Here is a 144,179-nt window from a genome sequence, read left to right as displayed (position 1 = left end):
GCATAACATTCATATATTAGTGTACGTTGCATTGCAAAAATGCATTAAATTTGGGAAATTTCCTTTGGAAAAATGTGTGTTTTAGGCAAAATAGCATACAAAAATGTGTATATTACAAATTCACTGATGAATTTTCATGAAGTTTTTTAAAAATAATAACTGATGTAGAAATATGGAGAAATGAAATTAAGGTTGGAATAATGAGAAAATGAGAGAAACTGAAACCAACAGATTTGCCTCTCTCTAGGTACACATTCCAAACATCATGTAAATAGTTACGTATCAGTCAGGCTCTGACTGCAGAGAGCTTTCAGGGCTTATTTGGAGGCAGGCAAAGAGAGTTCTTGGCTGCCTTTCTCATTTTCTACACCCCTCTTTAGCTCCCCTCTTTCCTGAAATTACATATGACAAGGCAGGATATGAATATATTAAACAAATAATACAAGTTCCATGTGATGAATGTAACATGTGGCCTTGTTACCTGTTACAACAGGGAAGATTCTCTGCTTAGCAAAAATTACTAAGAAATACATTTCTGCCTGGGTAACTCTGGAAAGAGTGAATAATAAGGCAGACTACAACCCAACCATGCTGCCCTTCCTTGGTTAATTGCATTCCTTCAAGCTTCAGAGCTATTTTTTTTCTTTTTCATGCTTTTGGCTTCCATTATATATTTAATCTACTGATTTATCCTCTGCAGCCAGAATCCTCATGGTATTCTTAATCATGTTTTATGTCTTGGTGGAAATGCCATTTTGAGGGCGTCAAATATTATGTTATCATTACAGGTATCAAAGAGAAACAACAGAGGCGTTTTCTGACTGGACAGTCCAAATGAAATACACAAAAGGCCAGAATGGATATTCTCCCACTCTTGTTCTAGCCCGTTGTGTATAGGGAATGTGAGTGTGCCAGCCCTCTCCCCTCGTCCGTTGCTCCAGCCTTGCTGCTGCCATCCTTGGCTGTGTACATGCATAAAATCCTTGTGCCAAAAAAACGTGGTTAGCCCCCTGGAAAAAATACAAGACAACCAACCACACAATTTTGGTTTATACACATAATTCACATTAAGATGTACTGTCCATCTGTAGATAGCCAGCAGGGCTGGCCCACCCATGAGGTAAAGTGAGTTGACCATCTCAGGTAGAAGGATTCACCAGGGCAGCAGACCCCAATGTCAATCTTTCTTCCCTCCCTTGTTTCTGATGTAGATCTTCTCTCATCCCCCTTTCCCTGGTAAGAAGCTATTTTGGGGTCCACCTCAGGTGCTAAAATGATTTGGGCCGGCCCTGATAGCCTGGGACAGTGGAAGTGAGGCTGGTGTGCTGGGGAGCCACAAAGGGATGGTGGACAGTATTCCAGCCAAATGCAACAGCATAGCAGAGGGCAAAAAATCTGAATTACAAAAGTGGACTCTTAGAATCATAGAATCATAGAGTTGGAAGAGACCACAAGGGCCATCGAGTCCAACCCCCTGCCAAGCAGGAAACATCATCAGAGCACTCCTGACATATGGTTGTCAAGCCTCTGCTTAAAGACCTCCAAAGAAGGAGACTCCACCACACTCCTTGGCAGCAAATTCCACTGTCGAACAGCTCTTACTGTCAGGAAGTTCTTCCTAATGTTTAGGTGGAATCTTCTTTCTTGTAGTTTGGATCCATTGCTCCGTGTCCGCTTCCCTGGAGCAGCAGAAAACAACCTTTCTCCCTCCTCTATGTGACATTCTTTTATATATTTGAACATGGCTATCCTATCACCCCTTAACCTCCTCTTCTCCAGGCTAAACATGCCCAGCTCCCTTAGCCATTCCTCATAAGGCATCGTTTCCAGGCCTTTGACCATTTTGGTTGCCCTCCTCTGGACACGTTCCAGTTTGTCAGTGTCCTTCTTGAACTGTGGTGCCCAGAACTGGACACAGTACTCCAGGTGAGGTCTGACCAGAGCAGAATACAGTGGCACTATTACTTCCCTTGATCTAGATACTATACTCCTATTGATGCAGCCCAGAATTAAATTGGCTTTTTAAGCTGCAGTGTCACACTGTTGGCTCATGTCAAGTTTGTGGTCAACCAAGACTCCTAGATCCTTTTCACATGTACTGCTCTCAAGCCAGGTGTCACCCATCTTGTATTTGTACCTCTCATTTTTTTTTTGCCCAAGTGTAATACTTTACATTTCTCCCTGTTAAAATTCATCTTGTTTGTTTTTGCCCAGTTCTCTAATCTGTCAAGGTCGTTTTGAAGTGTGATCCTGTCCTCTGGGGTGTTAGCCACCCCTCCCAGTTTGGTGTCATCTGCAAATTTGATCAGGATGCCCTTGAGTCCATTATCCAAGTCGTTGATAAAGATGTTGAATAAGACCGGGCCCAAGACAGAACCCTGTGCCACCCCACTAGTCACTCTTCTCCAGGATGAAGAGGAACCATTGATGAGCACCCTTTGGGTTCAGTCAGTCAGCCAGTTACAAATCCACTGAGTGGTAGCATAGTCAAGACCGTATTTTACCAGCTTCTTTACAAGAATATAATGGGGCACCTTGTAAAATGCCTTGCTGAAATCAAGGTAGGCTACACCCACTGCATTCCCTTCATCTACCAGGCTTGTAATTCTGTCAAAAAACGAGATCAGGTTAGTCTGACATGACTTATTTTTCAGAAATCCATGCTGACTATTGGTGATCACAGCATTCCTTTCTAGGTGCTCACAGATCTTAATGATCTGCTCCAGAATCATCCCTGGTATTGATGTCAGACTGACTGAGCGGTAATTATTTGGGTCCTCTCTTCCCCCTTTTTGAAAATAGGGACAACATTTGCCCTCCTCCAGTCTGCCGGGACTTCGCCTGTTCTCCAGGAATTCTCAAAGATGACTGCCAGTGGTTCTGAGATCACATCAAGACCCCTCCTTCAAACCTATTTGCTTTATCAAGCAAGATCAGTTGTACAATGTTTTAAATCAAGGTGTATATGAGGTGGTGCATGGGGTACAAGAAAAACAACACATAAACTGCAAATTGTGGCAAAATGCAAGTACACAATTGATATCAGAAAACAGGAGGAGGTAGAGCAGACAATGAGGCAGAGCGAAATGATGGCGTTGCAGCACCCTGGAGGATGGGGCATCCCCTACTCATCCCTAATTATTAACATACCTGCACAGCTCTTAATGTTCATATAGAACCCAATTTGTGACAATTTTCCTAGTTTGATATACTAATTAGGTAGTTTTTGCCCCATTTTATTCCCTTTTTTATTCCCTTTTTTACCGACAGGATACCTTGCACACTGGAAACAGAGTCTGAAGAGTATAATCCCCATATATAGCAATTGCAGCTTAATTGGGAGCATAAAAATCAATCATAAGTCTCTGCAAGAGTCATGTTTACGGTATGCATTGGTTTAAACAGGGAGCAGCACAGCAGTGCCAGAACAAACGGCTCTTCAAAGTCTTATCTCCAATTTAGTTTTGTACTTCCCTCATATTCCAAAAGGTTCCTTAATGTAGGCCTTAGATTAACCTGTCATGGTTTCAGCCACTATAAAACTAAGAACAAATACATTCAGCACTCTTGGTCAACACATTTCTAAAAAGCATAATTTGTATGCTACTGAACATTAACTGTGCAGTCTTATACATGGATGATGTACATTTATCCATGCGGGCTTCTGATGAGATGTTTCTGTTTGGATTTAACACATCCATAAGGCTAATTGCCGGGGAAAACAGGGGATAAGTAAATGTGCACACAGTTAAGAGTGATATAGATCTGGGCAGCCTTGGCAAACATTGTGAAGGGAATTATAATATTGGGGAAAGGACTGTTCAGGGACATTAGGCAGTGCGGGAGAAGGAATGGAGGGTTAGTGAGAAAGAAGAAAGTATTTAACATTTGCGAAGTACATCCGGCGAGGGTGTGGTGATAGAGGCAGAACAAAACAGTGAGAGGGGGCGGAGTGGTTGCAAGGTGCTGGGAGATCCAACAGTCTGCAGTGCTAAGGAGCACTCCTCACAGGTAACACCACAGCATTGCAAGGGACACAACTGGAGGAAAGGACTGCAGGGTTGGCTCATTTTGCAAGAACGCATACAGCCTTTGAGGGTTATCACATGCAGGAGAAAAGTTATTCCTTCCCTCCCTTATAATGAAAATGGTTTTCACCATGCTGGTTGTGCAGGTTGCAAACCCCATCCACAGGCAGCGCAAAATCAGGGTGCCCTGGGAGGAAGGGCGAGCTGGAGTTGGAATCTCCTTTCTTGTAACTTGAAGCCATTGGTTCATGCCCTACCCTCCAGAGCAGGAAAAAACAAGCTTGCTCCATCTTCCATGTGACAGCCTTTCAAGTATTTGAAGATGGCTATCATATCTCCTCTCATTCTCCTTTATTCCAGGCTAAACATACCCAGTTCCCTCAAGCGTTCCTCATAGGGCTTGCTTTCCAGACCCTTGATCATCTTGGTTGCCCTCCTCTGCACACGTTCCAGCTTGTCAGTATCCTTCTTAACTTGTCTTACCCTGAACGGGACACAGTACTCCATGTGTGGTCTGACCAAGGCAGAATAGAGTGGTTCTTGATCAAGAGATGGGACTTTTGTTGATGCAGCCTAGAATAGCATTAGCTTTTTTTGTTGCAGAATCACATTGTTGACTCATGTTGTGGTCTACTGTTAAATGTTCAGAAAAAGTCAGAAGCCCAAGGCAGTATAAGATCCTCAACTATGTTTATTCAACATTTGTCAGTGACAACAGCTCACTCATAGGAAGACAAGAACCGAACTGACTGGACAACACAATAATAATGCTGAGCATGAACTGACCGTTGACAGTTGACAGTTGAAAGTCCATGCGCTTACTAGCCATTAGAATGTTCGTCTACCAACTCTTATACAATTGGTTAGAACGCGCCTTGTAACATAAAATGTGTTAAACCCAATACATAACAGTCCTCCCCCAACTTCCTAACAAAAGGAACAAACATAGTCATCAAGGTGTGCTGGTCTTTTCCGCTCCCACTGGGACCGTCACGGTTCCTGTGCCCAAGTGGGTGACCCAGGAGGTTCCTCCGGTACCCACAGTCTGAGTGGGGTGGTCAGGGAGGCCGGCTCCAAAGGAGTCACTGCCAATGGAGCCACTGAGGATTCCGACCTGAAGTCGCCCTGCTGGGGTAACTCAGTCACCAGAAACCTGTCTGGTTCCCACCCTGGCCTGGGCACAGAATCTCCCCAAGTACCCATTTCTCTGTCACTGCTCACTCCCAACAGACACTTTTTCTGTTTTACCTTAAGTCCTGCCGCCTGGAAGCATTGGAGCACTATCCGTAATCTGGTGGCAAAGTCCTCTCTTGACGATGTGGCAATCAGCACATCGTCGGAAAATGGCATGACTCCGGGGATGCCTTTAAGGAGACGGTCCATTAGGCTCTGAAATAACCCTAGTGCCACACTAACTCCAAACTGTAGGTGTTTGATCCTGAAAGCACCCCTATGAGTCACATTTGTCTGGGCATCTGCGGTGGCCTCATCAACGGTTAGCTGCTGATAAGCTTGCACTAAATCCAGCTTCCTGAAGATCTTGGCTCCTGCCAGGGTTGCTAACACGCGGCTCACCACTGGAACCAGGTACGCATGGTCCTGTAAGGCCCGGTTCAGGGTGCATTTGTAATCGCCACAGATATGAACTGAGCCGTCCAGCTTAACTGGTGTGACCATTGGGGTTTTCCAGGTTCCTGAAGCTACCGGCTCTAATACCCCTTGGGCAACTAAGCGATCAAGCTCCTCATCGATCTTGGGTTTAAGCGCAAACGGGACTCTACGGGCCTTGACCCAAATGGGTTGCACCGTGGGTTTGAGCTGTAGGGAAATTGGGGGTCCGTTGTACAGGCTCAGGGTTCCATCGAAGACTGATGGAAACTCCTGGCAGATCGATTCGAAATCTGCCCCTGGGGAAATCTGATTAAGCCCTGAAATACCTAAGCCTAACGGCCCGAACCATGCTAGGCCTAGAAGGCTAGTGAATGGGCCTTCAGTTATGATGAGGTTCAAATTCTTGGTGTACTTCTTAAACTGGACCTTAAATGTGCCCATCCCGTTTAGCTGGATTCTTTTTCTCTTGAAGTCCCACAGCACTATGGGGGCTGGGCGGAGAGGAGGACCGCCATTAGGGCAAAGCTCTTTCAGAGTCTTAGCAGATATTATGGAGTAGGATAAGCCGGTATACAACTCCATAGTGCACGGGGTTCCCTCTATCTTGAGTTGTACCCTAAGCTTATTGGGCCCCGGGGATAGAAGTTGAAGTACCCTGGCTGGAGAGATGGACTGAAACTCCTCCTCTATGTAGGCATCGTGAACACGTTGCTTGGGTTGTGCTCCGGAGGTCTTGGAGCAGTGGACTTGACCAATGTGCCCAGTCTTCCCACAACGGCGACATGTGGCGTCCCGAAACCTGCATGTCCAATGCTCGTGGTTTTCTCCGCGGCTGGCGCAGGTCCCTTGAGGTGTATCAGATGATCACTGGTTCAATGATGCGCTCGTAGCTTGGGAGCGGTGGTGTTGGTCGGATCAATCTGAAGCTCGTGGACATCCTCATTGTGGGAATCTATGGAAGACGACCAGTCTCACTGGATGCGGTGAGTTCTCCTTTCAGTACGTGGGCTATGGGCTGCCCCGTGGGCGTTATCCTTTTCAAAGGCTGTGGCCATATTCATTGCTTCCATCATCGTGATGTTGTCTTTTGCCAGCAGCTTGCGGCGGAGACAGCTGTCTTGCACGCCACTGATGAACCTTTCAAGAAGTTGTTCCTCGATGTCAGCGAATTGGCAACACATCGCAATCACCCGGAGCGCTGTGATGTATTCACTCACTGACTCTTGCGCTTGTTGTGCGCAAAGTCATAGTGGCGGTGGTTCTTAGTTGGCTGAGGCGCGAGGTGTCTTGTCATAGCCTGTGTCAGCTCATCGAAAGTGCATGCCTCTGTGTCCCTGGGTGCCATCAGACCTTCCAGTAGAGTGATGGCGGAACTTCCCAGCACCGTCAGTAGGACATCCACCTTGTCTGCCTCCCTAGTGAAGCCTTGTAGTCAGACGTAGCTCCTTATTTGGCAGAGCCATAGTCCAGTGGCAGCCGACTTTGACTGGTGGCCATCCTCAGACCTGGAGCAGTCGCTTGTGTGATTGTGGGTGGTTGCGAAGACACGGCAGGCACGGTCTCGTTTCCGGGACTATTTGCTAAGTCCAGTAAGCGCTCCAGTGAGGTAGTGCTTACTGCGAGGCAGCAGGTGGCGGTGCTGCGGTGCGGTCTTGGGCCTCTGGCAGCCGGCGGGAGCTCAAAAATAGGAAAACAAGAATTGAACTGACTGGACAACACAATAATAATGCTGAGCATGAACTGACTGTTGGCAGTTGACAGTTGAAAGTCCATGCGCTTACTAGCCATTAGAACGTTCGTCTACCAACGCTTATACGATTGGTTAGAACGTGCCTTGTAACATAAAATGTGTTAAACCCAATACATAACATTTACTAAGACTCCTGGATCCTTTTTACATGTACTGCTGATAAGCCAAGTGTCCTCCATCTTATATTGGTGCAGCTGGTTATTCCTGCCTAAGCGTAGAGCTTTTCAGGCTGAAAGGGACGAGTGGGACTTAGAAGAACAAAAAGAAAAATCCCTTCTCATGGGCTTCATGAAGCACTTACCTAGACTTGGGAAGGTTTAAGATGGCAGCACTCATCTGACCACACCACCCATAGGAGCCAATTCCCTAGGGCTGAGGGCCCCTACAAATTGGAATGGGCTGAGCCCCCCCCCCCTTGAGGAGCCAGGCCTTGCTGTACCTGTGGCAGGCCATGAGAACACCCAACAGGGCTTGATGCAGGCGCAAGGGGGGGCGGTGCCTATGACACCACCTAAATCCACCATTCTTGAACAGTATTATTGCTGTCCACAGAAGCAGTGTGCAGGTATGAGAGATTACATTTTCCCTTATTGCTCCTGCTTTGCAGTCTTCTTGGGTGCTTTTGCTGGGCAGGAACAGGCGCTTGAGCTCTGTCTGTGGTTGAAGCAAGAGAAACAAAGAACATGATGAGGCAATGCAAGTAAAGCAAAGAAGAGGTGGAGTCTGAGGGGACAGGAACTGAGTTCATCCCTTGGGAAGCAGGGAAAAAAGAAGCGGACAGTCGGAGCAGAGGGGAGGGCCAGGGCAAGTCACAGTAAATGTGACCTCAAAGAAATTACAGAGACTGAGAGCCCTCAGTTTCACCACCTTTCTGACTTTTTTGCTCCCTCATTCTCCAGCCCCCAATTTATTTGCTTCCAAAGCTCCTTTGTTATACCATTGCATTGTTGAACACAGCTTCCTTCTACTCTGAGGCCCTGGAGAAAAGCTTATCCCAAGTTTCTCTTTATCTTTGATTCTCTGCTCTATATGCTTGTGCTGGGCCCAGAGAAATTATGTTTGGTTACTGCTTTTAAACTGGGAAGTCAGAATATTTCTGAATGCTGCATGGCATCCCAGCCACTCAATTTAGTCCCTAGAATGTTTGCAAACAGGCAAGTTGCTGGTAACATAGTGGCGTAGCGTGGGGGGTGCAGGGGGGGCCGGCCGCACCAGGCGCAACATCGGGGGGGGGCACGCTCGCACTCGCAGCTCTCTGCCCCTACTAAAATCCACGGGTTAGGGGGCGCAAATTACTTGCCTTGCCCCGGGTGCTGACAACCCACGCTACGCCACTGTGGTAACAGCTTTTAACCTATTGCCATAACATATAAAAACAGAATTAAAAAATTCCTTTCAGTAGCACCTTAGACACCAACTAAGTTTGTTATTGGTATGGGCTTTCGTGTGCATGCACACTTCTTCAGATAGTTGGTCTCTAAGGTGCTACTGGACTGAATTTTTAAATTTTCTTTCAATTACGGCAGACCAACATGGCTACCTACCTGTATCTAGAAATATAAAAACAGTGGCTTCTTATTTCTATATGAAGACATATTTGAAATTTAATTCAAACAATCTTTCGGACCATTTGGGAAGCTCAAATATTCAGCTGCCTGATGGGAAAGGAGGAAACAGGATCATACGCTGACTTGTCCCTTACCCCACCCTGGCAAGCATTTTGGACTACATTTGTGAATAAGGAAACCTAGAAAAGGGTTAGAGAAGGAGCATTTTGTAAATGCTCACATCTCTGAAAAAGAAGGAGGCCTGGGCCTGTCTCATGCTCTGGAAACTCTGGGAACAAAGGTGATGAAAAGATTCTGCCATTAACTACTGCTCTGGGGATGTTCTTGTCTCTCTTGTGGCTTGCTTTGTTTAGGGGCGATGCTCTTGGTGGGAGGCTGTGTTAGTGGACAGCTTTGTTGTTGTCATTATTCTCTCTGTGTAATTGCCACCCTCCTCATCCACAAGCTGTGTGCTGGACCACAACCAACATTAGCCAGGAGTCAGTGGCTGACACATCAGGCCTTATTACCCATGTTTCCTCCTTCCTCTTCTTAGGTGCTTTAATGGTTGCCAAGGAGACCTGTCAGTGCTGTCAACTGGACAGTCTTGATTCTAGAATCCTTGAACGTAAATCTCAGCTCAGTTGGGAATTCACCTGCTCCAGGAGCAAAAGTGGAGCTTCAGTCTATTAAGCACCTCAGTCCAATGACAAAAGATCAAGGTAACAGCTGAGTAACAATTGGGTATGCACCAACTATTTACCGTATTTGTTTGTTTAATTAAATTGTCAGTTTAGACTGCAATAAGGGCACAGTAAGGGCACTGGGTGCCAGGAACAAAATCCTGTAAACTAAAAAGAGTTCAGGAGCTAAATCCTAGGAGTGATGAACCACCAGCAGCCTAGTTTTCAGATCTACTCAAACAGCAGTGGGGTCTTGAAGGGCCCCCACTATGATATATACATAGTCTCCAATTGTCACAAAAATGCCATGACCTTCATGAAAACCCTTAAGACATCCTGACTTCTCACTTTGTCATGCAGAGTCCCAAATTCCCAAATGCAAGCCTGTTCTTCCCTGCCCTCAAAAAATCTCAAATCTTTCTCCACCTTTTGATTCATTGCTCCTTCCACCTCCTGGCCAGGGAAAGAGAGAAGCAGCCATTCTCATTTGCGCGCTCTTATGAGCTCACAACAGGGAGGCTCTGCTCTGCGATCAAACCTCTTAGGTCCCTGCCCAGCTTCTTTGCATTGCTGCCTCATCTTTCATTGCCAGTTTCGTTTGGAAACCTGAAGTATCTCTGAGCCACTGCCACCTCTGCGTGTAGCGGGCATTTCCTCTTTGACTCCTGCTTCAGGAGAGATGCAGAGAGCTCTGATCCTGCAGCTTGGCTCTCTCTCTGGCTTAAAACAAATCAGACTCCTAGATTCCTAGAGAGAAAGGGGAGTGCGGAGGTGGGGAGAGGTCATCCAAGGCCCCTTCTTGTCTGGCTTCTCATGCAGAAGGGGAAAGGCATTGCTCTGTCCCACAACCTTCTGAAATCTGACGAGTCTCCCCATTTTGTACATTTGGGTGAAGGGGAGTCCCAGGACAGCTGGCGGAGGGGATACCTGAGAGGTGGGGGAGGCTGTAGGAGTAGCTGATCTATCCAGGATTCACCTCAGCACCAGGTTGTTGCAGTCACTAACACATTTCTAATTTTCTCAGAAGTTTAAAACACTAAAAAAAGAAACTTTATGTATCCTCAGACTCAAAGGTTTGCATGTCCTTGGTCCCCAAAATAAACATTGGGATACCTCATATCATACACCTGCACAATTGCAACAATAACGCTTACTCAAAGTTGTCATGATTCCCAATTACTCATAAATGCATGATGACATCACACAATCTACACACACGCGCACACACACACACACACACATGCACAGAGAGAGAGTTGTGTTCATTGATTTGGGGTTTTCTTTCCCCCCTCAGGCTTCCCTGAAAGTAATACATGAATTGAAAGATTTTTGTGCTTAAAATATTGGAGTCTTGTGTGTTTCCTCTAATAACTTTTGTTCTTGACTAGGAGGAAATGCTCAAGCAGTGATCATGATGTAGAATAGATGTCCCTATTTTCATCTGAGGAATGTTGGAGGGTATGCAGAAGGTATCATCTTAACAGAGGCACCCACTCATATGATTGAGAGATGGCAGGATGGCTCCTCTATGATGGCTGCTACCATCAGTGTTTTAAATACTTGGAAGTAAAAATAGTTAATTTCCTCCAATATTGTTGTCTGATTAATCAGGGCACCTGGTTAACCAAAAGTTTTTAATTGATTAACCAATTAATTGTCTAAACACTGCAGCACTGCCATTAATGAGGCTGGATCAAGATGCACTAAAGTACTTTCATTAGGATAGCTCCAAATAAATCAATGGAACTAGACTAGCTGGCACCATTTAAGAAGAGTCTGGTCCGTGCTGTGAGATTCAACAACCATTAACTGAAATAAACACAGTCATGAAAGGCACAAGTAGGCAGAGAGCAAGGAAGATATAAGACTGTCAAGGCAGACAAAAAGCAAACACATCACCAGAGCTTTGAGTTTCACAGTCTCGATATGCCCTGTGTCCTCATGAGCTTTGCGCCAGGATTCAAGGCATTTTCACTGAGATCTCCTGACGGCCTGCTTGTTTCATGAGCCATTTGTCTGTTTGTTGCATGGCCAATGCTTCACACACAATCTGCATACCCAGCTTTTCTGTATTCCACATTTTTGCAGACATGACACATGTCAAAAAAAGAAGCAGAACTTTCTTCATACACATAAACACAAAGCAACTGAGGCAGGGTGTTGCCATCAGGGGGGAAAAAAACTTGGCTGCACTTAAGAAGAAGAGTCCAATTAAGACTGTATTCACTCTCCCATTTGCTGTGAGTTTCCAGTGCTGGGTTTTTAATTCGTGTTCACACAATGTTATCCAAATGTTTATATATTCTGTACTTTGTTAAAAATTACTACGGTTTGATGTGTTGTTTCTTAAACCAGCTTCACACCAACTGGAGTCCTTCATCCCTTCCTTATTATTGTCTATCCAAGACATGAAACCTTTGCATAGGGTCAAGGACATCCCCACCCATCATTGCCCCCCTGGTGTGAACACAAACAGAAACAAATATAACAGCTGGGGGGGGGGGGAGAGAGCTGTGAAACACACTGAAGAAACAACAACTTCACTGTGCTCTAAGGCAGTAATGCGAACACACCCTTTAATTTCATTGAAGCTTTGTTCTCATGGCCATCGCAGCATACCCATATACCACACCTTGCAAGTGTCCTGGGAAAACCAGGACACCCCATTTTTTCACATGAGAGCACAGCAGCCATTTTGGGTGCTGTGATCTCACGCAAACTCCCCGTGAAAAGTGTTTTTTTCAGGGCCACCCTCTCACGTAGGTCACGTGACTCACCCAGGAGCATGACCCGGAAAATGTGCATCCTGGTTTCTGGCCTGGATATGTTGGAGGGTATGAAAATGTCATGTTTGCTAAGGGTTTAGCCCTTGAAAGAGTTGTTTTTGCCAGGGGTCAGCTGCATCCTGCACTTCCATCATGCCTTTTTCTCAACAGGCTTAAGCCACAACATCTACTTCGCAGTACCACAGATGTTGGTGGACTCCATCAGCCAGAGTCAGCATGGCCAGGGTTCAGGAATAATGGGAAGTGGAGTTCAACAACCTCCAGGAAGCCAAAGGCTGTGGACCCCTGCTCTGAGAGAATAAGCCACTATTATTAACCCATGGGACTTTGGAAGTTTTGTGCAGTAACACTAGGGCTGCAAGTTTAAATCAATTAACTGAAACAATTACGGAAATAGAGCAAAGAGAACCACGTTAGGTCCTATAAATACAGTTGGCATCACCTTCAGAGGTTCGGCACACATCAGATGAAATAATGCGTTCCTGAAAGATCCTGTCAAGAGGCGGACCTTTTGCAGAGGTCCTTTACCTTTCCAAGGTGTGCATGAAATTGTAATGCAATAAGAAAAGCTCTCCAGAGGATAGATAAAGTTGCTTCAATGCCACAAGCTCTGAGTTGGCCTTCAGCGAGCTAAGCCTCCATTACAAATTACAATTTGTCCTGGATTATTTTGGTGGCAACCAATAAGCAAAAACATTTGAACTTGAGATTCTTGAACAATCTGCTACCCTACATGCACCCTGCCCCCCCCCAAGATGCACTGGGGCATCACACTCACTGGGTGAACAGTAGCCAGGTATATTGCCTGCCCAAACTTCTGAAAACTCCCTTGTATAGGCAGATAATGTTAGAGGTTTTACTACTGTCAAGAGGTCTACAAATTTTGTTAAATAATTTTTTTACATAAATGTTATAGAGGGGTTACAGGCAAACAGGAGTCACTGGACTTCCTTAAACATTGTTCAAATGTATTGTGTACATTTCAGCTTGGTTTTCCTAATCTAAAGCTTGTCTCCTTTTTCCCCCTTTTTTCTAAAAGCTGAGTTGAAGGAAATGATTCTTGGCAGCAGGTACATTCTTTTACCTGTCCTGAATCTTCCAACGTTCAGCTTTACTGGATTCCCATAAGTTCTGGAGCAATGAGAAAGGGAGAAAAACTTTTCTGCATCCACCTTCTCTGTGCCATGCATAATTTTATAAACTTCTAGAATCTCACCTCTTACTTGCCTGTTCTCTAAACTAAAAACGCTGCAACCTTTCTTCACAATGGAGTTGCTTCTTGATTGCCTGTTACTGAAACTTTTCTAACTCTACAATATCCATTTTGAGGTGAGGCAGCCAGAACTGTAAATAGCTTTCAGTCTCATGTTGGGCCATCATCTTTTCTCTTGGACAGTGCATCATTTAACCTCCACTTCTCTGGTCATAAAACAATTGTATATGTCTCTTTCTTTGCCCTGAGAAGTGCTGGGAGGCATTCCTTGTGACTAGGGCCCAAGTAATAATCAGTGCTTTTTTCTGGGGTATGCAGAACTGGCACCCATCCCACCCCCCCAAATGTTATGTTAAAACCAGGGACGGGGGTGGGGGTGGGGGCAGTTAAACAACTTCCCCAAAATCCCAAGTCCCCACCACAGCCTCTGACTAAGGCCAGGACAATGACCATTGACACAGGCACCATGCATACATACACAACAACAAAGAAGCTCAGAAAAGTAGTCTATAAAAACCTGTAGCAATAAGTGGATACCATGTACCAGTACTGTTTCCTCCAATTATCCAATATAGAATCATTTCTTTGGTTCCAATGGCAAATAACTCCTCTGGAAGAGGGGAATCCAGGGCTTCCCCTGTCTCCATAATCCCTGAGGCATAGAGTCAGTAGGTAACAATGAACCAGACAGATATCCATTGGTGGAGTTTGCTGAAGCCAGGTATTCACAAAGCCCACCTTCAGGAAACCCAGAGGGCAAGGTTGGGTGTGAATAGTTTTATTGTTCTTTAGGTGGTGGGTACTTAAAATGTATTGGGAATTGTATCTGATAACAGGACTGGGGGTTGAGCTCATGTAACCTCAAGAGATCCCCTCCCTCTTTATGACATGTTGGTGATGTATTGATGATGCTTCTTGAACTGTATTATGGGAAGGGAGGGAAGGTCTTAGAAGACCATGCAACCCCATGCTTGGGGTTCCTACTCTTTTGTGGTGCTTGAACCTTGTTGCAACAATAAAGATCAGGTCTACTGACCGCTGTTTGCTTATTTAACTTTGCTGGAGATTCCTGCTTTTGCTGACCAAGAAAGACCCATGGGGAGTGGCACCCCCATGAGCAGGGCAGCAGAGTAAACCTGCATCCAGAATTTCCCGTAACAGTTAAAAGTGTGGCACTTACTGTAACAACTTCATGGCCCTTTTTACTTATCCTTTTTTAAAGTGCTCAATGAGATTTGGGGTAATTAATATCAATCTCCAGAAAGAGCGTGGGGTTAGCCTGTCATCTTTAGTGGTAATGGTACCGCCTCCTAGGTCAGACAATTTAGGTGGGAGAGGGGTATTTGCTTCACCTCTTCCCAGTCACTGCTGTGCCTTTGCCTCTCCACATGCCTCTCTTCCTTGCCTCTTCTACTTGCTTTTACTGTCTGATTTTTACTGCTGTGCACAGAGGCAGCTGATGATCCACAGGTAGACAGAAGGGTGAGTCAACTTCCTTTAGCTGGTAACGGGAAGTTCATTGACTGCATTCAATCTATGCACTCCATTCTGTACAGTAGTACCAGGTCCCATTTCAAAGGTTCAGATGCTAATGTTCCCATTTACTCTTGGACTGAAGCTGGAACACACTATTAGAAGTAGTTGCAGAAAGGTGGGCTGGAGCTGTAACGTCCCACGGGAAGTTCCAGAAGCGCCAATGTTGTTGGGGGAAGCAGAGCCCGATGCACTTCCCTAGGAAAGTAGAAGAGGGAAGTGCTTAGGGCTCTGCTTCCCCCTTCTACTGTCTTCCTCACAAGAAGCTGGATTATCTAATGACCAAATGTGCTCTTCAGATTCAGATGTCTTCAGCCAAGGACACCCTTTGCAACTCAGAAGCTGCAATACTGAATTCTGCCAATTCAGTGGAAGCAACATAAATTATGTAAACTACACAAATTAAAGCATCAGCCCTGTTGATCCTTTCCAATCTGTCTGCAGAATATGTTACTGCTTGACGGTGTCTGAGAGAGAAAAACAAGATTGTATGAGTAGGTAAATGCTGTTTTCTTGATACACCAAAGCATCAGGTTGTATACAATTCATATGGGTTTATGGCTGAACCTCTGGACGGTACAAGGTGGATGTGAGGTGTCATGAAGTAGTGATCCTGTGAGCAAGTGTTGCTGCGTGGCAGGTGGTACCACCTCAGGCGGTGGTAACAGTTAGTCCCCAAAGTGGAAGCATGTGATAGCTTTGGCTGGTTGGCAGTATTCCCCATCCTCTATAAGTCTTTGAGTTAACCTGCTGGGGGAGGGAGAGAAGACGCTGTGTTTTAGACTTGCTGTTTGATGTTCTGTAGCTGGTGCCAGAAAAGAAGCCAATAAAGCCTGGTAACCCGTTTGGTGCCTGCATGTGATTGATTAGTAGCTTGGAGGGAGGACTCAGGAAAGCGACCCCCTCCTTGACATGTGGGAAATCATAGACCTGGAAGAAGCTCGATTTGGTGTGCATGGTTCTTCCCCTCCTCATTTAATCCCCACAACAAGTCTGTGAGGCAGATTAGGCTGAGCGGCAATGACTGGCCCAAGGGCACCCAGTGAGCTTCAGTCCTTGTCTCCTAGCTCCTAGTCCAACACTCTAACCACTGCACCACACTGGATTCCACACTGTTTGTGGCTGCAGGGGAGAGAACTGTATATACTGTTCTAGCCCTGAGATCTTGGACTCCTGCACATACAGACAGTGCTTTTTATTGCTTAATGCTGATCACTAATTTTGAATCATGGTTATGAAGGGATCCTGGTTAGCCTTAACTGCAGTTAAGTATTTCAGTCTAACAAGGGAAGGGCAGAAGGCATTTGCAGTCAAAAGGGACGGGCAGTAAGACACATAAACTCCACAAATCAGCTCCCAATCATTTAACTAAGCCATTGGGAGTTTTACATAGCAGGGTTCCAAATTAGCAGGTCACCAGGCACATTTTGTGCCTAAAGATTATCCATTTGCGAGCACCTAAAAAAGTCTGGGCGCCATTTTTGTGCCTGGCTGACACTCAAGGATTACTGAAATGGTGGCACTGTGGTCTAAACCACAGAGCCTAGGGCTTGCTGATCAGAAGGTCGGCGGTTCGAATCCCCATGACGGGGTGAGCTCCCGTTGCTCGGTCCCTGCTCCTGCCAACCTAGCAGTTTGAAAGCACATCAAAGTGCAAGTAGATAAATAGGTACCTCTCCAGCGGGAAGGTAAACGGCATTTCCGTGCGCTGCTCTGGTTCGCCAGAAGCGGCTTAGTCATGCTGGCCACATGACCCGGAAGCTGTATGCCGGCTCCCTCAGCCAATAAAGTGAGATGAGCCACAACTGGACCTAACGGTCAGGGGTCCCTTTACCTTTATGTGCTTTGCAGCCTTGAAGTATGTTAAGTATAGACAATATGTTAAAGAGTTTAACAATAAAGAGTAGTATTTTGAAAACTAGGGTTGCCATATTTCAAACAGTAAAAATCCAGACAGAAAAGTTGTTGAGCTTTCTTTGGCCAAAGAGTTTTGGCAAAATCGCAAAAAGGTTGTTTTTGAGCTATTTTTATGGGGGGGGGGGCGGGTTTGGATTTACCTGGACATTCGGCAGATTTCCAACCGGACACTGCTGCCGACTGCAGAATTTCATATATGCACGGGAAATTCCTGACATATGGCAACCCTATGAAAACTGAAGCATGGTACCAATATTTTTATTGTAAACACAAAATTATACATGTATGAACAATTTCTGCTTAAATTAAGAATGTGTTGCGTGCATATTGATTCATGCTTATCAAAATCATACATAAATAATGTTGCCAACCCCTCCCCACCAGTGGCAACTAGATGTTCTGTTTTGCTGCCCACAACCCAGGTCTCCTAGCTTTTCCACCCAGTTTCTAACACAGCTATATGCACACAGCACTTGGGAAGAGGTACTGTGAGAGGGAAGCCACGAAAGGGAGAAGCTTCCTGCATTGCTCAGGACCCCCCCAGACTGATCTTTTATTGCAGGTGTATTATGTGACACATTCTTAATGATAGCACATTAGTGGTGAAATTATTCTGCTTTAGTTTGTTCTGTGAGACTTTCCTGATGAAGCCACATTAATGCTGTCAGGGAGGCTACTGCGCAGCAAAGGTTGGACAAAAATAAACCAGAACATTTGTGGTATCAAAAGTTATAGGATTTCATCATGACTTTATGGGATATACACTGGTTGGAAATGAAACAGTGGACCACTGGGAAGGTTTGCAGGCAAACAACCAGTACTGAATGCTGGATTGTGTATGACTGCTCCAGTAGCATCATGAGCACAAATCATCATGAAAGTGCAACAAAACCAGATGCCTGGAGGAGCCCTAATGCACCCCATTTTTGTTTGAAATCAGATCCCTCACCACACTTTCTGCATCACTAAGGCTGTTCCATATTTAAGGTTACAGATCTACCAAAATCACATTTAGCTTATATCTCATGTTCTTCCCTCAAAACATTCTCTAAGGGAAATGTTACCAACTTTCAAAACTCATCAAAATTCACTTCAGACCCAATTATCCAACATTTTACAGCACTTAATATATGTTTGTTCAAAAACAGACATGGGTAAGTAAAACATTCGTGAGATGCATATGTGATTTCATCACCGCCACAAGAACTCTTCTAGCACCTGCCATCTACTTAAAGTGCATCTCAAAAGTAAAATCATGAGGAGTAGGTAATTTTGGAATGCATCAGACAGTGTTTTTAGGAGGATGAAGGTGAAAATCAAGCTTGATTGTGTGAAGTGGCGTAGTGTGAAGTGCTGGGGGGGGGGCCGTCACCCTGGGCACATTGTCGGGAGGGGGTGCAATCAGGCGCCCCCACAACAGGCTCCCATCGGAGTCTGGCTCTGGCATGCAAGAGCCATGTCAAGGCAGCTTGCTTGCACCCAGAGAGGTCGTAGGCATTCCAATGAGAGCCTGTTGTGGGGACACCTGATTGCACCCCCTCCCGACAATGTGCGAAGGGTGACGGCCACCTGCAATAAAAGATCAGTCTAGAGGGGTCCTGAGCAATGCAGGAACCTTCTCCCTTTCATGATTTCCCTCTCATGGTACCTCTTCCCAAGTGCTTTTTGCCCAGCTGGGCAAGAGGCGGGGGGGAGCCAGATTTTTACAATGCACAGAACACTCCTCCCCGCCCCCAAATGGTTGTTGCGCCCAGGAAGCACCCAGGTACCTGTCCACAGGGTCTGGCAGTGCACATGGTGGTCCTCCTCCCTCCCCTGGGCGGCCGAGGCAGGTTGGCAGGAAGCTGCCCACTCCCCTCTGCCATCTGCCCAGAAGAAAGAGCTGCCGCTGCCCCCTGAAGGAAAGGCGATGCGATGCAGGCTGAGGAGGAGATGCTCTTTCTGAGGAGGCAGAGTGTTGTGATGCCGGCTGGCTAGGCTGAGGCTCAGACCCTGCGCTGCTGGGAGTGGACAAAGAGGGAGCTGTCTCTGAGCAGAGCCTGGGGGTAGCATTGTGTAATAGGGTGGTACCTTGGCTTACAACCATAATCCGTTCTGGAGGTCCGGATGTAAACCAAAACAGGTTGTAACCCAAGGCGCGCTTTCACCAATGGGGCCTTTAACTGATGGTCTGTGGCCAAGACAGAAAACATGTGAGATCATTAGAAGAGATTGTATTGTGTTAATATACAAATCAGTAACTGTGCAGGAAAACTAGAACACAAAGATTTCCTCCATCTCTGATAAAAGTCCTGAGAAGACTTGCTTACAATTCAAGTTCCACAAATATGTGTGGTCAAGATCATACTAAAAGTCTGGTGGGAGAATTTCTCAGTCACATGAGATTCATTACAAATGATCAAAGAGCCACATGGAGAAAAGAAACAAGACTGAACTGGTCTTAGATTCCATTGCAGGCTGCAGTAGACCCTCCCATCTGTAAATACTAGCTGGGCTCACTTCTATTCAGAAAGAGCATTTCCCACGTTGCCAATTAACAATACAGGAAATCACAACAAATCCAGAAATGAGATGTGAAAATGAATGCGCACACATAACAAGGTTAGAAGACACAGATACTGAGGACATCTAGCACTACCTTTGCAGTCTTGGGACCAGTCTTTAACCGACTATAAAGGAATTATTTTATTTCACAGTAGTATAAATCTCCCGTCCACCCCCCAAATGTTTACTAATTTTATTTTAAATCCTAAAATAAAGAAGAAAGTAGTTATGGTATCAATTTGTATGACCCTTTGTAAGTCCAGGCATAAGTCATTTGTGCAGCCTAAACCTTGGTCATAGGACTCAGCTATACAACTGCAAAGATAAAGTTTTAAGTGCATTAAACAAATGTGACACCAGATTGCGCTGATGAGCTAATGACAAATTCCATATATACTTTACAACGTTTTCTTAAAAAGCATTTTCACAACGTTTTTTATATCAATGCAGATTCAGCCATAGTGGTCTAATCTAGTGTGCACTTGAAACAGCTGTGCAGGTACACGTGGATTATTTCTTAGTAGCTTCCATTGAATTCTATGGAACAAGAGAAACTGGCTGAACTTAGAGACAGAAAGTATGTCCAGTGCCCTAGACACCAGGGTCAGTAGCCTTGGTCGCGCTGGTTGATGATCTCTTCCAGGCTAGGGACAAAGGTGAGAGCTGTTTCCTAGTTCTGCTGGATCCCTCTGCGGCCTTTGATACCATTGACCATGACATCCTTCTGAACCATCTAGAGGAGCTGGGAGCTGGGGGCACTGTTATGCAGTGGTTCCGCTCCTTCCTCCTGGGCCGTGTTCAGAAAGTGGTGTTGGGGGATGAGTGTTCAGACCCCTTGGCTCTCACTTGTGGGGTGCCTCAGGGCTCCGTCATCTCCCCCATGCTCTTCGAAGCTGCTGGGAGAGATCATCAGGGGTTTGGGCTGGGTGTTCATCAGTATGCGGATGATACCCAGCTCTACCTCTCTTTTAAATCAGAACCAGTGAAGGCGGTGAATGTCCTGTGTGAGTGCCTGGAGGCGGCTGGAGGATGGATGGCAGGTAACAGAGGTTGAATCCTGACAAGATAGAAATGTTTTGAGGGACAGGGGGTGAGTGGGTGGGGGGGATCAGTATACCTGAAGGAGCATCTCCATCCACATCATTCAGCCCAGACACCGAGGTCCAGCTCCAAGGGCCTTCTGGCAGTTCCCTCACTGAGAGAAGTGAGGTTACAGGGAACCAGACAGAGGGCCTTCTTGGTAGTGGCGCCTGCCCTGTGGAGTGCCCTCCCATCAGATGTTAAGGAAATAAACAACTATCTGACTTTTAGAAGAAAGCAATCCTGTTTAGGGAAGTTTTTGATGTTTGATCTTTTATTGTGTTTTTAGTATTCTGTTGGGAGCCGCCCAGAGTAGCTGGGGGGAAAGCAAGGTGTAATTCACTAAAATTATTGTCCCAGTGGCATCTCTCTTACTTCATTCAAAGAATCAGCATGTCTTTGAAGACGAGAAAAATCTGTCCTCTTCCCTAGACACTGGGAGTATTGTTCCAGCTACTGCAACTGTGATATTCATCCATACTCTTTCACCTTTTCCCATATGAATAAATGGCTGCCTGTGTTCCTGCCTTCACTGAAAATGATATTTTTGACAAAGCATGCATATTAACTGCAGATGCGCACACACCCAAGGTCCTTGCAGTATACACACCCTCCTTCTGTCCCCTGCCTGGCTTGTCATGTCAGGAATTTCGGTAGTTCTTAATAAATATTATTCTTTATTTCAGTCTCGAATAGCTAGATGATGTTCCCATTACCCGGCCAGCATTGTCTCTCAGTCTCCCTTCCACCCCCCGCCCCCAAGCTCAGCTGAATCCTTTCTTAATCAATTTAATCTGTATTCCCTTACTCTCCTCTTTGTAGGGAGCCTGTTACATCATGGAATTAATTCATTGGGACTAACATCAATCAACAAACAGAAATGTCTTCTTTCAGATCTCAGCCTTTTATCTCTATTTTCAGTTTCACATGCTATTTTCTGAGAAGGCCGTTTTGGGGATTGGAAGAAGAGTAATCCCTAGCAGCATCTGAATATTTGCTTTGGCAGAGCAGGGCAAGAAGAGTGCAAAACTACCAGGTCAACAATACCACCCCCTGCTGGTGACCAATTTGCAATTGAATCTCAGACCAAGAAATGGATTCCACAAATAAATCATGCAGCAATCCAGAGTTGCTTTCACTGGATGGCAAAAAGGGGGAAAGCAATAATTCTGCTATACAATACATTTAGATCATAATATCTCAACACTAAGGCCAAACAAATCAAGGTGATAGAGATCCATGACATAAGACCATAAGAAGAGCTGTGCTAGATCAGACCAAATGCCCATCTAGTCCAGCATTCTCTTCTCCCTGTTCTACAGATTCCTGTGGAAAACCTGCAAGTGTGAGCTGAGCAGAACAGCACTCTCCCTACATGTACTCCCCAGCAACCGGTATTCAGAACACACCACCACTAGTGGCCACTCATAACTTCATCTTCCATGAATGCACCTAATCCCCTTCTGGATATCCAGCTGCTGGCCACTACGTCTTACGTTTAACATAACATAACAATGTTATGCTTAACAATGCTGTGTGTGAAGAAGTACCTATGTTCTTATAGATCTGTTCCAGAGTTGCTGAGACAGAAGTGCAAACATGCTGGGAATGTTCGCTTGGGAGAGCACATCTTTGTCCTGCCACATGATGCCCACAATATTCCTGATGCACATGGAAGGCATTGAGGCGTCGCTTCTGGTGGGTGTAAGTTGCCCGTGGCTCACATTCATGAAGACGTGTGCTCAATACACAAGCCTCATAGACCTTTAGCTTGACATTGGTTGTTAGCATCCCTGTGGAGGCCCCTGGGCAGTCGAAATCTTACCCCCCCCCCCTCACAAATTATCTTCTAATACGTTTTTTATTTTACCAACCAATAATTTTAACAAACCAAATCAATATTATTTTGATCCGTTGTTGCGGGGCCCCTAAAAGTCCAGTGCCTACTCTGCCTATTTGGTGATTCAGCCCTGTTAGCATCACATTCTCCGATACCCCTTTTGGAGAAGCAAGCCCCTCTTGTGCCAATGTGCTTTTCCAGATCAGCATCAATGGAGAGATTGCTGGTCATGGTGGAGCCCGCCAAATGAATGTTTCGGATGCTGCGAGACAGATGTTGTCCAATTAGGGCACATTTACACTTACATCTGAGTAAGCCCTACTAAATCCAGTGAGATTGCACAGGACTGAACTGTAAGCTCTAGAACTACTAATGGTTTTTTAAAAAGACTCATAGGTACATTCTACCACGGTGTAGGGTGATACATCAACCAGAAATTCACAGCAACTTCCACACTTCCAAAGGTAAATTATGGAGTTTTCCAGGGAAGTTGCCACTGTGAAAAATGTATGATTTCCCAGGTCATAACATAACATGACTTGTTTGAATAAACCACCCTAAAGGGCCTACAACTGTCTCTTAGGTACACTTCATCTACAAAAATTATTGTACACGGAAATAGAGAGCACACATCCATGTAAACAATCCTGTGTGAAAACAGTGCATGTTGGGAAACTGAAGCGATTTAGGAAAGAATGTCAAACTATATTATGTTGTGCCATTAACTTTTAAAAATTGTTTTTAATTACTTTTTTTGGGTTACAGAAGTACATACATTGCCTGTATTTTCAGATCATAAAGATCATAAAGTCTTCTCTATAGATGGGTTATATTTGATGTGAGACTTTAATGTTGTATGCAGCCAACCTAGCAGTTCAAAAGCACGTCAAAGTGCAAGTAGATAATTAGGTACCGCTCCGGCGGGAAGGTAAACAGCGTTTCCGTGCGCTGCTCTTGGTTTCGCCAGAAGTGACTTAGTCATGTTGGCCACATGACCTGGAAAAACTGTCTGCGGACAAATGTTGGCTCACTCAGGCAGTAAAGCGAGATGAGCGCCGCAACCCCAGAGCCATTCACAACTGGACTTAACTGTCAGGGGTCCTTTATCTTTACCTTTTTACAGTATAAGGTTGGGGAGAAGGGGAGGAGAGAGGCGAGAGAAGTGGGGTAGTAAACTTTCATTCTTTCACATAGTGTATTTGTGAGCTTTTTGTGTCAGCATCATGTTGGGTATGTTCTCTTTTTATTCATTTATTAGTTTTCAGCCTGGAGCATCATAGCTAGACACTGGAGAGACTTGTCAGGAGTGAACATGGACCACTGGTACCAAACTGTATGGGAAAGAGCCTTACTAGAAAAGCTAACCAACAAACTAAAACTAACACCGAGACAAATAAGAGAACACCTTCCCACCAGTGTGGCTCCCCTTTATTACACACACAGTCCAACAAGACACCAACAAGAGCCCACCAACAGCATATGAATCAATATGCTAACTTGATCCAACAACCCCTTACCCCCCCCCCAAACAAAACTCACTGCAGTCAACTGAAGGCAACCAGCCATGGCCTGCCCCCCCCTCTTGTGACATTAACTTTTAAAGTCTTACTTTCTGCAACATCACATCACTGGGTGTGCTACTGATTTTTCGTTGAAGGATTCCCTTGCTTTCTTCCCAAAAGGATATGGTGACATAAATTGACTGCAACCTGGATGATTATTAGCCAATTTTCTAATAATCATCCAGGTAATGATCCAGGCTGCAGCTAACTTAAATGTTACTAAATTTGCAAATTTTCTAATAATCATCCAGGCTGCAGTCAGTGCTTTTCTTCTTCTTCAGGGGGTACTCAGGGGTACGCAGTACTGGCAGCTCTTTATGTTGCTGTTAAAAGGTGTGGCACTGACTGTAACAACTTCATGGTGAGTGCTGGCACCTATTTTTCTAGAAAAAAGCACTGGCTGCAGTTATCTTATATGTTAACAAATCCTTTTGAAAAGAAGGGCTGTACTGATAAATTTTGTAACCACATTTGGGGAGTTAAGTCTGAAGAAATTGGTGGTTTCTCATATTTCTTTTAAGACTTCAAGTCACTGCACTTATTAAAAATGACGGCTGTAATCAGCTAAGTTTCACTCAGAGTAGACCCACTGAAATTAAGTTAGCCATGTTCATTAAACTCAAGGCTACCCTAAGTAGGAAAAGAAGTAAAATGAGAAAGTAATGGGGTCATCATGAGATTTCTCACCAAATACGGTACATTAAAGCGCACTATAAATGTAGATAGGATTACTGCATCTCCCCTGTTCAATGTGGGATAGTTTTAAGATGAAATTGGGGGTGGAGGAAATACAGATGTTCAGCTCTGTGTTGTTCAGCAGGTTTGGTATGCAGTATATCCACATAATTCAGGACAGAGGTGCAGTAAGGTGAATTTTTTATGAAATTATGGTGCATTATGCATACATAGAAAAAGACTCATGAAGTGCTTTAACAGTAGCAAATAATCTATGCATAACTGACATTTCCTGCATCTAAAGTAAACAACAGAATTCTCTTAAAAAACAAACAAACCCAGAGTAGGAAATAAAAATTTTCAGAATGTTTAACAGTTCAGGGATCAGCAAACGTTTTCAGCAGGGGGCCAGTCCACTGTCCCTCAGACCTCATGGGGGGCCGGACTATATTTTTTGGGGGGTGGGGATGAACAAATTCCTATGCCCCACGAATAACCCAGAGATGCATTTTAAATGAAAGCACACATTCTACTCGTGTAAAAACATACTGTCCACAGATTGGATTTAGAAGGCGATTGGGCCAGATCCAGGCCCCGGGCCTCAGTTTGCCTGCCCATGGTTTAACTGTTTATCCAATAAACTCTCACCAGGACATGGGCACAGCCAGGATTTTTGTTAGGGGGGTAGGACTTTGTTAGAAGGGGCAGACTTTGGGGGGGGGGGGCAGAACATATGTGATTGGTCAGATGGTTATGTATTTCTATTGCTTTACTTGATCTAGGGGAGCAGATCATGGTTCTCCTGACTCAAACTCAGTCCTCCAGTTAACTCCTGTCTGAATACTCTCCCAAGCACTGTCTTCCTATCTAAGCTCAGAGACTCCTTTCTTGCAGTGGAAAATACCAGGACCAGTTCTCTCCCTCCCTCCTGCTCTGTCTCAAACCGTCTCCCGGTGGATCTGAACATTCGCGCAGAAACTGCTCCTTTTATTCTCCTCCCCAAGCGCTGGCTCCGCCCCCTCTGGCTGCTGTCTTGGTGGCCAATCAGAGAGCGGCTCCAGCCCCCGGGGGGAATTCTGAGGCAGTGCGTCACCAGACTCTGGCTGCTGTCACACCATGAATTTTAGCTTCTTCAGCCATTTACTTAACCGAGAACTGCCCTACTATGTCCACAACAGACCAATCGTTATCAGGTCACTTGCCTTCAGTTATCCTTATTATTAAATGCAGAGGAAGCCTTATCTAACTGGCAACATTGCATCACAGTCCGGTGGCAATCTGGAATGCTCTGCAGTGACAAACTCCCTAATGAAATACGAGGGGCCCTATCAGTGTTGCCCTTCTGCCAGCTGCTGAAGATACACCTGTTTTAGGCAAGCATTCACCTGAACTGAACTTCTGATTTACGTTTTACCGTAATTGTTTTCTAAATTATTTTAGTTGCTAAGCTTTTTAATTTTTGGTCTCATTGCATGTTTTAATTAAGAATGCTTTACGGCTCCAAGAGATTTGCTATTGTGTATTTTAATTATATATTGATTTTATAGCTGTAAACTACTTAGAAGGCTTTTTGGTATATAAGCAGTATATTATTTAATTAGCTTTTTAGTTATACTAACTAATTAGCTCAGAGAATGTGGCAAAGTTTAAACCAGCTGCTTTTCTATCAGCTTGTAACTTTATGTAAAGATGCACTTCCTTCACACTCAGGTACAGGATGCACATATAGGACTGCTCTGGATGACAGGAGACGGCGATGTGTTGCTTAGGCAACTGTGCGATGCTTCCTTTCCTTCCACATAGATCATGGAAGGAGGCTAATGAGAGCTCCTTGGATGGCAAAAGGCAAACACTGCGCTCCAGAACAGTGATCCTTAGTGAAATGAACCAAGGACACAAGGACAGGATTATTAAAACACTAGAGTGCCAAAACAAGTCAATTTTCTGCGAGTTTTCTACAATATCATTTGTCTTGGGTCATATGTACTTGCATGCCTTGGTTGGCATAGCAATGTCAGCATGACTTTTTGGAACTTCAAAATTGATTTGTTTATTCATGAGACGTTTGTTTTCTTCTGGACAGTCAGAGTCATGAATTTCTTTTTAAAAGTCACATTTATATTCTGCATGCCCTTGCAACATACCTGCTGTTTTCAAACTTTGAAATCCCTGCAACAGTTGATTGCTCAGGAGGCAATGCACTGTTATGCAAAATGCATTCCCATTTTAAAAAATGATATTCTATACAGCAAGGGCAGGTGTAATAGATGAAAGTGATGTACACTGGGCACGTGGGCTTGCAATGGTCTCTTGTGGAGAATACCGCCTGGCTATGAGCTCCTTTCGCATTAAAAACTCCCATTTTATTGTCAGATGCCTTATTTGACGCTTTCATCTGCGCTGCTTTAATTTTTTACCAAATGCTTTAAGCATCTACTATGCACAGTCCTATGCAAAATCCAGTACGTAAAAGTTCTTTAAAGTCTTACAAAATGATGAACAAAAACAATGTTTCCTGCACTATAACAGCACACGTGGTAATCTAGCATAACTCTGACATTATGTCATACTTAGACCTATTTGCCTTAAGGATACCCTTGCTCACTATTCAGAAAAGTGTCTCAAAAATGGAGCCCATTTATGGCTCCTTCCTAGAAAGCTTAAATTAACCCAAGCAGCCAGAATTAGAACTTATCAGTGGCCCAGACCCCTTTATATACTGTATCCCCAATTCAGAAAAAAGAGCAATAATAAGAATAATGGAATGGAATATTAAGTTCTGGAGTAAGAACAAGCATATCTCAGAGATACTGTCAGTTCGGTTACAGACGACTGCAATAAAATGAATATTGCAATAAAACAAGTCATACATTATTATTTTTTGGTTTCCTGGTGGATATAAAAGTTATGTTTACATGATACTGTTGTCTATTAAATGTGAAATAGTATTATGTAAAAAAACTAAAATACCTCCAATGTACATGCCTTAATTAATGTGAGACAGAAACCCAAAGTGAACACACACTGTTGGAAAAATGGCGTAGAGAGACTTGCTTGACACAGGGTGGCCACAAACCTTCAATTTGTAGAAAACACAGCATCTGCAAAGCGCAATGAAACAAGGTGTGCCTGTGCACAAGTAGACTGCTTGGTTGCATCATCAGTATACAATGAGTTATAAACCTGTGTTTTGCTATCATGAATCATTCCTAGTATAGCTAAAAGACTAACGGCATGTGAACCCTTGTTCCTGATAAAGATCTTCACTCATCCCTTCTATTCTCTGGTGGTGGGGAGGGGTGCCATTTTGTTGCTCAGGTGCCAAAATGTCTTGGGCCAGCCCTAGTACAGAGTAAAGCCATGTGGACAGATAAAAGCCAGACAAATTTTTATAACTGCAATTTCCCATATGCTACCTATAACCTTTTGAGGACAGCAGGGTATAAGAGGACAGAGTGGTTCGTTATTTGCATGCTTTGCAGCATCTCTAATCCCATTTTTAAAAAAAAGCTGAATTGGATGAGGTCATTGCATCTCAGGATAACTAAATTTAGATGACATTGTGGCTTGCTCTTACACAGCCTTAGCATTTTACGAATCCAATGTTTAAAATCTGACAGGGAATCCAGCAACATATAGAACTATTTTACATGCTATACAGTTTGGTATACAGTGCAAGCTGTACAATATATGTGTTGGCTTCCCCATTCGCATCGGTGTGCGAAGACTTCACTTGATATAAGGTGCACTTCAAAGAGGCAATTTTTGTCAGATTTGCGGCAGAGAGAAACAGTTATACTATTGTCCTCGCTACCATAGTCCAGAAGCTGCTCAGGTTTCTCTGCAGCTGCTATTTAAATAACAAAATACATGCATTAACTGCATTAACATTGGGTTTGGGCCTCTGTGAAGTGGCAACACTGCTGTACAGTGAGCTCCATGTGTGCATTTGAGTGTCAGCATGAACAAGACTCTCTTGAAGGCAAAGGGATGTGACTCACTTTTACATAACATCCTCAATCCAGAGAAGCATGAAGGTCTAGCTCAGTAACATAACCAGAGTGATGCAACACACCAACACCAGGCACAAGGGGTTGTAGTGATTGAGAGCCAGTGTGGTCTAGTGGCTAGAGTGCAGGACGAGGATCTGGGAGACCAGGGTTCAAATCCCCACCTAGCCTGGCATAGGTTGGGAGGATAAAACGGACAAGGGAAGAGGTGTCCCTCAGCTCCTCCAAATAAAGGTGGGATATAAATGTAATAATTCACAAACAAACAAAAATAAGATCTGGGGTGCACAAGACTGAACAGTGACTGGCGTTGACATTATAACAAAAGCTATTATTTTCATTGTGTAATACATGTTTGTAAGAGTTTGCGAAAAATAAGACTGTCCTGGAAATTTCATTTTTTGCTTGTTTATGCAAAAAACAAGGGGTGATGCACAATGTGTGGTTTACACTAGGAGCAGTTATGGTTAGTTACAATGCTGATCTAGATCCAGTTCCACAGCAAGGTCATTTGTTCCTGATCTGTGGTTCCCTATCCTGCACTGACACACAGCATGCTCTTGAACCTCAAAGGAGTCGTAATTGTAAAAGATAAAAGGGAACTCGTTTAAGATCTGGAGAGTAAAGGATTTTGAATCATAAAGTGAAAACAAAGAAGCAACACTGAGAATTTAGAAGAATCCTGAAATCACCATCATTATGCTTGACAACAAATAAAATTATGTACAATCTATAAAGATGAGCTGCTGAATACACTCACAGCTGAATACTGTTAAACAAATGGAAAGGAAAAGGGGAAATGGCGGCCAAAAAGAAAAAGAAAAAATGCCAGTAAGCCGGGAGACAAAAAGGGAAGTGCCAGAAAGATTATCTAGTTCAGTGTATTCTACTACCAACCAGAATCCATTCAGTTCTAGTTGGAATTATGTCACTCTTCCAATGTTTCGCTATAAGTATTCTCACCGCGAGAGTAGCGTATAGAAAAATTGTCCTTGCCTTTCTTGGAATATCTAAGCCTGTTATACTGAGTAGTAATCACTCTGGGTTTTTAAAAAAGGTTTATATTTAACATTTTTTTAAGTTCCAAGTAGATGAAAATATCAAAGAAAAGTATTTCAAGCTGGGAACCCTTTAAAATATATTTAAAAAACAGTTGCCATGATCTGAACATGGTTGTAGCATTTGAGTAACTTCTGTAAAGGGAAATGTACACGAGCTTTAATATCTTTTTAGTAATTAAGTAGTTAAGTTCACGCAACAAGTTTATTAAAATGGAAGAAATATGGAAAGGACGGGAAGTCATAGGTTGATGAAGAAAATTTAATGTCAGAGAGTTTGTAGCTTTTTTGTTGGTTTTAGTGTTGTGATGTTTGACAATTTTGATTTATGGCTAATAATGAATGACTGTTTATGTTGTACAGATGTGTTGACGAACAATAAAGCAGAAAATAAACAGAAAAAAGGGGGGAGTGTCCAAAGTTAACTTCTTATTAATGCAGAATATTCAACTTAACTACAAGGGAATTTAAGAGACAATTAGGTTTATGCAAACCTGTTACGATGCGGATTGTGGTGCTCCTAGCTGAGCTTATTAATAAAAAGTGGCTAACTGCTATCTCTGATCCTGAACCAGGAAAGTGGAATTTCAACAACATCACAGCTTAAACCAGCCGACCCCAACCTGGTGTCATTATGCTGACTTGGACTATAGCTCCCACAAGACCAAGACAGCCCAGCCATGTTTTCTGGGGCTAATAGGATTTATAATAGAAAACATCTGGGGGGCTCAGCCTTCTTGGAAGTGGTGCCCTTCCTGTGAAACACCCTCCCATCTGATGTCTAGGGATAAAGAACTACACAATGTTTTGAAGACATCTAAGGCAGCCCTGTACAGTATAGGGAAGTTTTTAACGTTTGACATTTTATTATGTTTTATATGTGTTGGAAGTGACTCAGAGTGGCTGGGGAAACCTAGCCAGATGGGCAGGGTAGGGATATTATTATTATTATTATTATTACCTTAATATATCAAAGAGGCTACAGAAGTGCCCATGTTTCTTCAAGTAGAACCACAATTTGTTTCCAAGGGAACAGAAATCCAGGTTGATTGTAACCAATAGTCCCACTGACTTTATATATTCTGACATCTTGCTTAGCACACGGTCAGTGACTTTTATTCAGTCATTACTGAGGCAACTGCAACAATTGTGTGTGGTTGCACAATGTGTCTTTTCCACAAGACAAGCACATAGCCATGATTTTAAGACTCCAGGGACAAAGAATCCTCTGCTTTCTTTGGCACATCTTGCCACCAATTAACCTCACTCACTGCTAAAAGCGTGTTTCTTGCTTGCAGTTTGAATTTGTCCAGCTTTTATTTCCTAATGCTTTCCTTTGTTATCCAAAAATAGTTCTATCCCATCTGGGTACATGTATGCACAGCTTAAAAATAACCCTAACAAAAACATATTAGAATTCATTCATACAGAAAAAAGTACCAAAAAAAATTAAAGTTAAGGCTTAACCTCGGTGCCATGTAAACAGTATATTTATGCATCAGTAAATTATCAATGTTGGGAAGTAGCATCTCAAGACCCACAAACAAAATAGACTCTAGTCATGTCCCTAATATTAAAAACTTCTGAGTAGATAATACAAGCAAAATCAACAAGATTACTGGTTACCTTCAGCCGCAATAGTGATGTTGTTTTGCTATGTTAAATCTTTAGTTCTCCCGGAAGACATGGAAATGATAGCTCATCTACTCACTGCTACATGAATGGTTATAAATTACAGATGTGGGGAGGAAGGAACAATAACCCTCCGTTTATTGATGAATGGCTTGGGAGAACCTGGGAAATGGAGGGGGGAACATGGCAAAGCTGACAAGAGAGGAAGATAGGAACAAAATGCATTTATAGAAAAACTGAGTGATTTCACATGATATAACCCTACCCATTGCTCGGAGAAATTTGTTTGTTTTTTCTTTCCTTTTTATACATGCTTTTGATTACCAAGAAGGCACATTCAAAATGAGGTTTTAAAAGGAGGAATTTGTCTTGTTGATCACTATTTAAAGATATGGAAGATAACTGATTTGCTTATTCCAGTGCTTAATAATGATGATGATGATGATGATGATGACTGGTTTTTACAAATCAGACAAAATGAGCACAAGAAGTTAAGAATGAAGCACAAGCCTCATTATATAGCTGCATACACCATTAAACATTTTCCCCCATCACTTGAAACAGAAATATTGAGGTACATTGTTTAGCTGTTGCTAGTTTTAAAATGTTTCTTCATTTAATTTAATTTAAATTGTTGTGTACTAGATGGCTCGAGCACAATTTTATGGAAAGGTGATGGGCACCTGTCATGAATGCTTTAGCTGAGATTCCTGCATTGCAGGGGTTGGACCAGATGACCCTCAGTGCCCCTTCCAACTCCACAATTCTATGATTCTGTAACAATTTAAAATAAATATTTGTATGTAGATTTATTTCAGAAGCAGAGGAACAGGAACAAAACCAGCAACAGTTAGCAATGCCATCCCTCGTTTGCCGTGCCTCAGCTTAAGAATATCTAACGCAGAATAACTCACACTGAAAGCTTTGTGTTGCCAAGTTCCTGCCTGCCCGAGGATAATCGTTGTGACATTACCGTGAATGAGCATAATGTGTGTGCTGTGCACATGCCTGACTCAGGGAGAAGAGGGAGCCTCGGCGCAGGAAGCTCAGCTTCACTATTCCCAACAAGCCAGCATCCGTATTTCAGACACCATTATCAGACTACTTAAGGCTGACAGCCATCGTCACACCAATCCTGCTGCTGTAATTTCCTCACGCAGTTACTTGCTGAAGGATCTGCACAAATCCTCGCCCCAGCTAAAAAGTGCTTTTTTTGTGGTTCTTACACACCAAAGATTCCCTGAGCAGAAGGACATCCAGAATTTTTAGCGATGTTGTGCAACCAATTCCTCTATCTTTGCCAGTGGTCCTGCAACTTGTTTACAAAGTCAGCCGAGGACAGCAGATCCTGGGGGTTGATGGCAGATTTCGGGACAGATGATGGGAATGAGGCGACTGTTGACATTAGGTAGCAGAACAACAAGGCTCTGACTTTCTCCTTTGGTCTTCCAGCAAGTACGGTGGCTCCACCTTCCAACCTTCTGCCGTGGACCTTCCCCTCGTCTGCGACATATGCGCTTGCTGCCTTGATACCTAATGGCTGCAGCTTCAGGGGCAAATAGCAACCCAGGGAATTGATATCCACTGAGGAAATGGCAGGAGGGGAAGGATTTAATCCTACTTCCCACCCCATGCCACAGTCCTAAATCTGATTTGAACTCTCATCTGTGGCTACTGTTAGTTAGGGTTGCCATATTTCAAAAAGTGAAAATCCGGACACAAATGTTGTTGGGCTATGTTGTTCTGCGCTTGCTCTGTAACTTTGTTATTGGTTTGTTTTGTGGGTTTCTTATCATTCATATATACAGGGAGAGAAATTTTTGCAATCCACTCTGGGGCCACTTGATGAAGTGTAGGATAGGTTTTAATGGGTGGGAGGTAAAAGGTAAAGGTAAAGGGACCCCTGACCATTAGGTCCAGTCATGGCTGACTCTGGGGTTGCAGCGCTCATCTTGCTTTATTGGCCAAGGGTCATGTGGCCAGCATGACTAAGCCGCTTCTGGCGAACCAGAGCAGCGCACGGGAACGGTGTTTACCTTCCCGCCAGAGCGGTACCTATTTATCTACTTGCACTTTGATGTGCTTTCGAACTGCTAGGTTGGCAGGAGCAGGGACCGAGCAACAGGAGCCCAACCTTCTGATCAGCAAGTCCTGGGCTCTGTGGTTTAACCCACAGTGCCACCCGTGTCCCAATGGGTGGTAGAGGATATATGAATTGTAATTTATCCTTCCAGGTGCCCATGTACATGTGTTAAACAGAGTTTTAAAATCCCATCCTTGGCAGCAAAAATTTAAAGCATTGGAATTAGGCTGCAGAGCCTCCTTTTGAGCAAGCTGGCTTTCCCCTTCTTCCCTTGCTTAACAAAGAATCAGGCAACAACTTGTAAAGTAAGTTTAAAAATGAAATTTACTTACTTGACAATCATGCTTTGGTTCACAGCAACAGTAGAAGTAAAAACTACGCAGGCTTACATCATAGTATAACCACTTTCAGGCCTGTGCCTGAAGCTGCAGCAAGCATAGGCATGTCTGCATTCAACACTGGTCAAAGGAAAAGGAAGCACTATATACTCCTCCCACTCCAGGAGAGGAGGTGAAATGACATCACACAGAGTCCTCTCTACCAATTGTATTTATATAGTCTGAGTGGGGTTTTCATTTTTGGAAACAAAGGTGCTGGTACTCACCCTGAAGTTGCTACAGTAAATGTCACACTTGGGGGGAAAGGTGCCGGTACTGTGTACCCTTGAGTACCCCCAGAAAACAGCATTGGGTCTGAGTATATGCCTTTCAGCATGCTAACTAGCAAGAATATACATTTGTTAGGTCTGGCTGCTAATCTCCCACAAAAGAAAAAGTAAATAAAGGATAATCCTAAACACAGGATGCAGAGATCTCGCATCATGCCTAGTGTCACATCTAGTTTGACCCTAAGTGCTGTAAGAATAATTTGCCTTTGTTAAGAATTATAGGGGTTAAGACAGATGTAACAAATACCAAGTGTGGTAGAGGCATTTCTGTAACACCCTCAAAACCTCCCCAAACAATGGCAAGTTCTCTGTCCTAGAGTGAGAGTTTGAGAGGATGTGTGTGGCATCTGTAGGTTGGCGGCATACTTGTGGCTGAATAGGGGCAAAGGCAGCAGTCATTTTTTGGTATGTCTGTAACCCAAATTGCAAGGCTGGATTCAAGCCACTGAACCCTATTGTGGCTGCTACATCTATCTTCACCCTTAGAGCTGTGTGGGAATTCTCTGTCTAATATTCCTACTACATTATATGTTCATCATCATCTCTGGTCTTGCTGCGCTTGCGGCACAAAGAGTGACCTTCCCGCTGCTCCTTACACAGGACTCTCATAACTGCCTGAGAGCAATTCAGGATGTGGGATCCAGGATGAACCCCAATATGCTCTATTCACAGCTGGCCTACTTTCAGGTGAAGCTGATCGTGGCTCCAAACATACATGAAAACTGACAAGTGATTTAAGCTGAACATAATTACAGGTGAGGAAGCTGGATGAACTCGCTGCTTTCAGATCAGTGCTGCAGTTCCACTTAAGCAAGGCTGCAGCTGCTGCGGAGAAGAAGAACTGGCAAAAAGGAAAATAATTTCCAGCAATCTGCAACAAATCACATAGGGAAGGATCACACAGAAGTCCCACTCTAGCTTTTTGCCATTTATAAATCAAACAGTGTCAAAATCCAATGTCTTCAATAAAACTGGAGGACAGATGTGGCATGGGCTTAATTATTCCAGCAAAAAGTCTTCCTCTTCTAGACTAAAGAGATTTCACAGCCCTTTGAATTGGAAACCTGGGATTGTGCTGAAACTACTCATCCATTTTCACCAGTTACAAAAGTTTTGCCCAGTTTTTGTTATGGGAAGAGGGAAGTTGGCAGATTCCCACTTTGCCCATGTGGCTTTGTTGACCCTACATCAAAGAAATAGCTGTGGCATTTGTTAGCACATAATGTCACCACATTCCCAACATGGATCCTTATGGCCTGTCCAATATCAAATGACATTATCTGTGGAAATCATGACACCCATGGAGACCTCAGAAGTGACATTAACTGCTCTGCCCTGCCCAACCCAGTCTGCCCTCAGCCAGCCCTCACTTGCCTTCCCTTATAACTGGCCCAGGAAGTGGCCTAGTCGTCACTTTCTTCCCCCTCTTTAGTGCTGCTGCTGTAGAACCTTGTGGGCTTCTCAGGTAGAGTGCAGGCCCTTCAAAAGAGGGCATGTTGTACTGGAAGTGTAAACATGGCATAAATACAGCAGAACCCCATTGTTCTCATGAAGATTAAACACCATTAGGTATGGGCATTCTTAAGTTCTGTTTTTCACATCAGTTTGTGTTTTTTTTTCCTTAAGTCTTCATGAAAATTCATCAGCATCTTAGTGCAAATTCCTCCAAGTATATACATGCATACCCACTACACAAATCTGAAGTGGAGTCCCTAAGACGGTTGGATGGTGCCTTAGATGCCTCCTTCCGGCAACTACTGCAAACAAGCTGGTGCCAAATATATTGCTCTACTTTCCTTTGGACCACATCAGTGAGGCTGAAGGGGGTCCTGTTCTCTGGGCAGTCCAGGACCTCCTTGCACACTGCCCTGGCTTTTGCCCCGGAGAGGTCACTTCAGTGCTGCTAACGTGGCAAAAACAACATGGAAGGCTCCAGTTATAAGTTACTGGTCTCTGCAGCACAGCAGGTGCTATGATTCTCAGAGGTTTGACATCACCCCCAGAGGACACTCCATTGTCTCTTGAGACAAATGGATGCTAGCAATATACAATTGTATGCAATTTTCCATCATATAATGCATTTTTGTATGCTATTTTCATTAATACATGCATTTTGATGTATACTTCACCCTGGTCAGGTTTCCGGATCCCAGTCCTGGGCTACAGTGGGGTCTGTTTTGACAGACAGAAGGGATTGATCTGACATTTCTGCTACCATTTTGTCAGTGAGCCTCCACTGTTGCGTTTCCTCTCTTTTCTGTCTCAGGAAGCTTTGATAGTTCCTAAAGGATGTGTGGTGGGGCATCTGCGTGATGGCATGTTCTGCCCTGAATATGTCAGTGCCCGGCTGGGTCAGTCCTTCCATGGAACCCCCAGAGCAGCACAGATCCCACCAAACTAACAGACAACACAATCTAAACAGCGTCGCTACTCCCTGATCTTCTTAAGCACAAGTATGGAAAATCAGTTACATGTTGTAGGTCAAGCAATTTCCATCAATCAACTCCTTCAGAAAGACATTAGGGCTCCACTTTACACAGTCAATGTGCCACAGATTCTAGCTGAAAAAGAAATTGCATTGCTGGACCAGGGGTGGAGGTGTTGTGGCCGGGTGCAAGGGCAGCTTCCTCATGTGCCTCAGCCCAGGAGAGCGGGCAGAAACACTGCCGCCCACTCTCCTCTCTCTGCCCGGGTCAGGATTGATCCATGGTATTCGCTGCAGCTGGTGGCGTCTGGCCATGCGAGGAAGCTGTCTTTGCCGCTCCCTCATGCGCCGGAGCCAGGCTCTAATGAGGGAGCCTGTCGTGGAGGCGACTGGTCGCACCCCCTCAAAAAAAATGTGCCTGGGACCACGGCCCCCCAGGCCCCCTACGCTACACCACTGCATAAAATGAACCTAATTTAAAGTTGAGCTTTTTTAAGGAAGAATGCATCATCAGAACAGTCACTCCTTTGAAAAAGATATTCCTGCCTCTACAGAGAAAACAGCAAGAGAGAGACTGTAAATGTTAATTATAGGGATGAGTTTACAAACAAAACTCCCACTGCCTTATGGGGGGGGTTATTGTTGGCAAAACTATGCTTTCACTTAAATAATTCAGCAAATATTTACACACATTATTTTGGGGTTAAAGAAAAGGAAGAGGATCTGTTCCTGATTCACAGTCAGAAGACTGTATGGCTATTTCAGCTTTCAATCTCATGATTTTCTACACTAGTTTTGTGATCATTCATTATCTTAAAATACAGAGGAGGAGCCTTAATGAGTGTTTTAGAAAACCTCACACAATATGATGGCAAGAAGGCTGACAGTTGGATGCCTTTAATAACTGCATAGTAAAGGTTTCCTCTTTTCCCATCATGTTTTGTTTCCAGACCAGTACCCTTTCTCACTCCCTTTCCACAATGAGTGAGAGGCAGAATTAAAAAAGAGGTTCCACACAGCACTTAATCTAGAATTTCCCTTGCCCTTGACCAAGATCCTTTAGTTCTGTTTACTCATTAGTCCCATCCAATCCTTCAATATTCATCAAATGCTGGCGGGCTGCAGGTTCATCCTGTTTTATTGTTTCCTGTTGAGCTCGGCTGGGGATTTACTGACTATTAGCTTGTTAATTGCTCCTTGAATAGCTTCTCTTAATTTAGGGTTGTCGTATTTTGAAAAGCAAAAAAGAGGACATATTTGCTAACTTCTACAATGTTCTTAACTTTCAACATATTCATCATCATCATCATCTGAGCCAACTCAATGTTAACTCCACCTCCAGAAATTTCTTCCAGTATCTCAGCTCCCTTAGATTTCAAGGCCTTAGTTCAGCAGCCTTTTCAAGCGGACATAGCATTTATAAAAACAATACCCACTATCATCCTTTAACCATATTCTTCCTAGTAATGTCATAAACATACACTTATGATTATCCCATTTATCCTTTGTGACTCTGCACTGTGTTACATAACTTAACTCTAAAGCTCCCCCCCCCTTGATCACATTCCTCTTAGCCAGTGCTCCCCCCCCCCCCCGAAAATAAGGTGCTGGTGCTCACTGCCTATAAATGGTTGGAAGAGGGACAGCCAAGTGGGAAAAGGGGAGGCGCTCTGCACATGCTCAGGGAAGCAGGCAGCAGGGCTCCAGGTCCTGGCAGAGCCTCGTGCCTCATTCCCCAGTCGGGCTCTGCCAGGGTTCAAGAGCCCTTCTGTTTCAAGCTCCGGGATGCTGACCGTGCCTCGTTCCCCATGCCCAGGACACGCTTGCCCAGCTTGGGGAATGAGACATCAGGCTTGGTCAGGATCCTGGTGCCTGCCGCCTCCTTCCATACACAGAGAGATTTTGCCATGAGGACATTTTCCCAAAAGTGTTTCCCACCCAAACCTATATTCCAAGATAGTTAACCCTCCCTGTGACAGGACTGCATTATGCACCTTCCCATCGATCTTATAACCACTGAAAAAGACACAGACAACTTAACGGAAGACTGCAACCTTGGATTCAAGAAACATCATGGGCAGCTGCACCTTCTAGCATGGGGTGAAAATCTTATTCTTAGGGGTAAAGTGTTAGCTGCAGCATACCAGTGGTAAGAGACAGAACAACCCACCCCCTCTCTCAAACACCCTCGCCAACCACATCCATTCACAAATGCAGTGCAACTGATCTGCTGAACTTCTGCTTGGCATGTAGCTCTGAAAGAGCCTTTGAGGCGGGGGTGGGGAGGGGAGGCTGCCGTCTTAGACAGGTTTCCTTGGGAATGTGCCCTACGCTGACTCCAACGAGACCTGCTTCCCAGCAAACATAGGTGTTGGCTACATGCCACAAATCATACTGGATGCATGGAGTAGACTGCCTCATAATCTTCCCAGAGGAGGAACAGAGCACACATGTGCTCTCACTGCCTCCGCCAGCTTCCCACCTTCTGCAAGAGCAGCAGGTTAAGCGCCGCCAGAAACAGCGGTGCTGACCCCATCAACCAAGGTGAGGGCTGGGCAGCGACAGGGGGCTCTGCTTCCACTCTGTGCTCCTCTCAATCGCTTGGCCTTTGCTGCCCTGGGCACACACAGCCGCTCTGCCAAGGCCAAGGGGGAAGCAAGCAGGCAGGCAGGCAGAGAGGAGAGGAGCAGAGCGTGCTCTCAGGCTTCTGGCTGCACTGGCCTCTGCCTCGGCCCTCACTTTTGTTCTTGCACACCTTCCCTTGCTGAGGGGGCAACGGCGGGACCACATGGGCAGCATAGCTGGGGCGCCACAAACTGAAGCACTGCCACCCTGCCACCTCCGGCAGGATATGAGCGCCCCCCGTTGCCACCTCATGCTCCTGCTCTGCCACCCGGGAGCACCACTGCTGCCCTGACCAGCCCTCAGGCCACCACCACCAAAATGGTGGACCACGTGGGCTTCGCAAACAGAAATCCCAGGATATTTAGGTGATTCCCCCCCCCCCCCCAAGATGGCGATTTCACCCTTGGAATCTCATTTTATGTCCAGGAAAAACTGGACTTATGGCAACACTATCTTAATTGCCCCTCAATATCAGTTCCTGCTCTGGGGGGAAGGGCGGAGGGTTTCAATTCTGTATTAATTTTCTTTTCACTCTGCATAGCAAATAATGTGGTTTCATTATAGCAAAGCAACATCTTCCAGTGTGGGCTCAAAATTAGGAGGACTGAGGCTCAGTTTGTTTCCTGCCAAAGCAACTGTTATGTACTGAGTTGAATAGGATCCAAACTGCAGCAGTCTGATTGGTCCTAGAACAATAGGATCCAAAACGCAGCAGTCTGATTGGTCCTAGAACAATAGGATTCAGAATGCAGCAGTCTGATTGGTCCTAGAACAATGCAGCAGTATGATTGGTTGGCAGGAACCACCCAATCATTCTCCAGATAGAAGCGAATCCACAACCTGATTGGCTTAAAGTAGAATTCCAGAATTAGCCAATCATGTGCAGCCCATTGTGTAAATAATGTATATAAAGCAGATACTTTGAGGGGACATTCATTCATTCCTCCTCACCACTATGAGCTGAATAAAGAGCATGAAATCACTTTGCGACTCTGAGTATATTTCACTGGCGACGAGGATGGGATCCCGCTGAGTTGACTGCCACACACAGCACCGCAGCACCGCCACCTGCCGCACCGCTGCCTCGCACCGTGTATCCAGGCTTCAGCTCCGGGACACAAGGAACTCAGAATGGCAACCGACAGCAGCTTCTCGCCGTTCAACCCAGCATCCGGAGACTGGGAAGCGTACGCCTCCCGTTTCACCTTCCTCCTAGAAGCCAAAGGGGTCACCAACAAAGAAGACGCCAAGAAGAGGGTGATATTCTTCAGCGTCTGCGGAGAGGAGACATTTGAAATCGCCCGGGCTCTCCTTGCACCTGAAGACGTCGCTGCTGTTCCATACAAAACAATAATGGAACAGCTGAAGGGGCACTTTTTGCCACAGCCCTCAGTGGTGGCTCATCGAAATGCCTTCTATGCAAAGCGGCAAGCTCCTAGGGAAACCATAACTGGGTTTGTGACCTCTCTCCGCCAAGCTGCCCAGTTCTGCAACTTCTCAGAGCTGGAGAACATGCTTCATGACCGCCTCGTTGGTGGCCTGAAGGATGAGAAGCAGTAACGAAGCCTCTACGCTAAGGAGGACCTAACGTTCCAGGTCGCTCTGGAGGAGGCCCTGGCAACGGAAGCTGCCAATCATTCTCCAGATAGAAGCGAATCCACAACCTGATTGGCTTACAGTAGAATTCCGGAATTGGCCAATCATGTGCAGCCCACTGTGTAAATAATGTATATAGAGGAGTTTGGGGACTGCAGAGCACAACCTGAGCCCTGGCATGCAGCCAGAATCCTGCCTTGCCTTAATACAGAGCACAACTGAAAATCCACACCAGACTGGCTGGTCCTTCAACTGCATGCAGTGGTGGCAGCAAGCAACACAAATCAGGTCTGGGAGGAAACAGCAAAAACAATAAAATGCAATGATTTGTCAAGGACATCTGGGATCTCTGAAAAAAAGATAAGCCAACAAAGCACTCATTGTGATGGCATAAAATAGGTCTACCAAAATTATTTCTTTCAAAGAAGCACTCAAACCATTCAGACACTGGCCACCTCTCTATATCTATTTCACCTTCTCTCTCTTAATTTTACAATCTAAATTTCAGTTGTCCCCATTTCCACTTCAGCTTAGAATTTTTTGAAATAAAAATGGGCATGAATTTTCATGTGCTTTTCTTCTAATATACACATTTTTGCAAGCAATTTCTCCTAATATTTTTGGACATTTTTATCGTCATATTTTTGGATGGTTTTTGAACATTATTTTCACTAATATAAGTTTGGTATGTTTGCAAAATTTGGAAAAGAATGAATTTCAAAGGATAGTTGTGTTTCATATTATATAGGGGTTTTGGTGGTGTGGATTATGTTGGTTCACATCAAAATGTAAATTTCTCTTTCATTCCTATTGGAGAGTTGAGGAAAAAGAAAGCAATCTTTAGGGGGACAATCAAGTGCTCTTCTCACGTCCCATTCATTTTTCTGGGAGTCTGAGTTGGAGAACTCCTCATCAAAGAAAGGCAGAATATAAAGTGACTCATGATCATTGTAGGAAAAACAGCAACAGAACTTTAGGCTTTATGCATAAGAAGGACTTCAACAATTCTCTGCAGCAAAGATAAATGGGTTTCAGTTTCCATTAAGGTGAAAGAGAAATAAATCCATTAAAAAAGAAGAATCAGAAGTAGCTTTGAAAAACAAGAATAGGAATTACTATTAATCATGCCCTCTCCTCAAAATCTATTTAAATTGCATCTTCAAATTGCAGTGCCCATATCACATTTTCAGATCATAATAAGAGAACAGCACCCGTGCAATAATATCAACATATTTCCGGTTTAAAAACCGCTGCACTCCACATTCATATATATCAACTCTGATACAGCTGCAACACCTGAAATTCTACTAGTCTTATCCTCTTGAGTTCAAACTGAGTTCATGCTCAAAATAAATCCAAGACCTGTGTGATTATAAAGCTAAAAAGGAACAAAAATGCAAGAGAGTCATGTGTCTGCAATTCTAGAGCTCTACTGCTTGGCAAACCAGCTGTAAGCATGTGAGGGGCAGGAGAATCCTACCTGGTTCAGTGCAGTTTTTGTGATTTGGATGCTCTGTCTCTTCAGGGTTATCTGTAACATTCTCCTCCACTTCCAGCAGTAGCCGTCGCCCAATCCACTTGTCACTAGTTTCCAAAGCAGTGTTCAGAACATCATAACCTAGAGAGGAAAAAGTACCACGGTAAATGTAAGAGTGAGGAACACAGCTGAACAGAGTAGCACATTAATTCAATGAAGTGGGCAATAAGTTCCACCACTGTGCTAGGCTTTTACTTACATGCAAGGCTAAAAGTAGGTAGAGGGTGGCATGAAGGTGGCATGAAGGGGTGATCAGTGTAGACCTATGACACCTTTCCTACAGTGACCTCACAAGTTATCACACTTATTAATCTAGATTCTTATTCTTCTGTGACAAAGGTTAGTTTTTTCAACACTGTGGGATCTCCTATGCATAGTAACTGTACATTGTGCTGGCAGGAAGGACTGGAGACAGGTGTTAGAACTGAGAAGGCGTCATGGAGCTTTCTATAGCCAAAACATGAGCCTGCCCCAGTGCAGGCATGCTGCATTGCTGATGGGATTGCCATTTTGGTATTTGGACAGAGGTTGAACTCTGGCAACATTCAGTTCCTCTTTAAACATGTACATTCTATCCCAGGAAAGCTGCTGGTCCAATAATGCCAATATGGTTCCTAGTTAAGAATATTGGGATAGGACAAGCAGAGGTGTAAAAAATTGGTGGTGAGGGAGGTCCATATGTTGATATTTGTGATAAGGTTAGCATTATGTGGCAAATTTCCATATTGCCCAAGTAGGCTGGCAGACTCAAAGGTGGGCTCAAAAAGAGATGCGAGTCACAGAAACAGCACAGGGTTGGATGGAGGACTAAGCAAAACAACTGAGCCAGCCCCTAAAAGAGACAAAATAATTGCGCGAATTGCCATGGCTGAAATGTACAAGGGCATCTAGTTGGGGAAACTAACAAAAATTGACGGCGAATCATACCTAATTTGAAACAAGTCATTACCACTCATCTGGCCTAGAACTGCCTGTGGTTTGCTCAACCAAAGACCTTTTGAAGCCCCCCCCCCCCCCCCCCCGGAATCCCATCATAGAATTATAGCATTGGAGGGGACCTCAAGGGTAATCTAGTCCCACCCCCTGCAATGCAGGAATCTCAGCCATAGCATCCATGACAGATGGCCATCCAACCTCTGCTTAAAAAATTCCAGTTAAGGAGAGTCCACAACCGCCCAAGGGAGTCTGTCCACTGTTCATTCAGCTAGATCTGGATATCAGGGATTGAACTGCAGGGGGTGCTTATGTACCTGAGGCAGGTGTTCTGTTATTCAGGTATATGGTCCTTCCTTACACAAGCAAAAGGACCATGAGGGTTTGACTTTCTCCTAGGTACTGACTGAGCCAATAAAACTGAAACAAAATAGCTAGAGGCTTCCTAAAGCAAAGAGCATTATAGTGGCAACTAGCTGTTTGTTGGAAGCAAAATGATGGACAAAATGGAACTTGCAAAAACCCTGTTATGCTCATCTAACAAATTTGCCTATATAATGTTTTCAGGATTGCAGGAAGACTGTTTCTCAGGTTTTTGAGGCTATGAGGCACAAGTAAGTAGACCTGTGTAGTGATCATCTGTAGTGGACCATTCCACTTCTGCGCTGCCTTGCTTCAGAAAGAGATGCTGGTGAGCAGAACTCTGTCTTGGCAGCATCAATGCAAACACATGGCACCTCTCCAAGGGTTTTTATTTTTGCTTGAGCCTGCTCATCCTGGAAACTTGCATGCTGCTCCGATTAAGCAGAAAGTGCATGCTCATGTGCCAGTAACATCTGGCAGAGCTGAACATGCTGGGGGGGGGAACAGTAGGGTGCCCACTGTGTGCAGCACAGCCCATAGTTCAACCCCTTTTGGCAAAGTGTTAGAGGAGCTTTATGCCAAGTTTCCATTTCAAAAAATAGAGTTTTGCTCTTTCTCCCTTCAGTTAAAACACAGCAGCTCTTCCTTCCCCACACATCTGCTTCCCATGGGGCTTTCCCCCCTGTCAGCCTCTGGGGAAAACACATGACTCAGCAGCAGAGCAGTTGGACAGGTCTGGCCACACAAGCTCGGAGCAGACACATAAAGCAACTGTTTGCATCTACTTTTTAACACACCCTGCCCCTGTACACTGAGCAGCAACCTGTGCTCAGAAATGCTCAGAAATGCAGAATTGTTTTCTTCCCAACACCTAACTCCACACCAAGAACAACATCAACTACTAAATCTGTGTGTGTCAGGTTGCACTTAAAGGCACAGAAGTGGAATCAATAAACGAAAAGGGGTGCAAGCACTCCTACTCGTGCCCACCTTTTCTCTAAATGTGGACGAGTGGAATAGTGTGTGGGTTCAAGTCCTAACTCCACTCCAGACATTATAAGTAGGCAGAAACAATGTGTGTGACAATTCAGTACAGTTGCCACATTTTCACACACCACCACCACCACAATCACACAGAGGCACATTAAGTTACTGCTGAGAAGGCATGTACAGGAACACACCGCACAAATCAGAGATCAGCTGACTCAGAAGCTTAGTGAGCGGAGCAGGCCTGACAAAGCAGTGCCTCTGCAGCTGGTTTTGCATTTACAGTGGTACCTTGGGTTAAGTACTTAATTCATTCTGGAGGTCCGTTCTTAACCTGAAACTGTTCTTAACCTGAAGCACCACTTTAGCTAATGGGGCCTCCTGCTGCTGCCGTGCCGCCGGACCACGATTTCTGTTCTCATCCTGAAGCAAAGTTATTAACCCGAGGTAATATTTCTGGGTTAGCGGAGTCTGTAACCTGAAGCGTATGTAACCTGAAGCGTATGTAACTTGAGGTACCACTGTAATACATGAATGTCACTGTGCGCTGCTGACAGGGAGGAGAAAACGAGAGTCATGGGTCTCTGGTCAGCCATTCCTCATTGGGCAACAGCAGTTGGAGCTTTCATTGGGCTACAGCAGGCATGTCCAACCCCCAAGAGACTGTAATCTACTCCCACTAAAAAAAACCTGGCAGTGAACTACCCATTGGATCGACCAGAGGTGTTCAGCTTTTAGGGAGGCATAGATCAGGATCACATGATTGACCAGGATCGACCAGGGACGCCCCGTGATTGACCGGTAGATCACGATCGACCGGTTGGACATGCCTGCACTACAGCTTCTGAGCCGCGGCACCATCAAACAACAGGAGTGTCTGCAACCTGGCCAAGACCACAGCCATTCTAAACTCATTCCAGATTTCACCAACAGTGATCAGTCCACTAAGAAATCTAACGTTACACTTTTTAACTTTGCTAACTATCATGTAATCTCCCAGAATATTTATTAAAATGTATGCCTGGGGCCCTAAGCCTATGGCTTTGGCTGTACAATTCTTGGGGACCACAAATACTGCCAGGCATATAAACGACTAGTTATCAGAGTGAATAATAATAATAGCTATCAGGAGTGCCTATCTCAAAGACCACCTTTCCCCATCTGAACTGACCCAGACCCTCCAATCATCGTCTGAGGCCCTCCATGCGAGGGCTGGAGGCTGGCAACATGAGAGCAGGCCTTTTGTGTGGTGGCGCCCTGCTTGTGGAATGCTCTCCCTCGGGAGGGTCTCCTGGCGTCTTCATTAGACCTCTTTAGGTGCCAGGCAAAAACATTGCTCTGCTCCTAGGCCTTGGCATAATTGCACAATATATGGCCTTTTAACTGGGAAGGGAGTATATTTTTGGTTTGTTATTATGGTATGTATTTTTGTGTTTTTATATTGTAAACCACCCTGTGATATTCAGATGAAGGGCAATACAGAAATTTAAATAAGAATAAGAATCATGGTCAGGAGTTTTCATACCAAACAAGAAAAACAAGAAGCCCTCAGAGTTGTTGTTGTTGTTGAACGGCCTGAGCATACTGCAAGAAATAAGCACAGCACTTCAGTTTGTGTTCCTACTGGGCAGCACCGTCGCCTGGAACCCAGCTGGAAGGCAGCAGAGCAGAGCGGTTACCTCCTACGGAAGGCCACCTTAAGCAGCAGAACTCAGATCAACTTGTGCCTCTTTTCTGCAGGTTTGCACCTGCCCTTCAGATGAGTGTCAGTGATTACTCAGGAGATTCCTTTTTGAAAGTGACCTCAGGGAATTCTGAAGTGGCAGGTCATAACAAAAGGCATACGGTCGGGACTTGCCAGAGAACGATTCTGAATGCCAGGGACAAGGGTGCCTTTGAGAATATTAGAGTATTCATTAACTTCTGAATAATTACAGATTATGCTACACACATCTTGGAGAAGTATGGAGCAAAGCTGACTTTCAAAGTAATGCCCCTTCCAAACAAGCTTCACTTGCAGCAAACCTTGTTTAGAAAGTGACAACTGGGACCTGCAATATGACCACACCACAGGACCCTGAAAAGAGGGGGGTGACAAAATGCTGGGCGGCACTCACCGCAGGGCCTGCAGCACACGCACAGGCTCCGCGCTGCCCAAACGGCCCACCTGCTGCCTCCCCCCAGCTGTAGGGCGGCTGAGTGGGAGGAGGCAGGCAGACTTTTCAGAGGCCCTATGCAGCATCCTGCCCCGGCTTGCCCCGCCCCCACGGGCAGCTGGCCCCGCCCCTGGGTGCAGGGCACATGCACCGCCCCAGGCGCCTGATTGGCTTGCTCCACCGCTGCTGAGGGGACGCCACCAGGGGCATCCTCTCTCTCTGTGCCCCCCGCACAACTTTTCCCTAGGCAGGCAGGCACCTAAGGCTGCATGGAAGCAGCCTGGAGGCTGGGTGGCCTCTCAGTGGCTCATGACAGGTGTCCCCGAGGCAGGAGATGTTGAGCCGAGGCTCTGTGAGAGGGCGCGAGGGATGCATGGCGGTGCCTCTCTCTCCCCCCACCGCCCCTCATGGACATGGAGTCCCCAGCACACCTTGACGCTACTGTTGCGGTGGCTTCTTCTTAACGCGGAGCCGCTGAGAGACCACAGTCTCCCACCCTCTTTTTTTTTGGTGGAATGCTGAGCTAAAGGCAGTGCTTTTTTCCATTGCTGTATTTATTTTTCCTGATTTGATCTATAAAATGGTGATTTTCTTGAGTCAAAATGAGAGGACCCCTAAACATTTTTTAAGGAGAAAAAAGCACTGGTGTTATGTATACACTAATGGTGAATTAATTGTGCAACTATGGATCCTTATGTAGCCAAAATGCCACCATCCACACACAAGAGGGAGGTCTCAGCACATTTAGAGGAACCCCAAGGTTTGAAGAAGTATACAAAATAATTGGGGGGGGGGGCTTAAAAGGGGAGTGGAGGACTCACGCATCAGTCAGCATCTCACGCACATTGAGCATGCTTCGTCCTCATTCACTTGTGTTGTGAATGTGCGTGAAATGCTGACTGATGGTGGGAGAAGGGAGAAAAATGGAAAAACAGGGGGAAGGAAAATGGATAAAAAGACATAGCTGCTTGGCTGGAATCCCGAACCCTTTCTCTATGATCCTAATGAAAATCCCCTCATCCAAACTGCTATTTGGTATAGGAGGGGAAACTCACTATAGGGAAGGATCTGAAGCCATTTGCGAAATTATCAGTTACATCAACATTTCTGATGTTGTTGAGAATAATCTAGTATTAGGGTTGCCACATTTTGAAGAGCAAAAAAGAGGACATATTTGCCGACTTCTACTTTTAACTATGGATCACTATGATGACTCTACCCACGAGAAAAAGGACATGTCCTGGGAAAAGAAAACACATGGCAACCCTAATTTTCTAGTTTAGTATGTTTATTTTACTTGTATTTAGTAAACATAGAAAAGTACCCCACCCCATGCTAATTTTTTGGTCCCAATAGACCTCAAGTATTTGACCTGAAATATTGGAGGCCCGCTCAATATGGTTTAAATGTTATATTATGTAGAAACATTTTATTAAAATATTTGTAAACATTTAAAGGCAATAGCATGAACTTCTCTTGCAATGTTTAAATTTAAGTGGAGGGAAACCCCAAAAGTACTGAAGGCTGTTGGCACGCTTAATAAATTTTAGCATCCTGGAGAACTGTGCGTGGCAGGCTGACTCACAGGTCTGTCAGGGATAATCACCTGAAAAACATTAATTACAACTTTGAAACTGCCAAGCTTGCCCAATATTGCCTTTGGCACTTGGCATCCATTCATTGCTACTAATGAACTTAGGAAATGGAAAACGTTCGGTGGAAAAATAAAGCATTGGAAAAATTTCCGCCCCACTCCCTCATCCCTGCCATCAAGATGTTCTTCCTCATGTCTGCTCCAAATTCCTTTTCATGTTATTTGAACCAACTGGCTTGAGTCCTGCCCTTTGGAGCAACAGCAAACAAATTTATTCTGTTTTCTGTGTAATATTTGTAATAAAAAGGAGATCATAATGCCATGCAAATATCCCCCTGGGACTGAGCAGGGTGGTGGGGCCACCACACCTGCAGCCCCACCACCCAAATGGTAGGCAGGATGGGCAGAGAGAATGCTGTGCCAGCCGTAAGCTACGCAGCAAGAGGGCCTGGACTGGCCATGCCCCCATACCATCACACAAGAGCAGTGGAACCAATTTGGGATCCAATTGATCCCAGGCCAGCTCAGCCCCTCCATGCCCTCAGAATGTCCTGTTTCATGGCTACAAATCCAACAGTAGCTTCATCTCACCCAAATTCTACCAGTTTTACAACAAGAATACTGTGGGTTACGCAGCTAAAGTGGATCTGGGGCTCTTGTGTAAAAAAACCTATTTTTAAAAAATTCCCAGAATGTTTGCAGTAAGGCATGATATGGGAAAGTGCACTGGAAAGCATTGGCCTCACCCTGACCAGTAAGTAGTTGCCTAGATCCTGTTTCCCCCTCTTTTTAAAGATGGATCCAGCATTTGCCTCTGTTCAATCTAACAGCACTTCACCTGTTCTCCAAGAATTTTAAAAATCATAAACGGTCTCTGAGATTACATCTGCAACTTCCTTTAGTACCCTAACACACAACTTATCTGGCCCTTAAAACCTGAATTCATTGAGAGTAATAAGGTGCTCCCAGAGTAACTTCTTATCTATATTTGGCTGTTCAACTTGGAAGTGCGCAATTTGAGGCTCCAGCACCCTCCCGTCATGAGGAAACTGTTTCCTTAAAAGGCTACCCAAGGGCGCACATGAGAGTAGGAAGCATGAAACAACTGTCTTCATCTGGTGGAAAAACCATTTAGCCCAAACAATATTGTGCAGTGACATTAACTTGTGCTATTCCAGAATCTGCCCAAACAAACTTACTGCACAGATTGAAAAGAACATACAGGAAAGAAGAAGCCCATGCTGGCACAGGGCACACTGAACACTGGCCAGTCAAATGGTACAAAAGAATGATGTGTTACTGCAGCACTGCAGAATCACTGCAAGTTTCAACGAAGGATTGTCAAGTGTTGGCAGGATCCCTGGCTCTCCTTTGCAGCCACCGAGGTTCAATGAAAACTGTGAAACTAGGCGGACAAGACACAGACATACCTTTTCAGGAGTCATGCACAGTTTAACATTTATTCTCCTCTGCACTTTTCTTCCTTTGAGGGTAGCGGCAAAGGGAAGCACTTCCACAAAACTTAGGGCAACAACAACTAGATGTACAACCAATAGTAATGGAATAATAATCTCTCCATTTTGGTTCTCTCAGTTCCAATCCGAAATTCAGTTCTCCGCAGTGCTGCAACAATGAAAATTCTTCAACATTTTAGTGTAAATTTCGCCTAATGAATACATCTGTGTGCAGTTTTGACTAACATACACACTTTTCAGGTAATTTTCCCTAATATAATCCATTTTTGTATGTTATTTTCACCAAAATATTATTTTTTATGCACACTTTCCCCCAATCTATGCATTTTTATTCAAGTTGGAGAACTGCATTGCAAATTTCAGATGTGTGAATTTTGAAGGCTGGTTCTATGTTTCACTTCTCATATTGTTTGGGAAAGTGAGAAATGAACAGATTAACTTTTAAGTGCAGACTGAATCTAATGTCTCCTTAACAACCCAGGAGGAGGTATTTACTACTTCGGGCAAAATATGGGGGTGCTGTAGGTTTGAATGAACAAAACTAGCATGCCAAGGATAAGGGTTTAGCCTCGTTTCCCTCTTGTCATACTGCTATTATATATGCAGAAAGGAGGATTCTGTGCCATCATTTACACTCCCTCATTTTCACTCCCTCACATCTATGGAATTTGGAACATTCTTCTGGAAAAGGTAAGACATTGCGAAAGACAGGCGCTTCCTGTTGTGTTCCATGGTACATAGTTTCAGAGGGTCATCCAAGATCAGAATTGCACAACAATTTCACTTTATCTTTTATCATCGTCATCATCATCATTATTATTAAAAAATGTTTTTATTTAGAACAAAGATAAAACCACATACAATCAGAGAATCATCTCCGAATATTCCACAGAGCTTTGACAAAGTTTGTTTCTTTAAAAACTGTCTCACAATGAATGCAAGATTTCAAAAACAGGTTGTTTCATATGCATGCATCATGGAGAAATGCAAGTAACAGGGTGGGGGAGAGAGAGATTAGGAATGGAAGGGAATCAGAAGAAACCTCAGAAAGCATCTAGGTCAAAGTTTAAAGCAAGGTGAATGTCTAGCTCAATAGGCAAACGCAAGCATGCATTTTATTCTTCCCTCTGCATTTTCCTTTCAAATGCTGAGGTGGCTTTTTTGTAGGGTCTATGTATCAGCTTTAACTATGAGAGGCATATCGGTGCTTCTTTAAATGTGTGGGGACTGGAAGATGGGGCTGCTACTGCTCTCAGTTGGGAGAGTTGGAGGGTAAGCATTCTGCTATGTCAATGCTTTCCCAAATACTCTTCAAAGGCTACCCTGTGTTGAATGAATTGCTGGAGTCTAATCAATGCTCCCAAAAAGAAACACAAGAATCTACAGCCTTAAATGTATGCAAATACTTCACAGAAATAGAAATGTGAAATGTGCAGCTCCTTCAATTAGATTAATTGAAGTTAGTGGGAGGAGAGAAAATCAGGAATAGAACAGGCTGCACAACTTTAGAGTGTTTACAACAACAAAATAGAGTTGTGGCAGATTTGTCTCCTCTGATGTTTCTTCCCACGTTTGCAATATAAACGACAGATGCTCACTCCAGCAAATCAAACACTGGTTCAGACATCAGTCTTCCTCGTGCTTCAGGATGGCAGTCTGCCTTTCAAAGACTGTTTTAAAGCACCACATATACATTTTTGCATTCATTCACTCCATTTTAAAGGCTCCCACAGGCCATGCCTCCACCGTGGAGCCACTCACCGGAGGAGGAGGCTGCGGGATGAGGAACCTCCCTCGTACGCCTCCCTCTTCCTCCTTCCCTCAGTGGCCTCTGGGTCCAGGCCTGGCCGGAGCCCCCACAGGTCCTGCCGCTGCCATAGAGCCACTCACCGGAGGAGGAGGCGCCCAGGCAGGCAGACAAAGCTGAGGCCTGAGAGAGCGGGCAAGCAGTCTGAGCGGAAAATGGTGGCCTCCATGGGAGAATCCTAACCCAACCCCCCTCCCCAAGATTACCGCTGCCCCGCTGACCATTCGCCACCCCCACTACCGCTGATTGCCCAGTGGCCCTGCCACCACCGCTCACCCGCTCACCTACACACTTGGCCGCTGCCGCCACCGATCACCCAATCACTCACCCGCCGCTGATCACCCACTCGCCCTGCCAACACTGCCATAGATCGCCTGATCGCCCGCTGCCACCGACTGTCCAATCACCCAGCCCCCACCGATCACCTGATCACCCGAATTGCCACCAATCGCCACCACTGCCAATCACCCTGCTGCCGCTGCCACCGATCACCCGACCACCACCAATCGCCTGCTTGCCCCCCCACTGTCTGCCCTCTTTTTTTGATCTTCCAAATATGGTAACCCTAAATAATAATAATAATAATAATAATAATAATAATAATAATAATAATAATAGTTAGAGTGTGTTGACCAGTGTTCAAATCCCCACTCCGCCATGAAGCTCACTGGGCAACCTTGGCCCAGTCACCATCTCTTAGTCTAACCTAATTCACAGGGTTGTTGTGAGCACAAAATGGGGAGGAGGAGAACCATGCAGACCACTTTGAGGTCCATGGAAGAATTTTGACAGTTTTGGTTTCTGTCAGTTTCTCATTTTTCCAGTCTTAAATTCAGATGGCCTTGCTCTTTTTTTTTTAAGAGTCTGCATGAAAATATATATATTTCTCCTACTGTTTGTATTTTTATATACAATCTTGCCTCATTTAACATTTCTCTAATATTCGGTATATGTACACTTTTGTGTGCACCTAATATACACATTTTTGTGTATACTTTTGGCTAGAGAACTCCATCATTGATTTCAAAGGACAGCTGTGTTTTGGTCTGCATATTAGTTCAGTTAGAGTGAATTAGGTACGTCTGCATTAAGTGAACAAAATTATTCCCCGTTTCCAATACACATACATACAGCTGCTTATGTACATACATATTTATAACCACTTGGCCATCTAATTTTCTTTCTAAATGTATTAACTGAATGTCTAAATAATGTGATGTATGAAGTGGTCCTGGAGTTTCCAACTTTCTGCTTTCAAAAATTGTAGCATGGAGGGCAAAATACTTCTGAGTACATATAACCTAGATTAACCTAGATTGGCCAAGAAAGCTGTGTGCCAGGATGTTTCTTACACACACACACACACACACACACACAGAGAGAGAGAGAGAGAGATAGAGAGAGAGAGCATTTAATATTTCTAAAATGCCAAGGCAATGTACAGTCTAAAAAAACAAGAAATAAATCTTTAAAACTTTAAAACAAAAACACAACCCAAAACCAATAAAACAGCAGTATAAAAAGGTCATAAAAGTGTATAAAAGCTAACAGAACAGAACTTCAGAGAACTCCAAACATGTAAAGTGGGGACCTATCTTCTTATGTGTCATGGGAAGCCTGGCCCAAAAGAGAATTCTTCCCAAGACATCTGAAGCAACTGATGGTTGCTGCATCCTGTATATCGGGGGAAGGGCATTCCACAGCAGAAGGAAAAATGCCTGTTTTGGGGTCAACACCCTTTAGTATGCTGCAGAGTGAGTTGACATGAGTGGAACCTCCCCAGATAACCTAAACAACCTTGCAAGTCTATACTGTATCACAACTATGTATATTAGCTTTCTTTCAGCTTAATGAGCTGTCCCACTAGGAACAAACCTGGCATGTTCACCTCTGCTATAACAGTCACCACTGTCCATGCACTGCGCCATTTAATTCTCTTTCACTCAAGTTACTCATTTTCATAGCAGCTTTCTGCTGTCATCTGAAACAAGGGGACTAAACTCCTCCTCCTCCTAGAGGCAAGGGGAGATTACTGATTTAAATATCAGTGTCTTGAGTATTTTTAGCTTTTACTGTTTCGCCATTTCATCACTGCTTGGGGGAATCATAACTCTTCATCAGAACATTCACTTCCTTAACAATTTACCTCTTACAAATGCAAAATCTAAACTGTTGTTGATATTCCTGGGTTTTGGCAGCTTCCAAGAGTCAAGCTGAGTTTTGCCTTTGTCTCTCACAATTCACTGCAGCAATTACAAGAGGGATGCTTTGCCTTGTGTTTGAAGGTGCCCTCTGACTGAAGGGCTTAAATTCAGTCTACAGATAAAGAACCAAAAGAAAGGGAAGCAGAGAGTCCCTCAAACTTGCCCATCAACATGGGACACCTAGACAGCACACTGAGCAGGTCCACACATACGGTAATCTGGTCACACTCTTCCTCACCATGCTGAAAGACATTGCATTTCTCTTTAAGTGATCACTATTTCTAAATTTGCATCTATACATCTACTTTAGCATATACACATTTCATGCAAATCTGTGTTCTCCTTTGTCCCCTCCCCCTTTGGCGATGCATGCGTATTTATAGCAATGTATAAACCAAGGGAGGGGGAAAGGTAGACTGAACTGGCCAGGAAAAACTATTCATTGTGCAGAACATCTGCCTGCCTGCCTATTATTGGTAACAGAGTCTCCGGCACTGCAAAAAGCCTACAAGCTGAAACAGACGGTGGAGAAATAAAGGGAGGGAGGAGGATGAAATTTGGGAAATGTCATGTGTCAAAAGCTTGGTTACATGTGGTAATGAGTACTAAGAGGATACGTGAAAGGCCATACAGAAAAAGGTAAGTTTTAAAGAAGAATTTGAAGGAGGAGAGAGAGGTGGCATCACAAACATGTTCCAAGAGGCATTGGGCATATGGGGAAAATGGGTGGAGTTGCATAAAGGAGTTGGAGACTTTCATTCAGCTGAGAATGGCAGAGTTGGGGTGGCAGAGGTCACAAGCAGCTATGGAAGAGGGGGGCTGAGCTTAGTGGCAGAGCACACTCTGTGGATGGAGAAGGCCCAGGGTTCAGTTCCTGGTTTCTTCAGGTGAAAATGGGGGGAAATCAGGCAGTAGATGATGGCAAAGACTGCTCTGTGCCTGAGATCTTGGAGAGCTGAAGCCACTCACAGCAGACGATCCTGGACTTGGTGGACAAAACAACCAACGTTTCTACTACACAACATAAAACAGGAGCCAAAAGATAGGAGTGAGTTGGGGTGGGGAGACGTGAAAGATGTGGATAGTTTTAGCAGGAAGGAGAAGACGATTGGCTTGGTTCTGGCAGGGGATGGGGAGCCAGTGAAGGAACCCAAAGAGGTCACATGGCCAGAGGGGTGGGAGAGAGGGGTGATTTGGGAAAACCGAGGCATGAAAGAAAAGAGTCAGGCAGATTAAGGTTCCAGCAGTCAAGGTGCAGATGACCACCAGAGGACGAACCAATTTTAGCCAAGGCACAAGAAGGAACGGGTGGGAGTTTTGCAAGGCTGCAGAGGGAGAAGCAGCATGACTTGGCAGCAGATTGAATGGGGGAAGCAAACAAGAGAGAAGAGTCAAGGGATAGCAGCTAAGCCAGCATGCTTGACAAACAGATGTGAAGGATGGTACTACTGACAATACTGAGAGGAGTTGGAAAGCCATTTTAGGAGGCAAGATAAATAGTTTTATCTTCAACATGTTGAGATGGCATTGAGATGTCCAAGTGGATATATCTAACAGACAACACAAATTTGAATCCTACGCTGCCTCAAGCTTATGCCCTCCAGCAACTCTTGTGACCTGAATATAAGGGCATGGATTAAATTAACAAAGGACCCATATTACAGCTACAAGCTCTTTAACTTCTCCCTTGATACCTGATGGTATGGCATGTTACAGATTTTTAAAACCTATTTATATAGCCCACAAATCCCAAACATATGTTTTTACATTTTTGCCACCGTAATTTTGTGGTCTTCTAGCATTGCACTCCTACTCAAATAACACATTTAAATGTTAGGAAATCGCTAGCAAGCTGTGAACCACAGTTCCCAATGAAAGCATGCAGATTCCTTGCGTGCCATGTCCATCTCTGGCCCTACAATCCTCCTCGTCAACAGAAAACACAACTCTTCTATGACGCTACTTTTGAAAAGGAATTCAGAACAACACATTGCTACTTCTATGTTACTATAATTCCTCCAGTTGTTTTAGAGGACTCTCAGTTACCTACCACATAGTTGGAGGAAACACTATTACTGCCATTATTATGGCTGTGGTTTTATGTTTGTGAATTGCAGAACTGTTTTTAGTCAGATAATGCTACATCCATTTTGAGTCAAATACTTGTCAGTGGAGACCTGAGAATCAGGGGTCACCATACAGCTTTTAGCACCCTGGCTGTGCACATTCCTGGCAGGAAGTCCATGTTTTGGTGGCGGGGGAAGGAGCAGTTACTCCACCTAGTGCGGAAGAAAAAAAATTTCTGTCACATGGGAACATTTCGCACTTCACAACCTGAAAGCATTGTAATACGAAGCTGTGACTGGCAGACAAAGGTGGGAGTCACATCTAAGGACAGACACCTAACTGGGGACCACTTCAAGCTAGCCCCAAAAGATAAAGGTGTAGCTGCCGAGATGCCTCCTGGTGCCACACAGCTGATGCCTTGAGGCTGCTGCAAAGAGACAGTTGAGCTCTAAGAGCTTCAGAGACACTCTGTGAGTGCGCTGGGAAAGTCGTGTTTGACACCTGGCATCTGGACATGCATAAGAACACACATGATCAGGCGCCCCAATTGTACACGGCCTGTGTAACACGGGTCCCAATTGCATGGAAGAGTTTGTGCACATTCAGAGTGAGTGCCAAATTGCAGTCCTGCTGAGATCAAGAAGGAAAAAGAACTTGCACAAATTTGTCCGCCGGTTCTTCATTTTAGGCCAAGCAAGCCAGAGCTCATCTCACCCTTGTGTCAATCAAGGTTTACATCTGCCACTCACAAGGCTCATTCCTGTGTGCATCATCATGACTAAAAAATCCACGAGTACATAATGTGTGATTGCGTTATAAATATGATTTGCTTCCCAGACATAAACACTACAATTCAAAAGTACATTGCTTGATATGGAAGCAGCTGATGTGAATAACTCACCCACACGCTGCATTTCCTTGTGCTCCATATGGCCTATTAACCAGGGACAGTCCCTGTTTTGGCTTCTGGGGGGGTGCTGGGATTAGATGAATTAGAGTCTTTCCAACTTCAGCCTCCTTCTAAATCTCTGAATTCGTGGCACCTTGACTAACAACAAGTACAGAACCACCTTCCCACATCATAGAATCATAGAATAGAATCATAGAGTTGGAAGAGACCACAAGGGCCATCGAGTCCAACCCCCTGCCAAGCAGGAACCACCATCAGAGCACTCCTGACATATGGTTGTCAAGCCTCTGCTTAAAGACCTCCAAAGAAGGAGACTCCACCACACTCCTTGGCAGCAAATTCCACTGTCGAACAGCTCTGTCAGGAAGTTCTTCCTAATGTTTAGGTGGAATCTTCTTTCTTGTAGTTTGTATCCATTGCTCCGTGTCCGCTTCTCTGGAGCAGCAGAAAACAACCTTTCTCCCTCCTCTATGTGACATCCTTTTATATATTTGAACATGGCTATCATATCACCCCTTAACCTCCTCTTCTCCAGGCTAAACATGCCCAGCTCCCTTAGCCGTTCCTCATAAGGCATCGTTTCCAGGCCTTTGACCATTTTGGTTGCCCTCCTCTGGACACGTTCCAGTTTGTCAGTGTCCTTCTTGAACTGTGGTGCCCAGAACTGGACACAGTACTCCAGGTGAGGTCTGACCAGAGCAGAATACAGTGGCACTATTACTTCCCTTGATCTAGATGCTATACTCCTATTGATGCAGCCCAGAATTGCATTGGCTTTTTTAGCTGCCGCGTCACACTGTTGGCTCATGTCAAGTTTGTGGTCAACCAAGACTCCTAGATCCTTTTCACATGTACTGCTCTCAAGCCAGGTGTCACCCATCTTGTATTTGTGCCTCTTATTTTTTTTTTTTGCCCAAGTGCAATACTTTACATTTCTCCCTGTTAAAATTCATCTTCTTTGTTTTGGCCCAGTTCTCTAATCTGTCAAGGTCGTTTTGAAGTGTGATCCTGTCCTCTGGGGTGTTAGCCACCCCTCCCAGTTTGGTGTCATCTGCAAATTTGATCAGGATGCCCTTGAGTCCATCATCCAAGTCGTTGATAAAGATGTTGAATAAGATGTTGAATAAGACCGGGCCCAATGTTGCTGACTGTATTAGAGTGGATGCTATTCTATGAGCATAAACCGGTCCACTGTGCAACTATGAATGAGAAGGGGTTGGGATGTTGTAACTCGCTGGCCTGAAATTACCAGTGTCTTTCTTTGGATAGAACACAAGCTTGTCCTTTCTTGTTCCTCTTTCCCCCTGGAAAGTCACTCCAGCCCCTCTCTTTCCCATCATCATCTCTGCGGATACACCTACACTACAAGCGCCCTTGCAGTATCTTTGATGCAGCTTTGCAGTGTCACGCTTAGATTGTAAGAATCTGTCCATCTTCTCCTTGGGATGTGGGATTCACAGTGACCATCATGTCCTTTCCAGTGTGCTTACTTGATTGACATAATCTTTATTGTGTCTCTTTCAGCTGCTCTGCAAGTGTGCGTTTCCTTTCAAGGATATCCATTGCATTTTGGGGGCAGATTTTTTTGGGCAGATTCCAATATAACACAAATTATTTTTCTCCCACTGAGGGTAAGGCACACACTGTCTACTTGCAGAGAAAATCACTCCAGCTGGCTGAAGTAAAAACATTTACTATATAATAAAACCCACGTAAACTATATTTAAATAGATCTTTAATTTAAAAAATCCTGCTGATCTGCAGCCACTAACTGCTTGCTGAGTAAGATAGTTCTGCAGGAACTACTTAACTGGGTCTTTATCAAATTTCAGAAGGAAGAAAGTTACAATTGAGGAGTATTGTTAGTAGCCCATCTCCACCTCAGCTCTTAGAAGGTCTGCAATTTAAGTCCCCCATGGATGAAGCTCCTGGCACAAAACATATGCACACTCATGCATGCAGCACACTCTTTTCAAATTCGGCTGGAGCACTTTTGTTCAAAGTTGCATAAACAAAAGATGAAGAATGGAGAGGTTGTGATAGGGTATTGTTTTTGCAGCCTTTGCTCCCACTCTGCAAAATACATTGTCAGGTCATATCTATTTATGATCTACTTCCTAGGTTTCAAAAAAGTTTACAAGACATTTAAAGAGTTTACAAGACATTTAAAGAGTTGCTATTGACTTTTGATTTTCCCCGTCCACTTGGTTTGCTGGTTTCACCATCTTCACTCTTTAGAAAATGACTGTAAATGTTATGGTTGGGTCAGCTTAACAAAAGTAAAAGGTTGGGATCCAATAGTTGGTCTTGGAGCATCTCAATTTGTCAAGCTACATAAGTTGCAGGTGCCGGGAAACAGAGGCAGCCATCCGAGAAGCAGCTTTTAGCCCAACACAAGGCCAAGCCAATGCTGTAGTTTCCATGGCTGAAGGGCCAAGAGGTTGACGTAGGAACCACCAAGCAGGAAGACAAGCAGGGAAGCAAGCAAAGAAACTATTTAGAAGCGCCAGAGACAGAGTCATGACTTGCTTCAAAGGGTCACAGAAGGAGTGCAGCCTTTATAGCAGGCAATGGCATTGGACTGACTCATCTAACTTCCATGATCAGGAGGATTCTGGTATGCAATGTTTATATCCTAGCATGGTAAAGGTAAAGGGACCCCTGACCATTAGGTCCAGTAGTGGCCGACTCCTGGGTTGCGGCGCTCATCTCGCTTTATTGGCCGAGGGAGCCGGCATACAGCTTCCGGGTCATGTGGCCAGCATGACTAAGCCGCTTCTGGCGAACCAGAGCAGCGCACGGAAACGCCGTTTACCTTCCCGCCGGAGCGGTACCTATTTTTCTAATTGCACTTTGAGGTGCTTTTGAACTGCTAGGTTGGCAGGAGCAGGGACTGAGCAATGAGAGCTCACCCCATCGCGGGATTTGAACCGCCGACCTTCTGATTGGCAAGCCCTAGGCTCTGTGGTTTAACCCACAGCGCCACCTGCGTCCCATATCCTAGCATGAGCAGCCTTCAATTCTTTCCTCCAGTTTTCGTGGGATGATTTTGTCATCTGAAATGTCAGAGGTAAGATTTCAACTGGACAGGAGCAGGGGGTTAGTGAACAGTTATCATCATTATTTATTATTTATTGAATTTATATACCACCCTCAGGGCAGTTCATGCCTCTCTCCATGACTAGCAAAATTAGAAGAAATGGTGCAAAATAAACAGGCATATTTGCTTGATTTCCTTCAGGTGTGCAGGAATGAGTGACAGAGCCCTTCCTTTGAATGCAGACAGTCCCACCTCCTGTTAAGAATCAACAGTTGCAGGACAAGGCAAGATTTCTGCTTGAGAGACAGGGAGGATCGCTACCAGTCAGAGAGTCCAGCTTTTAAATTCTAATGTATGAAGAAATCAGCTTTTCTTTATGCAGGATTTGTGTCGTCTTGGTGCAGAAATATTGTTAATACTTTATTGTAGCATACAGATAACCCTTAGTGATGCTAGGAAGTAATATATACTTTATGAAGACATCATTTTTCATTGCAAATTCCTTTAAAATCTTGATGTGTGTCTGCTTTTTTAGCGAACACATGTCACAGAACAGATACTAACAGCTGTGAGTGAAAATCCCTCCCAACTGAACCCAATTTGCTTGCTCTGTGCCCTAAAATGGAAATCTGTGCAATATCTCTCCGTTGCATCCCTGGTAATTAAAATCCACAACCTTACTGCATAAAAGGAATGTTATTCGATATGCTGACTAGAAGCACACAATCCCTGTTCTGGAGTTATGCTGGTTTAGGGGCTTTAGGATTGGTGAGAGCCCCTCCGTGCCGGCAGAACACTAGATATGCTACCCCCGTGATAGATATGCTGATAACGCAGCCAGATATGCCAAGACAGCTGGACCACTGGTGAAAAAATGTTGACGGAATGGCCAAGATGGGAGTGGAGTTGTGGTCAGATTGGGGGGAAAGTACACTTATGCCATATTCTATACTCCAGGTGTGGGGAGCCTGTGGCCTGCCAGATGGAGGATTCGAACTCCCATCAGCTGCAGCTGGCATCAGGGATGATAGGAGCTGCTGTCCAAAAACATCTGGAGGGCCACAGGTCCCTGAACCAGCTATACTCCTTCAGCTCATGCCACATTCCAGCCAACAGCAGACCTTGACTCCAGACCCAGACATGGTGCAATAAATTTTCTTCCCACCGACTTCAATTTGTTGTTGGCATCCATCTGTCACAAAACACTAAGGAGTGCACATCCCAGGGTGAAATCAAATTACTGTGTTAGCAGCACTGAAGTGACCTCTCCAGGACACAAGCCGAGGCAGTGTGTATGGAGGTCTTGGGCAGCCCAGATGACAAGACTCCTCTCTCTCGGCCTGGCTGATGTGGTCCAAAGGAAAGCAGAGCAAGACATTTGGCAGCAGCTGGGCTGCAGGAGTTGCCAGAAGCACCCAACCATCTCAGGCAGTGGTGTCCAAACTTTTTTCAAAGAGGGCCAGATTTGATGGAGTGAAGGGCCGTGAGGGCCAACCAAAGTTGTTAACCTTTTTTAGAATTGAAGCTTTTTTATGATTTTACCCCAACGTTGTTAAGCTATTTTTTTAGGGTTATAGTAATAGTAATAATAATAATAATAATAATAATAAATCTTTATTGCGGTCCAAAGACCCATAAAACAATTTCTGAACAAAATATAGTTATGACAGCCAACCACAAAAGAGAGATATACCCAGACAGTCATTTTTTTATTTTTTATTTGTCTCAGGCTTGATGATATTTGTTTCTTTTGACTTCTGAAAGAAACTTTGCCATGGCCAGTGTAATATCAGTAGACCAAAAGATCTTTAATATGAGAGGCTTCAGCTTTTTTTAGGATTGAAGTTGTTGAGGTTTTTTTTAGGATTTTACCCCAGGAAACTAACTGCCACAGGGGCTGGATTAAACCGACCAGGGGGGGCAGATTAGGCCCCCGAAACGGACTTTGGACATGCCTGACTCCACCCGGGATTTGTTCAGGGTTTACTCCTTAGCCTTCTGCTGAGGATACAATGCAGCAGAGGTTGAGGGTCAGAGTTTTCCTTCTCCTAGATTGGTTTGGCCAGCCAGTCAAAGCCATGTATGGAGTGTTAGGGGAGGGGTAGTATCTCTGGTGAGGGGACACCCTGTGCTCCTTCTGGGGTAGCTTGCCCACCTTTGGTCTCCACCTGCACTCCACTCTCACCTGCATGCAACAGCGGCTGACATCAATAGGAGTTTTTAAAAGGCCACTCTTGTGCTGAAGATCATCCTGCCACGACAAGATGATTAACTTGGGAAGACTCAGCAGCAGCATCTTTGTAAGACTCAGGAAGTAAGAGGAGCAGTCCCTTCAGAACTATAAAGGGTCATAGGACACTTTACAAAGCCAACTGATGGGACCAGCTCAAGTTTAGCCTAGAAAAAAGTATACCAACAGGCGGATAGGTGTCAGAACTTGGACCACAGAACATAAAAGGGAAATTCCCACCATTGGGGCCAATTCCCTTCTTACAAACATAAGGTTTGGCTTTGGGTAAAAACTTGGTAACAATCAGGGGATATGAGGATGAAATATTTGAAGAATTTAAAAATAAGCCGAACACATTTTAATAAGACATCCTTAGTTTAGACAATTCTACTCATTAGAAAGTTGTTAGTCTCCCTCCCTCATTACTGCCTGTTGTTCACATGGAGTGTGACAAGAGCTCTAGTTACAGGGTGATCCTGAAGTCACTCCCAATACAACTGCTATTTTGAGTAGGTCAGTGTTTCTCAAATATTTTGAGTTTCTTGCCTTACGGCTGAACTTCTTCTGCCTCCGCCTAGCTGCCCAAACCCCACCAGCACCACCCATTTGTTCGCTTGAGAACTGCTTAAGTGGACACCTTATGAATTTTCCTTACATTATCTTCGTTTTAGATGCAGGAGGCTGGTAGGCCAACTCTCCTATCTTAAAATCCTCTTGTAAGACCTGGTCCTTAGAAGCTCAGATTTAGCAAAGTACAGACACAAGGGTTCACCCAAAACTATCAAAACCTATGCAGCACAGAGAATCAAAATACAAAACCTACACAAGCTGAGGTCAGAATTCTCACCTGCCTCTGCTTCATTCCTAAAACATCTTTTGACATCAAAATGGGGAAAACTACAGGGAGCCGGTACATGGAAAATCCACCTAGAGATCAGAGAGAGCATTGCCCTACATAGTTGGCGAAAGATCAGTGAATTTCTTCCTTACCTAGAAATGGCTTTGTAGTGCTGATGCACTCTGTTCCATGGCTTTCCCCAGAGATAGCTGCAATTCAGTAGTAGTAAAGTAACTAACAAAAACAGAAAGTACTCTGCACGTCTTTCATAAAGGAAGTCCTTTGCACAGATACAAGTGATCTATGTGTATTTATAACCATGCTTTTCTCCCTGACTTTTCTAACCCTAGATTCTTCTCTTAGACTGGAAGGCTTGTACAATAACTTTGGGAGAGGGGGAAAACAATGTAGCAAAGAACATCAAAGAAGCCCAGCCGAAGAGAAGCATTTTTATTTTATTTGTTTAAATGGGAAAAATTAAACAAGTACTTACATTTCTCCAACTAAATTCAATGAAATGTGGATGCATTTAACTTTGACTGGATCATTGCCTCAGTTTTCAAAGAAAGGTAGGATGCACACAGGAAGACTAGCCTTTAACACATTTTTTACACAAAAATCCCAAAGTGAAGAGACGTGGAATTTGTAGATGTGTTTTTCATATCTACATTCACATACACGACTTACATGCAATACTAATATGCTCACACTACTTAAATATACAGACACAGCTGACCAACTCCTTTCTCTGCTGCTTTCTTTTCCACCAACACCACACTGCCTTATCCCTTGGCCTTGGGAACTACTGTGGAGTTTTAAAATCTTTTGAGCAACTGGAATGTACATAAACATTCCACAATACCTTATGATCTGACAGGCATGGGCACCGACCCCAACTCAGCACTTTGTAAAGCAACCCAATTGAGCTGGCCAGTTTGGAGGTTGCCAGATTCAGCTCAGAAGCCCAAGTCTATTTTGTTCCCCACACCCAAAGAGGGCGAAATTTGAAGGCATAGTAGAATCCTTCAGAGATAAAGCCTGCCAGGTTGCTGGCAAACAGATTCAAGGTCATTTGTGCTGGATATCTGTAAAATATGGGTTTTCTTCTAAGAAGGAATTATCTATACTTTCTTTTCATAATTGGATTGAATTTGCTAGCAAGGTTACCAATTTCCAGCTGCAGTTTCTTGCAAGCACCCCGTTGGAGGTGGGTGCAAAAGAAATTGCTTTAAAACACAGTGGTACCTCGGGTTAAGAACTTATTTTGGTCTGGAGGTCTGTTCTTAACCTGAAACTGTTCTTAACCTGAAGCACCACCTTAGCTCATAGGGCCTCCAGCTGCCGCTACGCCGCCGCTGCGCAATTTCTGTTCTCATCCTGAAGCAAAGTTCTTAACCCGAGGTACTATTTTTGGGTTAGCGGAGTCTGTAACCTGAAGAGTATGTAACCTGAAGCGTATGTAACCCAAGGTACCACTGTACATAAGACTTTTATGAACCATGGTATCAGGAGAAATTTGTAGAGAGTCTGGGAGAAACACAAACATTTGTTGAAAAGAAATTGTCACCAATTGAAACAATTACAATCAAAAGAATAAACATGGATAGACGGTGAGCGGCCCATAAAGATTTGTTTGACTTTTCAAGGAGTGAACCCAGATTGAAACCACTGGAAGAAGTAAGAAGCCAAGTTACTGATTGGATACAGTATCACCAATTACATGATATGTTTAAATTGGATAAGAAAAATGGCTTTTTCAACCAAAGCTCACAATTTGAAAAAGAGTTATTGATGAACAAGGAAAAATTATTGTCCAGAATCTATAAACTATTATTGGAACAGGAAACAAAAGATGAGCTGGTCAAAGCATCAATGACCCACTGGGTAATGGATATAGGATATAATATAAACTTAAACCTCTGGGAGAAACTTTGGAAGAATGATCTGAAATTTACTGCATGCTACACACTGAAAGAGAATTATATGAAAATGATCCATAGATAGTATTTAACTTAGAGTAGATTGGTTAAGATGTATAATGTGGAATTGAACTTATGTTGGAAATGCAAAGAAATAGAAGGAACTTTTTTCCATATATGGTGGACATGCAAAAAAGTGAAAGTATATTGGGAAATGATATACAATGAGATGAACAAAAATATTTAAAACAACTCCCCCCCCCCAAAAAAAAAAACCCAGAAGCATTTCTGTTAGGAATTGTTCTGATTAAGGTTCCCATGAGTCAGAAGTTGCTCAGATTTTGTTAGCCCAAAAATGGAAAGTGAGAGAGGTCACTAGTAAGGAAGACTGGCAATTTAAGATGATAGAATATACAGAATTAGTAGGTCTAACAAGTAGAATAACAGGACAAGAAGAACTTATATTTAAAGAAGAATGGAATTTTTTTGTCGAGTATATTGAAAAAAATTGTGCACAGTTAAAAATGCTGGCAGTATATTCAACAGTATATTTTGAACTGATGTAAGATAGGGAAACTAAATTAGATAGATATATTAAAATTTGCAGGAATGGTGGATAAGTCAAATGAACCTTGGAAGGGGAGAGAGTGAAGTCAATGAACACATGGTATAATAAAAGATGTCTAATTTGAAATGTAAAATGTGAAAAGTTAATAAAAATATTCCTTTAAAAAAGCAAAAGAAATTTCTTGATCTCCCCATGGGATTTGTGGGCAATTGGTCGGAAAACATCACAGTTGTATCTTTGGGTAAGAAACCCATTTTCTAGGTAAAAAAAAATTCCCACTGATCACAAAGGAGCTTTCTAGCCATCTCCTCAACCTGGCATCTCCCAGAAGCTTAGAGATATAAGTTTCATTCTCACAAATCTGCTCCATTCCCTGTGAAACACTGAGACTGGAGAGCAATGGCCCAGCCATTCCCTTCGATTACAAGACACACCTGTGAGCTACAACAGAGCTTTTCCTTCACATCCTATCTCCACTTTGGTGTTTGCTCTCCTTTCCACTATCATTGCACCCTGGTGTTATGGCATTAGGGTAAGGCTTAAAGGTTCAGCAGATGCTTCTCTGTAGCATTATTTTGATTCCTGGATCTCTTTGGGGTACCTTCTTTGTCTCACACCAACATTGTAGAGATGTTGCATCACCTTCTGACAAACTCAAAATATCTCTAAGGCCTCCTGCTTTGTCTTGAGATCTGGGGTTTGTCTGAATCTAACACATACCGCATAGTAACTGAGACACTCATTAGGGAAGACTCATTTCAATGAAATAATGCTGAAGCTGTTATAATCAATAGCTATGGAGGTTTCAAAGACTGAAACGCATGTTTACTTTATTTAGTTGAGTTTGATTTGGGATAGAATGGGCCAAATAAAATCTGCAAATGTGCACGTTCTTTGGTGTAAGTTGATACCTCATCAAGTCTCAATGGCAGTATAGTTAGTGTCTTAAAAGATTACATAAACTTTATTCTAAGTATTATTCCGAACCATATACTGGAAAACTCAGCAGTGGCCAGAGGACTGGAGAAGATCGGTCTATATCCCAATCCCAAAGAAGGGCAGTGCCAAAGAATGATCCAACTACCACACAATTGCGCTCATTTCACATGTTAGCAAGGTTATGCTTAAAATTCTACAAGGCAGGCTTAAGCAGCATGTGGACCGAGAACTCCCAGAAGTGCAAGCTGGATTTCAAAGGGGCAGAGGAACCAGAGACCAAATTGCAAACATGCACTGGATTATGGAGAAAGCTAGAGAGTTCCAGAAAAACATCTACTTCTGTTTCATTGACTACGCAAAAGCATTTGACTGTGTCGACCACAGCAAACTATGGCAAGTTCTTAAAGAAATGGGAGTCCCTGGTTACCTCATCTGTCTCCTGAGAAATCTCTATGTGGGACAAGAAGCTACAGTTAGCACTGAATATGGAACAACTGATTGGTTCAAAATTGGGAAAGGAGTACGACAAGGCTGTATATTGTCTCCCTGCTTATTAAATTTATATGCAGAATTCATCATGCGAAAGGCTGCGCTGGATGAATCCCAAACCGGAATAAAGATTGTCGCAAGAAATATCAACAACCTCAGATATGCAGATGACACAACCTTGATGGCAGAAAGTGAGGAGGAATTAAAGAACCTTTTAATGAGGGTGAAAGAGGAGAGCGCAAAATATGGTTGGAAGTTCAACATGAAAAAAACTATGATTATGGCCACTGGTCCCATCACCTCCCGGCAAACAGAAGAGTAAGAAATGGAGGAAGTGAGAGATTTTACTTTCTTGGGTTCCATGATCACTGCAGATGGTGACAGCAGTCACGAAATTAAAAGACGCCTGCTTCCTGGGAGAAAAGCAATGACAAACCTAGAAAGCATCTTAAAAAGCAGAGACATCACCTTGCTGACAAAGGTCCATATTGTTAAAGCTATGGTTTTCCCATTAGTGATGTATGGAAGTGAGAGCTGGACCATAAAGAAGGCTGATCGCCAAAGAACTGATGCTTTTGAAGTATGGCGCTGGAGGAGACTCTTGAGAGTCCCGTGGACTGCAAGAAGAACAAACCTATCCATTCTGAAGGAAATCAGCCCTGAGTGCTCACTGGAAGGACAGGTCGTGAAGCTGAGGCTCCAATATTTTGGCCACCTCATGAGAAGAGAAGACTCCCTGGAAAAGACCCTGATGTTGGGAAAGTTGGAGGGCACAAGGAGAAGGGGACAACAAGACTTAGATAGAAACATCATCTGTGCTTGCAGAATGCAAGCTTCATTTCCTGGTAATTTCAAGGGTTTTCAGATGGCACATGTACTCTACCTGCTACGTTCAAGAAACAAACAAAAAGGGTTGGGGCTCTGTGGGCTGGCCCTCCCTCCACCACACATGGCAGCCATACCCTCAAATCTGCCAATCTGATGAATCTGAGAAGGGGCTCTCTGGGTATGTGGCCACCAGGCATGTCAGCATCAGAAGGAAGGACTAACTCACATGCCCCCCTTGCATGTTTCTTGCATGCGCAGGGGTATATGAACCTTCCTTGTACAAATAACCCTTTTATAAATCAATATGGAGAGTATACAGTACTCTATTGTATCACTGCAGCTATTATTTGTGCAGTTGTAGATTAGCCTTACACATCCTAATTTTCAATGCAAGTATGGATTGCATGCCAGGATTTGGCAGATAGCATGTTCATGTTCAATACATTTTGTGGTTGTGACTGGAAAGAAGAATCAAAAGGTGTCTGAAATTAAGCATGGGTCCCTCAGCCATCAAAGTGATTGTATATCTACTTTTTTTAAAAAAAATCCTCTTAACATATTCCCAGCATTGCTTGATAGTATCCTACTGCAACATGAAGATATTAAACTGTCAGTCAGTTCACTTTCCCAAAGCCAAACATTTCATTATATTTCCTACAAAAATCCAGAACTGTGCACTGAGTCAGTGAGTCTCATTGTATTGAAGAAATAGACAATAGCTGAAGCCAGAGGGATTTTCCTTTGCACAAAGGTAGGTGGTACATTGCAAAAAGCCTTTCCCTTCACAAAATCCAACAGAGGAGATTACAAAAGAAATCTAACGAACAGCCTTTCCACTAGAGTTATGCAACTGTAGCTAAACAGTAACATTTGCAACTCCAGAAAATGTCCAGCTTCTGCCACAACACAGAACTATAACCCACATTCACCAATGGAAACGGCTCTGAAAAGTGGCCCCTGAAACTGACAGGTTGTCAGTTACAGAGGAGAAAAGTTTGCTTCCAATAACTGCAGACTGTGGGGTGGACACTCTTGAACAGACAGGTGTCTGGAGGCGGGTTTGGGATGGATGAAGGTGAATATGCTGAAGCCTAATCTAGGCAGAGGTGCTATGGGCAGGGAAACTGGCTGATCTGGATGAAGAGGTGTCACTGGCTCTGGAGGGGAATCCACCCCATCTGAAGGACCACATTTGTGGGGGGAGGGGGTTACTTCTGGATTCAAGACTTGTGCAGGCAGCATTCAGGAGTGACTTTTGCCATCTTAGGCTGGAGTGTGGACACAGCTGTAGCCATGCACCCAGGCTAGCTGTGGACGTCATGCACTTTACAACGGGCCAGCTTTAAAGACGATCCAGAAATCTCAGCTGGTGCAAATGCATCCCTTCGTGTGCTTGTTGGGACCAGGTGATTAGAACATATTATGCCTATTCTATGCCAGCTGCACTTCTCACCAGTGCATTTCTGGCCCCAGTTCAAAGTGCTAGTTTTAAGGCCTTGAAGAGTTTGGGGCCAGGTACCCCAAAGGATCCACCAGTGCCCACATGAAATTGTTTGCGCTTTAAGACTGGCATTAGAGGTCCTTTTAATTTGCCCACCTTTGAACTCTGTTAGACTGGCAAGCACTGGGTGCCCCCCAGGTAGAAATGGGAAAGATCCCTGCCTGGAGAGCCACCTCAGTCAGTGCCAAGAGTGCTCAGCTAGACGGATTGTTTGGCTGACTCTGTACAAGGCAGCTTTGCTTCCCCAGGTATATTTGTAGCCACCTTAAAAACATCTATCAAATCACATACCTGGGCCCTTGTTTGAATGGGGGTATATGCAGGCTGGCCGCTCTCCAACACAGCCTTAGGTGTGCTTAATAAAGCCACTGAAACTACTGTGATCCCGGCCAAATCCTGCCTTTTCTGTACACTGCTTTTCACAATTAGCCGGTGAGAAGAAAGGTAGACTTGGCAGGACCAGCTCAGGAGATTTCAGGTCAGGTGGAAACCCCAATGGAGACTCGCCTCCCACCGAGCATCATCCACATGGGGCGCAGGCCAGGGGGCAGGGAATGGGGGCTGTTGCACTCCTGCCCCCCACTGCAATGGGGCTTCCGCAGGAAAAACCTCAGGGGAGGGGAGGGTTTTGCCCCACATGGGTCCGATCTGCCCCAAATCCGTCCCCCTGAGATTGCCACCTCGCCTCTTGGACGGCGGGGTCGTGCTTCCCTCTGTCCGGCCCCGCAGAGAAGGCTGTCCCCCCACAGCCCCCCTCGGGGCCGGCCGAGGCAGAAGCCGTGGGGCAGAGGACTCCGCGGCGAGCACGCGGGGAATGGAGGCGCCGGGAAACTTAGGGCGCAGCCGGAAGGGGACCGCCGCCCGCTCTCCGGCGGAAGGACGAATCCGGGCAGAAGAAGCCCCGAGCCCCGCCAGGGCTCCCCCGAGGAGGAGCGGGGCGAGATGGGGGCGTCTCTCGAGGGGGGAGCCTCTCGCCGCCCGGACTCGCCGGCCCCGCGCTCGCCGCCCGCCCGGCCCCCCGCGCCCCCCACTCACCGGCCGCGACGTCCGGGCGCGCCGCCCGCTGGCCCGCCAGCAGCAGCAGGAGCAGCAGCATCGAGGCCAGGAGCCCCAGCTGGCCGGCCAGCCGCTCCCTCCTCCGCCGGCGAGCGGGGCTCTTGCTCGGCAGCAGCATCTCGGCCCGACCCGCAGCGCCGGCCCGGAGCGCCAGTCCACGAGCGCCGCTGCCTGCCTGCCCGCCTGCCTGCCCGGAGCGCCCAGCAGTGCCGCCTCGCCTCGGCGCCGCCTCCCCGCGCCGCTGCCGGGAGGAGAGCGCCAGGCGGCGCGGCGGCGGCGGCGGCGGGGGCGAGGCGAGCGCTCGGCCGGCCCGGCAGCCCCAACCGAGAGCCGGGGGTCGCCCGTCGCTCCGCCTCCTCGGCCTCTCGCAAGCGCGGCCTCCGCGGAGAGCTGAGCGCGGGTCTCTTTCCCTCCTGGAAGATGGAGCGGCGCCGGGCAGAGCTTGGGGGACCCCAAGTGCCGGCAGCCAGACTGTGTCCCCCGCGCGCCCTGGCTTAGCCCCGGCCCCGGATGGATTTCGGACCGAGACCGGAGGCGTCCCGGGGCGCCCCTTTCCCCTCGCTGCCCCGCTACACGCCTGGGTTGCTCGCCATTTGGGGGCGGCGGGCGGCTGAACGTGTGAACGCTCGCCCGACCAGTGTTCCCTTCGGGAAAGGGGAAGTGGGCAGTGGAGATCCAAGAATTCTGTCCGTGGTGTTAGGTCAGGGTTGGCTCGTTCGCGCACCGTCTGATGTTGCTGTCATCAGCTGCACGTGTGAACCAGTCCGGAGAGAGCCCTGGGGACCCCCTCTCCGCTAAACAGGTGTGGTAAAGGTGGCAAAGCTGAGCCCTTAAAACATTTCATTTTATGAATTCTGCATTGGCCATTGGGGGGGGGGGACCCCGAGAGCGAGATCAGGGCTGGTACAACTGGCACAAGCAGATCCAAGAGATGTGTCTGTTCTTTGAGGAATATTACATGAAACAGAGGGGGATGTTGGTGGGGATGTAAATGGCGGGGAGCACAGGCTCAGGGCACAGATTTGCATACAATTTGCATCAACATGGCTGGAGGGTGGGAGTCTCACTAGCACTGCCCCCAGCAGTATTTATAAATATGTACAATTATTATTATTATTATTATTATTATTATTATTATTATTATTATTATTAGAATCTATATACCACCCTATTCCCGGGGTCTCAGGGCGATTCACAGAATAAAATCAAGATATAAAAATATTTTTAGCGATCTATTAAAACAAAGCAGGAAGGGTCAAGAACAAAAGACCCAGGACCTGGGCAGCCCCTAACATTCCCCGTGAAACAGGCAGGGGGTCTAAGTGGTATGACTGGATTGCCTTGCAGTGGCAAAGAGGGTGTGGGGTGTCAACTCTGCTCCTTAGCACCCTCCATGCTGTCCCAGGGGGTCCTGCAGCTGCAGTCACATGGTGCAGCAGATTCATGGAGCAACCTCATGGCTCGAACCAGCCTGTCTCCAAACAGCTTTTCCTCTTGGAAAAATAGGGTGGATAAGGAAGCCTCAGACACAACGATGGAATACTGACACCTTGAAACTGGATTTTGATATGAATAAAACATCAGAAATTATCAATATGAATTTATTGACATCAGCAACTTGATGTTGATGGTGATGATGATTCTGATTCCCCACCCATCTGGCTGGGTTTCCCTAGCCACTCTGGGCAGCTTACAGAATATATAAAACATAATAAAGCATCAAACATTAAAGCTTCCCTAAACAGGGCTGCTTTCAGATGTCTTCTAAAACATACTGGGTGTTCATCAGTATGCGGATGATACCCAGCTCTACCTCTCTTTTAAATCAGAACCAGTGAAGGCGGTGAAGGTCCTGTGTGAGTGTCTGGAGGCGGTTGGAGGATGGATGGCGGCTAACAGATTGAGGTTGAATCCTGACAAGACAGAAATACTGTTTTGGGGGGACAGGAGGCAGGCAGGTGTGGAGGATTCCCTGGTCCTGAATGGGGTAACTGTGCCCCTGAAGGACCAGGTGCGCAGCCTGGGAGTCATTTTGGACTCACAGCTGTCCATGGAGGCACAGGTTAAATCCGTGTCCAGGGCAGCTGTTTATCAGCTCCATCTGGTACACAGGCTGAGACCCTACCTGCCCGCGGACTGTCTCGCCAGAGTGGTGCATGCTCTGGTTATCTCCTGCTTGGACTACTGCAATGCACTCTACATGGGGCTACCTTTGAAGGTGACCCGGAAACTACAACTAATCCAGAATGCGGCAGCTAGACTGGTGACTGGGAGTGGCCGCCGAGACCATATAACACCAGTCTTGAAAGACCTACATTGGCTCCCAGTACGTTTCCGAGCACAATTCAAAGTGTTGGTGCTGACCTTTAAAGCCCTAAATGGCCTTGGTCCAGTATATCTGAAGGAGCGTCTCCACCCCCATCGTTCTGCCCGGACACTGAGGTCCAGCGCCGAGGGCCTTCTGGCGGTTCCCTCACTGCGAGAGGCCAAGTTACAGGGAACCAGGCAGAGGGCCTTCTCGGTAGTGGCGCCCGCCCTGTGGAACGCCCTCCCATCAGATGTCAAAGCGATAAACAACTACCTGACATTCAGAAGACATCTGAAGGCAGCCCTGTTCAGGGAAGTTTTTAATATGTGACATTTTAGTGTATTTTTCATCTTTGTTGGAAGCCGCCCAGAGTGGCTGGGGAAACCCAGCCAGATGGGCGGGGTACAAATAAATTATTATTATTATTATTATTATTATTATTATTATTATTATTATTCTAAAAGTCAGATAGTTGTTTATTTCCTTGACATCTGATGGGAGGGCGTTCCACAGGGCAGGCTACCACTACCCTCTGCCTGGTTCCCTGTAACCTCGCTTCTCGCAGGGAGGGAACTGCCAGAAGGCCATTGGAGGAGGACCTTAGTGTGGGGGCTGAGTGATGGGGTGGAGACGCTCCTTCAGGTGTACTGGGCTGAGACTGTTTGGGGCTTTAAAGATCAGCACCAACACTTTGAATTGTGCTCAGAAACACACTGAGAAGGCAGTAAATCAAAGTTGTTTGTTATAGTTTCCTTTTTCTTCAAAGTTTTTCTAAACACATTCCCCAATGTGTTTCAAGCAGCATTTCTTCCTCAGGGATCCGCCACAATTTAAAAAGACACCATAGTAAGCAGTGCTTGCCAACAGATGGTTAAAGCCTGTCTTTAAAATATTCAGCATAACATCTATATTCATAGAAGCTTTTTATAGCCCTCTTGCTATTTAAATATTAACAACCCAAGAGATTATACTCAGAACCCACTGTCAGTGGTACAAAATCATCATCTAAGGCAGGGGTCAGCAACCCTTTTCAGCTGTGGCCCGGTCCACTGTCCCTCAGACCATGTGGTGGGCCGCACTATGTTTTGGAAAAAAATATATGAACGAATTCCTATTCCCCACAAATAACCCAGAGACACATTTTAAATAAAAGGACACATTCTACTCATGTAAAAACAACACTGATTCCCAGACCGTCAGCGGGCCGGATTGGGAAGGTGATTGAGCCGCATCCAGCCCACGGGCCTTAGTTTGCCGACCCCTGAGCTAAGGAGTTGTTGTAAATAGCCACATATTAGAAAAGATCTGATACACACAAACACTGCCATTCAAGACAGAAGAGAGCCATCATGTCCTCAAATGACATGGGGGAGGGGTTAGGAGAGAGGGCCTGGGAGGGGGGAAACACACATGCAGCCACAAAAAAGGAATAAATGCAGCAGAATCTGTGATCTCTCTTTTTTATAATCATTTTTATTAAATTTTCCAAATTATTTCACAACTCCAATCATATATATTTTTTTTTGTTACACATCTTCTTGACTTCCCGTCCCTCCTACCTGGATTGTTTTAATAGCTGCATTAAAACACATCTATGTTTATTTTCTAGGCCCCCAAAATCCATTCTCTACATTCTTCCATTGCTCATATCTCAAATCCTGCACGTGATTTCATATAAGAATGATAATTCAATAGGTTGTCCATCAATGGCCTCCATTCTTCTTTGAAAATATCATTTTGTCCTCTTATTTCAGCAGTCAGTTTCACCATTTCTGCATAGTCCATCAGTTTTATAAGCCATTCTTCCTTAGTTGGGAGTCTCTTTGACCTCATCTTTCCATTTTTGTGCATATAAAGTTCTAGCTGCAGTTGTTGCATACATAAAACGGTTTTCAGCTTTTGGGGATTTACCGTCCCTATTATCCCCAACAAAAAGGCTTCAGTTTTTTTAGAATGGTCAATTTAAACATCTTTTTCAATTCATTGTATATCATGTCCCAAAAACCTTTAACCTTGCCACAAGTCCACCATATATGATAAAATGACCCCTCAGACTACTTGATGCTGTTTTATACATTAAATACTACCTATACATCATTTTCATATAATTTTCTTTCACAGTGCAGCACATAGTGAATTTCAAATTCACTCTCCATAGCTTCTCCCATGCAGTCATAATAAGGTAAAGGTACCCCTTGCCTGTACGGGCCAGTCTTGACAGACTCTAGGGTTGTGCGCCCATCTCACTCAAGAGGCCAGGGGCCGGCGCCGTCCGCAGACACTTCCGGGTCACGTGGCCAGCGTGACATCACTGCTCTGGCAAGCCAGAGCCGCACACGGAAACGCCGTTTACCTTCCCGCTAATAAGCGGTCCCTATTTATCTACTTGCACCCGGGAGTGCTTTCGAACTGCTAGGTTGGCAGGCGCTGGGACCGAACAACGGGAGTGCACCCCGCCGCGGGGATTTGAACCGCCAACCATGCGATCGGCAAGTCCTAGGCGCTGAGGCTTTAACCCACAGCGCCACCCACGTCCCTCCTATGCAGTCATAATATAATATCCTAAATCTTTAGTCCAATATGTCATCACTGACTTCACCAGTTCATCTTTTGTTTCCCATTCTAATGACAATTTATACATTTTAGAAATTAATTTCTCTTTACCCTCCAACAATCTCCTTTCAAAATCCAACCTTTGTTCATTAAAAGCCAATCAACACATCTTTTTAATATAGCTCATGTATCTGATGATAGTGGAACCAACCGGTCACCCATCATTGTATTTTTCCTGCTTTATAAGTTTCCACCCACTTTGAGTGCTACTTAGTTCATCTCTATAGGTACCCCAACCCACCTTCATATTAATTTCTTTTTAGCGCAGTCCTCTAAGGGTGATAACCACAATGGAGTGTTCCTGTCCAAAAGATCTTTATATCTGGCCCAGACTCAAAAGACCAGAATCTGTGAAGCAGGATGTGGGCGTTTGAGTTGGGTGGGTGGGTGCAAATTAGATGGCACCCCTGTGGACTCAACCCCACATGGCAAACTCCACTGAACAGCCTGTATCTCTTTATAAAATCTAATAACATTTATTCCAAAAAAAGGAAGTTCCCATTCCACTCAACTCCAAGACACCGTCATTTATACAACAGTTAGAGGGCTGTATGTAGATCTATAGCAAAGTGGAACATCTCCCATTGTGCATGCAGCATGTGCAGAATGCAGCCCCACACCAGGAAATCCCCCCCCCCCCAATACTGCTGAGTCCATCAGGATCAATGGCTTGGCTGCTGCAGGGGAAATCCACCCTGCATGACACACTCCTTCCACTGGCAACCCATCTGACCAGCCCTCCCTCCCATCTCCGCCCAGCCTTGCCCGTGAGTGTTCCAGCACACCTGACAGCCCATCCCTTTCCTCAGACTGTCTCATACACCCTTGCAGAAGCAACCATCCCACTTGTGTGCTCTGAGAGGCCTGTCCCCCCACAGTTCAGAGAATCTGAGCAAGCCAGCCACAGAAGGACTGCTGCTCTTGCACGCATCAAGCTCCATGCACACACACACACACACACACACACACACCCTCAGCATTAATAATAATAATAATAATAATAATGCCCTGTCCATCTGGCTGGGTTTCTGTCAGGCTACAGGGAATCTGATCCCTCTCCCTCACAGCAGGCTGCCAGTAATAGATAGACAAGAAGTTCTTACCAATGTATTTTATTCCATGTTCACAGAGAGCAGCTTAGAAACGTTGCCTCCCAGGTTAATGGTGTTGCTCAGAGTAATCTCCTCCCTGCTTCCCTTTGCAGTCATCAACAGCACTGCCCCCTTTATGGTGGCTGCTTAAGGCCATTTGCCTCTTAGCTCTCTGCTCTCCCACTTTCACTGCTCGCTGGGTTCTGGGAGAAGGAGGGCCTGGAATGCTTTCTAGTGATCCGGTGTCAGCCAGCTGCTCCAGCTCTGCTCCTTCCCCCTCCTCTTCTCCCATTATCTCCCAGCTTTTTTATCTCTTCTGTCTCAGAGTCGTGACCTTCTGCAAACCACTGTTGTAAATCTATATTGTCTCCCTCTTCTCTGGACGTTTCAGGAGGAGGGAGGGCAGTCTCTGTCATTCCTCCTCAGTCCAGTCCCTGACAGCTTCCCATGCAGAATTGCATCATGAAGCCAACTGAAGCCAGACTGTATTATGATGGGGGCAAAGGATCCCATCTCCCAACCTCCAGCAACAAAGGAACAACTCGAGGCAATGGTAGCATCCAGGATGGAGGAGATTCTGAAACATATGTGGGGGTGCCAGCAGGGCTTCTGCACCTTTGTGTGGAGTTGCTTGACAGCAGCATCCCAGGTGTCTCATCTACCCAATAATTGCCTTCATGGAGCATGCAAGTGTGCAGAAACCTGTGTAGGGAAGGCAGTTATTTGTTTTATTGTTCCTTATCTAGGCAATATATGGTCTGCTCTTCATTGAAACTACCCCAGAGAGGGGTGCAATATGCAAAAATAATGCATAATACATTTATCAGTCACATAAAAGAAGCAGTTTAAATCAACAGATCCTGTGAGAGCAGCTACCCACCTCCACAGCCACCTTAATCAAAAGCTTGGACAAACGTTTTTAACTGATGTTTGAAACCTATCAGGGTTTGTGCCAGTTGAATCTTCTGAAAATGTCATATTTCCCATATCAAACCCTCCATTAAGAGGGTGTCCCTACTGGACCTTAATATTTGGGCAGGCATTCTAGGGAGCCAGCAATCCCTCAAGGATCTGGGCCCTTAGAAGTAGTGTAGCGTGGGGGGCCATGGCCCTGGATACAAACTTATGAGGGGGCGCAGCCAGGCACCTTCATGACAGGCTCCCACATCAAGGCCAGAGCCACAGGGAGGCAAGACTTGCCCAGCCTGGGCCTTTGGGGCTGAGGTGGTGGTGCCTTCTTCTCATGGCCAGTGAAGGGAGGCAGGCCAAGAGGGGGAGGTTGCTGCCGCCGCCACCCACCAAGGAGGGAGGGAGGGAGGATGAGAGAGGTGGGAAAGCACTGCTGGAGCCACACGGGTTGGCCAGCCGGTCTCGCTGCAAGGACAGGCAGGTGAAGGGACACAGTGGTGCTCCTGCTTCACGTTCCTCTGCCTTATCTCTGATCCCAAGTTGCGGCTAGTTTGAAAAGAGAGACTCCCTTGAATAGATGCTGGCCAGCGAAGGGACTGACCGCTGCCCAGTCCATCAGGAGGGTGCAACACTTGCGCCGTCCCAAGCGCCAGTGTGTCCTATAGCTTCCTGCTGAAATCCTGCAGCTTTTCATTCTGCAAGTGTTCTTCGGGGTGAGGGCTCCACTTTTGTTGTGTGAAACGGCAACTGTGCAGCTCCAGATGGCAGTAATGTGGCAAAAATGCAACCATTAAGAAGTGTAATTGTGCGTGCTCCAGTATAAATCCTCTGTGGTGTGGAGGGTGTGGGAGGGCACTGGGCGCTGAGTTACACCATATTTTACATTCTGTTGTGGTGGTGTGGGCAGGGCAGCTATCGTCGCAGGGCTGGCCATTTACCTTTCCCCCTCCCACTTAAGTCTACAGGTGGGGATTTTCTTGCACCAGATCTAGGGCTGATGTAAAGTTGCACCACTGATGGAGTCACGTCTGCAATTTGGAGGAATGTAGGTTAGGGCAGAAGTGTGCTCCTGCTTTGTTCCAACCCCATCCTGCCCTGGACCCTACCTGCTTTTAGCCATTGTGCTGGTATATCTTTGCGGGCAGAACAGCCCTGCTGGAGTGCTCTTCCAGCATAGCTGCCACAGTGGCAGCTTGCCACTGATCCTGAGTATGGGATATTGCTGTTTGTTTCATTAACTAATCTTCTTGATATATCCTCACTTTCATTGTTTCTGATCATTTTCATAGTATGAACTTGGTTTTCACAGTTCGGTTCTGTCTTGGCTTTTTCCTCTTATCTTTCTAAGTATACATCATGTTTCTGTTAATCGTTCTTTAATCAGTTTGTCAGGGTTCCACAAGGCTCAGTTTCTTATTTTGTGCTTTTTATCCTTTATTTTTGTCCTTTCAAACCTCTTGTGCATTTTTTGGCATTAATTATCTTCTCTCTGCCAGCAGTATTCAGTTCTTTTCTACTTTTTTTGAGCAGGCTGCAATCCTATACTAACCACCTGGGAGTAAACCTCATTGCAGCTCCCTCCAGACAACCTGTTTATAAAGCATTCACCTGATTTGCTTTCTCAAAGTATTTATTGAGCATTCATTCATCCAAAAATTTTTTCCCAATATATGACAATGAGCATTCATCCTGCATTCATTCATTTTTATTGTTCCCATGTCTTTCCCATTAATCATTTATTCTTCCCACACTTTTCAGTGCATGTCTCCATCACTTTCTAAACTGCAAAAAGTCTGGTTGTTTTTTAAGTTGCATTTATTGTGCTAGAGCATCAGGGCCCTTTAATACACTTTAACTTGTCAACCGCCTGCAAAAGGGATTGAGGGGTACAGGTTGAGGGGTACAACCTGCCCTAGTGCTATTCAAGGCTGCAACAACCATACACAAGACAACGACAAGAATCCACCAACAGCATACAAATCAATATGGCTAACCTGATTCAAACACACACACACCCTACTCACACACAAAAACAAAGTTCACCACAGCCAACCACAAACAAGCAACCGCACCCTCGGCCAAACCCAATTTCTCTCACCATCAAAGGAACACAAGTGAATAGCAAAGAGAACCTGCACAAATGATGCTGACACAAAACCCCACACATACATTAAGCAAAATAGAAACATCGCCACCTGACCCCACCCCCACCCACCATGGCCCCTCCACCTCTTCTCCCCTTTTCTTCCTAATGTAACCCTAATGTCTAAACAAATGAAACTGAGCTATGGAAAATGTAACTGAAAAAAGAGACAGTCATAGCCCCTTTGTTCAGACCACACCTGGAGTGCAGTGTCCAGTTCTGGGTGCCACCATTTAAGAACGATATTGACAACCTGGAATGTGTATAGAGGAGGGCAACCAAGAGGGTCAAGGACCTGGAAACCAAGCCTTGCAAGGAACAGTTGAAAGAGCTGGGTATGTTTAGTCTGGGAAAGAGGAGACTGAGAGGAGATATATGGCCACCTTCAAATATCCAAAAGACTGTCCCATGGAGGATGGAGCAAGCTTGCTTTCTCCTGCTTCAGAGGGCAGGACCCAAATCAATGGCTTCAAGTTAAAAGAAAGGAGATTCCAACTAAACACCAGGAAGAACTTTCTGGCAGTAAGAGCTGTTCAACAGTGGAATGGACTCCCTTGGGAGGTGGTGGGCTCTCCTTCCTTGGAGGTTTTTAAGAAGTGATTGGATGGCCATCTGTTATGTATGGACTAGTTGAGATTCCTGCATTGCAGGGGGTTGGACTAGATGACCCCAGGGGTTCCTTCCAACTCTGCAATTCTTTGATTCTATGAAAAATAGTGACAGTCTGGAAGTGCTCCAGGACTTCCACTTCTAGTTAAAACTTATGAATAATTGCTCTGCACTTCTTTCAAAGAGAGGATTTCATTGTTTTATCATTCGGACTCTTCCTTTCCTTTTCCTTTTGTTTATTTTTCTTGGGGCTAGAGAGCTTGGTATTATTTTTGATCATATCAGATTTCACCTTTACTTACTTATCTTTTTCAGTGATCAAATATTGCTAAAAAAAAAAAACCTTGCTGTTGATTCTGCTTATATTTTAGTTCCTCCATAATTTTGTCCTGAAAGGATTACTGTAATCTCTGTACAGTATAATCCTATACATGTTAACATAGACGTAAATTCAGTGGGACTTGCTCCCAGGTAAATGTGCATTGGATTACCGTCTTAGTCAGTCTCCCCTATTTCCAGCTTAAGTTTCTTGTTTTTGCTTTGAATTGTACCACTCACCTGCTTGTCTTCTGCATGCAGATGTGGCGATGTTTCTGCATGTTTCAAAACAAATTCACTCCACTGGTTACTTTTCCTATGTAAGAATCAGTGACTTACCTTCATATGTATTCATTCTCTTTAGCTTTTACTAGTATTTGAGCTCTGACCTCTCTACATGTCTCCTCCTTGGTTTCTGTGTTTTTCAGGCTCTTTGTACCTTGACAATGTCATGAAACAAGCAAATCTAAGGGCAGAGCACAGTACAATAACCTGTCAATTTAAAACAACCATGATTCATTTATATTTCTGAGTTGAGGTGCATACAATTGCATCATAAAACATAGTGTTCTTGGTCTTTTCCAGTTTTTAGTCTAATTTATTTATTTTAAAAATATTTATATTTATATATATTAGTATTATATATTTATTATTTATTTACAATTCTATCCCAATTAGATTGTGCAGAACTTGTCCTTTTATGTGTTGAAAATACGGTCATCTTCTACCCCCCTTCTTTCTCCCACCTCTCTCTCGCCACATCCTTCTCCTCTCACAGTGCCCTTGATAACAGTGTCTCACACCAAATTTTACAGACCTGTAGACAGGACTCTATATGTACTCTATATGTATTGAAAATATTTCAGTAAAAACAATTTTAAAAAAGAAAATAATCTCTTCTTTTTAAGCACATGAATAGTAACAATTATAGTAATATTTTAATTAATTCATTTTGAAATGTTATGTATCCCACTGTTTGACTGACTCAAGAAGGCATGCAGTAGATTGCAGTAAAAGGAAATAGGTGAATATTGTCTTATTTAAAAGTTTTTTTCCTCAATTTGCATTTGTCTGTCATAGAGGGAGTAGGTGGTGCTGTGGTCTAAACCACTGAGCCTCTTGGGCTTGCCAATTGGAAGGCTGGTGATTTGAATTCCCACAATGGGCTGAGCTCCCATTGCTCGCTCCCAGCTCCTGCCAACCTAGCAGTTCGAAAGCCCACCAATGCAAGTAGATAAATAGGTACCACTGTGGCAGGAAGGTAAACAGTGTTTCCATGTGCTCTAGTTTCCACCACAGTGTCCTGTTGCGCCAAAAGCGGTTTAGTCCTGCTGGGCACATGACCCGGAAAGTTGTCTGTGAACAAACGCCGGCTCCCCCAGCCTGAAGCAAGATGAGCACCACACCCCATAGTCAAGTTTGGCTGGACTTAACCATCTAGGAGTCCTTTACCTTTGTCATCAAAATGAAGTGTGAGTCCTATAATCACAGAACAATAAATATGGGGTTTTTTGTTTTGTTTTTAAACCCTTTTGAAAATGAATTCAGCTGAACAATTTTCTAAAGCTGCCAGTGTATCAGATCCTGCTTTCCACAGGATCCTTTGATCAAAACATTTGGGTCATGTGTTGCTTTCATGGAAACCATGGCAACAGCACCATCAGTAATCTGGTTCTTCCTCATAGCCAAGGCTCTAAGGCAGAATTTGTGCCAAGTGCCCCAAGTATATGATAGACTGGCTGAGGGAGGTAGATGCTGGATACGTAACAGCTATAAAGTATAAACATAACTGGGATGGGGGTAAAGTCATGGAAGCGATTCTGAATGAGCATTGTAGAGTAGGGACTTCCTATGACATCACATGACATCAGCTGTCAAACTGAGTTTGATGTGAGGTATATACCTATTACTAGTCAGCGCAAAAAAGACAAGGTCAGATGGTCTTACTTAACTAAAACTTTGCTTTACTAGAGAGAGCTGAGAAAAACGCGATAGACAGGAAAATGGCTAGAATGCAAGTGGGAGAAAATGGATAAAAGCTCATTATGCAGCCTACTCTGTAGGAGTGATTGCAGTACGGTATTTTATTGAATGGATTTCAGTTATTGCAATATGAGGAAGTGGACAAGGTGCTTGGAGGACTAACGCCTGCGGCATCCTTGATTGACTCTTCCCCCACTTGCAGCTGACACCTGCCAGTAATGCTTCACTTTGGACATCCCCAATCACCTTGAGACAGGTAGTTGTGTCAATGTTCCTGAAGAAATTCTCCTCAGGCCCCAGGGCATCTCCTTCCCAATTACAGACATCCCCTTCCTGGGCAAAACGCTCACGCAATTAGGTTTTATAGATTGGGAGCCCCATAGAGACGGTACTGTTAAAACCTAGGGGAAACTGCTATAAGCCATCCTGAGAGGAGCGTGTATCAGGGCAGGAAGGCAAAAACCAACAAATATGCAAATGATTGCAGTGAAACTCCAGTCGTTCTTGGATGAGACCAATTACCTGGATCCACTTCAGTCTCGTTTCTGGCTTGTGTTAAAATTGGGATCAGTAATGGATTGGACGAGGCCTACTCTTTCTCCAGTCTTTTCTTACTGTTATACTGTTAAACAATATTATTTATATTGTTTTTAATATAATTGTGTGTGCTGCCCTGGAAACAATTATGCATCTATGGCTTTAATGTATTCCCCCCCCCCCCCGATAAATAAGCGAAAGATTGCAAGCCACTAAATGTGAGAGAAATTTCACTCATTTTGATTCTCCTTTTCCTGCCCATCCCTGAAGATCAGAATAGTCCCAGTCTAGAATCACTGTGTTTCAACAATGTATTTTGACTTTACAAAACAATAGTTGTTTTCCAGGATCCCTTAACAATCTAGGCATAAACTAATCCATGTTCAGTGATCCTGAACATGCTCTCTTGCTTAGGCGTATAATAAATGCCTTACAAGGAGCAAAACCCACCTTGGACATGTTCTTTTTAAAAAATAAATAAATAAAATCCAGCCACCAGCAAGCATCTGGGAGTCTCCTGCAAATTGGGCGGTGGCAAACTGGTGGGCACCTGTGTATCTTTGGCCCAATCCTGTTATCCACCATCCGTACAGGATGCTTTACAGAGTAATGCAATGCAACAAAAGACAGGCCTGACTCAATAAGCTTTTAATCCACATTTCAATTTAGGGAGGAGGAGGGGGAAGAGGGTAGAGGCAAAAGGAATAAAACAAGAACGAGGCCAGGAGAGACTGGGGATCAATGCAAGCACTTTTCATTAAATGAATCCAAAAGTGGCTTACAAACAACAAATAACAATAACATGGTGAACATACATCACAAATATAGCATAAAAAGTATCTACAATCTATAAAACACTGTTAACAAAGCAACAACTAAAAAATAAGCTAAGAATCACAATTAAAGCAAAAGTCATTATTATATGATTAACAAATCAATACACCATTTATAATATATGAAACAATATTAACAGCATCAACAAAACAGAAACCAAAAGGTAAACTGAGCACATTCACATGCAAATATTTGTTTTAGTCATGAGGAGCTAACTACTGTGTAGGCTCCTTGGGGCAGTGCCTCTGCCTGTTCCACGCTAAGGGCTTGGGCTGTGCAGACTAATTTCTAGGTTACTGGTGTAGAGGAACCTGCTTTTTGGCATGGAAAGGACTTTGTGACCTCCTGGTCTATAATCCTTTGAGTCACGTAAAGCATCATTATATAGCTTTTAGAGCCTGTAGTGATTGTCACATTTCAGGTGCGGCTGCCTAGGATTGTGGAGGTGTCTATGCAGGGCTTTTTTGTAGAGGCAATTGTTACAGAGCTTGAGGTCCCGCCGCTCCTCAAATCATCCATAGGAAATGAGTTGTTCAGGACACCCTCTCCTAGTCTGTGCGTGGTCATGAACTTCTGCTGTGGAGATCTGGGTTCAGCTTCCATCTTAGCCACAAAGTAAAGATGCAAATGACTAAAGGTGATTAAAGGCAATTCTCTACTAAGTAAACCACTACAGTATACTGAAAGTGGACAGTATATTTCAGTCATCTGTACTGTCCAGCCAAAAAGAATTTGACTTCTCCTCTGTGTCCCCAGAATTCTGATCAGGTGTAGAAGCCTCTGCTTGGCAGGATGATACCAACCCATCTACATGACTGAACTATGCCAGGGTGAGCCATCTGTATCATCCTGTAAATGATACGAGAAAATATATTGACAAACTGGAATGTGTGCAAAGGAGGGTGACCAAGATGATAAAGGGTCTGGAAACCAAGTCTTATGAGGGATGGTTGAGGGAGTTGGGTATGTTTAGCCTCGTAGAGGAACCTGAGAGGAGATGCTTAAAGGTAAAGGTACCCCTGCTCGTACGGGCCAGTCTTGACAGACTCTAGGGTTGTGCGCCCATCTCACTTAAGAGGCCGAGGGCCAGCGCTGTCCGGAGACACTTCCAGGTCACGTGGCCAGCGTGACATCGCTGCTCTGGCGAGCCAGAGCCGCACACGGAAACGCCGTTTACCTTCCCGCTAGTAAGCGGTCCCTATTTATCTACTTGCACCCGGGAGTGCTTTCGAACTGCTAGGTTGGCAGGTGCTGGGACCGAACGACAGGAGTGCACCCCGCCGCGGGGATTCGAACCGCCGACCTTTCGATCAGCAAGCCCTAGGCACTGAGGTTTTACCCACAGCGCCACCCGAGGAGATGCTAGCTATCTTCAAATATTTAAAGGGCTGGAGGATGGAGCAAGCTTGTTTTCTCCTGCTTTGGAGGCCAGGACCAAAACCAATGTTTTCACGTTACAAGAAAGGAGATTCAGATTCCACTAGAAAGAACTTTCTGATGGTAACAGCTGTTCAACAGTGGAACTGACTCCCTTGGAAGGTTGTGGACACTCCTTCCTTGGAGGTTTTTAAGCATAAGTTGGATGGTCCTCTGTCATGTATGATCTATTTGAGATTCCTTCATTGCTGGGCACTGGACTGGATGATCGTTGGGAGTGCCTTCAAACTCTACAATTCTATGACATTTCCCCCTCCCTCCAAAAAAGTGCATAAAGTCAACAGAGTTCTCAGTCTTCCAAAGTAAATGTTCCTGACTTCTCATTTCTTGTGGAAATGAAACCAAGTTACATTTGCAAAGCTCTGTACATTTAGCCAACTTAATTGCTCCAATATTTGAAAAAATGCACACTAAACAAAACAAGCAAACATTAGAAACCACAACCAAATGGAAATGTGAGATTATGCCTGTTTGGCAACTTGCCGGAATGGGATAGGAAATTTGCAGTGTGCTGCTCTACATTTATAATTAGATTGCATAGAATTGACATCGTTTCATCTAATAGGTTATTAGGAAAGTGTGTTTTGGATGGAATGGATTCTAACTCATGAAAAGTCCTGCTTTCCTAATGGCATGCAGAATGTGTGCATGGATCTTGAGGCCGGGACATCACTAACTGCTCTGCCATTCACATCAGAATTCATGACACAGGGCTCACACTTACGTGAAAGCACATAAGATGCTTAAGAGTCAGCTGTCAGGACAGGGTTAGATAATGTGGGGGGTTAAAGTCCATGACAATTATGTAAGCACTCAAGGCCAAACTAGAAGGCAGTGATGTTGCTTATTTATCTACCAGCATCATTCATGTCTCAAGTGGAGATGAGAAGGTCTGAATTTCACATGAAAAGGGAGGTGTGGGTGAGAGGAGCCAAACCCTCACCTCACTGTGAGGATTATACAGCAGACTTGAATGCGTTGCCCATTAGACCATGAGGAGTGCAGTCGCACAGTCAATGCAGCACTACTCTACCTGTTGAGAGCAGTAAAGAGTTAATCTGCTGTGCCTCGGAGCTGAGGGGAAGAGCTTGCCAGGCAGGATGTGACGTAAACAGCCTGGTATGCTGTCTGTGTTCTGTGGGAATCGAAAGCAGTTAGTTGAACTGCTCAGCTCCAGGAGAAGGGAGCAAGAAAATGCAATTGCAATCAGATGGGTTCTGATCTGTGTACATACGTGTTTTTGGAGCAATAAATAACTTTAAGAAACAGAAGCTTACGTCTCGGGATTCTTCCCTTATCACACGCGAAGCTGCGCAATTCTGCTGATGATTTTACGACCTACAGAGGCCCGCGCAGAGGAAGTGTGCCGGGCGCCATAAAACAATAAATCTGTCCGAGGAGATTTATTGGAAGAGATCGAACTCAAATAAACAACACTACCTGCCTGCACTTGATCATGTGTGGGGCAGGTGGGCATGGTACTAGGTGAATGACCTCACCAGCCAAATTGGCACCCATACTGTGCCCACCCCCGCTATAACCCATCCCTTCATCTCCCCAGGTTTCCTCACATGGGTGTTGGAGTTGGGCTGGGAGAAAACAGCCTGAGGCAGCAGAGTGGAGGAGGGAAAGTTGAGCACCTAAGCAGGGTTTTGCTCCCTTCACTACATCAGAATACAGATTGAGGGGGGTCATAATTTTGAATGCTGCCGCATGGAGAAAACTAGCTCTTACATGCAGTTAAGTAGCATGGCAGGGAGAAGGTTATGCTACACCTTTCCCACCTCCATACAGAAGGGCTGGGGGCTTATGCCTCTCCAGATGCTGTTGGGCTTCCAACTCTCATCAGACCAAGCCAAAGATGGAGAGAGTTTCTCATCCTGTCCTTATGTGTCACGGGTGCTCCCCAGCCAAAGAAATGCACTTGGCACATAGTTAACTCATAATTGTCAAAAGCAGACATTTACAGTAGTTTCTGTGGCTCCAAAGACCCACACACAGGAGTCTAGAATCTGTGCAGCTATTCCCAGGTCTGCTCTCTATGAAGCAGTTGCAGTAAGAGGAGGCCGCTCCCCCTCCACCTCCCCTGATGGGCTGCGCACACACAGCCAGAGACTGTGCCTGTGTGGAAGCTATCTCTTCAATACCCTCCTCAGGAGCGAGCCAACAGCAAATCACACCGTGCACATTGGAGTTAACTCTTTATTAGCAAGAACACAATCTGCACAGACTTGGCAGAGTGTCAGGCCCAATGAGCACAGCAGCTAATTCCCGGCAGGTCTAGTCCCAGGGATCCCCTCCTACTCACAGCCGTCTAAGTCCCCTCCTCTCCAGGGCCTTTTCCAAGCCATCAGAGACTGCGCCTCCATGAAGCCAACCTCTCCTCCACCCTTTTTATGCTTCTTCTGTTTCTGGGAGATAAGTGCGGAATGGAGCTTGTCACAGCAGGAGAGGGAGACCCCTGTGACTCTTCACCAGCCTGACTCATCTCTGCCTCTTGGTCTTCCTCCTCCCCTGATCAGCTTCTGCCTCTGATTCCGGACATCTCTCTGCCATATACTCCCCGGCTCCCTGTTACCTCTTCAGCTTCTGACACCCCCTCTTCCAAGTTTTCTCCCTCTGACCACTCATCATTGCGCCACCACCAGTCCCTGGGCTCTGAACCTTCTTCCCTTGGTGATTCCCCAGCTGGTTTCTCCCACCATTCCTCTGTGTCCAACCAGTCCATGACATAGTGGTGCAGGAGAGGGTGGAGGAGGGTGGGGGAGCACCCAGCCCTTCATTTGCCTGCCTCTTCCACCCCTTCTTCCAACCCATCTTGTCCTCCATCCTCCAGCTCTGAAGCCTCCCCTGCCTCCAACACTTGCCTTCTGGCCAGTCCAGGTCCCACAAATCACTGGCCCACTCTCACGAATCACGCTCCAGTCCCCCTTCCCCCAGTGCCCACTGCTCAGTGTCCTGCCAGTCCCTGACATTATGGGAAGAAAAGCAGCTTATGCAGGGCAATTTTGAGTGGACAAATTGTTTACAGGGTAATCACACACACACACAGAGCTTTGATCTAATTGGCAGCTCCCTTCAGCTCCCTTCCATATTAAAAATACACAATGGGCACAGACCCACACAAACAACATCTGTGTGTATTTCCCACAGACTGCCTTGTTTGGCCTAGTGACACGTCAGGTTTTCAGTTCTCTATTTTTCTTCTGAAAATCATCTACAACTGCTAGTTCTGTGGCAGACACTCCCCCCGCCCCAACAGACAGACACATGGTTTAGTATTTGGCACGGCATGTAATTTAATTAGCTTACATGCATGAGTTTGTTGACAAAGCACTGGAGAGTCAACCTGGCCAGGCTTTCTGTTAAAGGGGCACTTCCTGCTATAGGAGTAATTGGCACAGCAAATATGGAAATGGATCCCAAGGGGTTGCAAATTTCACACACAACGCTAAAGGGCAGAAGAGGAGGAAAGAAATGCAGGGGATATCTCTTCTGAGAGAAGAAACAAAAATGGGCAATAGCAACTGTCCTGCCAATTAGTTGGGTTTGTCACTCACCTACTTTAAGCCTCCTGGGACCTTGAACTGGTTCACAATGCAGAGCTATTGTCATTGCCAGATGGCTCCCTCTCTAGGCCTGGAATTTCACTGGAGATTTTCAGTTTCACTGGAGATAACTGAGGCAGGGACATCACTTCAGGACTGAAGGTTTGGAGGGCACTTTCCAACTGTGAATGGACCCTCACTGATCAAAGAAGAGCATTAATGAGAGCAGTCCACAAGAGGTCAAGGCCATGCTTTTCCGTTGGGTCTGTTCAAACTATCAGCAGTGAATCATCTAGGCGTCCCTTGCATAGAGTGAATCAGCCCACTAAGTCAGGAAGACCTTGCGGAAGACTCTGGCAAGAAATGATAGTGGAACGGGGTTCTAACCTAGAATGTGCTAGCAACAGAGTGTGTATAGACACAGAAGAGCTCCAGTCCTGGAAACTTTAAAAGTAAAAAGGGCATGTTTAGGTGAGGAGGGTAGAACACTCTCCCTGTCGCCTCCACACAGGCCTTCTCTCCAGGTATCTTTTCTTCCAGACAAGGTTGCAATACTGGAAGTGACCCTGGTTGACAGAAAAGCACTTCAGAAGAGGGGCTGTGGGGGATTAAGTCACAGATCGGAGAAGAGTTCAGATCCCCTTGCCCATGTGCCCCTGGGGCAAGTCTGCCAATTGTCTCCCTTAATGGGTTTTAGGCACAAAGAGGAAAGAGTTGTCTTTGGAGTGTGAAGGCAGTGGAAGCAAGTTGGCAGCAGAGGGAACTAGGAACACATGTGTGTGTGTACACACACACACAGACCCCACAATCTGATTCCCCACCAGCCTCCTTCACACCCTCCTTGCTCTCCCCCAGTTTGCTGGGCCTAAGCCTGAAAGGGATCATGCTTGTCCTTCACCTCTTACCATGGACACCAATGTCAACTGCAACATTTCCATTTACAAACCAGCCTTTTACATCTTGAGCATCTGAACTGAGAAGGCCGGTGAGCAGCAGAGACATTGAGGGAAGCAGGCAGTAGAGTGTGCCAGAGTTGGGATCAAAACAGCCCACCAACAAATAATTGCTTGACGACTGTCCACTTAATTCCAAACCTGCATTGCTGGAAGTTCTATTACCAGTTTGTTTGGGAAGGGTTTAGACTGTTTTATTCACCCTACGCTGAACAGTCTGCCACAAGGCTCCCTGGCCTCTTGATACAAGTCTGCCTTCTTCGCACACTGTCTTCTGCTTCTCAGGCCCCCACAGAGCTGTCTAATTAGGTTTCTTCACAGAGCAAGATGTGACAGTTCCCTTTCCCCTTAAGTTAGATTCCCAGAGAAATGTACCAGTCCACATTATGGCAAGCCCGTCAGAGCGCCACCACAGGAGGGGGACCCCTGTGCTCTGAACCACATCTCAAGAGCCCAGCTGCCCAACAGGGAGCACCAGGCATTATCCTTGTGTCAGTTTCTCTTGTGCCCCTTTGCTTCTGCGTGGGCTGCTGAGAGGAAACAGTGATGGGAAATGGCAGGCAGTGACAGCAGCAAGAAACCACCATGGCATGTGAGAGACAAGGTGTCGGTATAGACTACTGTCCACAGGAGAGAGGAAAGTTTTATTGGCTAAGGGACAATTATTTCCACACTACACTTTCATACTTCATTTCTTTCATACTTTCATTTCTTCCTCATCAAGAATTAAATTTGTGGTTTTTCATGACCTCCGAATGTGTGTTTTGACAACCTTCAGCTTCCCAGTGTGTGCCTTCAGAGCAAAAGGAATATGGGAGCGGCCATTCCTATGGCATTAACAAACGTATGGTCTAGTATGAGAATGGCTCTAACTGTGCAGGAAATAGATAGTAGAAGTCTGCCCCAGCCTGACAGATGAGGAAGGAAGAGGGACCATTCCATCACTGGTAAGAGAGAGGATTGCAAAAATTGGCTTCTTATGATCCTTGGGGAGGGGGAGGTGTGTTTTTGCCTTTATTGTGTTCATATGGCACATGTCATGCTACTGCTTAGTAACTGCTCAGAGCATATGATGCCAGTTTCTTAGGTGAGGGGAATGTTCCAATAATCTCATTAATGGGCAAGCCAGTTGGGAAGAAGAAAGGTCAGGTAAACAAAGCCTGCTTGCAGCTTCTGGTCCCTTTTGATCCACAATTACCCTTGCTGCTTTATCAACAAGCTGGCAAATCTTGAGGCGCTGCTGCTAAATGCCAGGCTGATACAAGGGTAAAACAACTCTAATACGGGATTATTGTTTGTTTGACTTTGCAAACCCCATCTGGGATGACAGTCCCTGCCTCAGGCTTATATCTAGGGTGCATGACACAAAGGGAAAAGGGATTGGGAGGGAGGAGGAAAAAACAAACATGCATTGGTTTTTAGCTGAATATGATCAGCTGGAATGGAAACAGTTTGAGGAAAGGAGGATCAAAGAATTGCTGTTGTCTCAACAGAACTGGTGGAGTAGCTTTGCCTCCCACCTCTCCCTTTGCTGTAAGCCAATGGAATGGCTGCTGCCAGGTGACAGCTGATGTGGGGAGGAGCCAACCTGGCTTGCATCATCAATAATTTGGTGGATGAGCTGGGGATGGGGACTCAGTCTGTCCCAGTTCTGTAATCCTAGATTATTGGTGCAGCACCAATACATACTTAATGGCTAGGAAGAGCAGTTCAGTTTCCTTCTCCACGGTTCTACCCAGAACAGCCCTGGTCTTGTGTTCTTGTACCTAGCTTTGAGTGCAGGGGACAAGATGCGGACTCTGCAGATGTACCAACTATGCTGCTGCCTGCCCAACTATCACCCTGCCTGAGCTGGTGGAGATGTTAAGGAGCCCCCATGGGCTGTTGGTTCTGAAAGACCAACATCCATGTTGAGGGAAGCTCAGCAGAAGCCACTCAGAACATCATGGGCACCATGGCAACCACAGGACTATGCCAGCATATGATCAGCCTAAAATAAATTGCATGTCACACTTTGGACATGGCATTTTCTGCTGGACAACTGCATGAAGACCTGTCGGTGCTGAGATTTAGAGTTGGAGCAACCTTACCTTAAAAGTAGGGGAACCAGTTAAGCTTGTACTGAAGACTCATGGATCTAAATGGTGTTCAGATTTCACTGAAGGAGTTTTCTGCTGGCATGGCTGGCATCTGTCAGTGTGTCACATGTTCACCCACTTAATGTTTCTAGTCTTTCTAAAATTTCAGCTTGGATTGAGGACGGAAATGACCAGAATTGACTAATTAGAGTGTTTTCTTCTGTAAAGAAATTGTCCTTTTGCTCGCTCACAGGGCATTGCAAATCACGTAAGGGTGTGCTTTTCCTTTTTAATTTTGGGGTCTCTTGTTTGTGATTATCAGACCAGACCTTTTGGGGTCAGTTTTCCTTTTTGGATTTTTCCTGATCCTCTTCTACCATTGGCTTATCACATTTGGCATCAATGGTACCCTATTTTCAAAGAATCTTAGTATTGCTATCCTTTCCTTTAAGAATAGATGTCTTGTTATGTGGATAAGTTTGGCCAAATTTTGATCTTGAAAGGTGATCATTGCTCGTACCAAATAACCATCATAATGTAAGTACTCTATAGAAACAACAACAACATGGCTTTACTACTCCTGGCAACATATCATTCAGGATGTTCAGGAAATGCATTATGCAATCTATCCATGAGAGGAAGCCCTTCGGTTTTGGGTAGTTGACAAATACAAATTTTTGAGGGATTAGTATCAAGTTCCAAGCTTTTTTCTGGATTGCAACTTGCCAGTCCTGTAGTATGTCACCCACTGTCAGGAATGAGGAAGATGAGTGGGAAATGATGTTCTGCCCCAGAAACGGCAGCTTCAAATATCTGGTCATGCCCTTTGGACTTCAGTCAGGGACAGCAACGTTCCAAGCCTGCATCAACTATGTCCTCAGTGGTCTAATGAATAGGTTCATGGTGGTGCACCTCAATGGTGTGCTGATTTATTCAGAGGACCCAGAGCAACACATCTGGCATGTGACAGAGGTGCTGTAGTGATTGAGAGAACACCAGCTTTATGCTAAGTTGTAAAAGTGCCAATTCCACATCTCAACTGTAGATTTCCTGGGTTACAGACTCATGCCTGAGGGGGTGTACATGGACCCCGCTAAGGTGCAGAGTGTGGTTTCATGGCAGGAACCCAAAAGAAAGAACGGCCTGCAGATATTGGGGTTCACAAACTACTACTGCAAGATCGTGCCAGCCTATTTGAGGCTTGCTACACCTCTCACAGATTGTTTGAGGGGCAAGAAGTCGCAATGTTGTTGCAGGCAGACCCAGATGGCATGCGCCTTCCACTCTAGGAAGCTGACTCCTTCCAAGCAGAACTACACCATTTGGAAGAACAAGGAAGCCTTTGAAGTGCGGAGACACTTCCTGGAAGGGGCGCACCACCAGGTAGAGGTGCGCACTAACCATCGTAATCTAGAGTATTAGCAGACAAGGCATTTGAATCGGAGACAGATTCGCTGGGCACAGTTCTTTGCCAGGTTTGATTTCAGAGTCCAGCATGTGGCAGGCAGGCAGAATCAGGGGACGGATGCCCTTTCTAGGAGGATGAACCAGTCTCAGTACATAGGCATATCTTGAAGCCAACACAGCTACATGTGGCTGCAGGATCAGTGGGGGATGACGCAGATTTCCAATGGCAAACTCGAGAGGATGCCTTCGCCAGAGGCAAGCTAACAATGTTGCAAGGAGACACCAACGGGGCAGAGGGCTTCTCTGAGAAAGAGGGACTATTGTCCAAAGGAGAAGCTCTTAGAGCCAAGGTCATGATAGCCCTACAGTGAATCACTTCAGACAGCACAAGACCTTTTACCAGGTGACACGGCAGTTTTGGTGGCCAAGAGTATGAGAAGAGGTGAAGGAATATGTGTGAGCCTGCAAGACTTGTCAACAGGCAAAGAGGCCCAAGAAAGCGCCAGCAGGGTTGCAGCAATTTTTAACTACCCCGCAAGGGTCTTGGGAAACCATTGCTATGGACTTCATAATGGATCTACCAAAGTCACAGCAGCAGACAGTAATCTGGTAGTAGTGGACTTTGTGCCGTGTAAGGGACTCCCAACAGTCCAAGAAACAGCACAGCTCTTCGTAGACCACATGTTCAAGTTGCAAGGGCTCCCACTCAGATGGATCCAGATTGTGGAACCCAATTCACCTCGCAGTTCTGGAAGAAACTCATGCAGTTATTCAAGGTGGAGTTGTGCCTTTCCTCTGCCAGACATCCCAAGACTAATGGAGAGTTGGAGAGGACTAATGCCACGTTGCAGAAATACCTTCGTTGTTACATAAATGTCAGGGAACTGTCGTCAACTCAGAGGCGAGAGATGGAAGGGCAGTTGTGTTATAGGGAGCCTCTGAAAATCTTGCGAAGCAGTTCCTCCTCCAGCGAGGAGGAAAGCCCCACCTCCAGTGGAGAAGAGGTGCAGGTACCAGGGAATGCTAGGAAGAGCCTCAACACCGAGCCTGAGCAAACTGGAGAGGCGGGAAGTACGCCCCTGCCAGCGCCCATTCTGTGCAGTAGGCTTCAGCGCAGGGAAGGGCGGAAAAAGCTGGGGGTGATGCAACTTTTATGCTGGGGGAGATACAAAGACCGACCACTCCCAGATTCTGCTAGCGATTGAGCCAGATATGAACTTACGATGCTCTTCACTGTAAATAGTTTGCACCAAGAATAAAGCTTGGAAAAGACAGGTTGAAGTTTTGCCTGTTTACTCTTGAGCAACCACACCAGCACCTGACAGTAAACTACCAGCAAGATGATTGGGTAACCAATCTCCCTTTAGCAGAGTTCGTGTACAATGACGCCCTTCATATTTCAACTCAGCAGGTCCCCTTCTTCACTAGCTATGGATACAATCCTCGCTCCTTTCCATCACCAACCGACACCTTGTCAGTGCCATCCGCAGAAGAATTCATAGATGAGTTGGCAGCCACCCAGGAGTTACTATAGGAGAGTCTGGACTGTGCAAAGGAGGCCTATAAAAAAGGCAGCAGATGCTCACCAGCAGCCTGGCAGTGAGATCAAGGTGGGGGATCAAGTGTGGTTGACAACACGTGATTTGCCCCAAAAAGGCAGATGCAAGAAATTAGATAGTCAGAGAGTGGGTCTGTTTGAAGTGATAGACCAGATTAATCCTGTGACTTTTAGACTCCAGTTGCCTGTATCCATGAAGATTCACCCTGTGTTCCACAGATCATTGTTGTCACCAGTGGTGCCTGCACACCCGTACCAGACTCCTAAGGAAGCTTCTCTGCCTCCTGTCATAGTGGAAGGAGAGGAGGAATGCAAAGTAGAGCAAATCCTATACTCTCGATGGTGACGGAAGAAGTTGCAGTACCTAATTGGGTGGAAGGGGTATGGGCCAGCAGAAAGATCATGGGAGTATGCAGAGCGTGTGCATGCACCAAAATTGGAAAGTGCATGTCATGCAAGCCACCCCCCTAGACCCAAGCCAGCAGGGTGGGAGGAGGAGGAGAGCCTTGGGGGGTGATGTCAGGGATCATGCTGAGAAGGGCTGCACTGAGGAGGAATGGTAGGAGTCTCCCTCTCCCCCTGTTCCTGACCAGGATCCTGAATCTTCTCGGGAGCAATGGGACAGTATAGATTTGGAACAGGAGATTGCAGAGAGACATAGTTCAGAAAACAGAAGTTGGTAAGAACTGGGTGGTGAACAGCTAGGAGAAGAAGAACTGAGAGAGAGAGTTAACAGACTCTCTTGTGCTGGAAAGCGTCCATCCGCTCAGCCCAAGGTCAAGGAGAGTAGATAAGGTGGCAGCACAAAAAGCAAAGTGGTTGCAAGATCAGGTTGCAAGACATGGAAGTGATGTGGATGATGAAGGGGGAAGTGGGTGGAATCCTTAATTGGGAGCACCTTCATCCTAGGAATGGATTATTTGTTCTCTTGTTGTGCTCATTAAAATCTCTAAATGGTAAGAGAGTCCTTTCGCTTTGTTCTGCTTTTCTGCTGCTAAAGGGAGTGGGGGAGAAAGCCGAGTCCCTGAAGCCTGACATCCACATACCTGATCTCTTTTCGGAAACACATTGCACCATGACTACGCAAGGCATCCCAAAGCAGAGAGGGAAAGAGACAGCAAAGGCAGATTCCCCATGGGAAAAGTAGAACAAACAAGTGCAGCAAAAGGACCAACCCTTGGGTAGGTATGTAGCACCCCTCTGACCTCCTTTGATAGCCACCACAGCAAATGAGGCCGGTCTCTTCCTTGGTCTGTCTCCTATCTGAACTCCCAGTCTTCCACCACAGTCCCTTTATCTGCTCCCTACTAATGAGAGACTCAAAACCCTGGTTTTCCAGAGCAGGGATGGGGAACCTGTTGCCCTCCAAGGTACTTGGATTCCCAATTGCCATCATCTGTGACCATTGGTATTGCTGGTTAAGGAGTGATGGAAGTTGGGGTTTAACAACACCTAGAGAGACACAGATGCTCTAGGGCAGGTTGGTCCAAAGTGCAGCTCAAGAGCCGCATGCTACCCTCAATGCCTTTTTTGGGTGACTCTCGGCAACATTTGACGCCCTCACATTGCCTTCCCGAAGCTGAGTAAGCAAAGCACTGCGCTTTAGGAAGGAGGCGTAAGGGCTCTGGCATGGTTCTTGAGCCCTCCTTCCTCCTTCCCAAAGCTGGGAAAGTGCTAACTAGGCTTTGGGAAGAAGGGAGGACTCTAGGACCCTGTCAGAGCCCTCACACCTTCCCAAAGCCCAGCATGTTACTTAGCCTGGCTTGGGAAGGCAGCACCAAAGCTGGAGGGTGGGGTGTCAAATTTTGGGCTTGCTCCTCACATCCCGTGCAGGTAGGCAGTGTGTGGCCCATAGGTTCTGTGTCAAAGTAGTCGCGTGGCCCACTTGGCATGAAAAGTTGAACCATCGTGCTCTAGAGGCTCCAGCAAATGGCAGCAATAATAAAGCAACTGGAACTAATTGTCCTGCCAGGGAACCCTAGAGGTTCTTCAGCTGTTCTCCTCAAGATTTCCTTCAGCTTGTTTCCTTCATTCTTGGGGTTTCTCTCTTTTTGTGTACATGATGATATATATATATTAATGCCTTATATTGCAAGAAACAAGTGATTCAGCAACAGCTATCTTTGAGCCACAGGCCCTTTCACCTTCTGTGTCAGCGAAAATTAACTCCCCAAACGGAAATCTTCTTTTCCACAATGGATGCCTGACATGACCCAAGTATTTTGGTGGCTTGTTTTCCTATCACAAGGGTGGGAAGCCTTCTTGGCTCTGTGGCTCAGATTGTTATCTCCCCCAGCCTTTGCAGGCCAAGTTTGGCAGGGAGATCTTTCCAGGCTTCTATCTTAGACATAGGCTAAAGACTCTGGAGAGGGTATACAACTAGCTCATTAGAAAATATCTCAATGTTTTAATGTTAAATATTAATATTAGATAACTGCAACAACAAAATTACTCCTCAGACCGCACTGAATGCTATTTTAAGCAAAACACTGACATTGAACTCTGATGAATGCTTGTGTTTTACAAGACAGCAACATGAAATCTGCCTTACACATTACTCTGCGTGTGTGTGTGTGTGAGAGAGAGAGAGAGAGAGAGAGAGAGCGCAGCAATTGCTCTGGAAGGTCTCAGGACACAATGGCAGATGCCCATTCATCTGTCACACCCACCCCAGGGACTTAAAGCAGAGCCCACTGCTGAGCTCACAAGAGCCGCCTTTTTGAAGGAGCCAACAGATGACCATGAGATGCAGCAGAAGAGCATCTCTGACTGCATAGGAGAGGGCAGTGAAAGGCTACTAGTCCTGATGGAGGAATGCTTCAGAAAATCACTTGCATGAAGTCCCAGGTGGGCCGAGGGCTCTTGGGCTCAAATTCTGCTTGCGGCTTTGCCACAGGCATCTGGGTGGCCCCTGGGAGAAGAGGAGGCTGGACCAAGTGGGCCCTTGGCCTGATCCTGCAGACCCTTCTCGTGTGTTTTCCCCGCCCCGTACCTCTGAGGCAGGTGTCCTTTGGGTGCAGTCTCTCCCGGGATGCGGCGGCTCCCAGGCTGCATCTTTCCCTTGCTGCAAAGCAAAAGAAGACGTCAGCAGGCGCCTGGCTCCCAGTCTGGGGCAGGAGAGTGGGGGACCTGGGAAGGGGGCATTTCTCCCTACCAGATCTTACTAACTTCTCCCACTTGGCCTCCGCACGGGCATCTCGGCTCCATCCCGGCCAGCCTGTTCAGCATACCTACAAATTCTGGGTTTCCCCATGGCACCGCTGGGCTGCTGCTGCTGCTACTGCTTGGCCAGAGCCTTTCCCAAACCACGGCCATGTGAAGGAAGAAGGACATAGTATTCTCCTGGCACAGGAATCCACTCTAGGGGACAGGGATCCCGTGGTCCCTCCCCAGTAATGTTCTACCATGCTATGATTCTATCAAGCAGCTAAAGGAATAGGTGGGGGAGCAAGATGCAGAACAAGGGGAGGCACAACCACATACCCCAACAGCACCCTCTGGCCTGACTCACAGTGGCCTCATCCCAGCACACTTTGACACCCCGATTATTTTTTCCTGAATTCAGCTGCCTGGCAACCCAGCAGCCTGGCCCCTGTTTGCCAGCTGATGTCACAAAGTGCTGCTTTGCAAGCAAGCCGTATGGTGGTCTGCAAGAGGGATGCCTGTCAGATGATGGTGAGAGACAAATGTGCCCAACAGTTATGATGGAAAGGAACTCTGAAGGTAGGAGGAGCTGCAAGGCCCAGAGGAGACGAGGGGCATGGAAATAATAATAATAATAATAACAACAACAACAACAACTAGCGTCACCTGTCACTGGTGCATGTGGCAAGCTTGGTTCCCTTGCTTGACTTGTCCACAGATGTTGACAGCTTGGCAGGTCCTCAGCTGTGGTCCCCAGATTATATTTTCTGTTGTGAATATCTGGCTGGTTACAAGGCTGAGCCATATGACCTTTCCATGCCTCTATTCTCTTACCTCTAAGGCTGTGTAAACATCACACCTTGAAATCACAGGGTCATTCCATTAAAATGTCAACCTACAGGCTCATTGTTCCTAAACATGTTGTAGATCATTTTAAAGAGAACTTCCCAAAGTTTCAGGATCATGTCACTGTGTGTGGTGGGTTTTAACAGGAAGGAGAGCACAGTGGTACTTTGGTTTTAGAACAGCTTAGAACAACTTGGAAATAGAACGCTGCAAACCCGGAAGTAGGTGTCCCTTTTTGTGAGCTTTGCCTTGTTCAGCTTCCTGTCGAATATATTCATTTGTAAATTGAGTCCCCCACTGCTAATCAGAGGCTGAGTCCTGAGTCCCGAGCACCCAGGCAACACAGAGGTGATATTTGGAGCTTTTGTTTTTGCTATTTGTTTGTGTTTTTGTTTGTGTGGCTTTTTCATTTTTGTGACTGTGACTTGTGACTTTGTTTTTGTGACTTGTTTTTGTGACTGTGTGGAACCCAATTCAGCTGCTGATTGATGGTGTGACTGCAGAAATGGATTAAAAAAACCACACCATCCAAACAATGACAATCATCCGTGCACGTAAGAAAAAATTTGAATATGAACACATATTCAGCATGCATATCCAGTCTCTGACATCTACAGACATGGCTGGGAGGAGTCTGAAAGCCTGGGGAAAGCCTGTCTCTCAGGACAGCCCAGACTAAGCTCAGTGCAACATGAACCGACTCAGGATAATGCAGCCTCCTATCTCCCCCCCCCCCCCAAATGATACCACACATCCATTTCCATCACATATTCTTACTGCAGTCCCACCACAGATGGAACTACACCAGAAGGGTAATAATAATAATAATAATAATAATAATTATTATTATTATTATTATTATTATTTATACCCCACCCATTTGGCTGGGCTTCCCCAGCCACTCTGGGCGGCTTTCAACAAAATATTAAAATACCGTAATGCATCAAACATTAAAAGCTTCCCTAAACAGGCCTGCCATATTAAACTAAGCACTCCTTCATCATTAGCAATTTCCTACCTGATAAGCATGCTTTGTGTGCAGAAAAATGCATAGATAGTAACATCCAGATCCAACCTAGCATGTACATATACGCCCTAGAGCAAGAGGGGGGTGTAATCAGATGAACAACAGATACCACTTTTAACTACCTCCAAACAGCCACAAAGATTGCTATCATTCACCAACAACCACCCGCAGGTACACTCAACTTTTAATTTAAAAGGCCAAAACTCTGTAGTTAGGACAACAGTGCCTGAAAGGGTACGCTGAGCTGTTCTTTTTGTGACTACGGACAGTAATAGGAAACATTAGGCCCCATTCTCTTTATGTCAAATCAGAAGGTGTTTCCTGGTACATAATGAGCATCATCAAAATCCATTAGCCACAGCTAATTATCAACAGCATGTCTGTACACCAAATGAAACTGACCGCCTGTGCCTCATGTGGTTTGACAAGTGATGACAGCAATAGTGACCAATATGCTGTCTATATGTGAGTCTCCCATGCATTTCTCCCATTCATTTTGGTGGAGCTTCCATGAGAGATTTTTCCACTGGATTGTGGCATCTGCCAAAAGAGAATTAAGCCCTTCTTAAATTTATCCTTTAGAGTGAAAAGATTTGCAATTATTAGTGTACATGAAAGCATGCAAAATGTCTCCATAATTTACTGGGTTTTCAGCTGCCCTGACATTGGGGCAGCATCTGCTCAGGTTTATAGATTTGTACTCATTTCAAGGCAAATGAATGGATAAATGTATTGTGACTGATTAACTGTTCTTTGTACTCTTAGGAGTGTATCATTATGAACGATTGTCCACACAACTCATTACTATGCCATTAAGCCTTGTGAATTATTGCTGCTCTTCCAAAATGATGGACTGCACTTCCATTGACTTTATGGAGCAGATATCTTATTTACATTATACATATTTATTAAAATGAAAATTGCTGCTGTATTATAATCTGCACTACTTTGCTTTCAGGCTGACTTCTCTAATTATGCATTTTTGAAACCACTTTCAAAGCAGCAACAGTCTTCCCTTTGTATGAATCCGTTTGTAATGGATTTACTACTTATATTGGGTGACTTTTAACATATTTGAAAAGGCGGGGGCCTCAAAACTGCAATTCCCCTCTGCTCAAAGGCACAAACCCTTCTTGAGTTTAGCCCAGTCTTTTACCTTTGAGCTGAGCCACACTGAAAATAGGCTCACACCCCACCTCATCTGCTCCACAAACCTTGGCATATCCAAGGGAAAAGTGTTCCTTATATGGGGGCGGGGGGGGGGGCTGTGGAGGGCGTAAAATTAGTCCAAAGGGCCTCTCATTGACAGCAAGTGGCAAGTGGCTCCAGGTATTACTTCCTACCAACCATAGAATTTGACTGCAGGCCCTCTGATTTTTGGCAGCAGACAACATCATTTGCCCCTGGAAAAAGCTGCCCCCCCCCCAGGCCTTTCCTCGCCTGCTTTCCTCTCTTGCCCCCTCCTGCAGGTCCTATTGCTTTTGTCTTGAGGAACAGGGAAACTGATAAGGTGGACAGAGGAGGAAATAGTGTGGGTTTGAGAAAGGTGGTGGGACTGCTAAAGTTTTCAAGCTAAGCACTTAGGTTGAGGAACACTGATGTGTTTGGGTGTTGGTTTTTTAGGGTTTGACTTAATGGCCAATCAGTGCAGCCCAGGTGTTTGGGCAAGTAAGCAGGTCCACCCATCCCTCCTGTAGGTTTCCATTCCAAGCACTGGGGAGACTCAGGTTCAAATCCCCACACAGAGGTCAATTTTACTGGGTAATCTTGGCCACTAGCTCCTAGCCTAACTTACCTCACAGGATTGTTGTGGGGATAAAATGGGTATGAGAAGAAGCTTGCATGCTCCTCTGACCTTGGAGAAAGGGGGAGACTAAAATGTAAAACGAAACAAAAAACAAAACACTTGATGTTGAGTAATTAACATGCATTGCATGAACCGGTCTAATGTGCTCCCTATCGCCCGCCGGCCGCTGCCCCAAGTGGTACAGTACTTTCTATGATTTCTTGCATGTTTGCATTTGCTTGCTTCAGTTTAAACCAACAGCTGAGTAGAATAAGTGTGGTGCATCTTTAACAATTTAATGGCCTAAATACATTATGAATAGTAGCAAGCATGATGGGGAAACTGTTTAGGCTCAGAATGCAGTCCTTCTCACTAATAAACAGCACTGGTTGTTTTCCATTTCTTTAGTTCTTTCAAATACAACTCTTGTTGTTCTCACATTTTACCCAGATGCAGTTTAAAATAAATGACAGAAAACCAAGTTGCTTTTGATCACGTTGGGTGTTGTAATCAAAGACTTTGCACATTATGAACCAATGAATTAAAAGCTATTAAAAACTCCACATTATCAAGAATTTCTTTAAAAGCACCAAACTGTTTCAAGAAAAATGGGAACATGAAGATTTCACTGAAAAGTTTATAATTATATAGGTGCCAACGTGAAGCCAAGGCCAGCCGGCCTAGAACACAGTTGTGCCTGAAGTAAGAAATGAAATAAAAATGGTGTCTTCCCCTCCCATATTTTAACGCAGGACACAGTAAGACATTGTCCCGCATAAGCCCTAAAGAATATTTTACTAGATTATTTTTTCAGGATCAAATCTACACAAATCCAAAATCTGATGCCTGAGGCAGCTCCTTTGCCTTGTAAGATTGTGGATGTGCAGAACTTTTGAGTGCTGAGTGTGGACATGAACCCAATAGCTGAACAACCCAGATCTCTCAGGGTAATGTTGATGGGGAGAAGAGAGCGCAGATTTGTAGAGCCTCATAAAGCCAAGGTGGCTATTTTTACAACCAGAAAAATTAGGCTTGACACAGGGATTGCAGACTCATGTGAACATTTTCACTCATTCATCAAATATAATCAGTTATGGGTACTTGAGTTGGGAAGAGAACAAGGCCTATTCTTTTGAAGCACCATTTTAATGCACTCACCAACCAACCCTCTGGTTACCTGCAAAGGGCCCTCTTTTTTAGCAACAAATTAATCCGAAAGCAGATCACATTGAGCAAGTGGAAAGCATACAGTTCTGTGTCCTGTACTCAAGTACTGTAACTATACTTCTGTCAGCTAACTCTTACAGGCAACATTTACAGTATAGAATTTCCTACTTTGAGGTAATTTGGGGCCAAACTAGTCATAAAGGTAAACTGGGTCTTTGAATTTTACATGCAGGTTTTCTGTGTTGTTGTTTTTTTACAAAAAACACAATTAGTATCAGCTAACACATTGATTCAACACAGTCTTAGAATGTCTGAAAAAAGGAACGCGTTAACAGGCTCCCTTGGGGCAGAAAAAACATGGTTTGAAGTGACAGTGGAAAATATGAAAACTCTGCCTATGGTCATTCATCTGTATCAGCTCATTCACACACACAAAAACATTGCTTATTGACATTAATTACAATCAGGGAGCAATATGCAGACACGTGAGGCGCCCTAGCCCTAAGGTGTCTCCCTCTTCTCGTGGAACTACTGAACTTGGAAAGGACTTTGGAGGTCATTTAGGTAATTAAAATCTTTCTATGTTTTTAAGTATGGTTGTGATTTTTTCCTAAATTTATTGTTTTATCTAATCATTTTGTTTTTTTACAATCAAGCGATATAAATCTTAGAGGAAGAGGGGAATGTAGGTCCAAGTCCCTGCCTAATGTAGGATTAGAGATAAAACAGAGATTACAGAAAGGGCTCTGCAATATCACCAAATGCTGATATTTGGCCAACATGTTCTTCTGCTTGTTCTCCAGCTGTTGTCCAAACAGCCTCCCTGTACACCAGGGAGATGCCTGAGCTCTGGTAAGTGAAAGAAAATGCATACGAGCCGGAAAGTCACAATGGCTTTGACAGAACAGCTAGTGACATTAGCAAAAGCATTCTCTGGGTTAACCAGAAATGTCATAAAGACCATCACCTTTCAGGTTACTTCTGAGTAGCTAAGAAGCTCATGGTCACTGGTGAATTCCTTTTCTGATTTTCAGAATGTAAACTGTATTTTCTGTATAGCACCACAACTCCATCTTGACCAACCAACCACACACTTAGATTTCTGGTCAATCTTAGCAAGGGAAGACAACCCACCTCAAAGAAGATATTTAAGGGAACTAGGTAATACGGTGAAGGTAAAGGACCCCGGATGGTTAAGTCCAGTCAAAGACGACTATGGGGTGTGACGCTCATCTTGCTTTTAAGGTCGAGGGAGCCGGTGTTTGTCCACAGACAGCTTTCTGGGGTCATGTGGCCAGCAGGACTAAACTGCTACAGGTGCATGGAGGGCCATGACGAGTGCCAGAGCGCATGGAAATGCCATTTACCTTCCTGCCACAGCAAGTATTTATCTACTTGCACTGGTATGTTTTTGAACTGCTGGGTTGGCAGAAGCTGGGACAGAGCAACAGGAGCTCACCCTGTTACAGGGATTCAAACCACCGACCTTTTGATCAGCAAGCCCAAGTGCAGGTTTACCTTGCCTGTGCCAGTTCACTCCAGCAGAGATCCCTCTGTTGGCTGGATTGCGCACGTGATTTCTGGTGCCTGCATCTGTGCAGACGCAATTTGCAGTGCCGCAGAAGCAAGTCCCTGTGCTGCGCTGCACCGGTTTAGTGCACTGTGCGGGGACTCATCGAGCGGGTGGGTCGGTTGGCGGACGGCTCGTGGGCCGGTTAAACGACCTCCGTGGGCTGCTTGTGGCCCATGGGACTTAGGTTGCCGACCCCTGCCCAAGAGGGTCAGTGGTTTAGTCCAGGAGTTAGCAACCTTTTTCAGCTGTGGGCCGGTCCACCGTCCCTCAGACCATGGGGGGGGGCCAGACTATATTTTTTGGGGGGAAATGAACCAATTCCTATGCCCCACAAATAACCCAGAGATGCATCTTAAATAAAAGGACACATTCTACTCATGTAAAAACACGCTGATTCCCTGGCCATCTGTGGGCCAGATTGAGAAGGCGGTTGGGCCGCATCTGGCCCCCGGGCCTTAGGTTGCCTACTCCTGGTTTAGACCATAGCGCCACCTGTGGCCCATCTAAGGGAACTATGACGCTGTCACTGAAGTGGCTTGGCTATTCAGTTCTGCCGTTCTCTAAAGATCTGGGGGAATCCAGTTCTAGCTAAATATACAGGTACAGATACCCAAAGAAATCAAGTCAACTTCAGGCCATTTCACATAATAAATTTTGCAGCAGAAACATCACTCTTTGTGTTGGGATGGGGACCATTTCTTTTGTGATGTTTGAATGATCTCATGAGCCTCTCTTCAGCTTTGATGGTGAAGAAGGTTCATAGCCTGGGTGACCACAGGAGAGGCACTGAAATGCCGTGAGAGAGCTTTGAAGTTGGTTGCAGCAGCAGCAGTGCAAACCTCTCTCTCTTTCTCTCTTCCATTAATATATATAGAACAACCTATGCATAAGGCTATGAAACCAGGTGCCTCTCTAAAGTAGATTTTACTTCAGAATTCCACAAATAAATAATTGCCCTCCTAAAAGACAAAGTGCCCTCCTAAAAGACAAAGTCCAGCAACTGGAGGAACGTGTAGCTACGCTCCAAAGAATTAGAGAGCTGGAGCTCTTCTTGGAAGCAACAGAGCACACCGTCTCCACCAAGGAGGAGACAGGGGACTCCCCTGAGAAGGAGGCTAGTTCACCAACACAGGAGCCCGATATGTGGAGAAACGTGACTCAAAGAAGTAGGAGGCCCAGGGTTCGCTCTGATTGTCTAGAAATACACAATCGCTTTGAGGTCCTCTCCCCTAGCATGGAAGACGAAGAGCAGACTCCATTTGAGGATCTCTCCCTCATTACAGTCGATCACGTATATGAAGATGAGCAGCAAAGTCAGTCCTCAGGGAATGTGCAGGCGACCTTGGAACGGACCGCTCACGGAAGAACCCTGACCAAACCTAAGAGAAGGCGTGTAGTGGTGATAGGGGATTCCTTACTGAGGGGAACAGAAGCAGTGATCTGTGGGCCTGACAAGATGTCTCGGGAAGTGTGCTGTCTCCCGGGGGCTAAGATCCAAGATGTAACTGAACGACTGCAAGGAATCATAAAACCCACTGACAAATACCCCTTCCTCTTGGTTCATGTGGGAACCAATGACACTGCAAGCAATAGCCTCCAGAAGATCAAAAGAGACTACGAGGCTCTGGGCAGGAAATTGAAGCAATTAAATGCACAAATCGTCATCTCATCTGTCCTCCCAGTTGAACGACGTGGCCCAGGGAGAGAGAGGAAAATAGTGGAAGTAAACAGCTGGCTTCGCAAATGGTGTAAACAGGAACGGTTTGGATTCTTAGATCACGGACTGCAGTTTCTTGAGGATGGACTTCTGGCAAGCGATGGGCTGCACCTCACAACGGTTGGGAGGAATGTTTTTGCCAAAAAACTAAGAAACCTCATCAGGAGGGCTTTAAACTGACTAATGTGGGGGAGGGAGACAGTGCTCCTGAAGGTAGGAGTCTATTAATTGATGAAGATGATCATCCAAATGTCATAGACCAAATGGAGCAAACAGCAAGCAGACCTAGTGGTGGGAGGAAAAAATCCTTAAATAAGAGACACGGGGGAATGACTAATGGACTTCAATGTCTGTACACTAATGCACAAAGCATGGGAAATAAACAAGATGAGCTTGAGCTCTTGGTACAGCAAACTAAATATGACATAATAGGCATCACTGAAACCTGGTGGGATAAGTCCCACGATTGGAATGTAAAAATGGAGGGATACAATCTATTTCAGAGAAACAGACCAGACAAGAAAGGAGGAGGAGTGGCGTTATATGTCAGGGATGTGTATACCTGTGAAGAGATCCAAGATTTAGAACCTCAAAGCCAAAGTGAGAGCATTTGGGTCAAAATTAAGGGAGAGAAGAATAATAGTGACCTAATTGTGGGAGTTTACTATAGATCCCCAAGCCAAACGGAGGACATAGATGATGCCTTCCAAGCATGCAAAAGGAAGGGAGATAGTAGTAATGGGGGACTTCAATTACCCAGATATTTGTTGGATGTCAAACTCAGCCAAGAGCATAAGGTCAAACAGATTCCTCACTGGCCTTGCAGACAACTTCATTGTCCAGAAAGTGGGAGAAGCAACAAGAGGAACAGCCATTTTAGATCTGGTCCTAACCAATGTCGATGACCTGGCTAATGGGGTAGAAGTGGAAGGATCATTAGGCGCAAGTGATCATGCTCTTCTGAAGTTTACTATACAACGGAAAGGAGCAGCCAAGCATACTAGGACTCAATTTCTTGACTTTAAGAAAGCCGACTTCATAAAACTTAGGGAAGTGCTGGGTGAGATCCCATGGACAGTAATACTAAAAGGAAAGGGAGTTCATGATGGCTGGGAGTTTGTTAAGAGGGAGATAGTAAAAGCACAACTTCAGGCAATACCAATGAGACGGAAACATGGAAGGTGCCTAAAGAAGCCAGGGTGGCTATCTAAAGAACTTTTAACTGAGTTAAGATTAAAAAAGGATGTGTACAAAAAATGGAAAAGGGGGGAAACCACCAAAGAGGAATTCAAACAAATAGCCAGCATGTGTAGACACAAAGTCAGAAAAGCTAAAGCACAGAATGAACTCAGGCTTGCTAGAGAGGTTAAAAGCAACAAAAAAGGCTTCTATGGCTATGTTCGTAGCAAAAGGAAGAACAAAGAAACAGTGGGGTCACTCAGAGGAGAAGATGGTGAAATGCAAACAGGGGACACAGAAAGGGCTGAACTCCTCAATGCCTTCTTTGCCTCAGTCTTCTCCGATAAAGAAAACAATGCCCGACCTGAAGAATTTGGAGGAAATGATTCAGCAGAGGAAACACAGCCCAGAATAACTAAGGAGATAGTACAAGAATACTTGGCTAGTTTAGATGTATTCAAGTCTCCAGGGCCAGATGAACTGCATCCAAGAGTATTAAAAGAACTGGCAGATGTGATCTCAGAACCACTGGCAGTCATCTTTGAGAATTCCTGGAGAACAGGCGAAGTCCCGGCAGACTGGAGGAGGGCAAATGTTGTCCCTATTTTCAAAAAGGGGAAAAGAGAGGACCCAAATAATTACCGCCCAGTCAGTCTAACATCAATACCAGGGAAGATTCTGGAACAGATCATTAAGCAAACAATCTGTGAGCACCTAGAAAGGAATGCTGTGATCACCAATAGTCAGCATGGATTTCTGAAAAATAAGTCATGTCAGACTAACCTGATCTCATTTTTTGACAGAATTACAAGCCTGGTAGATGAAGGGAACGCAGTGGATGTAGTCTACCTTGATTTCAGCAAGGCATTTGACAAGGTGCCCCATGATATTCTTGTAAAGAAGCTGGTAAAATGCGGTCTTGACTATGCTACCACTCAGTGGATTTGTAACTGGCTGACTGACCGGACCCAAAGGGTGCTCATCAATGGTTCCTCTTCATCCTGGAGAAGAGTGACTAGTGGGGTGCCACAGGGTTCTGTCTTGGGCCCGGTCTTATTCAACATCTTTATCAACGACTTGGATGATGGACTCAAGGGCATCCTGATCAAATTTGCAGATGACACCAAACTGGGAGGGGTGGCTAACACCCCAGAAGACAGGATCACACTTCAAAACGACCTTGACAGATTAGAGAACTGGGCCAAAACAAACAAGATGAATTTTAACAGGGAGAAATGTAAAGTATTGCACTTGGGCAAAAAAAATGAGAGGCACAAATACAAGATGGGTGTCACCTGGCTTGAGAGCAGTACATGTGAAAAGGATCTAGGAGTCTTGGTTGACCACAAACTTGACATGAGCCAACAGTGTGACGCGGCAGCTAAAAAAGCCAATGCAATTCTGGGCTGCATCAATAGGAGTATAGCATCTAGATCAAGGGAAGTTATAGTGCCACTGTATTCTGCTCTGGTCAGACCTCACCTGGAGTACTGTGTCCAGTTCTGGGCACCACAGTTCAAGAAGGACACTGACAAACTGGAACGTGTCCAGAGGAGGGCAACCAAAATGGTCAAAGGCCTGGAAACGATGCCTTATGAGGAACGGCTAAGGGAGCTGGGCATGTTTAGCCTGGAGAAGAGGAGGTTAAGGGGGGATATGATAGCCATGTTCAAATATATAAAAGGATGTCACATAGAGGAGGGAGAAAGGTTGTTTTCTGCTGCTCCAGAGAAGCGGACACGGAGCAATGGATCCAAACTACAAGAAAGAAGATTCCACCTAAACATTAGGAAGAACTTCCTGACAGTAAGAGCTGTTCGACAGTGGAATTTGCTGCCAAGGAGTGTGGTGGAGTCTCCTTCTTTGGAGGTCTTTAAGCAGAGGCTTGACAACCATATGTCAGGAGTGCTCTGATGGTGTTTCCTGCTTGGCAGGGGGTTGGACTCGATGACCCTTGTGGTCTCTTCCAACTCTATGATTCTATGATTCTATGATTCTATGAAATAGTTTTTCTTTCACACACAGCTGCCAAGGACTCTCAGATTTTAGGCAAGTGATGAAAACTCAACTGATAAAAATTATATGCCCACTTCGGCATATAATAGTTACCTATATTTGTTTTAAACTGTTTTCTGATTTGATATGTATTTTAATGATAATCATTTCGTGTATATTTGTTTTATAATGGTTGTGTAGGTTTTAGTTGTGCTTTATCTACAGTTTTATTATGTACACTTAGAGACCACTCTTTGCTTAAGCAGTTTATAAATCTGTCAAAATAAATAAAATAAATGCACAAGGCAAAAAATACAAATAATTCTCACCATGGTGGCAAATATAATAATAAACGAAAGGGTATGCCCTGCAGAATTGTACATGTGAAAACAAGAACATTTGATTATCACTTTAAGTGCCCCTCTCTGAATGTCACATTAGGCTTTGGCACACAGTTGTGTCAATGTTCTCAAGTAAGAGGTGCACTATTACATTTAATAAAGAAACCAGGAGTTCTTGGGGATGAATCTGAATTTGAAATCTTATTGGTATTAGAAAACAAAAAGAGTTTAATTGGCAAAAATTATTCTACAATCACAAATCTGGATAATAAAATTGAAAGGCTTATGATGAAATGAGATACAGAGTTACAGCAGGATGTAAATAAAGCAGAGTGGAAACAGATTTGGCCTAAAATTGCACCACAAATTATGTCAATAGAGATAATATATCAATAGATATATTGATATATATATCAATATATCAATAATATTAAAAAAGGATTTTTTAAAAAAATGATCGGATATCAGTAGTATTTGACCCCATTCACTAAGTTACACGGGTAACATGCAACTTACATACATTAACTTGCATGCATTTAGCTTTATGCACATGGCAAAAAAAAATTAAAAAAAATTAAAAGGAGGTGGAATGTGGCATCCAGGAAGATTTTGGCTATCCCACCCACCACTGAACCCTGTGTGTTTTGACTACACACAATTTTGGCTTTATGTTCTATTCCCGGAATGCATCCCCCACATAAGTTGAGAATTGCCTATATTCAGTAGCTCAGGGTAGGAGATGCAGTAGGTACGCTGAAGATTTTTTACATATATTTTGGAATTGCTCAGCTATTCATATCTATTGAGCCACAATTTGAAATATGATCTCTGAAATGATCTGATATTCACTTTCCAATGACTCAAAAATGTTATTACCAGTGGGGGTTTTTGAGGGGGGAGGTAGGAGGGTAGACTCAATGCCTTAATTCCCTTCCAATTCTTGGAATAGCCAAGCTACCTTCCTGGTGAAGTGGTGGGTCATTAAAGGGAACAAAGGAAGTGGATCTGTGCAGGAGGACAAATATATGTGTGGCCCCTTCCTCAACTCGTGGGTAGTTGGAAGGACAACGGCAGAGCTGAGAACAGAGGGTTGAGTGATGCCAGCTACAGGCTAGAAGCTGAAAAAGCAGCAGACTGCGAAGCCGGAGAGAGAGAAAGAGAGAGAGAGAGATGGCTGGTTTCTGTTTGAATCCAAGGCTGCCACTATGGGAGAAGCAAGACCCTCATGGGGTGCTAATGCTGTGAACCCCTCCATCGTAGGCTCAGGTTGTATATACCATATTTTTTGCCCAATAGGGCGCACCGGCCCATAGGGCGCACCTAGTTTTCGGGGGGGGGGGGGAAATCAAGGAAAAAAATATGATTCTCCCCCCCCCCCCGCAGCTCTGCGTGCAGCCTGTCTGCTACTCCAAGACCTTCTCCCTGCTTTTGCGGGAGGTGGTGGAATCCCCCCACCTCCCGCAAAAGCCCACAGGGGCCGCGCGTGACTCCTGCGGGGGCTTTTCGACCAGGAGGGAGAAGGGACTGAAATGGCCAGTCAGTCCCTTGTCCCTCCTCGGGGAAAAGCCCCCAAGAGTGGCGCGCTCTTTAAAGGGTGTGCGGCATCCTGCAGGCTTTTCTACGAGGTAGGGGAATTCGCCCACCTCGTAGAAAAGCCAGCAGAAGCCGCACAGCCTTTAAAGAGCGCATGGCTTTTACCTCCTTTTGTGGGAGGTGGGGGAATTCCCCCACCTCCCGCAAAAGCACGCAGGAGGGAGAAGGGGAATTCTACCTTCCCGCTGACCCCCAAGCTTGTGGGGCTGGTGGTGGGGGGAAGCGCTGCTTTCCCCCACCACCAGCCTCAAAGACCAGACTCTCCTGGCTTCAGCGGAAGCAACGCGAAGCCTCCGGAGTGCAGGCTTCGGAGGCTTCGCTTTGCTATCGCTGAAGCCAAGGAGCCTGCATTCGCCCCATAAGACGCACACACATTTCCCCTTCATTTTTGGAGGGGGGAAAGTGCGTCCTATAGGGCGAAAAATACGGTATGTGTAAATAAACCATATATCATATATCATAAAAGGAAACTTGCATCGCTGGGGGGGCTGCAACAAGATTGGGAAGAACACATTGAGCATTGAGCATTCAGGAGCTCTAAAAGTTCTCATTCCTGCAGCAGAACTAACCCTGAAGTTTGAAAGCATTAAAAAAGTAACATGAAAATAACACAAACTGTCTACATGCTTGGAGAAATGTTTTTATTCTCCTATCCTAAAACATGCACTCTACAACCTTCCAATGGCCCAGTAATAGCAAGATTAATGCCTGGGCCAGTGACAACTTTTGTTTCTGTATTTTAGCAGAGACTGCAACTAAACCTTGCTGTTAACACCTCCATTCCCAGAAGGCTTTGTAAATATGCGGCAGTGACTGACCCCCATTGATTTGCTTCTGGTGTTAAGTTCCCCAAGAGTTAAAGTGTTATGGAGAAAATAAATGAAGTTCAGCTAATTTGTTTTTCCATTGCCAGTAGGCATTACTGGAAAAGTCTATGGAGGAGATTAAAGTGATACGGTTTGGAAGGAGAGTGTAAATGTAACAAGCCGCATTCCTCCAACTCAAGAGATTAAGGCTGGGTTACAACACACATTTACTTAGGGGTAAGTCACCACTGTATTCCATACGATTGGCTTCCAAATAAACATACATGGGACTCAGCTCCCCCAAAAAGCAAACTACACACAGCAGTGTCCAACTAAACGTAAGCATTTTAAGTCCGATTGATTTCAATGGAAAAGATTTAAGCATATGTTTAACTCCTGCATTGAAATAAACTTAATTTTAAACTTAAAGAACATCCGTGTGTTAAACTTGTTAAAATGTTTTTGCATTTTTGAATATGAAGATTGCATGTTTCCTCTACAAATAAAAATACTCGATTCCTCCCTCTGGACCCACCAACCAGCCTTAGTTACTGAATATCACAATTATTTGCTCTCACAATTAAGCTACTGAGTAATATGAATCTTCTATTATATCATGGTTGATTTTGATTATGTTTTGGGGTGGTTTTGTTAGTTGCATCAAAATGCACATTTTGAACAGAAGAAATACATTTTAAGAGGGGACATTATATGTTTATTATAAACGTGTGAAAATTAAGGAGAAGGGAAACAGTGAAAGGTAAGGGGGAGTAGATGTGTTAAATTGTGCCAAATCAGATTTTATCTGTTGCATTTTGGGTTCATTTTGTAAGCTGCTTTTGTGAAGAATTTCCTTGAAGAATGGATTAGAAATCCATCAATCAATTCCTCTTACATACTGGAAGCATATTATTTTACCACATGGACCGCACATTTGCTCACACGCCTGCACCCCATGTGTAGGAAAATCCTCCTTACCCACTCCTCCCTGAATTGTGTCCCTCTGCCTGCTTTTGACTAGGCACCTTCCCTCTGACTCTCACCTGGGACTAATTTAGACTGGTGAGTTATAACATTATAAATGTGTTATTAAAATGTGACACCAGGGGGCGCTGTACAGCATATTTTTTTAGATCCGTGTAGATCCAGCCCCAGTTGACAGCTTCCTTACTCTTTAATTCTAAGGATGCTGACCCTTGGAGAACCCAATGGCAGAGAAGCTAAGGACAAGCAATAGAGGGAGGCTGCAGGGGCCAACATTTGCATTTTCAAACTGCCTCTTCAAGCATCTGACAAAAAGGGTGGAGTGAGGCGGCTCTTTGGCTGAGCTGCTGCATCTAGCCCCTGCACGCTGCCGCTGCACCAAGCCTCCACCTGGTTTAACTAGTCAAAGTCTTGTTGCACAGAGTTACAAACATCTGTAAAACTGCCTGATAAACTATTCTCTTTGTTCTTCCTCTTGGTTTTCATTTTTTTATTTCAGAGATGGGCACAGAGACATATGCATGAGCATTAGCAATCCTAGCACAGTCCCATAGTCTCATATGCAACTCTCTCAGGTACATGCATGCGCACACAGATGCACACATAGTGCTTTTACAGTTTACAGCAGCCTGGCAAGTAAGGGCACAAGCATTTTGACTCGCCTACCTGCTGATGAATGCCGGCCTCACTCCCCTGGGGCCCGTCAGGAAGGGCCTGGGAGGGGGGGAGGGGAGGAGGTCTTGGCCAGCTTCTTCAGCTGGTTTCCTCTTGCTCACTATAGGTGCCAGGCAAGTGTGTGTTTAAAATATATATATATATATATATATATATATATATATTCAAAATTTTATAGTCACAATAATTAATAAATTCAATACTTTTCCAAAAGATGCAATATAGACTCCCCCCCCCCAGATTCCAATCTCTCCCCCCCTCATAATTTATTGCATTGCACTTCATCTCCAAACTCATTGTTTTCCCTCTTATTTATATTGATTTCTGATTATATAGTCACATAGATGTTATATCAAACCTGCTAACATTTTAATATATTTACAGTCGTCTTCTAAATAGTCTATAAATTTCTTCCATTCCTGCTCAAACTTTTTCTCATCTTGATCTCTGATCTTTGCAGTCATCTTTGCCATTTCGGCATAGTCCACCATCTTAGTTATCTATTCTTCTTTTGTTGATATCTTCCCCTCTTTCCAGTTCTGGGCTAGCAACATTTTTGTTTTTGTTGTTATCATCCCAGGTCAAAGTAGCACCAAGAAGGGGAGGGGGAAGGGGCTGCCCCAGTGCGGCTAGCATTGCCAGAAGCCAGGTGGAATTCAAGGTGGAATTCAAAGTACAGTCATGCCTTGGGTTACAGACGCTTCAGGTTGCGCGATTTCAAGTTGCGCACCACGCCGAACCTGGAAATACCAGAACTGGTTACTTCCAGGTTTTGGCGCTTGCGCATGTGCAGAAGCGCTAAATCGCGCTTTGCGCATGCGCATAAGTCCCAAATCGCGACCCACACATACAGCACTGCAGGTCGCAAACATGCTTCCCGCATGGATTATGTTCACAACCTGAGCATCCACTGTAGTGCTAAGGAGATGGCTCCACTTCTGCTGGGCCCCTCCCCCTCTCCCCCCCCCCGCACACTATTCTGGGGGTTCTTCTGGTTCCTCCAGGGCACAGGGGAGGAGTGGGGGACAAAGCCCCATTGTGCTGGCTCCCACAAGTGCAATTGTTTAGTTGAATCTAGCCTGAGCTTCATTAACTACGAACCCCTAAATCTGGGATCCCATTGAAACTGGTGTCAAAGTTTGACAAACATTTGCAGCATTTTGCAGCGAAAACCCCACATTTTGTAGAACCCCACAAATAGAGTAATGGATATATCAAACCGGGGTTCGTAATTAACATCCAAAACCCAATGTCTGATTCACTCCAAACTGGTGCCAAAGTCTGCCAAAGGTTTTGTAGTGAAAACCACATGTCTTGCTGTGCCCCACAAATGAAGTAGTTGTCAGCACAGCAGGAAGCCAAGTCAAGACAACCCAATGTAGATAACAAGGTTATATTTATTACATATAACAACTTGAGGATCTGGAAAATGAATTACGCAGTCAGATTCAACCGCAGCAATATTTCCTATGATTCCTCCCTCCCCACTGCGTGGACCTTGGGTACAAGGGCCCAACAGGCATACCGTGGCCCCATTGGCCAATGTTCACTCCAGTGGGCACCCCCAGCACCCGCAGACCATGCCTGACAACAGAGAATAAGGGATGCCCACCACCCACCACTGTCTCAGGCCAGTGTCCCATTTTCAGCACTCACCATCAGACCCCATAGCAACACAAGGCAGCTGCACTTATTCATACACCATCATACCCCTCATCCCATCAAGACAAGTCACTAACAGGCTAAAAGCAAATACAAATACACAACCACCCTACGCCCCAAAGAACCCACAATGTTGCCATTACTATTGAAAACATTGCTTAAGGGGCCTGACATTGTCTCACTGACCTTCAGCGACGGGGGTGGGGTGGCCTGCTCTTGAGCAGCCAAGACACAGGACTAATCGGCTGAAAGCCATGTGGTCCAGACTACCCTAAACACTGCTATCTTCCACTATGCATTTTTCACCCTCCAACCCTTCCCTAACTGTAACTCCTCTAATAGGGTGGTTTCCCATACATTTTGGTACCAGTGGTCTATGTTTACTCCTGATAGGTCAGAGCAACCCAGTCAGGTCGACAAAGAAACACTCTATAAGAATAACAAGGAGGAATGGCTAGCGTAGAGAACCTTGTGAAAAGAAAGGGCATCACCTCATACGTGAGTACCATGAAAAGCCACATTACCCAATTACAAGAAATCACAACCCATCCAAGGGCTGCAAAATCCTAAACGAACCTTCCTACGGCCAACATGGGGGGGACCTTTGTTCACCCTAACCCTAACCTTAACCCAAACCCTACCACTAACCCAACCCTTTCCCAAACCTAACCCTAAGCCAAACCTATCCCAAACGCTAACACTAACCCTATCCCTAACCCAACCCTAATCCTAATCCTAACCCAACCCCAACCCTAATTCAACCCAAACCTTAACCCTAATGCTAACCCAACCCTTACTCAAACCCTAATCCAAACCTATCCCAAACACTAATGCTAACGCTAACCCCAAAACCAACCATAACCCTAACCCTAATCCAAACCCTAATTCATCCTTAACTCAAACTCTAACCCCATCCCTAACCCTAAACCAACCCTTACCCAACCCTAACCCTAACTTTAACGCTAAACCAACCTTAACCCTAATCCAAACCTATCTTTAACCAACCCTAACTCAACCCTAATCCTAACCCCATGCCTAAACCTAACCCTAAATCAACCTAACCCCATCCCTAACCCTAAACCAAACCTTACCCAACCCCAACTCTAATCCCATCCCTAACCCTAACCCTAAATCAACCCTGACCCCAACCCCAAACCCTAGTCCAACCCTAACCCTAACTCTAATCCCATCCCTAACCCTAATTCAACCCTAACCCAACCATAACCATTGCCCTTGCCCTATCCCTAATTCAACCTTATCCCTAACCCTAACCCAACACTAACACTAATGCTAATCCTAACCCTAACCATAATTCAACGCTTACCCAGCCCTAACCCAAATCTAACATCAACGCTAACGCTAACGCTACCTAAATATAGTCCATTTTTAATACTGGCTCTCAGTGGCCGTTGAATATTGGGGTTCTTTTTCAGCCCAACCTGCCTATGCCAAGAACTAAACCTGGGACCTTCTGCCACTGAGCTATGGTCCATCTCCAATGTGTATGCTGTTAGAAGAATCTTTGCATCTTCCTATTGTACTGTACTTCTTTTCCAGTATATTTTACTTTAGCTGGCCTTAGAATCCGCTAGCACTCACCTGTTTTTCTCAGATTCCTGATAACCAAGGCAACCAATATTTTTTCTGAATTAAAATTCAATGCACAGTTGACTGGTACACTCCTACCCCCCAAGTTTTAGCGTATGTAAGAGCAAGAATTACACTTCAGAACAGTTGACTTCTGTGCTTGTGTGCATCATTGTTCTGGACACAGTGGTCAAGTAGCAGAGATGGTAGGTCTGGATCAGTGAATCATGAAATTGAAGTCATGGGGAAGCAATAACCTCTTGGTGGGTAATGCTGTGAGCCCCTCCAGCTCAAGTCATCTATATGTGTAAATAAACCATTTATCATATTGAAACCAGTCTCTGCTGGGCCTCATTTCCCAAAGGAAACATGAACCCTGAATAAGCGCCCGGAACCTCTGGAATCTCACACGGTTCGTAGATTGGGGTGTTGTGTAACAATATGCAACAGGCACCCTCCTCTAAAGGAGGGCTGTAATTCTACAACTTTTCAGTATCAGAACTGATTGAATGATGCACCCACCACCAAAGTTGCAAGATACTCATCTTCCAGCAAAAACCAATTGAAAGGCACCAAGGAGAAGCCTAGTGACTCATCTAGAGATGAATTGGGCAGCTTCCTCCGTAGATACATACTTTGGGTACTATTTCCTTCAGTTAATTTATGTGGTGCATTATCGTGTCCAGACCCACACTTGGGGAGTGTCTAACCTCATGTGAGAGAGCTATAGGAATCAGGAAGGTAGGGTTTTGAGGAATTAATTCAATTTTTAATATCACCCATGCTGAAGCTGTTGGGGCAAATGAGTTCCGTGGCAACATCAGGCTTTCCCTTCATTCACCATTTCCCTTTGTTTGTGATTGCAGTTGCACACATCCCGCCCGCCAAACTGTTCATCTGCTGCCTGCCTCATATTACTAAGCCTTCTGGTTTTGATGTACCATATGCTCAAGTTCTGTATTCAGAGAAACAAACCCACCAAGCGTTTTCCTGAAAATCTCTAATACTGTGTGAAACCAGGAACACTTAAACCACTGGTGTTTGCCTTTTCTATGAAATATTATTAGCTTTGAATTGCACAAAAAGCCAAGACACCATCTGGTGCCTTTGAAAACGTGACATAGTAGGAAAATAATACGGACAGCGTACAAAATGTTATTTTACACTGGGTTTGAATTTTTTGGTCCCCCAAGAGTTAGCGTCCATGGTTACATCAGGACTAGAGTCAAGATCAATTCCCCATTTGGTCACCTCAAGTTGGTCACTATCTCCCAGTCTAACTTCCTCACCGGGTTGTTGTGATGATAGAATTGAGGGGGAAGAACCACCTGGTTTGTTTTTGTTATCTTTTCCTTCTCCTTCTCCCCGCCCCCCCTTCTCTCTCTTTATTTTTTTGTTACAAAATTGTACAAACATAACATAAAACATAAAATCATAAAACATGACATGACTGGCAAAGTATAGGACACGGGGTAAAATACTAAACATTATTTTACAAGACATAATAATGAGATGATTACAGGACAGCAGTTCAATAGATTATTCAGTAAATCAACTTGGAAAAGAGAATAGGAATGGGCTATATTTCAATGTTGTATTTATTATAATATTGCATTATATGTTGTAGGTACTTCTCATCCATGTGTTTTCATTTGAATATATAATAAAATCATAGCATACAGTGTAATTTTTTCCTCTCCCCCCTTGCCACCATCAATTTTTGTGAAAACTGTTGGTCAGACTATATTATACAAATGGTCAATATTCATTAATTGCAAGGTTTTAGAATTTCTGGCTATTACCGTTCTAGCTGCTGTTAATTAATGTGTTAATTCCCTACTTCTTAATTGGTCTATATCTGAAATATATAAATTAAGTAAGACTAATGCTGGGGTTATTGGGATTGTCTGAGCTGTAATATGAAACATCTCTTTAAAGACTTCCTTTCAAACTGTTTGACTTTGGCAAAACAGTGTTCCAGTTTTACCACTTTTTCAGAAAAGTGTTTGGAGCTTAGAAACAACATATAAACCCCACAAACCCCCTTGACGCAATAAAAAAAATGGGAGGATGACATGTGCTACAAAATTAACCCCACCCAATGGACTAGAATGTGGTCTAAACCTCCCTTTAAATCCATCTCTGCCAAAAGAAAAGCACTCACTCTGAAACTCACTAACACATGGTACCCACAGAAACTAGAGCTGATACGCCCAGGACCTCACCACAGGCACATACCTCCACATTTGGTGGGAATGCCCCAAAGTCCAACCCTTCTGGACAACAGTCATACCAGAAATATTCAAAATAACTAAACAAGTACAGTGGTACCTCTGGTTAAGAACTTAATTCGTTCTAGAGGTCTGTTCTTAACCTGAAGCACCACTTTAGCTAATGGGGCCTCCTGCTGCTGCTGCGCCACCAGAGCACGATTTCTGTTCTCATCCTGAAGCAAAGTTCTTAACCCGAGGTACTATTTCTGGGTTAGCGGAGTCTGTAACCTGAAGCATATGTAACCTGAAGCGTATGTAACCCGAGGTACCACTGTATTAGAATTCAGCCTAGAACTGGCCCAACTGAACATCTTCCAAGATAATAATGCCCTCTCACACTATATAAAGAGCTTATAACCCACCTAATCTCAGCAGCTAGGAGCATCATAGCCAGACATTGAGACCTGTCAGGAGTAAACATGGACCACTGTATCAAATTGTATGGGAAACAGCCTTACTAGAAAAGCTAACCAATAGACTGAAACACAGGAGAAATTGAAGATAACGCCTTCACTCTGGTGTGGCTTCCCTTTATCACATACACAGCCCAACAAGACAAGAAGAATCCATCGACAGCATAGAAATCAATATGGCTAACCTGATCCAACAACCCTCCCCCCAAAAAAAACCAAATCTCACTGCAGCCAACCAAATACAACCAACCATGCCCTAGGCCACCTCCACCCTCTCTCACCACCAAGGAAATATAACGAGTGAATGGAAAGAGAACCCACAGAAGTGACAATGACCACTTTCTCCCACCTCTTTTCTTCCCAACCTTATGTTGCATCTAACACTAATGTCTCACAGCAAATGTAACTGATCTGTAGAAAACACAACCTGAAAAATGAGACAATGAACGTACTTTTGTAAACTAAGAAAATCATATATATATGAGCAGGTGAACAACAGGGAACCTCTTTCCTCACTTGCTTTTAAGTCCAGAAGCTCTCAGGCAGTGGCAGGACTTTGGGCTCTCAAATTTCAGTGGTGACCTTTGCGACACTAAAATTTGGTGACACCCCCCCCCCCGTTGCATTCTACAGCATTGTTGTGGCGCCCCCTGCAGCACAGTGCCCAGTGCCACTGCACTGGTTGTGCCACCCTAAAACCACCTCTGCCCCAGGTTCGGTCCCTTCAATCTCTCACTGTTATACGAGAGGATTGGAAAGGACTTTGGAAAGCTGTGGCTAGTCAGTGCAGACAGGGATCTGTACATGCTAGTGTCATAGTCTCCTATGACATTTTTGCCAGTGTCCTGTGATTCTAACCCGTACTGATCCTGGAACCATTGAAAAGAACTAAGATTGGAGGCAGACGTCAAGGCAATGATATATGATTTAAACTGAATTCACTATTTATTTAGTTTATTCCTTAAAATGTAAAGGCAAAACTTAAAACAGGCAATTGAAGAGCAGAACTAGGGGTGCAGAACTAGCTGCAGAGCTAGGGGTGTTTAAATCCACTGAAATCCAGTTCTGTGTTGGGCTGCAGTTTCCGCATTGAGGATGTTATACTTCCATTTAATTTGGCAGTTACTGACTGGGTAGAGCATTTAGAAGGTTAAAAACTTTTTAACTAGCCACCATAGCTTTGCCGCTAAGAGCAGAGCTTTATGTACAGATATTAGCAGGTGATAGTGCTTTTCTCCATACTTTGAAAAGGTTCACTGGTTGACTTCTGCACATCAGGCTGCTGTTAAAAGACAGGACTTTTTCTAACAAGGCCAGAAGAGTGCTTTGCTCAGTGCACCTACCCCACTATCACTCCATGATAAAAATAACAGCCAAGTTCCCAAAGGACCTTGGAAATTCAGGGTGGCTTTGCATACATTTTGTTTTTGGATACAAATATAGCTGATATGTATGAGGCATGCCTGTTGTGAGGGAATGTATTTGCATTATTTTCTGCTTGTCCCAGAAACTGTGTACAGGAAAGCACTAGGGCTTCCATGTGTTTCAAATGAATAACTGTCAAATAATGTATGTCTTCACAATAAATGCAATGCACGTATGTTCAGTAACTGGGTATCTGTACTCAATGCAAAATAATGCAAGAGAAGGAAGCTGCCCTCAGTGAGTTTTATATAACCAATATGTGTATCTACTGATCATAAAGAAGCAGGATATAGAAATGAATACACTGATGAATACACTGTATCAAATGAGATTCCCTATACCTTGCTTTAAAAAAGCACAATCCCCATTATTCCTTAATTTAAAGAGTAATTACTTGTGTTTCTTTGAAGATGCCCAATGGGGAATTTTTCCCTTTATTGAGGAACGATGCTCCAAATCCTGATATATATTCAAAATGTCTTGTTTGGGCTTTCGGAGGAGAGGTCTTTGTTTTAGATCTTTTTCGGCTGTCATTTCTTCCTACATTCACCACAGACTACTATGAGTACACACAGGTATGGGAACAATAGAATAGAGAACCTATTTGGAGCTTCAGCCTCAACACATCATTGATTTCTCACACTGCTGAAGTGATGGCACAAACCCATGACAAAGTGAATAGATAACAAAGGCATGGTAGCTAATAGATATTAATGAATCTGACACAATAAAACATTATAATAGCAACCATGAATAAAAAACCAAATTTGAACAGTACCCCTTTCCATTAAAATACTCTGCATTTTAATTTCATTCTCTTATGACCAAGATGTTGACTAAAGAGAATAAGGGATTTGATCAGTTTTCTTGCTGATGGAGCCGAGAATAGCCTCCAGTTTATGACTGAGCAGGATATTGCCCCTCACCTTCACCTTCCCAACCAGGAATGCTCTCTGTGGCTTTATCTTGCCCAGCGCAAGCTCCACGAAGTCAGAGAGAATGAAGAGGGTTTGCAGGCTTGCAGGAAGCACCACGGTAGACCTCGCCAGAGCCAGTCTTCAGGTCTAGAGTCCACTGTGCTGCCATCTTCCCTCCATTCATGACGTCCCACTGAAAGATGGCATTCACCTTTATCACAAGGTACTGTCAATCTCTTTGATGTGGCGGTCAAATTCTTCAAAGACCAGGCCACTTTGAAGCCTGGTGGCTTTTGCCAAAGAATTTTTGGAGGCTGATACCAGACATGTGCACATCTGAGGAAGCTGCTGTCTCAGAGGTGTACATGTCTGGTATCAGCCTCCAAAAATCTTCATCTGAAGAAATTCTTGATCTTCATCTGAAGAAATTTTTCTTTCTTTCCCCTTCCACAACTGTGTGTGTGTGAGAGAGAATTACCAATTATTACCCAGATAGTAGGGTAACAGTAGGATTCCAGATATTAGGGTACCTTTCAGATTTACCTCAGTGCAGACACAACAGCTGTGTTACCTGTGTTACTTGTATGTCTGGCTGAGTAGGGTTTGGGTTTCACAGGCATCATTTGCCTGTTGGGTGATGCCAGTCAGCATCAAATTTTGGTTAATTTGCATGCTGTTATCTCATTGGTGAATATGCTCCACAGCACTTACTTTTGAACACGATACATTACGGTTTATACCAGCAGTGCAGAGCTTCCAGTCCGTAGGTCTAAAGTTGCCCATTAGGCCATTTCCTGCTCACTTGTCAATATGTCAGTTACTGCACGCTCCATAGCTTTATTTCCATGTTTTCCTTGGGGGCCTCAGCTGCGAATTCTTTGCTGCAGCTTCCATTAATCTAGAGGGGCATCTTTAAACACCACAGCCATTTTATTTGTATGCTGTAGTTAAAACCAGGCTCAAGGCGGCTCACAACATGAAAAGATTTATGTAATTACAAAAGTAGTCATAAACATGAAAAATACACCAAAAAGTACACAAAAAGAGTTTCCATAAGATCTAAAAACAAAGATGCAAAAAATAAGTATTAATGACAGCAACAAAACTCCTCAAGCAATACCCCAGCCCAAGAGTTTGTTCAGCAGCCTCAGTTTTCGTAGCTGGAGTCAGTCCGGGCCCCCACTCAGCGTATTCAGTGGGAATGGGCCAGTGGTTGCTACTGATGCTCTGGAGCACTATTGCAAACTGCCACTTGCTTCCACAGGTCAGCTGCTGGTGCACTGCATGAACTTTGCACCTTTTGTGCCTTCCTACTTTTGCTGGTACACTGTAGTGCAACCCTGTCCCTCCTTTCTCCTCCTTAAATGCAGAGCCTGAATGTGGTGCAGTTTATTAGCAGCTCAGTGGTTGCTCTAGAGGTCCTGGCTCACAGGAGAATGTTGCCCACTCCCTTTCAGAGGAAGCTACTTGGGCTGCTGGGAGCTAAAAGCGCTTTGCAAACCGGGGTCTGAACTGCTCCTACCATGAGTTTTCACAGGTGCGTTTGAGGACACTTTGCTTTAGTGCCTGGATAACATTGCTGCCACTCTGTTGTTATTTACTTCTCAATCAGTCTTACTTCATGCATCAAACTGCAAATGAGATGTGTGTGAAAACCACTCTTTTAGGGAGACAAATGATACTTTGTTTTGGAAGAAAGGTGTTTTGATAACAATTAATGGAGAGAGAAGCTGCTTGGGTGGATGTTTTTTATTTGTGTTTTGTTTTATTACACTAGAGAGAAATTTCCATTGTCTTTTGCCCTGGTCAACTCTGGTTGACCATATTTGATTCTGGTCCTCAAGACAAGCGGTGAGCCACCACAACTTAGAACAATTGCTTTGTTAGCCTGCAGTGGAACAACTGTTACCTCTGTCCAATACAATTTCAGGTGGGTAAACCCTTCCCCTAAATCTTCTCCAGAAATAATATGGAGTAAATAGATTTGAATGATAATAATAACATCCATAATAACACTGGAAAAAATACAAGAGGCTGATCCCATGATATTGAAAGAGAGAGTCTACATCAGTGTTGGGGCATGGCTTCTTTGAGTCACTCAGAAAATGAAAAGAACTTTGGGAAGCTTGAATTCTTTTTGAACTTTAGGCCATTCCATACACTACTGGCCAGGAAATCTCTATGTGCCACCAAGTATACACTCACCAGGTAGCTTCAGATATGTTCACTGATATGTGTATCTGAAATGTAGTTTTCCAGACATGTATCACACACTACATGTTTGAACATTCCTTACCAATAAGCCTAAAAACCAAGTTCCAGGGTCTTCAATGCTTCAGTATGTTGACTATACAGATCTGCAGCCTAACAGCCTGAAAGGTCAAGGCAAGTAACAACTGGAATGAAGATCTAATCTATAGTTATATATAATGAATCCAAACACATAGAACCCCTAAAAGCACATATATAGCAGAGCTGCTTGACCTGACAAGCTATCTGACTACAATAGGATTTTAAATTGCTGTTCTTTCCTAGAAGTCCTGTGCCACAGACTCTGGTATAAAAACAAAGATACAGAATGGCATATTTGGCAAAGCAGATGGCATCCGCCAAGCTGTGGATTAGAGGGGGCTGAAATTCCCTGACTTACCAGCACAAACAACAGCAATTTGCAATCTGCTGTCTCTGCTCTCTTTGCACAACGCTGCTTGGTAAGGCCAGACTGCCTTTGCTGGCTCAGGTAGAAATGCCATCAGACACAGAACACAAACACAAACCGCCCTTTTCGAGGAGAAAAAGGCTTCTGGGAGTGCAGAAGTAGCAGGTGGTAAGGGAGTGTTCAACCTTTCTCCTGTTCCAAATCCACCCCCACTGCAGCTTTCCTCCCCACTGGGTTTCAAGTGCAGAAATACTGTGGGGCGGAGGAGGTCTAAGAGCTACAGTTACGTACGTCTGCATTCAATGTGTAATTTGGCAGTCAGTGGCCAGAACAATGTGACATACTGAATGTACCTCATGAAAGAAATGTGGCAAAGCTTTTTTGAGAAGGCTGATTGTGACACACTTATGTATAAATACAGATTTAAGAGGTAATTTTGATACGCCATGCCGTTTGCATGGATAAGCCTCACTGAATTTCCTAAAAGAACAGACATCCTACAGAAGAAGTACTCAGGAGGCACACTTTATTAAAGGTTTTCTCTCTGTCAAAAAGTTTAAAAGACACACACACACAGAGACACACACTGTTCACAATAAATAAATAACAGGCAAATCAGTCTCATTTAAATTCAAATATTTCCCACAAATTGTACAGCCAGACACACATAGACAATACAACAGGCATATACAGGGCTATGAAAAGAGACACGAGTGACATCACACCAACAGAATCAAAATGTAAGCTTACTCTTTAGATTCCAAGTGAAAATGTAAGGAAAAAAACCTGATTTTATAAAACTGAAGCATATGATCAATAGCTCATACAAACAGGACTGCTACAACCTGTACAGAAAAAAACCACCATTCCTCATTCAGTAACAATGGCCCTCTTCTCACACGATGCTGATGAAAGAGCTGCTGCAGAGAGTTCCCTCCTCTATCACCAAGGCAGCAGGAAAAACCTTGTGCCCCATAGGAGGAGCCTGTGCTGCAGGCCCTCTCAGAACAACATGGTTCCGGTTTCTGGAAGGGGTTGGGAGGAGTTGCAGTGGGGGCCCCTTCTGCATGGTCTGCATCTTCTCATAGTTCCTGGTGGCACACTACCCACACTACCAGAATGCCAGATGGCTCATTCTGAGTTTGGAAGGTGTTCCAAGTGCCTCTGGAGCTCAACATGAGGTTGCAGACAAGCCCCTGTTCCCTTCCCCAGTTCCAAGTTCAAGAAGTGGCCTGGAGAATGCCACACTAAGTGTGGCTCCAAAAGAACAGCGCAACACTGAAGAGCCCCAGGCTCCCTCCAATAATAGAGTTTGGGGGAGGGAAGCTATTTTTCCAATGTGCTAGGAGCCTGTCCAGAACACAGGACAGCGGCAGGGTCGTCCTCTGCCCCCAATCCTCCAACCTCTCTCCCCCACTACAAGTGGGCCTGCCATATTCACTGCAAGAAGTAGGTGGAGACACTTGCCATGACAAAAGCATTTGTAGATGTGTGCCAAGAACCATGTGGAATATCTGATCACTTCCCATTTACATGGGAACCAACCAGACAGATATGGCAAGCACACTTCAGTAACAACAACATAAGAACCAGAAAACCAGAAAAATGTCCTTTACTACCCCCACTTTTAAGCATTTTAGCAATGGAGACAGACAGGTAACATCCCTTTGATTGTTCCTGAATGCAACATGGTCCAGGTCCGTAACATCTTACTTCTCTGTTCCAAATGCTCTTTCTGTCCCAATTTGTTCGTGTAGGAATTGAGTGCTGTCAGCTAATGAATAGAAAAGGTTGCCAGAAGCTTCTGGTGGAGTTTTTCTGTCAAAGCAAGAAGTGGAGTATCATAAGACATGGAGGGAGAGCTTGATATTCACTAAACACACAGTATTATTTTATATTGCCATTGCTTTTCCTCACCTTAAAGGAGACAGCTTCATTTTAAACATCAGTTTGAAAACTGTTAATCTTTTGAAATATTATTTATATATTACTCATTAGCAGGATTTCCCACACTTCTGATACCTTGATTAAAACTACTTTCTAGCAACTGTGATGCTTCCAGGATTCCTGCATGACTATCAGCTGTCACATGGGCAGCAGCAGCAGGAAATACTTGGTGCTTTCTTATTCGTTCTACCAGGATGTCACACCCCATATACTGGCAGAAAGAGAGGGAACTGAGGATGTGCCCAACACAGCAGCTTGATTTTTCACGATTTCAGTCCCTCTCCAAGCACACCAATGTCTAATGGTCCACATTTTGGGTAAAGTGTGCAACCCTGCCAAGCCACACCTCATCCTTAACCCAAGGCATGAACAGAACACACAGCCAAACTATCACCGGCTTCTACTTCTTTCCAATCTGAAATTGGCCCATTTATCCCCACCACTCTTACCTTTTACAAAAGGTTAATTTTGCTATACAAAATTAAACAGAAAAGTATGGGAGACAGAAATGATAGATTCTCACAGAAGAGTTTGGGATAGAAATAAGAATGATATCTGGAGGGGTAAGAAAGACCAAGGCATGAACAAGAGATTTAGTCATAACAAGTGAGAGGAAACACACAACAAGCAGGCAGAGAGAGGGGCACAAGGCAGAGGGGAGGATATGGTGATATATAGCTAGATGTTGTCATCGGATACTGAAAATAATTTGCCTTTATGGAGTCCCCCCCCCCCACAAAGAAAAGAGTGGAATAGGAATAGAAGAAAACCAAGAAAAGAACCTTGAGAAATCAATCAGAGAAGGGAAAGGCTAAAGAGGAGCTTCGCCCAGTGGGAACAAAGCAGACAGGAAGGGGAAGAAACAGTTAAGAATAGTCATAGATATCTACAACACAGATGAAGTCAAGCTGAGGAGGATGATCAACTACATCAAAGGTAGCCCAGGTAAAGGACCCCTGCATGGTTAAGTCCAGTCAACTTTGACTATGGGGTGTGGCACTCATCTTGCTTCAGGCCACAGACAGCTTTTCCAGGTCATGTGGCCAGCAGGACTAAACCACTTCTGGCACATGGAGCACCGTGATAAATGCCAGAGTACCAACCTTTGGATTTGCAAATGAAGTGGTAGAAAAGGATACCTGAAATATCAACTTCTTTTCACAGATGAAATTGGCTGCTGTTTAGCAAAGTAAAACCCATTCTCAGTTGTGGGTTGTTGTTTTTTAGAATAGGAAAGGTGATGGCATGTTTGCATTCAATAAGGAAAGGGACAGAGAAAAATTGGCTGATGACATAGTGGCTGAAAGGCAATAAAAAGGGGGGAGAAGGCAACTGGGAGTCAGGAGGTCAAGGGACATGTGGGGTGGTCAGAGTAGAGTAGCCATCTCATCAGCCTAAGGGGGAAAGGATTGAGGGAGGTGGCATGTGAAAGAGATTGTGTCAGATAACTTTAATGTTAGTTAAACAGAAACCTGTTCAACATAACAGTGGGGGCCCTTCATTTTATTATCTTATTCCACCCCCCACCCCCCATTTTCCAAGTAACTGTTACAACTTTTAAATCTCCTTCAACTTCATTCCTCCCAAGTAATCACTTTAAAAATGGGACCAATGTCCACTCAAAGTTAATAAAATCCAGCCACAAAAAGCGAGAAGGATTTGTTAGATACTATTTTATGGCATCAAATCTGTGGTTGCTTAGTTTCTGCTCTGAAGAAAAACAAACACAAACCAGGATGCAGACTCTCCAAAGAGCTACTACCTTGTTTTGAACTTTCCCTTTTTGGGGAAGGTTTCTGAGTGAGGAGTAGCCTGATCACTTCAGGCACACCTGGATTCTATCAGCTTTCTGGATTCCTGCCAGTCTGGCTTTCAGCCTCTGCATGGCAAAAACAATGTTACTGTGGCCTTGGCTGACCAACTCCACCTAGAGATGGATTGGGATAATTGCAACCTAAATGGTGCATCCTTTGACACTATTGAGCATGAGCTGTTTGTGGCATGACTGGCCAGTGGGATCACGCCCTGCTTATCATAAGGGCTTATTGTTTTCACCTTCTGCCCCAATAAATCTTTTGTGCATCATGATGCATCCCATTCAAAATAGCCTGTTTCATTTCTGGGTGGCATGCTATGTTAATTAGGAATGCCCAAAGGAATAGCAACCGTCTTATTTTTATACTACTTTTGGCATCACAACTTCTTCCTGCATCCCCAAGGAAGCCATAGGTCACATGGAAGTGCTACAAGCCACTGTGGTCTCCATTTGCAAGAGGGGTGACGCTATCAATGTGCAGAAGCCACAGTCTGAGCTACATCCAGATGATCCAGAGACTCTGATTTTTACTTTTCCAGAAAAAGCTGTGCAGCAGTGGATCAAGAAACCCAAGGGAAAAATTAAGCAACAGATTTGCCATGTGACTATCTGTAATGCAAACAGAACGGGTCATGTGCTGGGGCTGATTTTTGGTTGCCAACCAGCCTTTAGACCTTGTAACAGTTATTATGTGCCAAAAGAGCAAAAGCTAAGCATAAGAAAAGAGGAGGAAGAAATTTTAAGTCATTTGGAAAGAGAATATTAAAAGGACCCAAAGCTTGAAGTGCATGCAAAGAGTGATGGCAGGAGAGAAATTATCTCAACAGCAGTCAACAAAATTTAGCAGAGACATATCAAACTGACTGAGAGAAGATAATGGAAGAATGGGAGGCCAGCATGAATAGAGCTGAGCAGGCCAGGAACAGGCTGCCTTCGGTCTTGCATGGTCTAGTCCTCATTGTCTGCCATGATCTGTTAACTTGCTTTAAATACACAAAACAACAATATACAAGTTCTCTTAACTGTTACGGCATAAGTAATCAGTGCTAAGTCATATGCAGTTTTGCTTAAAAATGCAAGAAGTTTGCTGGAGAAGTCAACTGTTTGTAAGAATCTCAGCAACTAGCAGCTGCTAGTTGGCAAACTAATAGACCAGGGGTCTAGATATTGCCAGACTCCCATCAACTACAGTGAAAATGGCCAGTGGTCGGGGAGGATGGAAGTTGTAGACCAGCAACATCTGGAAAGCCACAGATCCCACATCCCTGCAGAAGACCAACTTACCCTCTTCTCATCCCTGGATTATAGGAGAGTTGATCATGGTTTAGCTCAATGTTTTTAAGCACCAAGGAAATAATTGAAAATATTAGGAACTATGCATTCATGAATTCCCCTTCACCCTGCACTGAAGTATGCAAAGAGTGAGTTCAAGATATTACCTGGGAAATAAGGGTCCATACCTGAACGTGTTTTTCATAAGTTACGGTTCCCTTTCCGAAGACACATCCCCCTCAGCCCCACTGCTTGCACTAGGATCATTTTTACTTCTAGGGACATTTCTCTCTCTGCTTGATTCAGAGGGTGCCTTCATCCGGGTCTTCTCTTTCCTCTGCTGCTGCTTCTCAAGTTTTGCCAGCTGTTTGCAAAGTAAAACAAAACAAGAAGTTTCATAAATGCACACTAGAGACTGAAGCAGCTCAGCAGCACTGAAAATATTTTGAACAGACCACTGCATTAAAAAAACAAAAAACTTAAAACTTTGGCATCTCTTAGGAAGATTATGCACCAAATCTAATTTTCTGCCGGGAATCATCTACTGCTACAGAACCTTGGGATTTGTGCAAAAGACACATATTTTGTCTTTTAAAAAATGAATTACAAACACAAATTACAGCATGATATAATGAAATCACCATGTGTACAGTATTCCAATAGTATAAGCTTTCTTTAGTAACATGGACATTCATATTAAGTAACAAGTGTTAACCCTTCCGGCATCTGTTTGAAATATTTGTAAAACTTTATCAGCATTTTTTTAAAAGCAAACTCTTTAAAGCAAATTCTTTAAAGCAAACTCAAGTCACATCATACTCTTTGTATTCCTCAACAATTAAGGGGCCAGTTGTCCTGTGATGTTTCCTTCCTCTGCCCCACCTTTTCAATTTTCTAAAAAGTTATGCTTTACTTACTTAGCTACAAGGGTGCAATTTACTTTTGCTGAAATGAACACTGAAACTACCAAACATCTGTGCTGAGGTGCATTTTATCCCCAGAGACTATTCAAAATAGGACAGAGAAAGTAACTTTACATTTTGCCTATATCAGGGTACCAGAGTAAAAGGTTTCTGTTTTTGTAAAAAATAAATGCAGAAAGGTGTGCAACAATAGACAAGCAAGGAGCTACAGTCAGGTAAGAAGAAAAGAAGTTTAATAACAGAGACTGGAAGCTTGAGATGACTGTGAAGGGTGTCAGGATACCAATACAGAGACATAAGGAAAGTATGAATTCCCTTCTCTTCTGAGTTTACCTTGTCCTTGAATATATTAAGACATCACCATGCAAAATGATTTCAATTAGTGTAACAGGCAGCTGACATTACTGTGGAGTCATTACACCAAGACATTATTTGCCTATCTGTGTTCTCAGTGGACAAATCCATCCCCAGGTGCCCTGTCCAGAAACTAATAATAATAATAATAATAATAATAATAAATTTTATTTATATCCCGCCCTCCCCGGCCAAAGCCGGGCTCAGGGCGGCTAACAGGGCTCAGGGCGGCTAACAAATGATTTACACTAACTTCAAAATTTACTCCAGTCAAGATGTTCCTGTGAACTGATAACATAAACCCCTACTCAAAACACAAATTAACTGGCAACGATCACACATACTTAAAATGATGTTATTACCACCTATTTAGCTGCATGTGTGATGTTTAAAAGCACAACAGACTCATTGACAGTTCAGCCCCTCCCTGCTTCCTTATCTCAGGCTGCACCTCCAAAATATGGGTCAGAAATAGTAGAGGATTGATTTCCTTATGGAAAATAAGAACAAACGGGATCAGTTTAATCACTTCTGCAATCACTTCTATTGCAGAATGGGCATTAAAAATTCAAACTAATATTCCTCTTCTAGGAGTATTAAGTGAGTGTGGTGCATTTTCAGTACATGCAGTCCTCCTTGAGGTTCCTCTGCCCCCAGGTATCATCATTTAAGTCATACAGCATCACTCTTCGTCACAATGAAGCATTTCCAGTTAGATATAAAGTCCTTCAGAAGGACCATGAAGAGTTTTTTCTTTCAAATCGATTTCAATTGGTGTGAACTTCACAGGGACGTAAATTATGTCTTTGAAACACAGTAGAATAGATTAAAAGAATCTCATCAGAATAAGAGAGTTTGGGTTGCTTTGAAAGAGAAAAATTAAAAGAGCCTCCTAAAACTTTTAGCGCTGTCATGGAGAATGACTGTTCTTTGTGTACATGGCTCCCTTGGCAACAGTTACCAAGGTAAGGCCCAGTCACAGAGAATGTAAATCACATAAGCTTCAATGAGTTCAAAATGTTCATTCATGATGGATCTCTTACAAGCAGCAGACCAGCCTCTCTTCCCCCCCATATCTAATTTCTTTGGGTGGACTTGAAGAGTATTTCCCTACCATTGCAGGGGAGAGAATGTGTGGGACGATTCAAGCCTAGGCATATTTATTTCTTTGTTGCATTTATATCCCACCTTTTTCTCCAAGGTCCCCTCTTCATTTAATCCCAACAACCCTGTGAGGTAGATTAGGCTGAGAAGAAGTGAGGGGCCCAAGGGCGCCCAGTGAACTTTGTGGCTGAGTGGGGATTCAAACCCTGGCCTCCCAGATCCGAGTCCAACACTCTACCCTCTAAACCACACCCTTGCGCTCAAATTTATTGTTCAAGGGGGCTTCCTCCCAAGTATGAATAAGACTGTGGTGCTGGTTAATGTTCTTAAATCAAGTGTGGTGGAGTCTCCTTCTTTGGAGGTCTTTAAGCAGAGGCTTGACAACCATAGGTCAGGAGTGCTCTGATGGTGTTTCCTGCTTGGCAGGGGGTTGGACTCGATGGCCCTTGTGGTCTCTTCCAACTCTAGGATTCTATGATTCTATTCTAAGTCAGATGCATTTAGCCGCCCTGGGGCTGGGGAGGGCGGGGTATAAATAATTTTTGTTGTTGTTGTTGTTGTTCACTGGATATGAACAATGACTGCCACTGCGTCCACAATTTCACTCACTCTAGCAAATGCCAAGGCTTTGCCACAACATCACCCCTTCTCTATATGCTGTAAAATCAATCGTGTGCTCAGCACCATCAAACTAAGTTATAAAGTAAAGAAGAAACACTTGGGCTCATTCACGCATTGTAATGAAACATGGTTAAGGAAACTTGTGGTATCGTATATCTGAATTGTTAAACCATTGTTTTCAATTAGCCAACAAAGCAGAATCAGAAAGCATGAACTAAATTGAATTTTAGTTATTTATTTTATTTCAAACATTTTATATCCCACTTGATTGTAAAACACCTCAAAACACTTTACAAAAAGAACAGAGAGTCACTGAAGTGACTTTAGAACAAATTCATCTGCATGAGAACTTCTACTTGCACAACGAGGTTTTCGCCCCCTTTCATCCCAGGAGCTCCCCAAAATTGGCTTGTGGGGAGTGAGAAGAACCTCCAGAACAGTGTATGGGGGGGAGGGAGGGGGGATCATTCTGTCTGGCAAGCTGCAATTTTCACACTAAATTTCATTGCGTTCACCATAGCACAATGTTGAATCCCGCCCAATTACTACAATTTAAAATAAAAATACAACTCCCACTCTATTCTGCCTTGGTCAGACCACACCTGGAATGTTGTGTCTAGTTCTGGGCACCACAATTTAAGAAGGGTGTTGACAAGCTGGAAGGTGTGCAGAGGAGGGCAACCAAGGTGATCCAGGGCCTGGAAACCTTATAAGGAACAATTGAGGGAATTGGGTATGTTCAGCCTGGTAAAGAGGAGACTGAGAGGAGATATGAAAGCCAATTTCAAGTATCTAAAGGGCTGTCACATGGAAGATGAAGCAAGCATGTTTTTTCCTGCTCTGGAGGCTAGGACCTGAACCAAAGGCTTCAAGTCACAAGAAATGGGATTCTGACTCAACATCAGGAAGAGCTTTCTGACAGCAAGAGTTGTTCGACGGTGGAACAGACACCCTCAGGAGGTGCTGGACTCTCCTTCCTTGGAGGTTTTACAGCAGAGATCGGATGGCCATCTGTCAAGTATGATCTAGTTGAGATTCCTGCATTGCAGGGGGTTGGACTAGATGACCCTTGGGGTTGCTTCCAGCTCTACAATTCTGTGACCCCCAACCTCACTGAAAACAGCTACATGCTGCAATTAGCCAACAGAAGGCTTGTCTGAAGCCAAGTTACATCTGAGGAGGATCCTTTCAGGTGGAGACAGAGCTAGAAAGTAAAGGATTACTCTTTCTTTCCCCAGCTACTACTCCCATCTAGAATTGCCCTTATTGCTGCAATTAAGAGTTGAAAAAAAGCCTTTTTATTGGTTCCAATAATTGGATCCAATTAAGGCTTTTTTTCTAGCCTAATTCTGTGATTGTAGGAGGGGTGCTTTTCCTGGATATTGCCACTGGGGAGGAAGATTAGTGCTACATTCTCCAGAATTCCTCCCCACATTAGGCTTGAAAAATGATATTTCTCCAAGCCTTGTTGTTGTTGTTTAGTCATGTCCGACTCTTCGTGACCCCATGGACCAGACCACGCCAGGCACTCCTATCTTCCACTGCCTCCCGCAGTTTGGTCAAACTCATGCTGGTAGCTTTGAGAACACTATCCAACCATCTCATCCTCCTTCGTCCCCTTCTCCTTGTGCCCTCCATCTTTCCCAACATCAGGGTCTTTTCCAGGGAGTCTTCTCTTCTCATGAGGTGGCCAAAGTATTGGAGCCTCAGCTTCACGATCTGTCCTTCCAATGAGCACTCAGGGCTGATTTCCTTCTGAATGGATAGGTTTGTTCTTCTTGCAGTCCATGGGACTCTCAAGAGTCTCCTCCAGCACCATAATTCAAGCGATCAAGCCTTATTGCTGGTGAAAGAGCAGTGGTGTGGGTGCATACAAGACTGTGGTGCCCACTAGTTTTTCCAGGTTGCAAATGTATCCATGGGCTCCTAGCAGCTTTATGGGCCCCTAGCAGCAGAGTATCAATATGGATAACTTGGACCTGACCTTTTAATTTAGTAGGTCCTACTGAGGGTGGCAATTAGCTGTGCCTATATGGATTACACACCTATGCTAAGAGGCTCCTTGTTGCTCTGTCTTTGTACAGGGCAGATCAGGCCAGCTGGGAACTTTAGATTCACAAACTCCCTCTTCAACCTCACAAACAGATGTCCACTGCCTTTGAAGCAGATCACAAATTACCAGTTCACATCAAACAGCAAGCCATGGATAGAAGGAAGAGAATTACTGCATGCAATGGAAGGAGGCGGAGTAGGAGAGCCTGAATGTTCTGAATTGCTTATTCATGCAACTTCAAACCACTGTTTGGTGTTACATCTTAATTGCTTCTGTATCTGTTTTAATAAAGATTGCATAATGGAAGGCTTGGGTCAGGAATCTTTAGTCCTAAGAAAGCCAATTGGTATCCCTATATACTATCATCACCTACAATTCTGAAAGGGTCCACTTCTGGCCCTAATACTTACACACTGATACTAAGCATGTTTACTTGGAAGTAAGTGCCAACAAATTCAACAGAACTAACTGTAGCTTTACAGCCTTTGTATGCATATAGTGTTCTTAATTGCTTTGCACACATTATGTCAGTAACCTGTACCCAAAGCCCCAACCCCTGTCAGGCAGGCCATTATTTTCATTTTCATTTTGCCAAGTAACCTTGGGCAAACTACTCAGTGAAACCACAGCTGACCTGAGATTTGAACTTCCGGACTCATCGCTTTCAAAAGGATAGGGGACAATATGCCATTTCAAGAAAATCTGAGTAAAAACGCTCAGCTTGCTTGTGAGACCTGTACATTATTCCCTTATTTGTTCTCTTTTCCTACAGGAAAAGAGTGCTGATTTGTGTGCAATGTGTTACAGATATGCAAACAGTATAACAGGAACATAAAGCAGCAATGAGAAATAAAACTAGAACAAAAAGAAGCATATGGTGACAGAGAGACTTGGGTACAGAGACCACACAAGCACTTCTTTTTACTGCATGTAAAAAAAAATGAGGTAAAAGTGGGTGAACTAATGAAATGAAACATAATGACACCTGCCATCTTTGGATCTACTGGATAAATATTTTAATTTCACAAAATATGATTAACAGCTTTGGGAAAGTTTTATAAAATCTGAAGCTGATGAATTGCATCTCTTTTGAAATATATGGCTACATGTCAAATATTTCTGTTCTCAGATGCCACAAAAGTAGTACTAATAAACATCAATTTCTAGAAACAATCCCAATCCACATTGTAGAAGTTATGGGCATCCATTAAATACCAGGTCCATTACTATAACAACTATTACCATTAAACAACAATTTAATAGCTTGATCTTCTCAATTTAATAGCACTTTCTCATTGAAAATGACACCAGTAATATGTACACAAGATCATAGCCTTGTTTTCATAACAAGATACACGTCAGATGAAGGAAAGCATCAATGTAACTTACCTGCTTAGGGTCAATGGGAGGGGCAGGAGACTCCAGTTCTATAGTCACAGGTCCATCGTTCTGAATATGTACCTGCATATATTCACCGAATTTGCCATCTGAAAAATTAAATTAGAGTTCAGTGGGAAGAAGAGGACATTTACCTAAGACCCACCTTTGGTTTTTATAGTGGCCGACAGCAGTCACTGCACAGTAGAATCATAGAGTTGGAAGAGACCACAAGGGCCATCGAGTCCAACCCCCTGCCAAGCAGGAAACACCATCAGAGCACTCCTGCTTCCAATGCTTCTTTGCTATATATTTAGCCCCTTTACAAGACGTGGCAAAAGACAGGGGTTCTGCCAGGTGGCCTTGATAATGGAGTCAACAGGAGGACAGGTCTGGCACCTGGACATAAACTTTGGCTCACTGCTGAGAACATAGAAGGGAGGCACACTGATGGCTAGAGACTGGCATTTCGCTGCCCGGGACTGTATAAAAAAACAGACTTCAAAGGAAAGGGTCGTTTACCATCTGGATGTGTTGTGGGCATGGGAGCCCAGGTAGCCACCTACCAGCCTAAAGAATCAGAGTGATCTCCCGCGGTTGGAAGAGTGTGCCAAAGGACCTATTTTGTAACTATCTTTTCTATATCCTTTTAGCCTAAGATTATAGCAGTAGGGCTGGGTGAAATATTGATATATATAACCCCACCCATCTGGCTGGGTTTCCCCAGCCACTCTGGGTGGCTATATATAATTCAAAATCAATATTAAATCCACATCGTGATAACAGTTTCAAATAAATTGAGCAGGCAAGTCACAGCCTTCAAACTGCGGGGGACAATATAATTGCTGCCTGCCTGCCTGCCTTCCCTTTCAATTTCCCCTCCAATAGCAGAACACCTCCTCCGCTAGCTTCTCTGTAACAGTGGTGTCTGCCTTCCCAATAACAGCTTCAAATACCTGCCTCCTTCCCTTTCAGTTTCCCCTCCTTCCCTTTTTAAAAAAATCGTGTTTATTTGATTTTACAAATATAACTTTATAACAATACCAAATACATAGCCATATAAAGAGATTTCTCTGAATCTTGAGACTTCCGCCGTCATTTTCAAGTGCATATTATTTCATAATCTATATTTTATATCTATCCATATTGTTCATAGTATTTGTTACATTACAAGTGAGATTAAATCCTGCTAATGTTTTCATCTGCTTACAGTGGTCTCCTAAATAAATTATAATTCTCCTAAATAAATTAAAATTCTGTTTAATTATAATTAAACAGAATGGCATGGTGGTAATATGCTACTTCTAAAGAAAGGTATGGAGCATTGTCAAGGGATGAAGTGGTGCCTTTTTTATAAGGCAGAAGTCTCCAAAATGCACAAGAGATCTCTAGTGAGGGCCAAGCTACATGTTTCATAGAATTGCAGAGTTGGAAATCACCATGAGGGCCATCTAGTCCAACCCCCTGTGGTGCAGGAATCGTTTGCCCAACTGAGGCTTGAACCCTAAACCCTGAAATGAAGAGTCTCGTGCTTTACCGACTAAGCTATCCCCCTTTCCTAACTTTTGAGCAAGGTTTTCTTGTGACTTGAAACTTTCCCAGCCAACCAACTGCCATTCCAAATCTCAAACTGCTTCTTTTCTAATGAGGTGGGGAAGAGATACGGGGATTCTTTCAACATTTGCTTTCCCTCCAATATCTATAAAGCAAATTAATTTGGAAGTTAGTTTTTCAGGAACAGGATTGAACCTACAATCAAGTGCCAGAATTTTCTGAAGATATATAACCAGTTGATAGCCCATGAAAAGAAAGCAAACAGTATTGGTTAGTGTTGATCTGATCTACCTCTGAGCCACCTCACATTTTGTCATAGACAAGAGTGCAGAAGGGTTGGAGAAAATACTTCCAAAATTGCAAAGACTCTAGTACAAAGATACATACATAAATTTCCAGATAACTACATGAACTGATTAATTATGAAACGGAAGACAATACTGTACATGTAAATTCTTTTAATTAATTAATTAACCGCATGGATCACTTTTGTTTTTAGTATATCTAAGGCAATATCTTCGCTTTGCTGAGTGATATCCAACTGTTATGTCCCACTTATGCAACAGACTACTGCACACACAAACAGGAATGTCCCTTGCTCTTCTCCATCACAGCAGCCTCCCATGTGCTCCCAGAGGCTGGGGGAACCTTTGATGCAGACTGGGCGACACAGGGCTGCTGGAGAGGGAGAGGAAGGTCCATCACAGCCACTGGTGCAAGACTGAATCTTGTCCTGTGTTCCCGTGGGCCTCTGTATAATCTGGGGGCACCATTCTAAACATCACAAAAGCTTCCCTCCATTACCATTTTAAGACCAAAACGACTAAGGTAACACTGAGCTTGGACCTGGAAACATATTTTTCTCAATTTTAATTTTTTTAAAAAGAGAGAGAGAGAGAGAGAACATGAAGCCTGAAAGTTTTGAGTAACCTAAAAGTTATTGCAAACATTGGTGGTCCTCATGAAGACAAGAAGAGGATCGAGGTGGGGGGAGGTCATAGCTAAGGCAAGGAATTGCCTCAGAAAGCGCATTCTCTGGAGCCAAGCTCACACACACACCCCAGTCCTTTACTCCGTGAGGGAGAGGAATTGGGTGCAGATGACATATGTGAAGCTGATGGAAATCAAGCAACAGTCTAGTTACTTTCCTTCATCCTTACTGCTAGCCCTAGTCAGCTAAGAGTTCATGCCTATGTGTTGCTCTCAGACGCCAGGGTTCTAAGGCAATATTATGGCAGAGCACACACCAAGCTCTCAATTCTAGCAGGCTTTAGAGGGGCAGAAAGGAGAGGCAGGCTTGTCATTTCACAAGTTCAGTTTTTCCTGCACACTTTTCTGACCTCTCCCTCTTGCAATCTGCAGTGACTCGCTTCTGTCTTGTCTCTCCACTCATTTCCCCATCCAGCACATCTATATGCAGATACTCCACTTTATTAACAAAGCAATGTTATTCAAGTGTCCCTGTGAATTTTGTTTTAACAGTCCAAAAAGACTACTTGTTTTCATTTTTGTTCTGGAGCCATTGTACTTTTCCTGGTCCTTATCCACATATTTAAGGAAATAATTATCCCATTAACTGAAAGGAAAAGGCAAAATAAAAGTAGCAACTACCAAAAGGCAAACATGTTTTATTGTATATTTAGGTTCTTCACATATTCACCTCGGAGTAAGACTCATTGAACCCCTTGGGACTCACTTCTGAATAGACATGTATAGGATTGTGCTGTAGGAAGCTTTTCCCATTTATCCAACTCTTTAATTTGGCCTTACCTTTAATGAGCTCTGGCTTGTATGATTTGCGAAGGTGTTCTAGGAAACTGTTGTAGAAAGACTCTGCTTGATCTGTAGGCATTGCCATATGATAGTCTGGCTTGTTTCCTTTCAGGATACACTGAAGAGTAAACTGGCTGACACAGAGCACTTCGTACTGCTTGTCCATTACACTTTTAGACCAGTGTTTGCCACTTTCATCTTCAAACACACGCAGGTTTAAAATCTTTCTAACCCTAAGTTGAAAACCAAAAGACATGAAAGGTCCATTAAACTTTTAGACCAGTGTTTGCCACTTTCATCTTCAAACACACAGGTTTAAAATCTTTCTAACCCTAAGTTGAAAACCAAAAGACAAGAAAGGTCCCTGTCTCAAAATAAGATCATTCTTACAATTCCACGTAAATATGAAGCAGGGCTGGGGAACCACAGCCTTAAAATATGGAATAAAGAAAAGATTCATAGACCTTGAAGATTCCATATTTTGTCATCATATCTAGAAAATTAAAGGTTTATCTGGATCCATTTCAACCCGAGTTCAGGCCTGGTTTCAGAAATGAAATTGGCCTTGGTCGCCTGATGGGTGGCTTTTATCAAGAGAGTGATGTGGGGGGAGTGTGACCCTGCTACTCTTACTGCCTAACAGCATTTTGTACCATTGACCATGGCATCGTCCTAGACCAACTGTGTAGAATGGGTTTGGGAATCACTGTATTACAGTGGCTTTGTTTCTACCTGCATGGTTGGGTCCAGAGAGTAGCATTCAAGGACTGCTCTTCATCCCCCAGCACTTCTACTATGGAGTTTCACAGACATTCTTTCGTTCCCAGTAATATTTAACCCCTACTTGAGCCATTGTGAGTGGTTATTAGGCTGGAGCATGATGTAATAAATATGTCAATGACACGCAGTTCTATTTCTCCTTACCAGCTGAACTGGGAACGGCTGTGAAAATCATGGACTAGATGCCTTCATGCAGGGACTAGCCAACTGCCTGTTCTGGATGGGGTTGCATTCCTGCTGAAGGAGCAGATATATAGCAAGAGGCTATTCCTGTGTAATTAGAAACCCAAGTGATCTGTGTGACCAGTAGTATCTTTTACCAGCTTCATCCGGTTTGCCAGCTAGTCATATTGGGATAGCCTGGCCACTGTAGTCCATGCATTAGTAAACTGAAGACTAGATTATGGCAATGTGCTCTATGTGGGGTTGCCTTTGGGCCTGGTCCGGAAGCTCCAGGTAATGTAGAATGCAGCAGCTAGATTGATGAGAAACAAATAGCTGACAGCATGCACCTCTACTAAAAGATCTGCACTGACTGCACACACGTTACCAGGCCAAATTCAAAGTCCTTGTATTAATATACAAAGCTCTGAACAACTTGGGTCCAGGATACCCTAAGGAGGTCTTTCTGAACCTTGGTTCCCCAGATGCTGTCAGACTACAACTCCCATCATCCCTAGCTAGCAGGATTAGTGACCAGGGATGATGGGAGTTGTAGTCCAACAATAGCTAGGGATACAAAGTTGAGAAAGGCTGTCCTAAGGACTGCCTGAGCCCTTATATCCTAGCTCAGTAACTAACATCATCAGGAAGCGTACTGCTAGTTAATTCAGAAGCCTGACTAGAAGCCAGACTGGATATTTCAAATGAGTGAACAAACAAACAAAATTAGCATTTGTATGCAAAATTGTAAAAAATTAAGTGAAATTTATATAAGCACAATACAAAGAAAAAGTTTTATACTTTAGATTGACTTACATGTGCTCAAGCTCTTTCTGAGTGTCTTCCACTGAGATACCCAGCAGGACACAAATGCCTTGTCCAATGGAGCTTATTTGCTCCCCACCAACTGTAGGGGAATTTTTAAAAATAGGTTAAACTTGTCACATGCAATTATATATCCTAGCAAACTACAGGGAGTTTTAAAAGTTTCTGATTCTAAGAAACCAACTTACTGCCAGTGGTTTGTTGCCCCTTAAATACTAGTGAAAGATCCATCTAGTCCAGGATCCTGCTCTCACAGTGACCAACGAAATGCTTATAGGAATCGTGCCAGCCAAACCTGAGCACTTCAGCATTCTTCCCAGTTTTGATGCCCAGCAACTGCTATTCAGAGCCATACTGCGTCCGACAGTGTAAGAAGAAAACAGTCATTGGGTTCCTCCCCAAGACCCAAAGAACAAGCATACATACACTATTGGAAACACTTTTTTTTACTTTGCCAAATGGCTATGTGATCTGGCCCAAGACTGTATGTAATAGATGCTTTATTTATATCAGCATAGCCCTATGGTTTTAGATGGTATATTGAACAGATATTAATTCTTGTTTTATGTGTTTGGCTTTACAGCAATATGTATATATACTGATGAAGGATGTATTTGGAAATGGGTGCTTTATGCTAGCTACTCTGTTTTTTGCTTATTAGCATTTTATGCTGAATATATAATTCACATATCTAATTCAATTTATGAATCAGCCTTTTTGTGCACATTCTTGTGGGGTTTTTTGCTTCATTCATTATAGAAGCAGAGTACTCTTACAGCTAAACAAAGGGAGACATTTTATTAATAAAGTTCTCACAGTGCTTGGAATGGCAAGAAAAAATACATCTATCAAAATTCACCTTCTGAATGAGGTATTTTATGTACAGGATTCATACTTAATCAATCTGGCAACAATACATAGTGCATATTTGTTTATTCTCTTACATTTATACCCGGCCTAACCTAACAGGCTCATAGCAATGCTGTGGGTGAGCCCCACTGTACAACAAATTGATTAATTCAAATTGATTTCATGATTATAACTCTTGAATTCGTAAGAGGCCTTAGAGACTTTATAGCTTTTTTTGGTGTCGGCATGCTATGTTTTATTTAATTTAAAATTGTCTATAGGCCTAACAGTATGCAGTATGCAGTAAAACATAGCATAAAAACATAATATAAACAAAACTACAACTTCTGAGGTCAGTACAGGTATGGGCAAAAAGATAACAGGATCATAGAGCTGGAAGGGATTTTTTTTTAGTTTGATGCATTTACTTGTCAATATGCTCAAATGTGTTGTGAGGGCTTGTCCTAAAAGGTGGGGTACACCAGAACCCCCAGGGTGGGAGCTGGGCCAAGAACCCATGGGATCCTAAGCCAGTCCAGCTACTGGGCAAAATCTGGCCATTCTGCTGCAGTGGCCTGTAGCTCACACAGCAAAAAAAATTGGCAGCTTTATTGCCTTTCTCCCAGCTTCAACCATGGCTACTGCGAGCAGGAGTGCTTTGCAAGTGGCAGCAGCTCCACCACTCAGTTCAGGCCCACCAAGCCCAAGCTGGGATTTAAAGATTGCTTCCTTAAACATTATGGCACCTTGGGATGCTCTGCTTAGATGATATGGATGCAACCCTGTGCTTATCAAGTCTCTAACTGCTATCCAGCAGCTTGCCCTATTCACACAAGGGGGAAAACAGGAGAAAATTGGGAGTGGGTGGGCTGTTATTGGTCTGATTTTGTCTTTTTAAATGTATTGTAATTTTATGTTGTGAACCACTCTGAGAGCACTTCATCTACGGATGAAGGACGATATACAAATGCAATTAACTAATTAATTAATTAACCTTCCATGCCAGCTCCCTGTTGCCAAAGCAATGCAGACACAAGCACAGGGATTAAAAGGCACGACATGTCCTCAAATAACTTCTGACACTATTAGGAACACAGATGGGAAGCTGCCTTATACCGAGGTCAGTGGGGAATGAAATGTAGAGAGCACAGTGGCCCTTTAAGACTACAGTGGCAAGTGATCATTGCAAGAGCTAAACTAAATATTTTAACATCTGTGGCAGAATAGGAAACTGTTGTCTCTATTAAGGCCCAAATGAACAAAATTAAATTGCTTATTAACATGGAAAGCTACATGATGCTGAGTCAGAACATTTAGCTTAGTATTGCGTACCTCAGCCTTGGTTGGGGGGGGGGGTTCCCAGATGTTGTGGTACTACAACTCCCATCATCCCTGACCACTGGCCCTGCTAGCTAGGGATGATGGGAGTTGTAGTTCAACAGCATCAGGTGCGGGATCCAGCCCCCCCCCCCCGCCGCCAAAGTTGAGAAAGGCTTGTCTCCCCCGAGTGCCGGCAGCCCTGGAGGGTTTCAGGCAGGGACTCTGTCCCGCCCGCCTAGAGAGGCCCCCGGAGACTGAGCCCAGGCTCTTCCACGGCCCCTTCCCCACTCCACCCCCCCCCCCGGCGAATCCTCTTGGCCAGCCTGGTTCAGCCGGCAAGCCCAGGCGCGCTTCCCACGAGCCCGAGGGCCGGAGACCCAGAGGGGAGGGGGGCGCGGGGCACCTGTCACGCTGGCCCGGGCGACGCGCTGGATGATGGCCTTCATGGCTCCGGGCCCTCAGGAGAGTCGGCCGGCACCCGGGCCGGCGGAGCAGGAAGTGGCGTCAGGCCACTTCCGGGAGCGGCAGGAAGCGCCCTTGGCAGAGCCGCGGCGGCAAAGGGCAGAGGGAGGCAGCCTCGCCAACTTCCGGGTCGCCTGGGACGGAAGGAGCGGACCATAGGAGACCCGGGAGACGTCGCCAGGCTTCGCCCCTCTGAGCCCCCCTTCCGCCGGCTGAAGAAGAGCCTTTGGCGAAGGGGCGGCTTTGAAGGACAGGCGTTTCAAGCTGGATCAGGGACTGCAGGTGGAGATCCCTGCATTGTGTGGGTTGGACTGGATGATCCTTGGGTCCCCTTACAACTCTGTGATTGTATGATGTCTGTGTGTGTGTGTGTGTGTGTGTGAAATATTCTTTCAATATTTACTTGCATTTGTTCTCTCTGTTTTTCATATTCTTATTTGTAAACTGCACTGAGTCCCCATCAGGGAAAAAATAACAAATAAATAATCCTAGCAGTCTGTAACCCGAACCCAAAGGAAAAGGCAAAAAAGGGAGCAGCATGTTTTCCTGCTTTTTTTAACTCGTATCTTATTTCATGGCGGGGTAT

At 44.5% G+C, this 144,179-nt stretch overlaps 2 protein-coding genes and 2 long non-coding RNA genes across 7 annotated transcripts in view; all 4 read right to left on the bottom strand.

The window, feature by feature from the left end:
- The window catches only part of SLC24A3 (solute carrier family 24 member 3), a 147,251-nt gene extending 76,195 nt beyond the window's left edge, over positions 1-71,056 (bottom strand). For 2 of the 3 annotated variants that reach the window (XM_083448704.1, XM_083448705.1), the window contains exons 1-2: positions 70,286-70,569; positions 42,346-42,483 (exon numbers count right to left, since the gene is read on the bottom strand). In XM_083448704.1, coding sequence (XP_083304830.1) covers positions 42,346-42,483; positions 70,286-70,424 — 277 coding nt within the window. In that variant the 5' untranslated portion in view covers positions 70,425-70,569. Of the gene's footprint in view, positions 1-42,345; positions 42,484-70,285; positions 70,570-71,030 lie in introns of those variants that run through there. The other variant, XM_083448706.1, reaches the window with a different exon arrangement.
- A 12,394-nt stretch (positions 71,057-83,450) lies between these two features.
- On the bottom strand, positions 83,451-98,028 carry LOC310681246. 2 transcript variants are annotated; one of them, XR_014513161.1, is made up of 4 exons: positions 97,625-98,028; positions 86,524-88,835; positions 85,003-86,117; positions 83,451-84,638 (listed from the first exon to the last, which is right to left on the bottom strand). It is a non-coding gene; the product is annotated as an uncharacterized lncRNA (long non-coding RNA). The 2 variants fall into 2 exon arrangements; XR_014513162.1 differs by lacking the exon at positions 97,625-98,028 and having other exon boundaries at positions 85,003-86,121; positions 86,529-93,409.
- Positions 98,029-124,910: 26,882 nt separating this feature from the next.
- Positions 124,911-143,671, bottom strand: DTD1 (D-aminoacyl-tRNA deacylase 1). The gene is made up of 6 exons (XM_083448845.1): positions 143,535-143,671; positions 140,954-141,044; positions 139,193-139,428; positions 135,881-135,978; positions 129,625-129,800; positions 124,911-126,219 (listed from the first exon to the last, which is right to left on the bottom strand). The coding sequence occupies exons 1-5, from the start codon at positions 143,575-143,577 to the stop codon at positions 129,645-129,647; spliced, it is 624 nt and encodes a 207-aa protein (XP_083304971.1). The 5' UTR covers positions 143,578-143,671; the 3' UTR covers positions 124,911-126,219; positions 129,625-129,644.
- LOC310681252 lies at positions 130,956-135,131 on the bottom strand. Its single transcript, XR_014513169.1, has 3 exons — positions 134,275-135,131; positions 132,383-133,902; positions 130,956-132,167 (listed from the first exon to the last, which is right to left on the bottom strand). It is a non-coding gene; the product is annotated as an uncharacterized lncRNA (long non-coding RNA).
- Positions 143,672-144,179: the final 508 nt, after the last annotated feature.

The sequence above is a fragment of the Podarcis tiliguerta genome, assembly GCF_965153285.1.
Source record: "Podarcis tiliguerta genome assembly, chromosome: 7".
Lineage (NCBI taxonomy): Eukaryota > Metazoa > Chordata > Lepidosauria > Squamata > Lacertidae > Podarcis > Podarcis tiliguerta.
Note: the sequence above shows the minus strand (reverse complement) of the source record. Positions and strands in the feature narration are given on the sequence as shown.

Bases quoted from the DNA above. Each gene is read 5' to 3' on its own strand.
- DTD1 (XM_083448845.1), bottom strand. From the start codon at position 143,577: ATGAAGGCCATCATCCAGCGCGTCGCCCGGGCCAGCGTGACAG. The intron at 135,979-139,192 runs GTAAGGCCAAAT...TTAATTTTTCAG, and splicing joins CAAGCCAGAGCTCATTAAAG to ATGGCAAATTCGGTGAATAT. The intron at 129,801-135,880 runs GTAAGTTACATT...CTTTGCAAACAG, and splicing joins CTCCCATTGACCCTAAGCAG to CTGGCAAAACTTGAGAAGCA.